Source organism: Lissotriton vulgaris, chromosome 2_1 (genome assembly GCF_964263255.1).
Source record: "Lissotriton vulgaris chromosome 2_1, aLisVul1.2, whole genome shotgun sequence".
In the NCBI taxonomy this organism is placed as follows: Eukaryota; Metazoa; Chordata; class Amphibia; order Caudata; family Salamandridae; genus Lissotriton; species Lissotriton vulgaris.
Window position 1 is genome coordinate 1,755,014,924 of NC_141687.1, and position 144,179 is coordinate 1,755,159,102.

General features: G+C 43.5%; 1 protein-coding gene across 2 annotated transcripts; it reads left to right on the forward strand.

Moving 5' to 3' along the window:
- The first annotated feature begins 6,202 nt into the window (after positions 1-6,202).
- On the forward strand, positions 6,203-61,004 carry LOC147733238 (interferon regulatory factor 3-like). Of its 2 annotated transcripts, none has more exons than XM_086957799.1 (12): positions 6,203-6,267; positions 11,248-11,355; positions 12,452-12,611; positions 14,019-14,283; positions 14,819-14,925; positions 15,718-15,769; positions 15,920-16,159; positions 30,080-30,352; positions 31,867-32,121; positions 36,139-36,528; positions 50,009-50,124; positions 56,650-61,004. In XM_086957799.1, the coding sequence occupies exons 2-12, from the start codon at positions 11,339-11,341 to the stop codon at positions 56,812-56,814; spliced, it is 2,040 nt and encodes a 679-aa protein (XP_086813925.1). In that variant the 5' UTR covers positions 6,203-6,267; positions 11,248-11,338; the 3' UTR covers positions 56,815-61,004. The 2 variants fall into 2 exon arrangements, with proteins under 2 accessions (XP_086813925.1, XP_086813926.1); XM_086957800.1 differs by having other exon boundaries at positions 6,207-6,336.
- Positions 61,005-144,179: the final 83,175 nt, after the last annotated feature.

Sequence of the window (144,179 nt, forward strand, 5' to 3'; positions counted from 1 at the left end):
CCCACTCTGCCACCCCAGTTCAGACATGGCTATATGCAAATCAGTCTGACCCTGTGCCTCATGGGAACAGTCCAGCCCGAACTGCCAAGCCATGTCTTCCCTGGACCGGAAACAAGCTTCCGAGGACCGGTTTCTGGCATTCCAGCCGTCTTCAGCCCGGCTTGCTTGAATCCAGTGGCAAAGTGAGCAAGGGACTCACGTCTGAGCATACCCTGCCACACTTATGGCGGCCAAAAGCGGTACAAAAGGGGGTGGTGATGGACGGAGCATCTGAATCAATCAAACACTCTCACCCAGTCGAAAGACCTGGATTTGATCCATCACCGTTCTTTAGCCCACTCTGCCACCCCAGTTCAGACATGGCTATATGCAAATCAGTCTGACCCTGTGCCTCATGGGAACAGTCCAGCCCGAACTGCCAAGCCATGTCTTCCCTGGACCGGAAACAAGCTTCCGAGGACCGGTTTCTGGCATTCCAGTCGTCTTCAGCCCGGCTTGCTTGAATCCAGTGGCAAAGTGAGCAAGGGACTCACGTCTGAGCATACCCTGCCACACTTATGACGGTCAAAAGCGGTACAAAAGGGGGTGGTGATGGACGGAGCATCTGAATCAATCAAACACTCTCACCCAGTCAAAAGATCTGGGTTTGATCCATCACCGTTCTTTAGCCCACTCTGCCACCCCAGTTCAGACATGGCTATATGCAAATCAGTCTGACCCTGTGCCTCATGGGAACAGTCCAGCCCGAACTGCCAAGCCATGTCTTCCCTGGACCGGAAACAAGCTTCCGAGGACCGGTTTCTGGAATTCCAGCCGTCTTCAGCCCGGCTTGCTTGAATCCAGTGGCAAAGTGAGCTAGGGACTCACGTCTGAGCATACCCTGCCACACTTATGGCGGCCAAAAGCGGTACAAAAGGGGGTGGTGATGGACGGAGCATCTGAATCAATCAAACACTCTCACCCAGTCAAAAGATCTGGGTTTGATCCATCACCGTTCTTTAGCCCACTCTGCCACTCCAGTTCAGACATGGTTATATGCAAATCAGTCTGACCCTGTGCCTCATGGGAACAGTCCAGCCCGAACTGCCAAGCCATGTCTTCCCTGGACCGGAAACAAGCTTCCGAGGACCGGTTTCTGGCATTCAAGCCGTCTTCAGCCCGGCTTGCTTGAATCCAGTGGCAAAGTGACCAAGGGACTCACGTCTGAGCATACCCTGCCACACTTATGGCGGCCAAAAGCGGTACAAAAGGGGGTGGTGATGGACGGAGCACCTGAATCAATCAAACACTCTCACTCAGTCAAAAGATCTGGGTTTGATCCATCACCGTTCTTTAGCCCACTCTGCCACCCCAGTTCAGACATGGCTATATGCAAATCAGTCTGACCCTGTGCCTCATGGGAACAGTCCAGCCCGAACTGCCAAGCCATGTTTTCCCTGGACCGGAAATAAGCTTCCGAGGACCGGTTTCTGGCATTCCAGCCGTCTTCAGCCCGGCTTGCTTGAACCCAGATCTTTTGACTGGGTGAGAGTGTTTGATTGATTCAGATGCTCCGTCCATCACCACCCCCTTTTGTACCGCTTTTGGCCGCCATAAGTGTGGCAGGGTATGCTCAGACGTGAGTCCCTTGCTCACTTTGCCACTGGATTCAAGCAAACCGGGCTGAAGACGGCTGGAATGGCAGAAACCGGTCCTCAGAAGCTTGTTTCTGGTCCTGGGAAGACATGGCTTGGCAGTTCGGGCTGTCTGAACTGGGGTGGCAAAGTGGGCTAAAGAACGGTGATGGATTAAAGCCAGATCTTTTGACTGGGTGTGAGTGTTTGATTGATTCAGATGCTCCGTCTATCACCACCCCCTTTTGTACCGCTTTTGGCCGCCATAAGTGTGGCAGGGTATGCTCAGACGTGAGTCCCTTGCTCACTTTGCCACTGGATTCAAGCAAGCCGGGCTGAAGATGGCTGGAATGCCGGAAACCGGTCCTCGGAAGCTTGTTTCCGGTCCGGGGAAGACATGGCTTGGCAGTTCGGGCTGGACTGTTCCCATGAGGCACAGGGTCAGACTGATTTGCATATAGCCATGTCTGAACTGGAGTGGCAGAGTGGGCTAAAGAACGGTGATGGATCAAACCCAGATCTTTTGACTGGGCGAGAGTGTTTGATTGATTCAGATGCTCCGTCCATCACCACCCCCTTTTGTACCGCTTTTGGCCGCCATAAGTGTGGCAGGGTATGCTCAGACGTGAGTCCCTTGCTCACTTTGCCACTGGATTCAAGCAAGCCGGGCTGAAGATGGCTGGAATGCCGGAAACCGGTCCTCGGAAGCTTGTTTCCGGTCCAGGGAAGACATGGCTTGGCAGTTCGGGCTGGACTGTTCCCATGAGGCACAGTGTCAGACTGATTTGCATATAGCCATGTCTGAACTGGGGTGGCAGGGTGGGCTAAAGAACGGTGATGGATCAAACCCAGATCTTTTGACTGGGCGAGAGTGTTTGATTGATTCAGATGCTCCGTCCATCACCACCCCCTTTTGTATCGCTTTTGGCCGCCATAAGTGTGGCAGGGTATGCTCAGACGTGAGTCCCTTGCTCACTTTGCCACTGGATTCAAGCAAGCCGGGCTGAAGATGGCTGGAATGCCAGAGACCGGTCCTCGGAAGCTTGTTTCCAGGCCGGGGAAGCCATGGCTTGGCAGTTCGGGCTGGACTGTTCCCATGAGGCACAGGGTCAGACTGATTTGCATATAGTCATGTCTGAACTGGGGTGGGAGAGTGGGCTAAAGAACGGTGATGGATTAAACCCAGATCTTTTGACTGGGTGTGAGTGTTTGATTGATTCAGATGCTCCGTCCATCACCACCCCCTTTTGTACCACTGGATTCAAGCTAGCCTGACTGATGAGGGTTGATACAGTGAAATCGGTCTCAAGATGCTTGTTTCTGGTCCAGGGAGGACCTGGCTTGGCAGTCTGGGCTGGACTGTTCCCATGGGGAGCAGGGTCAAGATTGATTTGCATATGGCTTGGTCCAAACTGGGGTGGTGTGGTGAGCAAAAAAAAAGATGGATTAAACCCAGATCTGCGACTGGGGGTTAGATTTGATTTGTTCAGCATTCTGTCTTTAATTTATTCCTTTAGCTATTATTTGAATAGAGTTCATACAATACTCTACTACCTTACTCAAGAAACTAGTCTCGGCGGTAGACCAAAGTTTCAGGTACAGTAATCGAGGAGCCAATCTAACTTGATCCTCGAAATATCCAAGACCAAGTTCCTGGTATAAAATAAACTAGGCAAGGTTTTGGGAATGGCAGTTTGAATGTTACTCAGGCCCGCATATCCCTAATACCACAGCACTGTATGTTCCAATTGCAAAGACTGCCCTCCCTTGGTGCTGTGACTACGTCCCCCCTCCTACCCCACTTAATGGAACTCCGCTTTCCTGTTTTTTTGGGGTCTTGACCTGAGAAAATCCACTTTTTGTATACATATGTATATAGAGATAACCAGCGACGGCTCGTGGAGGGAGTTACGGTGGGCAGGAGGGTGGGGAGGGGGAGGGGCAGGGTGGAGGTTGCTAAAAACCGGCATATGGATAATTGCAGGTAAGTAAACAATTTAATTAATAAAACAAATTTCGTAGTGCGCCTTGCATCGCAAAATGCAATGCAGTGCGAGCTACGAAATTCGTTTTATTAATTAAATTGTTTACTTACCTGCAATTATCCATATGCCGGTTTTTAGCAACCGCCACCCTGCCCCTCCCCCTCCCCACCCTCCTGCCCCACCGTAACTCCCTCCACGAGCCGTCGCTGGAGATAACTCTAACCTCTAGTATATGTAGTAGACCTGTATTCTCTACCATACCTATGTGACTCTTGGAGTATATCCATTTGTATCTCTTCCTTGAGTGACTTTACAACTTGTACATTTGCAATCTTTTCTGTTTGTATCTCGTCCTTGCGTGACTCTACAACTTGTGTGACTTTAGCACATGTATATTTGCAAAGTTTTTTTTCTTTTTTTTCTGTTTGTAACTTTTATGTAACTCATGTAATCCTAAATCCTAATGTATCGCAACTGGTTGTTATGTAAAGCGCTCTGACACCTTCGGGTAATGTTTGCGCTATATAAAATCGCATTAAATAAAGACCTATATGCCAGGCCGGACTGGCTACCGGGCAGTTTGGAATGCTGCTGAGCTGGGGGCTGATTTCGTTCATGGAGACCTGCGTGTGCTAAACGAAATTCGTTTAGCTTTAATTATTTCGAAGCACACGCAGGTCTCCATGGACAAAATCAGTCCCCTCCACAGTAAAATCAGCCCCCATCTCTGCAGGATTCCAAACTGCCCGGTAGCCAGTCCGTCCCTGCCTATATGGCATACATATCAACCTTCCTGATTCAGGTGGGATACTACCGATTTCAATTCTAGTTTCCCACCTCCCGATTCCTGCAAGCAGAAACCTGATTCTGAGTTTTGTAAAACTGCCCAAAATTAAAATGTTGATGCCTGTCACCCACGCTTCAATGTCTCCCTCCAAGAAGTACCTCTGACATCAAAGGTTATTGCTTTGTCCTTAATTCTTAGAGGGTGAGATTACTGCATGTGACAGCCTTCAATATTTTATTTGTTGCCAGTTTTACATGGTGCAAAGAAAAACAGAGTTTAAACCCTGTTTTGTGTGTGCTATGTTATTAAACTGGTAAAAGTGAAATGCTTGTTGTAGGCCACCATACATACCAATAGACCTGATTCGGGCAGAGTACAGTACCGCTGCTTCTATGTGTCAGTGGAGAGAAAATGCATTCTCCCGTACTTTTATTTTATTTTATAAATGTCCCACTTGCCTGCTCTAAAATTTTGACAAGTATGATATGGTCATCTGAAGCCCTTCAGTTAGAAAACGTCGGTGCCGTTCGAAACAGCTTAATAGTGAGAGGAGTGGCTCTAGTATGCACATGTAACATGATTTGTATATGTGGAAGAAAATGATATGAAAGCAGATTTTTTTTTAAAAAAAAGGTTTGCAAAGGGACTTGTCAGTCTCAAATAGGTTTCTCTCCGGTTTTTGCTTCATTGAAAATGGGCAACTCTAAAGAGACAAGGGGATTTTCGGCTGGAAGCCGGCAAATGCAGAAGTCATTAAATTATCAAACACTTTAAATTGTTTTCAATTTGTCTTCCGGTTTCTTAACCAAAATAGTCCCCCCCAATGCCAGACTGCTTGGGAGTTGGTGTTTCTGCTGAGCAATCATCCGCGTGAAAAAAGGAAGCAAGGAGGAAAAGAACGCTAGATTACTCCCTCCCCTCAGCTCCAGCAGTCTTGATAAACTGTAGGCTTGAAACTGAATCGAAAGTTAAACCTGTAGGGTCACATGATTTCCAGGAAAGGAAATGCCCTACATGGGCAGAGCTAATGAATGAACGACGCGAGCATTCTTTCCTGTTAAAGTAGCACGGGCGGTTAATAATTGCATCTGATGCACAGATTTTATTGGAACGTTTTTTGATAATTCGCCTAAATACATGCAAAGTGAGCCTTTGTAAGATTAGACATTGGCATTTGAAGGCTAGCTCCTCTTGGCGTTTCGTTGGTATGCGCTGGCTGAAGGAGAGAGGGCGTGGCGCAATGGCTAGAGCTGCCGACTTTGGTGCTGTTCCACGTTCTAGTCTCGGCGTCGGCTCGACAACATCTTGTGATTCTGCACAAATCACTCTATACTCCCCGTGCCTACCAAAAATGAATGTGTCCTAGTGTAACGTAACTGGTACCTGAAGCGCTCCTGTACCTTCAGGTCGAGCTATATAAAACTGCAAAAAAAGAGACCTGTGGACGCCTACAGTGGTATGGTCTGCTAATTATTAATATAACAAACCGCACAAATGACGGCCAAGTATGAGATGCGACAGTTTTGGGACAGATTATTCTATTGTCCTTTCTCCCGCCCCCTCTCTCGGTTCCCGTCTGTCATCACTTCTGGTCTTTCCTTTGGCACGCTCCCCTTCGCCGCCCTCAATAAACTCTTTGAGGACCACCCTCCGCAACGCTACCTTTCAGGTGCCTGACGTAGTCCCTTGTTTTGGACTGGCACGACAAATAACCACGCCCCCTTGGAGTGTGTTGGACTCTGATTGGTCAAGCCAAGTCATTGACAACAGAAACATGGGGGCGGGGGAGTATAAAAACAATACTCCTGCTGCACGATCTTTGATAACATTTTTCTCACGTTCCTGCTCCGTTAGTAAGAAGCGTCTATCTGCAAAGCACAAGGTAAATGGATTAACGATTGAATGAGTTGGCTGTGGCAGTTGTAGCAGCTCTACTCAGAGACTTTTTAAGGTGCGGGTAAGTGGGCACCCCTTTTCTGAACATGTGGCACTGAAAATACTTCAGATGGCACTGGCTATAGCTATTATAATGTGTACTGTGATGCAGCTTTGGGGCGTGAGTAACCAGCTCATCTTATTTGTATTTACCCTGCAATGCATTATTCTTGCACAATGTTTTGTCGTATATCGGTGATGTTTGTAAGCTAGGAGGCTTTAAACATAGCACAGTGCTGTGAACTGGAGTGCATTTAGGCAATACCATACTTAATAGAACGGCATAGATTACGTCATATAGATATAGCACGCGTGAGTGTATAATACAGGGGAGCGTGAGATTCCTGTATAAATGCTCGTCCGTAATTTCCGTATTATGGTGTGATGGTGATGGTGGGGGGTTGTCTCTATTTCCTCTAATTACAAAATGACGCATCTGATCACTGTCATATTACAGCTGAGTTGTGATGTCATAATGCTTCAGCCAAGGCGAAAGGCATGTCACAGAAGATATTTACAGGGCACCTTAAACAGTGAAATTGAGAAATGGGTTTTCTTCTCCTGAACTATTTTTCTAACGTGTACAGCGAGAAATGTGATATTTATACCAGTTTATTTTCGGGGCATGTTGCATTTCAGGAAGGATAGAATCTCTCACCTTGTTTCTACACATTCTGACCTATAGAATTTTTAAAACGTGACTTAGACTGATACTAATAACTTTTTGCAGCAAATTACTAACTGCTTATAGTGTGTTTGGTTTTGTACTGAATATTCCACTTTTATTTATGTCTACAACCGTACTGTCTCTTATTATTATTATTATCATTATTATTATTATTACCAAAGAGGAAGGACTGAAGCGGTTTGTGAGACGGGTGATAGTGTAACCAGATATACAATATATATCTTCTATACATTAAGAGGAGATTGCAAGTCAGTTTAGAGTTCCGTGGCCTTATAAAGGAACTCTGCATATGGTCTCCTCGGTGACTTGAAATAATGATCTCGGTCGTTATATCGTAACAAAAATGTAATAGCAATACCAGTGAATGTGCCAACTGCACTATGGGCATGACCACATCGCGCACTGGGGCACAGCCTTGCAAGTTTTTAAGTACTTTATAGTGGTTCCGCTGTCGCCCACCACCAGGGGGCAGCCGTAGCTGGAAAATCAGGCCCGGCCCTCTCAGCCGGGAAACTACTATGATGTTCCTGTTTGCAGTTCACATTTTACTCAAACTTGCATTCCCTTTGAGTATTTACTTTTCCAGGATGTTGTTTCTGTAATTTTTTCGAGCATCATATTACTCATGTACGTTGCGTACTGTGAAAAATATCCGCATTGCATCTGGGTGAGTTCAGGCTGTGAGTGTTTTTTTTTTTATAAAGGGCCACGCTTGAGAAATGTGGAGTTGAGGCTAAAGGCAAGGTTAAGTTCTTACAGTTCTAAGCAGTGGGGGATTAAGGGGTTCTGCATACATGCTCATCCAATCCTTGCCCCTCTGCAGAGTGCACGGAGCAAATGGTCAGGTGTGCGTGCCAATTGTGACTGTGCGTGTGTGAAGATGGCACACACCTGTTGAAATACTGGCTGGGCGGAATGTAAAACAAATGCATGCTTATAGGTAAGCGGGTGCAGTATGTGTGTGAATGGTGAAGTGAATGAAAGGAAAGGCAATGAGAGAGTGAAAAGAGGGTGCTGGAGAGGAAAGAAATGAGTCGTCTGTAATTTTTGTAACATACTGCTTAAAATGTTTTACTTTTTACTTTGTGTGTGTATCTGTCCATATATTTAATTGTAGGTTGACCCGTCAGTTTTTTGTGAGGGACCCCTTATATACCCCTCTAAAATCCCTGCATGAGGCTCCTCTGTACATGTAGTGTCCTTGCAACGAGTGATACATGTGCTTCACTGTGCTCCAGTACATTTCATTGGACATTTGGTGCATGTCACTCGCTTCATGGATTTCTAAAGGGATTTGGCGGAATTGCTTCACTGTTCCAACCCTTTTTCAGGGGAGTGGGGTCGCAGGTCATACTTCTGCAGCTTGAGCAGATGTGCACGTGCGGGGCTCGCTGCTGACGTCTTGTGCTGTGCATCGCGCGCTCTCTTTTGTCCGACGTTGCACCCTCAGAGGACAGTAATAGAGGCTGCTGCTGCACCCCCTGTGCCCGACACTGTACATCCCTTTGTAGCTGTAATTATGCAACCGGCAGACTCCCGGTGAATGAGGAAACACTTGCCCGCAGACCTCGTCAGCTGTGGACTTTGCACTCCGCACGGCCGGCATTTACTGAGTCAAAAATGTAAACAAACTTCTTCCGCCACAATAACAGCCGAGACAAGGGCGCGTGTGCTACGTCAGGACAAACGGGCGTCTATGCCCTAGGTTGCAACATCCCTACGCTGGCCTGCGCTTACAATACACTACTGTTTTTTATCAGTTAAAAACGTATTACGTTGTGGTTCACATTTCTGTCTCATCAACCCATGAGCTATACTTGGTATGAGTCAGGGTTCGCCTGCAGATTCGAGGGTCTTCAAACGTATTCGAGGTCGGGTCCCCCTCCCCATCTCTAAAGAGCTGCTGAGTTATACCTTTATTTAAATTTCTCTGCTGGATGGTGCCTGACTGAAGTGCAGTGGCAATTGTTAATCTTGAATCAGCACTTGAGTTTCCCCGTCCATGAGTGCAGTGCAGAAGTGCCCTGTGCTCGGGGTGAGTGTTGCTCGGGGGGCGGGGGGGCGTGTGCGTGTGTGTGTGTGCGTGCGTGTGTGTGTTTGTGTAAAATAATCCTAAGTAGAGCCCTTCAGCTGTGCTCGAATATCCCCGCCTGGCCCTTGGGCTCGCAGCTGGTCAGCATGCTTCAGCCCCGTCAGATGTCCAAACGCCGTGCTGATGGCTCATTCAGAGTCCACTTCACAACACAACTGATCAGTGGCTCGGATTTTTGGGACTCTGGCCCTGACCGGGCCATCGTGTCCTTGTGCTCTCGGATGCTCCACTCAGTGAATTAAACGTCCATTGACGGTGTCCCTGATCGCACTTAGTCAAGCACTTAAGGCCCCCAGAAAAACACGTGATGTGTTAGGACCGGGGAGGGGGTACAATGTTGTGTATGATGTCTTCTCTACTCCCCTTTAGGGTAGATAAACGTTGTATGGCTTCCATTATCCTTTTTTAGGTTCAGAGGTTTTGCCTGAAAAAGAATGGATACCAGTACGATTTTGGAGGTAGGGGGCAGTATGGCTTCAATTTGCTCATATGGGTTTCGTCCAGTTGTATGTCTTCCACTACTCTTTCAGGGAAGAGGATAGTCGGGCGCCTTCATCTACTCTCTGTAGGACAGACGAAGGATAGCTCTAATGCTCTTTCCAGGAGTGGGAGAGTTGGATGGTAGGATTGCTTCCGCTACTCTATTAACAGCAGTAAGGTGGTTTCTACCACTGTATTGCAGTGTCGGTGGCGATGCATTGGTTCCATGACACTCTCCTGGACAGAAAGGAGTAGGATGAATTCCAGTCCACCTTTAGGGATAGGGGACAAGAGAATGGATGCTCGTAGTCTCATTAGGGTTTGAAGTCAGTTTGATGTGGGTGACTTCCACTACACTCGTTCAGGGAGAGGAGAGTAGAAGACTTTCCACAGCTCTCCATCAGATAGAGTAGAATGGAAACAAGTACTCTTATTAGGTAAGTTGCATGACTTCCGCCACCATCCGTAAAGTAGCGTAATCTATCTGGCTGTCTTAAACTGCCTCGTGGCCAGCTGGGGAGCATTCACCGCTTTCATTGTTCTTCCCTTTCTGGGGTCTAAGCACGGCTTCCTTCGACCCACCTGAACAGGCAATTTGGGTTTTGCGATTCAGTATTTTGAAAGGGGGTGTTGAGGACGTCCCTTCCTAATTCCAAATCGCGGTGTTATGTATGAATGTTCTGCAACCGAAATGTGATTGCAAAATATTTAACAATTTACCACTAATTCAAAGTTGGTGTTAACCCATTCGCACATGGGAAGGGTTTCCCAGATGGCATTTTTTTTTTAAAAAACCATCATGCGTTGTATAGTGTTGTGATCCTTTTTAGATCTGGTTAATTGTAGTTTTAGATTCCTGGAAGACCTTATAACCTCACTACTACAAAAAAATGTACATGAAGTAGAGAGTGAGAAGATAGGCTTTGCGTCGGCTCCCTTAAGCCATTTGCTTGCATATATTTGTCTTGGTTTGCCCTTGCATAGATTGTTTATCCATCAAGGCTATAGCACCTCTTGGATGGTAACATTGTCCCGTTTGGGTACCCACTAAATTTTGGTGATGGGGTATTAAGTAATATGTTTACTAAACTGCAGATGCAACCTATATATAGTATGTCATTTCAAGCTCGAGTGTTCTTTGGTGTATTTGCTCGGCAGATACAGCCCCTTTTTTAAATGCTTATTTATGGGTTTTTTTGTTCAGGAGGTGGTGCTGTTTAGAGGCCTTAGCCTGTCATAAAGATATAGTGCTATTTAAGTTCACCTATGTAATGCACAGTTCTTCACATGACTTATTTTCATAACTCTTATTTGAGGGTATAGCTCAACTCTGTTAAGACAGTTTGTTTTCACCCAGGATGTTGCTTCTTTATGGATTATTAATTATGTGGCTGCTGGGGGGCAATAATCAGTCACTCTACTATTCCTACCAGCTTCCACTAACACAGCCAGACAGACATATTGGCTTTGTCAATGTTTTTTGGTAGGGTTTTCAATCTGTATGTATTTAAGATAAATGCAATAAAATAACTCCAGACATGAAGAAAAAAACGGACCCCCTGCTTAAAAAGAGGAAAATGCAGTTATTGCTTCATTGACTAAAAATGAAGATTTGGAAAGAATGAGCTGTACACCAGGAGTTAATATTGTTTGCTTGATTTCTGCAGATTCCGTTTCAACGAAAGTGGCAAACCTCTTCATAAATCCCATCCACAGTCTGACATTGGATTCCAGTTGTAACCATCAGCTTCAAACACAATGGCTGCGTGTGACAGGTGAGTGCTCGCCAAGACATTGATCATCCCATTTATAAGCTCAGCAGACCAAGAACAGCCATGTTTACCACAGTATCAATACTTGTGGCCCGTTTTCAAGCTCATTCTCATCTTATTTCCTTCACTTTATGCTTTCTCTACCTAATCCCAGTTTTATATGCAACACTATAACTCCTTCAATGCTGTTAGCTTTGCCCATGGGTATTTATGTATGCCATACAATAAAGGCTTCCTGCTTTCAGGCCACTCTCTGATTTGATGGAGAAGGAAAATTTATCTTTTTATCATATAGATTTCATGACTATTAAAAGTGCTATATACGTGATTAAGTGACAGTGTAGTGCTTTAGTGATATTCATGTGCAAACAAGTGAATCGAAGAGAAGTGCATGGGAAGAGGATTTCAGTGGCTGTTATGTTTTCTGAGGAATAGGTGGGTAAACACTGTCCGCTCACCTATTAGATCTTCTTGCTGAGTGGTATCAGATCTGCAGACCGAGAAATTTGTCGAGGTTTTGACACAAACAAATTAAGTGTTTTTAAGGTGTCATCAGGAAAAAGATTTTAAAAGGTAAGCCACCGTATGTTAATACAAGCAAGCGGTGTTGATTAGGCAAGAAGGCTGGACCTTTTGATATAATCTAGAATTTCTGGTCATGCAAAGGCTTATATTGGTCGGCTAAGGTCGGGCAGACAGTCGCGCCACAAGTGCCCAAAGGCAAGAAGATACTTCAGAGGGCTAGCTTGAAAAGGCTCAGTTCTGTTTTAATCCCTCCATGAGTTTAGCAGGATGGCAGTGTGGTTATCTCTTTCCAGCCAGTTGAAAGAGGCTTCAGAATTGACGTTAGAAGCACAATGATCAATGTTCTTGGACAAAAAAAGGTGCGTTCAGGTAGATCGGCGCGTCACACTGGAATGTGTGATTTTTAAGCTCACTCTAGAAAGGTGGAATTCTTATGCTCGGGGTGTTAGTATGGTACATGGTAAAATAGACCATCCACTCTTAACATACAATAAGATCTCTGAGGCTGACTGGTTTGTTATTTTGACAGGTGTCTGAGGAATGAATCATTTTGGGGGTGTCTTTTCTTCCACAGAGCGCACCACAAGGAACTCTTTGGCCCTTGGCTGATTAGGCAGATTAACAACAACCGCTATGGACTGTGCTGGAAGAACCCAGAGAAGACCATCTTCTGCATTCCCTGGAAGCATCTCGCCAGGAAGGACATTACGGGTCAGGACTATGAGCTTTTCAAGGTACTGCAAGATTCAGCCCAAGAAGCCATGCCTGGATAAATCGTGAATCAAGGGATACAGCCGAGTCCCACTGTTCAGTATGAATTACGATAGATAAGAAAAATTGTTATATCAAATATTTTATGTAAATTGTACAGTATACAAATTCCAATTTATCCCAATAAAAAAAAATATTTGAAAGCTTTTAAGGCTTTTGTAGACCAGAGTAGTGTGGCGAGATCTGCCTCGTACCTCACATTCACCAATTTCGCTCATCATAGTTTTCCGAAGGACAACATAACGTGATCCCTTCTCCTCTTTCCAAATATTTCCTGCCAGCTCCTCTTACAGGGAAACAGTTGAATTTAATGAAAGGGGGTGAAGATGGAGAGGAACTGCTGCTCGAATCCACTCAATAGCGGTACAGATCACGTTATTTTTCTTACGTTACATTGGGTGATCGAGATTTGGTGAATGGTGCAATGCACATATCACTAGAACAGCAGGGCTCTGAAGCAACTGTGGTAGGCTAGAGACTCACTTTGCATAATCCATATGAGTAGTCAGCCGCCGGCCTCCATATTTTTATCTGTGGTGGTGAAAGTCTCAAGAGTGGGACTATTCATGCTAAGTTCAAGGAACAACCAAGGGCCTTGACTCTACTCAGTAAGGCTGAGTCAATGTAGAACAAACCAAAATGAGTGCCAGTACTTAACACTATTTGCCAATCACTATATCACTGGTACCAATGCAAGTCTGTCACAGGTTCCATGAGTACTCAATTTCAGAAAACCTTTTTTAATTTAAATCTTTAACCTATTTTTCAATACATACATATAAATACAAATGAATTATCAATGAAACAGATACAAAAATACCCCAAAAATACAAAAAAAATTCCTTCCCTATTGCGCAACTTCTAAAAAGGCACCACAACCACTCAATGCTCTTTCATCCATTCAACATTAGGGAAGGAATGTTTTTTTTGTATTTTTTGTATCTGTTTCATGAAAGTGTACAAGGGCTTGAATGCATTTCATCCAGGGTATTACACTTGTGACCATTGAAAGAGACATTCCTACATCAATATTATAGATTCTGCTTACCTCTAATTTCCACCCATAGTACTTGCAGTGTTTCACTATTGTATGGATTGGAGAACAGTGTGGTTGACTAAGACTGTACCTGTGGTGGGGAGGCTTGAATGGCACCGGACATGTGTATCTCTGCTTGAAGTACAGTGGCTAATATGGAAAGCAGCGTCTTTTCTGGTGGTGCTCATACAGTAATGCTATTTATAATTTCTAAAAAGGTTGACTCATTCACTACATTACATGGGATCCACGTTGGCCTCAGCTTGAAAGATGAAACTAATTATGAGATGTATATTGGAAGTTTGCAAATTCATTTGTATTTTCTTGACGCTAGGCTTGGGCAATACATGGCGGCAAATACAGTGAGCGGCCTGATGACCGTTCCACCTGGAAAACCAACTTCCGCTGTGCCTTGAACAGTGTCAGCGTGAAGGAAAAGAAAACATCCTGTGAGACCCAGGATGGAGCTGCTATAAAAGACAAGAAATTGTTCTCTGAGGTTGAAGACCGGTCTAGCGATCCCCACAATCCACATAAGGTGTACAGACTCATCCAAGTCCCGGATGGTTCCAACCATGTATCGGCTCCTTCTTCTGCAAGTAAGCACAGTTATTTCTTCCAAGGGATGTTGGGCTGGGTCTTGTATCGAAAGGTAGTAACATTTCTGTTTTTTCAAAGCCCAAAAATCCCTGTGTTACTCCAAATAGTGTTGGGAGTAACACCTGCTCGTTTAAATCGTGAAGCTACACGGTCTTTGCAAAAAACAGTTCTATTCAAGCAATTTGTAATATTTTTAGTATGAATGAACTGATTCACTTGGTGTTCCAGGTGCACTGTTTGACAAAAACTTGTAATATTACCACACATACAGTACAAGTTATTTTAGGATATTAACCCTTTTCATGCAACCTAGAACAGTCTCTATAATGGAATCTTACCTCTAGCAATAACCTCCTTGAAGCTGTCCGTATTGTCTTTGTATGTTTTGATCTGATACACTGCAAATGACCCTCCTCGCTCAAGCCCCATCTCCCTCTCCCACACATCCCACCACTGGCCCATCTCCTCATCTGATGCCCTTCTTTTCCACCACACTATCGGTTTGAACTATGTTTCTTATTTGATTTTTTACAGACCACGAGGGCCTACCTGACAGCGAGGAAGAAGAGGAAACTATGCGCATCAGCCCAGACTTTTTGCATATCCCGAATTTCAAAATGGCCCGTCCTCAGCCTGACGAGGTACTGGGAAGGCAGGGTACTTGGGTTTCTTGTGCCTTGCAGGTGAATGGGAACTAGCTGTGATTTGATTTTTTTTACAAAATAAAAGTAACATTCAGATGGATACAAATGTTCCCATGGGATATGGAAAGTGGGTGATTATTAAATATTGGGATGCTGGAAATCTGCTTTATCAGCTGTAGAACAAATTCTTCCACCAAGTCTATGCATCCCAGAAATTGTACCTAAGTTCAAACAGATACTTTTGCCTTTGACATTTTGTGACTGTGGTGGGGCAGTTGGTAAACAAAGAGGATAACTGAGAAACAATCTAAAAATTGACTGCCGAATGCAAAAGATGTATGTGAGTCTGTCTTTAAAAGCGGGCTTTCCTGTCTCTGACCCTAAATGATCCTAGTGACGTGAAACCATCTAAAACTGACCTCCACTCCTCAATGTCTGCAGAGCCACCACCCAAAGCAGAAGCAGAAACTGATAAATGTGGCATCCCACATTAAAACATCCCAGCAATGATCAACCTTACTTATCGTGATATCAGTGACAGTACAGGGACTGGTCTACAACTACATGAAGTTAAGATTTAGATCTTTTGAATGCCTTGCCCCTGTTTGCCACAACTTGCATACTATGGATGCATTGATTTGACAGTGTTGGTGTCAAACCGACCATGTTGCAAAGACTCTTATCCCTGACAAACTCTTTTCAAACAGCCCTGTTATCCAAGCTCTTTTTACTATTCTCACTACATAGTGTTTCTCTGGTGACTGTCTCTTGTTTCCATGTTTTAAACAGGCACCCATAGAAGATATCCTGGGGATCCTGTCTCTGGAGAACTCCAATGCAGGTAACTTTCATAAGGCGGAAACTCTAGTGGTGGCTCTGTGTGCTTGTAAATAAAGTCAGAACATGTTGTAGTAGGTTCATCGTCCTCCAGTCCCATTCACCATCCAAATGAATTTTATTTTTTTTAAATATTTGCATTTTTTCCACACAGTGAATGTGGTCCTAGGACAAAGTGTGATCACCAATGGACACCATGAAGAGAACGGATACCATCCGGAAGAGGCAGCTCCAGTGATGTACAATGTCCCTTTACAACAGCAAAATGGTTACCACTCTTTGCAGCAAAGTACACTCCAGTGGTGTCATGCAGAAGGAGCCCCTCCCATGACCGATTTTCATATGTACCAGCAGCAGCAGACGTGGAATCCACAGGCAGCTTCTTGCTCCCAAGGTTAGATATTGGCGCTATAATATGTTGGTATTAATATCAGTGTTTTCAGGAGCATCCCTTTGTAGGTCTGATTTTCAGACTCATGTTTTTTAAAATATATATATAAATAAATAAAAACATATATTTATATACTTATGTAGAGGGGCTTTGAATCAACAGTCGTTATCCACCGGCCCGTATACTTGACATTCACATTTTGCTTCTGCCTACCACAGCATAGATAACCTGGGGCAATGCACGCACTCACTTAAGCCATTGTCCTCTCAATTTCAGTCAATAATATACAATGAGACCCAGTCCAACTGGCGAGCAAATCTATCAGTGACATATGGGGGGTCAAATACATCCCACTCCCCACTATTCTCTTATCCACATAATAATGAGATAATGCACTGTGCTCTGCCTTGTTTAAAATATCTGTTCTCCACGACAACCCAACAGAGCGAAGATCTCAGAGTGACCTCACTCTTAGTTGTTCACAACAGTCCACACCACACATTGGACTTTACTCTAAATAGAGGAAAAATGTGCGAGAAGCAAGTGACCCCTCACGGAAACACCACCAAGCGGGGTAACTGGTATGCAATTTCCAGACAGGCCCCTGTCTCATCATCGGTGGTCACTTGCTCCTCGGGAAAATAAAGGTGATAGAAAAGAAGACGTGTCCAAAACAAACAACATATAAAGTGCTGCAGTGAAGTGCAGAAAACTCTGCTAGTGACAAACACACACAAACATAATGATGGAGTGCCTAAAACCACACACAACACACCAATCCCTTATCCACTTTTATTCGTAGGGTGGTGATTGTGTGCTATTGAGTATTAAAAAGGCTGGTAGCTAGTCATGCATACCATTACCTACAGTGCCGACATGTTTCACTGCTGTATAACATAGAGCAGTTTCATCAGGGCTGCACTCAAGTGCTGCCACTTCACTCTTTTTGGACACTCAGCTCTGTAACGTGCTGTCAATGGAGAACAGGTACAAGGTTAAAAACATGTAGACTTAGGCTGGCCAGAGGTATACTATGAAGGTATATGCCAAGTGGTAGTGTGAGGAATATTTACCCAGGAGCAGCAAAGCTATGCATACCAGCCACTCCGTTATCAAACTGGGACCCTAGATACTCCAAACGTGAGTGTGCCCCTTGATTTGTAATAAAAATATTATATCTGCAAAATGGAAGAAACAAATACACAGTTGTAGTTTTCCTTATGCTGTTATGCCATGAAGCATCTCATGTATACTACACCTATACTCGAGACTGAGCAACAAGTGTCATACACGCTTAACGCTACTATTACATACTGCTGAAAAGGGTTATTCAACCTAGTGGAGATACACCACTAGGGTGCTGGTTGTAAATACCATGATGTAGCGCCCCTCCCTCAGCGACCCACATGTCAACAATAACGCAGCCAGAGTGACCCACATAACAGTAATAGCGCAGCCAGAGCGAGCTTAGAGTTACCATTCACGATCGTGACCCACTTCAAACTGAACATGTGAGGCTACGCGGAGTCGGCGGGTTCAAGCATATAACATTTAGCCCATGGAGCGAAAAACGAAAGAGTACTTCCCTGGCGCTTTGTTCACAATCCGTCTCACCGTGACTAACTGGGAAGACGCCTTTCCTCAGCCGTGTCGGACGCCCACACCAGGAGCACTCAAGAACGCAGCGCCGGTGCAGCCACGCCCATCGCGTCACATCACGTGATCGCGACTCCTTGCGTGGCGGCCATCTTAGCCTAGTCAATAGGCTTCAATCACTACAGCAGTGTACACTGGCCCAGCCCTATCTAGGGGGTAAGGTGCTATACCACTGCGGCGTTGCCCTGGCAAATATACTGGGTATTAAGACTAGGAGGGCAGGGACATAATGCCATAGAATGTCAGAACTTCCCCCCATATGTAAAAAGTGAAACAGGACACACTGATTAGTTCAAATAGTTAATAAGCAAATGAATGATATGCTAGGTATAGCACTGTCCCCATAGACCATATCATGTGCAATTCACCCCCCTGAGCATATTGAAAGTAGTGTAATAAGAACCCCCGTAGCTCCAGAGTAACACACAGTCAGGGAGTGCTGTGCTGGAAAGGAAATAATCATCAAGGGGCATCCAATATGGAGAGACTGGGTTCTGGGCACAGGAAGGGCACGTTTACACGGAACCACTCCTAGATCCAACTGGGAGATCGTGAACCCAAGTTTGGCCCGGAGGCATGACCCAAAAACATAGAGGGGGACCCAGAGTGGTGCAACATAAGACCCAGGTTCACAGTTTGATCCTGTTCCATTCAATGATTTCGTTGAGCCCAACTCTATCAGTTTTCTCATTATAGATCCAGCGCGATTCTTTAGCCAGCAAGATCTCATCAATGTTCTGGGGGGAGCCTGTGATTTTCTCAAGCACTGTCCACTGAAAGGTGTGTTTTTCAGTAGAGAAGTGCTGAACGAGCTTTGTTGTTAATTTACCTGCTCTTATTGTGCTGAGATGTTCCTGTATGCGCACTTTGATCTTGCGCGAAGTCAGACCTATATACTGCAATCCACACTGGCACGTTAGCCTGTATACCACTTGTGTGGAGGTACAGTTACTAAACTGATTTTGAAACCACTCCTTCCCTGATGTGAGACTCACACTTTTGCTTTTCTTGGTGAGTGGACATACAGAGCATGTCCCGCACGGAAAGTGACCTTTGGGTACAGTGGAATTGTGATCAGTTGGTGCCTGGGGGGCCTTTGAGTGTACCAGTTTATCCTTCAAATTGGTCGCCCTTTTAAATGCAAATCTCGGGGGTGGCATGCGGAACTCACTGTTAGATAGGATGGACCAATGTTTACGGATGGACTGGCGGATTCTGGTGGCCATAGGGTCAAACGTCATGACCACAGGTATACAGTCGTCCCTCTTCTTGGTAGCCTTTTCTAAAAGAGCACTCCTAGGGGTGTTGAGAGCTCTCTTTTTGGCTTGTTTTACTACCTTCATAGGATAGTTCCTATTGGTCAACTTAGAAGTCAATACTTCAGATTGTTCCAAGAAGGTGCTGGTGTTAGAACAGTTACGTCTATACCTCAGGAACTGCCCTACGGGCAAGTTGTCCCTCAAAGCTCTTGGGTGAAAGGAATCATACGAGAGCAAGGAATTCCTGTCTGTGGGTTTTTGATGTACACAGGTGTTAATGGTGCCCATACTGTATTCAATATCGAGGTCAAGGTACACTGCTTTGTGTCTGTCATATGTCCAAGTGAACTTAAGGTTCTCATCTTGTGCATTCAGCCAGTTAAGGAATTCCAACAAGAGTTCCTCCGTTCCTGACCAAATGCAGAACACGTCATCTATATATCTCTTCCAGAGCCGGATCTGGCTCTGGAAGGGGTTGTTGTTATGATAGATGACGTGCTCCTCGAACTGTCCAACATAGATACAAGCTATGCTGGGTGCCATAGTAGCCCCCATAGAGGTGCCAGACACCTGTAGATAAAGCTGATTTTTGTAACAGAAGTAGTTCTTGGTAAGGGCTAGCTCTATACACTACAGCACGAATGTCTGTGTAGTGTCATAGAACCATTCCTGGTCACCCAGGGCGCGGGCTGCTGCCACCAGCGCCGCGTCCTGGGGAATGCAAGTGTACAAGGATTCGATGTCAATAGTGACAAAGAATTCATTTGTAGGGTCGTAATGGATGTCTTCAAGTACCTTTAGGATGTCAGTCGTGTCTTTGACAAAGGACTTTTGGGTGACTACAGATTCTCTGAGAAAGTAATCCGCGTACTGGGATAGCGGTTCCAAAATCGATTGAATACCCGCCACAATCGGGCGACCCGGAGGTGGACGAGTGGGTTTATGGATCTTTGGGAGGATGTAAAAAGACGGAGTCCTGGGGCTGGTATTTACAAGGAACTCCGCCTCTTTAACCGAAATCCATTTTCTTTCTTTAGCGATCCCAACCATGTCGCGAATGGTTTTTGACAATTCTTCCACCGGATCTTTTTTAAGCGGTACATAATTGGTCCTGACACTCAGGAGGCGTAGTACTTCGGCCTCGTAATCAGTGGTATTAAGAAGGACGATAGCACCGCCCTTGTCCGCCGATTTTATAGTCAGCGTGTGATTATTTTGGAGGCTTTTAACTGCTTCCCAGTCTTCTTTAGTCATGTTTTTATGATGGAACTGTCTCTTCGTGTTTTCTATTTTTTCTATGTCCTGTAAGACCAGAGACTCAAAAACCACTATTTCTGGGCCTACCACAGAAGTGGGCGGGCAGAAAGTGGAAGGATTTCTCAGATTAGAGGTATAGGTGGTATTCTCTAATGTTTGCTTATCTTTGAAAAACTTTTTGAGTTTAATTTTTCTCATTGTTTCCTGAAACTCAATTCTGCATTTGAATGCGTCATGAGTAGGAGTAGGAACGAATCCCAAACCCTTGTTCAGTACTCTTTTTTCATTGTCAGACAGGACATGATCAGAGAGATTCACTACGATGTTGCCGCTTACTTCTGGGTCCTGCCTCTGCTGCGGGTCAGCCTCGGCGAGAACGTCTGCCATTGTTGGCGTTGCTGGTTCGGCTGATTGGTGTGATTTCCTCTGCCTCTTTCGCCTCCTTGACCACCTCCCCGGTTGGTTGTTCTTTGGCCTTGGGCTAAAAAAGACCTGAGGAGTGCCCCCAAGTCCTCACTGGTTTGATTCTGTTGTTGGAATCTCACCCGATTACCTTGAGGTGTTTCTTCCTCGTCCTCACTGGACGTATTGTCGAAGGTCCACTGGTTGGGGGTCCGTCTTGGTTGTTGTCTGCCCCCTCGGCCCCTCTGTCTTCCTCCAAAGGACTGAGATTCCTGGGGAGCTGTGTAGTACTCGTCCTTCACATAGGGAAAAGCCCATTCATGTGTATATCTCTCAAGATTACGGGTGAGGCCTTTCAATTTTTGAGTTACCATATAGTTTCTGTATTCAGAAAGGTCCTCCTGGATACTTTGGAGTTGTTCTTTGGTATCCAACAGTGTGGTGTCCCTCTGTATGGATTCTTCCAATTCCAGTATTTCCTTCAATAGTTCCTCACTCAGCCGCTTGGCCGTGCTGATAATCAAAATCAGCCAATCTCTAGTGCACTTGTTAGCGATGAAGCTCCAATCTCGCCTAAACCTGCTATCGTCAAGGAAGATGCGGGGTTCTATTCTTACAAGGAGACTAGCTGGGGCCGCGCCTGCATTGTAATATTCAGTCATAAGCGCCCCATGTAAAGCAATCCTGACCTGCCTCTTTTTCAGGGTACTAAGCTTCTCCCATTCTTCCCTAGCTGTGGTGCTGCTAAGTAATGGATTATCAGGTAGTAGTGATGGGCCTGCTAGGATAGCCGCTATCTGTTCCTCAGTGAAGGCCTGACAGTTTTTATCCATTTAGAAGTGGGGGCCTACACCAATAAGGGGGAGAAGGAAGGGCAAGAGAGCTAAGGTCACTCTTGGTCACAATTTCCTACACACTCTCCAGAAGAAAACCTGTAACAGTAGTATAGCACCTCACCAACCACAGGGTCCACATGTAAGGTAAATTTAAAACCGCTGATCCTCCAAATAAGGGGATGCTAAGCTCTCACGGCTGAGCCGCCGTACAAAGCACTCAAACAATAATGGAGCTTAGAGGGAATACGGAAAGGGTCGCCCTCCACTCACAGTCAATAATATACAATGAGACCCAGTCCAACTGGCGAGCAAATCTATCAGTGACATATGGGGGGTCAAATACATCCCACTCCCCACTATTCTCTTATCCACATAATAATGAGATAATGCACTGTGCTCTGCCTTGTTTAAAATATCTGTTCTCCACGACAACCCAACAGAGCGAAGATCTCAGAGTGACCTCACTCTTAGTTGTTCACAACAGTCCACACCACACATTGGACTTTACTCTAAATAGAGGAAAAATGTGCGAGAAGCAAGTGACCCCTCACGGAAACACCACCAAGCGGGGTAACTGGTATGCAATTTCCAGACAGGCCCCTGTCTCATCATCGGTGGTCACTTGCTCCTCTGGAAAATAAAGGTGATAGAAAAGAAGACGTGTCCAAAACAAACAACATATAAAGTGCTGCAGTGAAGTGCAGAAAACTCTGCTAGTGACAAACACACACAAACATAATGATGGAGTGCCTAAAACCACACACAACACACCAATCCCTTATCCACTTTTATTCGTAGGGTGGTGATTGCGTGCTATTGAGTATTAAAAAGGCTGGTAGCTAGTCATGCATACCATTACCTACAGTGCCGACATGTTTCACTGCTGTATAACGTAGAGCAGTTTCATCAGGGCTGCACTCAAGTGCTGCCACTTCACTCTTTTTGGACACTCAGCTCTGTAACGTGCTGTCAATGGAGAACAGGTACAAGGTTAAAAACATGTAGACTTAGGCTGGCCAGAGGTATACTATGAAGGTATATGCCAAGTGGTAGTGTGAGGAATATTTACCCAGGAGCAGCAAAGCTATGCATACCAGCCACTCCGTTATCAAACTGGGACCCTAGATACTCCAAACGTGACTGTGCCCCTTGATTTGTAATAAAAATATTATATCTGCAAAATGGAAGAAACAAATACACAGTTGTAGTTTTCCTTATGCTGTTATGCCATGAAGCATCTCATGTATACTACACCTATACTCGAGACTGAGCAACAAGTGTCATACACGCTTAACGCTACTATTACATACTGATGAAACTGCTCTACGTTATACAGCAGTGAAACATGTCGGCACTGTAGGTAATGGTATGCATGAGTAGCTACCAGCCTTTTTAATACTCAATAGCACGCAATCACCACCCTACGAATAAAAGTGGATAAGGGATTGGTGTGTTGTGTGTGGTTTTAGGCACTCCATCATTATGTTTGTGTGTGTTTGTCACTAGCAGAGTTTTCTGCACTTCACTGCAGCACTTTATATGTTGTTTGTTTTGGACACGTCTTCTTTTCTATCACCTTTATTTTCCCGAGGAGCAAGTGACCACCGATGATGAGACAGGGGCCTGTCTGGAAATTGCATACCAGTTACCCCGCTTGGTGGTGTTTCCGTGAGGGGTCACTTGCTTCTCGCACATGTTTCCTCTATTTAGAGTAAAGTCCAATGTGTGGTGTGGACTGTTGTGAACAACTAAGAGTGAGGTCACTCTGAGATCTTCGCTCTGTTGGGTTGTCGTGGAGAACAGATATTTTAAACAAGGCAGAGCACAGTGCATTATCTCATTATTATGTGGATAAGAGAATAGTGGGGAGTGGGATGTATTTGACCCCCCATATGTCACTGATAGATTTGCTCGCCAGTTGGACTGGGTCTCATTGTATATTATTGACTGTGAGTGGAGGGCGACCCTTTCCGTATTCCCTCTAAGCTCCATTATTGTTTGAGAACTCTCAATTTCAGTAACAACATTTGTCCTGTGCACATCTGCAAACAAAATGTCATGCATAAGTGGTAGGGCATGTCACCCAATCTTTCCTTTCATTTATCTATTATTTTTATTTTTTTGTGTTTGGGAATCTTTTTTTCTTTGTCCAATTTTAGGGTCGAGCCTGCGAGAGTATGCACTAGCACATGTGTCTTGCTTGTGAGACACTGTTGCATACAAAAAGGGTTTGGAGCCCGCCCACTGCAAACCATTTGTTGGCTTCACGTCATTGTTCTTTACAGCCTTCTTAATTGGCTGTACAATCGAAACATCATTTCCGATCAGGGACAAAGCACTGATTGATTCAAGTTAATCTGTGCTCGTCCGCTGCTCCCAATGTGATTGAGGTACTATTTCTTTCCCCCTTCAGTATTCGCCTGTCTGCTGCTCCCCCGATAGTGCTTTTTAGGTCTCGCCTACGCAGCGCGCATGCGCTGCATAGGAAAACGACCTTCAGCCGTCGGTTCCCTTTTTCGCCCAAAAACGTGCACGCGTTGCATTGCTTTCAATGGCAACAAGTGCGCGTTTGGCGATTCCCTTGCAGGAGCGAGCAGCGGCACCATATGTTATCAATTATGGTGCATTGCTGCTCGCTCCCGCAAGGGATTCGCGCAGGCACCCTCCTCTCTCCCCTGCCATGCTGCTGCGCGAGGCGCTTGTTATCTTTGTCGACGCACAGTTTGCGACCAATTTCTAACAGGCTTCTTTTCTCTCCTTGTATTTTTGAATGTATTATTATTTTCTAGTTGAAAAAAATTGTAATTATACAGGGCAGTTTATCGACGGCATAGATTCTGCAATGGAACCATTTAATTAGAGTTTTACATTGTGATGCGTAGGGAATGGACGCGTGCGTGCGCACAAATACACCCACGCGCGCACACTCGTTACCTCAAGCGCTTGTATCAGAGGTGAATACTTTCTACGTTAAATCGCGTTATTGATCCTGAAGTATGTTATTGAGGTGACTGAAGTAATCGTGTGTACATTACAGAGATCCAAAAAACACAGCATTTGAAATACCTAAAAACACGAAAAGATTGCATGAGAACCGGTGCCGCAGTGCACTTTTCCTCTCATTGATTGGATATACCTGCTCTCCCTACAGCTCTCTCTCTCTTTCACACACGCAAGCTCTCTCTATCCCTCTCTCTCACACACAAATGCACGCACACATGCACACTCTCTCTCGCCCTCTCACACATAGGCAAGAACACATTCACGCTCTCTCTCTCTCTCTCTTCCTTTCTCTCCCCCTCTCTCTCACACACACACACACACACAGGCACGCACACATGCACAATCTCTCTCTTTCTCACACACAGGCACACATGCACGCTCTCTTGTGCTTGTTATCTTTGTCAGCGCGCAGTTTGCGACCAACTTCTAAATTTCTAACAGGCTCCTTTTCTCTCCTTGTCTTTTTGAATGTGTTATTATTTTCTAGATGAAAAGGTTGTATATCGATGGCATAGATTCTGCGATGGAAAAATTTAATTAGAGTTTTACATTGTGGTGCGTAGGCAATGGACGCGTGCTTGCGCACAAATACACGCACACAATCCCTACCTCAAGCGCTTGCATCAGAGGTGAATATTTTCTATGTTAAATCGCGTTATTGATCCTGAAGTATGTTATTGAGGTGACAGACGTAATCATGTATACATTACAGAGATCCAAACAACACAGCATTTGAAATACCTAAAAACTCGAAAAGATTGCATGAGAACCGGTGCCGTGGGGCACCTTTCCTCTCATTGATTAGATATACCTGCTCGCCGTACAACTCTCTCTCTTTCACGCACACAAGCTCTCTCTCTCACACACATGCACACACACATGCACACTCTCTCTCTCGCCCTCTGTCACACACAGGTACACATGCATTCTCTTTCTTTGGTGTGTAGTGCCGAAGCACCATTGATTCCTGCTATGCACAGTAAGTTATTCATTGGTGCTTTTATTATGATACAAGGACCCCTTGCTCCCTGCCAGGGCTCCAGCACTGGTAGCATGGTGGTGGTAGTGTGTGGTGTGCAGTGCCGATGCGCCATTCACTCCTGTTGATTACAGTAAGACATTCACTGGTGCTTTTAGCTTGACTGTGGTATGAGATAAGGACCCATTGCTCTCTTTCAGTCCTCCAGCACTGGTGGCGTGGTGGTGGTAGTGTGCAGTGCCGAAGCACTTTTGACTTCTGCTATGCATGGTAAGGCATTCATTAGCGCTCACTGCTTTCAATAATGCCATGGCTTGACAGCAGGCAGTCCTCTGCTCCCTGTCAAGAATCCAGCAGTGGTGGTGCATCATTCATTCCAGCTGCTCACGGCTGGTGCCTGTTAATGATTCTCCTTCTGCTGCAGAGTCAGCAGTGGGTGCTGTTGTGAAAGGCTAGAGTGGTGTGTGTGCGTTCCCTAACTCCATACGTGGAGAAACCTGTGCCCTTCCAGTGCGAGCATGGCAGTGCTAGAGTTCACATCTTTCAGTGAGAGGCTTTGGGGTAGAGGTGTGCGCTGGCAGGCCAGAAAAAATTAATGGGAAGAGCTGAACCAGAGGCCTTGCTTGGTTCTAAGATAGGGTGACCAGATTCTCAAAACAAACAAGCATTGGCATAGCCAATAGGTCTCTCATTTGGGACCTTATAAGTGTTTAGACTTGCAACAGTTGATGTTGTTGCACTAAGGATATTGTACTGCATAACTAAATACTTATAAGGTTCCAAAGGCGAGACCTATTGGCTATGCTAATGCTTGTTCTTATTATTTCTTGTTTCTCGTGCCCCTGGTCTTCAGTGTCAACGTTGCCGCACTCACTCTCTCATCCAGATACACATGTGGACACACCAGGCTGCACACAGAGTCGTGCCCCAGCTGGTGAATATCAACCAGCAGAGCTGTAAATTCGTACTACTACTGTGTACGCTTCAGGACACCGTTGTCATAGATTTATTTTTAAAGATTCTCGTAGTTCCTCGAAAAGAAAACAAATTATTTTACTGTCTCACCTAACAGTTCGATACGGAACTAACTCAAAGAGTGATGTTTTTTGTTTGTTTTTGTTTTGCCATAATGTGCACGTCGGATCCTCTGAATCCGAAGTCTGTATAGAATACGGCATACGCCTGAGGCTGACAGCACATTATGAGCCCAGAGCTTCTGGTGTAGTCTGCACCTAACACCCTCTTCAGTTCACAGCCTCATGGAGCACGTGACACAGTGACCTTGTTAAAAAAGTTTTGCTTCAGAAACATTTGAATACACGTACTGCCCTGTGCTGCTGAACATTGAAGCATTTGCTGTTTCCCATATACTTTATAACGGTACACTCAATCAGACTACCTGTTGGGCTGATCCATATTGAAGCTACCTGCCTAATACAACTATGCATTGCTCAGTCCCGGCTGTATGATGATTGTTATTATTGGTGTACAAAGTGAGTGATGCTACATTTCAGCCCTGCCAATAAACACAGACCGCTATTTGCCAGAGTATCATGTGCACACTTAGGGGCATATGTTAAGCCCCTATTACCACATGAATGTCACTTTTAGTGACGTTCCTGTGGCGATATGTGCTTCGCCTTATTTACAAGGCAGCGTTAAGCCACTGAAAGTGGGTTAACGCTGCCTTGTAAATAAGGCCCCCTTTCACTCTGTACTTAGGGTAAAAGGGGAGGGCAATGAGTGTTGCAGTGTTTGATTGTTTAAATGTTGTTGTAAATATGGTGCATCCCTACGTTTCAGAAGTGGTGGACCGTGGTGTTAAGCCAAGGCGGCTAACGCCACTCTCTGCCACTTCTCCAGTAAATATGTTCCTTAATTAGATGCCATTTCCTATAGCCATCAAATGTCGAGGCATGTAATTGTGCGCAACAAGAGGCTGGCAGAAAAATTAAATTGCCCTTAAGTAAACAGCAGGTGGGACATGAGGGTTAACGCTGAGGGTTTCCAAGCGCTTTGAACGGGTGATCAAGGTTAGTTTATACCTTGGTGAATTACAGAGTCCTCAGACTGTCTGGGTGGTGTCTGAAGCACCTCTGGGTCCTCTGCTCCTGCCTCTGTGTTGTACGTTTGTCTTCTTTGTCTAAGTCACTCAGTCATCGAGGGCACCTGCTGCAGAGGTCTATGTGCTAACAATATGCTGCAGATTAGAATGCTGGGAAGCTTTCATTCTTCTACTGCAGCGCACAAACAATAAGCGCTATATACAAACAAGGTGCCGTGGTTGGATTTGTTATTGTAGTAGCATGAACTCTGTGTATCAACATACCTGACGCAAAGGTCTATGTGATCTTTCACTACGCCCAATCCAGGTTAGCTTTCATTATTTTATTGCAGCTTCACAACCACTGTGTACTTACACATCTTTTAATGTGTTCCTAGAATTATTGGTTGTTTGAGATGTCTTGGGGAACAGTTGGTTTAAAGGGTTAAGGCACCTTCTATAGAGCGACATGTCTGTGACTTTAGTGATCTAATGAATGCACCCAGTGCAGGTCCAGGCTGCTAGGCCTTTTATCCTCGGACGTCGGTAACCTGAGTACCGTTGATATAGTTAACAATGATAATTTATCATACAGCACTAAGGCACCCCATAGGGACTTGCTCTTTGCACATACATGTCAAGTTGTGTTACCTTGTGCTTGGTTATTTTATGTTGGGGGTGGGTTTGACCGTCAAGTAATATGGACCGTCAAGTAATATGTCCAATGTTATTACCTAATTTGCACAAATACATTTGTAATATTTAGCTTTGGGTTATTCAGAGGTGTGTGTGTTTGTGTTTACACATGCATTATTTTGATTTAATTATGGGTATTCTTGGCTTGGTTATAAGAAAGTGTTAACTTACACGTGTACCTCCTTGAGGCAGTTTTCTAAAGATTCTGTGCGTGTGGAGCTGTGAGCTCAGAGGTTGCTGATTTCAGCACCCAAGATCTTTTGTTTTCCACCAGTGGACTTACAGCCCGCTCATTGCTTATGATTGGTTGTCTTCATTGTCACTCACATTTGTTTTCTTTTTAGTGGTCCACCTACAAAGGCTTATTTCCTCTTTGTATGTTTGTCACTCCCCTGGAGCATGGACACATTACTTGTGTCTGTCCACTGCTCATTTTTTAAGGCGCTACATCATTGGGTTTAAGCACTCTACCAGAGTGTGTCTTTTTCAGATGGCATTTATGTACTTCTCACCCTCCCTCTGTGTCCCTCCATCCCTTGTCTGTGTTTCTTCCCCCACCCACTTACCTGCCTTTCCCTTCCTCCACTATTGGTTTCCTCCAACATCCCATAAATTGTATTTTGCAACTGCAGGGTAATCCATATGACTGACTGACTACATGGTTAAAGGTGTGATTGTAGAGTGAGGGTTGTACCTGTGTGATTCGGAGCAGTGTGAGTGAAGGGAGTGAGATGTGCCTGTGACTGTAGACTGAGACCAGACCTATTGGCTTTTCCATTGCTTCTTTTATTGCCACCACTTAACCATTTCAAAAAGGCAGTACAAGTTGATGAGAACAGACCTGGGGCCACATTATCAAGAAAGGGCGATACATTATCGCCGCTTTTATCGGCAGGAAACTGCAGCTAAAGCGGCGATAATGGGCTTGATAATATGCCCTTGTGAATTCCCATAGCAGCCCAGGTTAACACCAGAACCTGAGCTGCTATGGGATTCACAAGGACATATTATCAAGCCCATCATCGCCGCTTTAGTGGCAGTTTCCTGCCGATAAAAGCGGCGATAATGTATCGCCCTTTCTTAATACTATGGCACCTGGTTCTATGTAAAAAGGTGAATTCCAGCAAAAAGGGCCGCAGGGCCTTTCTAATTATGTTGCAGACTGATACTAAAATAGTCGAAACTGGAAAACAAAATGAAAATACTCTGTAAAACGGAATAGTGTAAAAAAGTAGAGAAGCAGAAGTTAAGTCTTGCAGGAACAAAATGCTATAAATATTAATAAAAGATGGACAAAATATTCTGTGTATTGCCGGTCCGGAAGAAAGTGTTCATTGACTTTTTTGGGCAACAACCAAGAAAGTGTGAAATGCCTGTGCTTCTTCCTGCAGTGACCTCTTCCTCAATGGGTCTGGTTGATTTATATTTCTTTTTTTTGTGTCTTTGCTCTGCATCCTCTGTAATAATGCCATATTTTATCTTTTGGACCATCTCTTTGTTACCATCCTAATTCTCTTAAATGTAGCTGGCATTATTGTTGCTAATAATTTATGCTAGGTATTTATTTACAAGTTTGCTCTTCTCCTATAACAAGATTCCCTGCTGCACTCAGGATTCAGATACCTGTACTGTTGTCTTGGCATTACACGTTTGTCTGCATCATGTGCACCAAGTAAAGCTATCCAAATAATTCTGTCGCAGAACTGGTTTAAGTGAAATGCTAAATTAAATCGCTGATTTACTTTCAGCTGCACTAATGTCTATTTAATTCCAACCACCAATCTTTCCCAGAAAACAAAGCCATGTTCAATAACCAAACCATCATCCAGAATGGATATGCACAAGGGGCACCAGTCGGAAATGGGGTCGACTACACCATAGGAAACAGTGCTGCAGAGAATACCTTCCAGTCTTGGAGTTCACAGTGGACCAACAAGCCAGCATTGCCCTCGCACAGCCCCATCAAGAACGGATTTTCCTCTCCAACAGCAGCCTTTCGACAGGACAGTTCTCCACAGCACCAGGCTGCAATGTTCCCCATCGGAAACCAGCACCAAGACGCAGGTGAGCGCTGTTCTGATAGGCTATGTAATTTTTAATGCTTCCCCTGTACCATTGATGGAGAAGTTGGGGTGTAGCTTACATGGGGATCAAAGGCTGCTCAGGCAAGGGGTAGTTAAGAAGGGATTGAGGCAGGTTGGTTAAGCCGTCTGGAGACTTCAAAGTGGCTCCCTGCCCAGATACCTTCGCTGATTCCACCATGTTGGTTTCCCATACACATGATCATAAAATGGCAGTGTCTTCCATTGCAAAGAGTTTAAGGCCCTTCAACAATGATGACATCATTTGAGATGGAAGAGTCACAAACACAAAAGAACCCAAGAGCTGATATGGGGAGGTTAAAGGGCACTTGCTTTGTGCGATACAACCGGCAAATGTGTCAGTATGGGCCAGTTGGTGAGATATAGTGTCGGGCTTGGATTGCCAGTTCCGAATGTGTGTGAGGGATTGTTAAAGAGTATCCACAATATTGGCAAATGCAGTCCTCATCAGATGTGCTGATGAGAGCCCTATTGTGTTCAAAACAGTGCCGTGTTCCACACATACCACCCTGCACAAGCACAACCAAGCATGTGGAGGACTACCGCAAATGGGTAGTATTTTCCAAACTGTGCAAGCGTTTGACTAAAATAACCAACTGACTTATGCTCAGCAGCAAATGCCTTCATTTTGCTCCCACGCCCAAAGAGTGTTCACCCTACAAAGTAAAGCATGTGTCTAAAATTTGCCACCACACTTAGCAAGATATGTCATTCTCCCTCAACTAGAGGTATAGTTGAATGTTCAGCCCATGGTCACTCCTCGCAATGCTTGCCCCATGCGATCCACATTCCTCTTGCAGACTGAGTTACTCCGAAAAACGATGTGGTCCGACCAGGCAATAGAGAGTAGTTCTGTATCTCTTTGGCAGATAGGAGGACTCACATAAATAGAACCTTATAATAAATGTTCACAAGGAGAGATGGTGGTGTCAGATATGGTTGCCCAGTAGCACCATCCGTCCCAGCTGTACGATGGTTACAGCGGCCTTTATTTTTCTTTATTTACCAAGGATAAAATCGAACATAGAATTCTTTCTTTGGCTCATTCAAATAGGGGCAAAATATGTTTATTACAGCATCTATCCAAGTCACCTAAATAGTACAAGATCTTTCATCTGACTCTTTTGCATTCTTAACCTCGAACAAGTTCAATAAAGTCACTGTGTTGGTAAAGGTGATTGTAGGTACTACTAAAATCGGCATGTAACACTCGCCTTTACGCTTGCCATAACGGGAGGTTTACTTACACTGATGAATTTGTGAAAGCTAGCTGATGGCTTGAAATTTGATTCTTTAAAAAACCAAGAAAATTGGCTAATGTAAGTTCAAAAGTGACTATATTTTATTTAAATGATGATGTATTCCAATTTCAGAATGCATCGCAAATGCTTCGAATTGTGATGCTAAACTCTCGGCTTTAAATCTGTCCTGGGTAACCCATCTTAATTATGCCTGCAACATCTTTTGTTTCCCTAGCAACTGGTGCTAATTACAACGGTCACCACGGTGCCCAAAATGGGTACCTTCAAGAAGTGCCTTCCAGAAACGGTGCCAACTATAGCAGGAACTGCAGCCCTTTAGAGAACAGCTACCACACAAATGGGTCGCAGTGGGGTAACCCAGCCATACCAGAGCACCAGCACACTGAGAACGGGTACGGCTTTCAGTCAGGAAATGTCGAGCAGGAACAACACCCACCTCTTGCTGTGCCAGTCCAGAAGCAACATTTAAGTAAGTAAAGCCATCTTCTTGGTTTAAGTGTCAAGACAGGGGTGTAGGTTGAGTTACTATGTGGAATCAAGAAAAAAACTGGTCTTGGCATGCACTTTTTCTCAAAAGAGGATAAAGTGGCTGGTAAAGAAAACAGTGAAGAATTCTGTAAAAAAAACATCATTCAGGCAAGCCAGTGATATAATAGGCAGACTCTATGGTGATAAAGTCAGTCTAGAGTTGTATTCCACAGAACTGTCCAACGGGACCTCAGGAGCCCTAGTGAATGTCAGACTCACAGAGAACTGTATACAGAGTTATAAATAAACACAGTAGGAGGGGGGCACCATTGAATAATGTAACAGAAAACTTTAGTTGGCGGTGCTGCACTTAAAACCAAAAATTGACAAAGCTATTAGTTGAGCTGCTTGTCACCCATGGAGAAAGGGACGATGGGACATGCACTGTGAGTGTTGCATCTTAGTGAGCTGGAGGAAGCTGTACGTTTTGTTACCTCTAGAAGATGAAAGGGCTGGGCCTGTAAGTTCTGGACAGACACAATTTGATGGTTCTTTTTCGCAGCATGAAAGCGTAAAGGGGAGAAAAGTTGTCAGAAGGCCAATCATTAAACCTTTAATTCTCTTGGACACATACTAACCACAGACAAATACTTAAGGTTAGGTTGATTTATTACAAAGCCAAAATAACTGAACATAAAGACACCCCAATACGAGAATGTAGAAATACATCAGAATTAGCATGAAGCCGAATCTGCACCTCTAATTTAGATGATGTAGGCTAAGCAATACAATTAGTTCAAGAAGAAACATCTAAAAGATCAGGAAGTACGAGTCTAAGTGTCCCTGCATCGAGGGTTGGTGAGTAAAAAGCATTAAGTCTGTCCCTACTCTAGTACTAAGATAACATCCCTACTTAAGCATTTTCAGGAGGAAGGATAAAAGGTGTCAGCATGTGTAGTCTTCCTAAGAAGTTTCTCCTCCATCAATGGGTCATGTAGCATAAAGCTACTACCAATACAGAGCTTGTTCTAAGATGCTCTCTCTTTGAAGGCAAGAAAGAAGTGGGTACTTTCCTTACTCTCATCAAAAATGTATTCAAAGGTAGCATTCCCAGGGATGTATGACATGACAACGCGGGCTTTTACCCCGCGCTACCATTACGACGCTGCTTTTACAACGCAAGTCGTTACAACGACTTGCGCTGGATAGTGGAATAGTTTAATTTTCTACTCCAACTCCAGCCCACGTTACAGTAGGGAAGGTGTTGGAATGGAAAATTAAACTATTCCTTTTCCAACAGCGCCCTCCAGCGCAAGTCATTGTAACGACTTGCGTTGTAAAAGCAGCGTCGTATTGGCAGTGAGGGGTAATGCCCACGTTGTTAATGTTAATGTTAAGCTGCATTTATAAAGCGCAGTGACACCGGAGGTTTCCTGGCGCTGAAATTGTGATTGAGGGTAAAGGCAGAGGGCTAGTGAGAGTGCGAGAAGAGCCAGGTCATTAAGCTCTTTCTGACGCTCAGCAGAGTGTCAGAGGTTTTGATTTGTAAGGGGAAGGAGTTCCACAGTTTGGGTGCCAGATGGCTGAATCTACGGCCACCCAGTTTCTTTAGTTTAACCGCCGGAATGGTAAGCAGGTGGAGATGGGCAGAACGGAGGTTACGGGCCGGGCAGTGCGGGTTGATGAGGGATTTCAGGAAGGCCGGGCACTTGGTCTGCCGGGCCTTGTAAATTAGGCAGCCGATTTTGAAGGCAGCCCTTTGTTCAATGGGCAGCCAGTGCAGCTTGGACAGAAGGGGTCTAGCAGATTGCCATTTGGGGGCTTTGCAGATGAGTCTTGCTGCCTGGTTCTGCACCATCTGGAGGCAATGGAGCAGGGACCTGGGTAGGCCCCAGTAAAGAGAGTTGTCATGGCTGCTCACCCATTCCCAGCATCGAGTGCGAGTCACGCCATCTGCGCTGAGTATGGTCCTGAAGGTGATTTTCCACAGGACACCGGTGTTCTTTCCTCAATACAGTTTGTCCTTGGTTCCCAGGCCTTTTCCTGTGTGAAGCACAATGACCTTCCTTTACCAACTCAAGCCACACAATTGTAACTTCTTCTCTCCTTGGCTGACTAGCAAAACAAAGAAATTATGCTATCTAACAAGAGCGCTTCTTCCACCTGCAACACAAAACGTGAGGAAGAACAGATTCCACAGTACGCATGAAATTCAACTATTAATTCTAAAGATCGAGTTTCCAGGGAACTGCATTTAAGGCCTACAAAATTCCGCTAATATAAGAAAGTATCATATGAGCTTTATACATTTGCATAACATTAAAGCAGCTTCAATTAATGCATTTACCTAAATCAGAAATGCCACAATTAATAAACACATTTAATACATAAGCAGTAGTCAATTGCTTAACACGAGTTCTTCATGTTAATGGTTTCTGCTAGTTACATTCACTTTCTACGTTGATTTGCCATTGTACTTTTTAATGGCCGAAACATGTCACTTTTTCAATGTAATACATTTCACAATTCTAACACGTGCATTAATACACCAGAGGTTAAATGGGGTGCCGTCTATGCGTGAGCATGATGCACCCCTACAAATAAAAATGTGGTGTCCACTCTATCAAAGGAAACATTCACTCGGTTGGAGAAGTAGGTGAAAGTGAGTGAGAGTCTCTCACACCGTCTGAGGATCCGTAAGGCAACCACATCATGTATCCTGGAGAAGCAGGCCTCAAAATTGAATGGTCGGAAGGGTGCACTGGCAAAGCAAGTCTGCTACGAATAAAACTGCTTGTAGCATCATTTGCTAATTGCTTTGGGCCAGCCATTGATGCTCTATTGTGATCGACTGAGCAATAAGAGGGGCCCTTGTCTAAGAGTGTGCAAACATTACATTTCTATTCATCAAATTGGTGGTGGTGCAATACTTTAACACTGATATTTCAGCAAACCTTATCTTGGGATTGGGCGTTGCAGAGAGGCTTTGCAATCTTGCAAAAATTTGACCACTTACTATAGTGACATAGCTAGAAACAATATGTTATTTGGCCCTGCAGTCGAATGCTGGGAGTGCACATTTTGAGTTGTAAAGTTAAGCCAGTAGCTCAAATGTTTCTTTAATAAAGAACCCCTCTGTGTGCGCCTCAGTTTACTTTTGCTTGGATTTACTGAAATGCATTATAGCTGTTATTGAATGCAACCAAAACGTAAACTGTTTACCGCCTGTATCATCACCAGTAATATCGGTCAGCAAGGGACATGTACTGTAGTACAAATGCACGCATGGAGGCCATTTCTGGACTTCTGCATTACACAAACATCTAGTGCTCACTTAATGATTTGCTACACCTGCATCAAGTCAAACAACATCCGCCATGCCAGGACATGGTTTGGCCTTTAGTCAGGGCGATAGCAACAGCAACTATTGATCTCAGTGGACCTGGCATGGTTGGCCTGTGATGTTTAAGGTTGTCTCAATCTGAGGAATATTTTTTTTCTTGCGTACTATGTGGTTAGTCACTGTGTGCATGAGTTCTTCAAACAAACAAAATTGAAAAAATCCAAACAAACTTCATGACTCTCCGTTGACATGTCACTGTGCAAACATGGAAAACATCATCTCATGGTCTCCTCTATGTGCTGGCTCCGAACAGTCGGAAGAGCGGTCTGGAAATCTGTTTCTTGAGCTTTCAACTGAGAACGCTGAACAAGGTCTTCCAACTCCAGTGACTCTGTATCTACAGGCAGAGAACACTGATTGCCAGCAGATGCCTTCGTTGAAATGAGGGAGCCTGGATTTATTTTTTTCTTGAAAACAGAAGGTCCTGAAGAATGACAGCACACAATTTGATTATCTTTGGCCATAAGTCATACTCCAAGTCCTTAATGTGCTGAGTTGCCTATATCTATGTAGAACATTACTTTTCTGTTTTACTTCAACTTAATTAAGTGAAAATTGCATAAATTAATTTGAGTTTTACCATTCTTAACTAAAAACTGTTCTTTGTTGTTCAAGGTTCAAATTCCCCACCGATTTCCAGTTTGGATGTGACCATCTTTTACAAAGGGAATGAGGTTCATCGCCAGCAAGTGACCAAAAGATGCCTCCTCACTTTCAACCCTGAAGATTCCTCACTTGGTGAGGTGGAAGCTGTTCATTTCCCGAGACCAGACAGCATCCGTGATCAGAAACAGTTGGAGTACACCCAGAGGCTGCTGGACAGCGTGCAGCGGGGCGTGCTTCTCGAGGTGAACCTGGAGAAGAAACTCGTTGCTACACGACTGGGCAAGTGCAAGGTGTTCTGGGCATTCTCCGAAGAGCTCTGCATGGCAGAGAGAATGGAGTCCAAAATGCTGCAAAGAGAAATTTCGGAGAGCATTTTTGATTTTAACACGTTTTGGAGAGGTGGGTGAAATTAGAGTTTAATTAGTTTTATCTCTTTTAGATATATCTATATGCCCTAAGTCTCATTACAAAGCTACAGCACTCAACACAAATCTTACAGATTTAGTAGCTACTGTTCGTAGAAGAGTTGCCCATGGCATTGAAAAGAAGCGTTTGAAAAGGTATGCTATCTATTTGCAAATAGGCAAAGTAGCTTCTTTAACTCTCCGTAGGGTCAGTCATTTGTATATGAGTCCAAAGTTTTTCGTCTGCTGGCTTACTCCTCTCGTTAACCTAGTTTTTAAAAGGAAGGAAGTGTGGTTTGACTGCTTAGATGTTGCCTCGGTGGCCTGCGCCAATTATTCCATAGTGTGGCTAACTACGCAGCCCAAGGTATCTTTGGTAAAACTGTAGGATAAGGGCTACATGGTTAGCAGATGATTCTAATGTGTATAGCATTTTTAATAACATTTAATCCATGTGAGCTAGAAATACAAATTATCCTGCAGACAGTGGATAATGAGGCAAATTGACATATTCATACTTACAACGATAAAAATGCAGGTGCACACTTGCATTTTTTCAGTGGCCTTGCTTATAGGAGTCACGAGTAGCATTTTCTTTGAAGCCAGACCTATTATCACTGCTACACAACAGACAAATGCACATAAACAGAGAGTAAGGGTCTTTTGGTGCGCCCTCGTCAGTCACCAGCTAGTTTGAGTAAGCCATCTTTTAGAACTGGGTGGCTGGGCTGTCATTCACATTTTGGATCAGTCCACAGCACATTCCCCAGATGGACACAGTTCCTTCTGTGTTTTCTTGCTGAAGGGATCATAAAGTAATTCCTCTACATGTTGTAAACTGTTTCTGAGTTGCATTTATACACTCACACTAATAAGGTGTGTTGTAGGAGGAGCAAAGAACCTTTGTAAAAAATATAGAAAAATGATGTCTAATGGTTTGAAAATTCTCAGGCATCTATTTATAGGGGTAGCAAGACATCATATTATGCCAAGTCCAATATGTTGTCTGACCAGCTGCTCCAGAAACTGCCTCCATTATTCTGAAATCACTGCTCTAGAAGCACAGGAGCTGACACTCCATGCTTTCTGTGGTGCAAATGTGTCTTGCCATTAGTATCCGGAGTGCTGGACCTCTCTCTGGGGCAGCATCAAATCTAACACTTGACGCATTGGCTTTAAAAAAATTGCTGTTTGAGTCCAGCCTATGGTTTGCTGTCGGGCACATGTCTTTTTAGGACCCCCATTAAGCTCTTCTCTTGGAAGTAGAGCAGACCAGCACCAGAGGTGCTGCTTCACTGCTGCCTGCCACTTATACTTAATGAGGGCCATGGGATGACCTTGCTTTCCAGGAATTCACACCTGCAATGTTCTGGTGAGTGGTGCTTCTTGTGGTCGCTGCACAGTTTGGAGATAATGATGCTGAGCTGAGACAGGTTTTACTAAAGCAGGCACCCGTCCCCACCCTGCCCGACCGGAGTCTTGGGGTTAACGTAGTCCAGTGCCACCCACATCTCCTGGAGAGGGGTGGGGGAATTCCAGGAGCATACAGAACCCTTTCCCACAGCAGTGAGCAGACACAGCCACCCTGCGGGTGGCACAGGTGACCGGTAGCTGGTAGGCAGCATAGCTCCTATCACTCTCTTGGCTTCGGCCACTGCAGACCCAGGTGAGTGGCCATTAGTGGAGCGATCTGTGTAGGAGGACACTATGGCTCTCTTGCCAGCCCCTACTGCTGCATAAGTTATGACTCTGGCATAACTCTACAAGGTGTGCTTTCCCACCCACTGGTGGGTTATTGTAGCCCCTCAAAACACTAATCAGTGTGGGATTGAAATGGAGTTATTGCTTTTGAGTTACGAAAATCCCATTAAGGGATCAGGGACACCGTGGTTACAGCAGCAAACCTGTTTTGTTCTTCACAGTAATACACATTCCCTTCACTAAGAAGAATGAACACTTTTAGGAACAATCTAAAACAACTACGAAGAATATTATAAAAACAACAAGAATGAACATATCTCTACATTGTTAAAATGTTATCTAGAGGCTAACACCTACGTCTATGTGCGACACTAAGAGAATATGGAGGGCAGAGCAACTTGCAGAGTAGAGTTTCCTAGGGTGAAGAGACACACTGCAAAGGATGTCTTTATAAGTGGAGGATTGAAGACAGTGTTCTGTGCAAAGGGCAAATACCCTGTAGTAGCATTCAGTCGGTCTTCTTCCTGTTCTCGGCTTTAGCAGCTTCAGGCAAGATGTAGCATCTACGAAGTTTGCTGGCAGTAGATGAGACTGTCTCTCACAGAATCTCAGGCAATAATCTGGGCAAACGGCCTCTTCTGACAATTGATCAAGTAGCAGTCCTTATGTACTCAGGGCCTCATTTACAAGAAAGTGCTGCAACGTTGCACCGCAAGCCCTTTGGCTGCACCATGCTGCAGCACTTTCAAAGCACAGTGATGCAACATATTTAAAATAATATGTTGCATTCCTGTGCTCTCTCCTGCGCTAGCGCACAATGGGCTGCCATGCTTCGACGCAGGCACCCTTGCACCATGGTGAAAGGATGCCTGCGTCATTGTGATGATTGTTTATGTGCAGGAAGGGTTTCCTGCATTAGCACACATAGGACTTGCAAAACGTCATGTTCGAGTCATATGAGCTGCAGATTACACACTGCATAGATCGCCACCTAGTGTTGGGCCAAGATGTCTGCAGTTGTTGTTGTCCTGAAAAGTCTTTGAAAGTCACAGGATAGGTGACTCCTCCTTTGGACAATAGTGCGCATGGGCATCAACTCCATCCTTAGATTGGTTTTTTCCCCCACGCGGTTCAGATGTGTTTCCTGCGCTCCGTGTTGGGACCGACTTTCCTTCGGCGCACAATCCTCACCAGCTTCGACGGTATTGTTTCGAGCGCTTTTCCAATCAACGCTACTCTTCAAATCCGAAGTCTTCGATTCCGGTCGTCGACGAAGGCCTTCGGGCCTATCTAGGCCTCATCTTCTAGCTCATGGAAAGGACACAATTTAAAAAGTGTCCTCGATGTGGGTCCAAGTTTCCCCACACCGATCTGCATGAGTTGTGCAACCTTTGCCTCTCACCGGAGCACGAGGCCAGAGACTGTTTCGCTTGTGCCTTTTTCCGCTTCAAGAAGACGATTCAGGACCGAGCTCAAAGAACAATGACTCGCTCGTCCGCTTCGATCCCAGACGACCTCTTTGAAGAGGGCGTCGACGTCCCAGAGCAACAACAAGAATATGGCATCGACAGCAACTCCGAGACCGAAGATTCAGGCGTTGAGGACATCACTCCGGCACAGAGGGTCATAAGTAAGAACGTCAACCCCAACCTTTCCTCGACACCTTCTACAAAGTCTATGGTCACACCCTCGCCCTTGCACACCGAGACACTGCTTCCCATGAAGCCTAATAAGCCTTTAGGCGACTCGGGCTCGAGTCAGCCTACCCCTAGTACCGATGCACACCTACCTGCACCGAAAAAGAAAGCATTGTCTTCCTCCACGCCAGCTGCTTCCACATCTAAGCACTCGGCGCCGAAGACTAGCACCGACTCCTCGGCACCAAAAACACACTCTGAGCCGAGCAAGAAATTGCCACCCGACTCCCAAGCTCCGGAGCCGCAAAAACCCTTGGAGCCGACAAAACCATCGGAGCCGAAAAAACCATCGGTACCGAGAACCATCGGAACCGAAAATAACAAATGTTACACTGGCTAAAGACACTGCTAGGGAACATGTTTCAAAGACAAAAGATACTCACAGCTCGGCACCGAAAAAGCCCTCAGCACCATAGGATCTACCTCCCACAGAGGACTTATTCCATCCAGACCCTACACAGAAGGCGCTGGTTAAAGATCCAAAAACTTGTTGTCTAAATCTTAGTTCTAAAAAACGACCATTGGACATGCCTGAACCTGCTCCTCATCCAAAGAAACAGGACATTGCAACCTCTCCTTTAAGGAAATCACCTCCTCCTCCTCCTCCTCCAACTCATATCCCTTCACCACCTCCTCCCCTACCACATCACTCCCCTACACCTTCTCCTACTATGTTAGCAGACGATGATAACAGGGATGACACCTCTGATGATACACAGGGTGGTGCAGATAGTAAGCCACCAGATCCTTCTAGTCCTCCTGGCTCACCTGACCCTTGGGATGATTATAGCATCCCAGATATCCCTAATGTACCACAAGACGACATATATCCCTCCAGGTCTTCTCCACCAGAGGACACTATGGGATTTAACCAACTAGTACATAGGGCTGCCCAATACCATGGGGTTGACCTACATACTGACCCAGTAGAAGAAGACTTCCTTCTAGATACCTTTGACAACGCACAAAGGTCCACTTCAATTTTACCCACGCTTAAAGGTGTTATTAAGCACACGCCTGAAGTCCAGTTAGGACTCGAATCATCAACCCCCGAATTGAAAAAAAATATAAGGCTGCCCCTTCAGATCCGGGCTACATTAAAGGGCATGCACCATTAGACTCAATTGTAGTCTCTACTGCACACATAAGAGCAAATTCAGAAACATCAGGCAAGGCTCACCCACCAGATAAAGAGTCTAAGCTCCTTGACACATCAGGTAAACGAACAGCGTCACAGGCAGCAAACATTTGGCGTATTGCCAATACTCAAGCATTACTGGTATGATACGACAGAGCACATTATGATGAATTAGAATCAATAATGCAGCACCTTCCAGATAAATACAAAAACAGGACACATGAGCTTATACAAGAGGGTAAAAACATCACGAATACCTCTATTCGTTGTGCACTAAATGCAGCAGATACTGCTTTAAGGGCAATTAATACCAGTGTCCTGATGCGTAGTCATGCTTGGTTATGCATTTCAGGTTCCAAATCTGAAGTATAAAGTGCCATCCTCAACCAACCCTTTGATGAGCAACACTTATTTGGGTCTAATGTGGACGTATCTCTTGAAAAAATGAAAAAATATACAGACACAGCTAAATCAATGGTAGCCTTGCAGTCACAAGCTCCCAGACGCTCCTTGCGCCGCTCATCTTACAGAGGCACCACCAGGGGAACCTCCTCAGACAGCCCCGCTACTTCTTACAAAGCCCCTACACAATCCACCTACAGTAGGGGCTACCAAAGAGGTGGTTAAAGAGGTAACAACAATAAGGGCAGAGGCAAAACCAACAAATCCCGCTCTGCCTCCACCCCTGCCCAATGTCTTCCCTCCCCTTCCCCCAACACATTCCACTCCAGTTGGGGGAAGACTACAACAATTCCTGCCAGTTTGGACCAACATCACATCAAACAGGTGGGTGCAATAAATTATTCAGTCAGGTTCCTGTCTCGAACTAATATCTACCCCCCTAAACATACCACCCAAGCAGCGTCCAATGTCACAAGAACATTTGATGCTACTCAAACAAGTGGTAACATCCCTCCTACAAAAAAACGCAATAGAATCAGTTCCATTGCATCAGCAAAACAGAGGAATTCACTCCTTATACTTTCTAATTCCAAAAAACCACGGATCTCTAAGGCCCATTCTCAACCTCAGACCACTGAACCTGTACATACAATCAGACCACATCCATATGGTCACACTCCAGCAGGTTCTTGCTCTCCTTTTACAAAACGACTTCCTTACCACTATAGACCTCAAGGATGCATATTTCCACATTCCCATTCATTCAGCTCACAGAAAGTACCTCAGATTTGTACGAGACAATCAGCAGTATCAATTCAAAGTACTCCCATCCGGGTCACAACAGCACCAAGAGTGTTTACCAAGTGCCTTGCAGTAGTGGCAGCGCACTTAAGAAGACAGCATATTCCCGTCTTCCCATATCTCGACGAGTGGCTCATAAAAGCCAGCTCATACAGTCAGTGTGTACAACACACTCACACCACCATCCAACTACTCCACAACTTGGGGTTCACAGTAAACCACACCAAGTCCCACCTGCAACCGTCCCACGTACAACAATATCTAGGTGCCACAGTAAATGCCTCCACAGCGCTAGCTTATCCCTCTCCTGCCACGATATGCAAGCTCTTCTAACCAAATTCGAACTGCAGCACTCACTCCCAGCTCGAGTGTTCATGCAACTCATAGGAATGATGGCCTCTTGCATATTCATAGTGCCTTATGCAAGACTACAGATGCGTCCTCTTCAAGAGTGCCTAGCACGACAATGGAACCAGGCTCAGGGTCAATGAACAGACTTAGTGTTGGTAGACGGTTGAACACACCGCTCTCTGCAATGGTGGAACACCAAAAACCTTTTCTGGAGCCAGTTCCTCAGATAGTCATGACAGCGGACGCATTACTCTCCAGCTGGGGAGCCCACCTACTGCAGCACACCATGAAAGGAAGGTGGACACTACAACAAAAGTTACTCCACAACAACCACCTGGAGTTACTAGCCATTTTTCTAGCCCTAAAAGTATTCCAAAAGCACAAATTGGGCAAAGCTGTCTTAGTCCGCACAGACAACATGACAGCCATGTACTACATAAACAAACAAGGACGGACACACTCTCTGCAACTCTCTCAGTTAGCGCAGCGGATATGGAGATTGGCTATGCCTCGGAACATCTTCCTTTTAGCCCAACATGTTCCAGGGGTACAAAACACCATGGCCGATCTATTAAGAGGACAGACACAACAGATCCACGAGTGGGAACTTCACCCACAAGTTCTTCAACCGTTCTTTCAGATATTGGGACAACCTCGGATAGACCTCTTCGCTACCCACGAAAATGCCAAATGCCCATTACGTATGGGTGAAATTTGCGAAATTGCAAAAAAAGTAAGCGAGTTCGCGAATTTTCCTGCGAACTCGTGGATTTTTGTGCCATTTGCACAAACATGTGACCACGTGTGCCTGTAACTTTGCCAGCGTGCCAAAAGGCGCCGAGGTCCCTTGAGTGAGCTGGCCATTATAGTTCACATGCATCTTGTTTTCTTGTTTTTAAAGGGTCAGAGACCGAGCAGAGCAGCAGATGAGGAGAAAGCAGCATCCTGGTCACAGGAGCTACACGGGGATGGCACTCGGGAAACTCATGGATGCCAAAATACGTTTGGCACAGGACCCCAGAATCCTTCCAAGATAGCTCTGCTGCACGTGTTGGTACAAAGCCATTCTGATCCTGCTCAGTGGGTTCAGGCGCATGCAGCTGCTGCTGCTGGTCAATGTCCCATCTCATACTAAACTACCCCGTACAGGCATATGCTGGCGCTGGGCAGTAGGGTGCAGTGGCATGCGGGTACTCCACGCCTGGTACATGCGCATACCAGTGTCAGGGGGGACATGTGTTTATTGGTGCTGTCTAGCAAGTTATGACTTTACATTTTCACTGCACCAGACGGTGGTACCACATACACGGATCAGGAGCATCCAGGCTTCAGACCTCATGGTGCAAGAGCATAATGGTGCTGTGCGGTACAGGTATAAATGTACTGGGAGCAGGGTGACACTTAGCACAATGTGTGCTCACACCCAGAGGGCTCCCAGGCAATTGAGCACAAATGATTTTCACTCTGAGAGGGCTCCAGGGCAGTTCAGCAGCACAGGGGCTCACACCCACTGGGCCCCGGGGCAGTTCAGTAGCGCGTGGGCTCACAGCCCCTGGGCAGCTCAGCAGCGCAGGGGATCACACCCACAGGGCTTCCGGGCAGTTTAGCAGCACCACCCTCTGGTTCATCACTGCCACCCTCTGCTTCACCACTGCCACCCTCTGGTTCGTCACTGCCACCCTCTGGTTCACCACTGCCACCCTCTGGTTCACCACTGCCACCCTCTGGTTCACCACTGCCACCCTCTGGTTCATCACTGCCACCCTCTGGTTCACCACTGCCACCCTCTGGTTCACCACTGCCACCCTCTTGGTCATCACTGCCACCCTCTGGCTCACCACTGCCACCCTCTGGTTCACCACTGCCACCCTCTGGTTCACCACTGCCACCCTCTGGTTCATCACTGCCACCCTCTGGTTCACCACTTCCACCCTCTGGTTCACCACTGCCACCCTCTGGTTCACCACTGCCACCCTCTGGTTCACCACTGTCACCCTCTTGTTCATCACTGCCACCCTCTTGTTCATCACTGCCACCCTCTGGTTCACCACTGCCACCCTCTGGTTCATCACTGCCACCCTCTGGTTCATCACTGCCACCCTCTGGTTCATCACTGCCACCCTCTGGTTCATTATTGCCACCCTCTGGATCATTATTGCCACCCTCTGGATCATCACTGCCACCCTCTGGTTCACCACAGCACCCTCTGGTTCACCAGTGCCACCCTCTGGTTCATCACTGCCACCCTCTGGTTCATCACTGCCACCCTGTGGTTCATCACTGCCACCCTCTGGTTCACAACTGCCACCTTCTGGTTTATCACGGCCATCCTCTGGTTCATCACAGCACCCACTGGTTCACCACTGCCACCCTCTGGTTCATCACTGCCGCCCTCTGCTTCATAACAGCTCCCTCTGGTTCACCACTGCCACCCTCTGGTTCACCACTGCCACCCTCTGGTTCACCACTGCCACCCTCTGGTTCACCACTGCCACCCTCTGGTTCATCACAAGCACCCTCTGGTTCACCCCTGCCACCCTCTGGTTCACCCCTGCCACCGTCTGGTTCACCACTGCCACCCTCTGGTTCACCACTGCCACCCTCTGGTTCACCACTGCCACCCTCTGGTTCACCCCTGCCACCATCTGGTTCACCACTGCCACCCTCTGTTTCACTACTGCCACCCTCTGGTTCACCACTGCTACCCTCTGTTTCACCACTGCCACCCTCTGGTTCACCACTGCCACCCTCTAGTTCACCACTGCCACCCTCTGGTTCACCACTGCCACCCTCTGGTTCACCCCTGCCACCATCTGGTTCACCCCTGCCACCATCTGGTTCACCCCTGCCACCATCTGGTTCACCCCTGCCACCATCTGGTTCACCCCTGCCACCCTCTGGTTCACCCCTGCCACCCTCTGGTTCACCCCTGCCACCCTGTGGTTCACCACTGCCACCCTCTGGTTCACCACTGCCACCCTCTGGTTCACCACTGTCACCCTCTGGTTCACCACTGTCACCCTCTGGTTCACCACTGCCACCCTCTGGTTCACCACTGTCACCCTCTGGTTCACCACTGCCACCCTCTGGTTCACCACTGCCACCCTCTGGTTCACCACTGGCACCCTCTGGTTTACCACTGCCATGGTTCACCATTGCCACCCTCTGGATCACCACTGCCACACTCTGGATCACCACTGCCACCCTCTGGATCACCACTGCCACCCTCTGGTTCACCACTGCCACCCTCTGGTTCACCACTGCCACCCTCTGGGTCACAACTGCACCTTCTGGTTCATCACAGCACCCTGTGGTTCACCACTGTAGATTATGGGGAAAAAGCACACTTGCCAAGCCTCAACCGGGGGCTGGTTAATGTGTTACTGGATTTGAGCATCAAGTCCGGCACCTGCTTCCTTATCTGTAAGTGCTTCCTGTTGTGGTTTAATTTTTGTGACAGCCTGGAGCATTGTGCCATACTTGTAACTATTCTCTGACCCTGCTTCGAGGGTCAGAGCAGGGTCAGAGAATAGTTGCAAGTAGGCAACAACTCTGGAGGCGCCGCTCAGGAAGCACTTACAGGGTTACAGCAGGTGCCCAAGTTGAAGTTAATTTCTTTGTAACACTTTTGTAAATTGTTACAAAGAAATTAGCTTCAACTTGGGCACCTGCTGTAACCCTGTAAGTGCTTCATGCACTTCAGTTTTTGAAAATCCGTCCCGAACGCGATTTCGTGGATTTTTCTGCAATTTCGCGAGATTCGCGGACCGTGAAATTGCAGAAAATCCGCAAACGGAACGGATTTTACGGCCATGCTTAATGCCCATCCTTCGCCGCCAGGTATCCACACCCGCTGTCCAAAGGCAATGCGATATGGATGAACTGGTCCGGCAAATTTGCGTACGCTTTTCCACCTCCCCCACTGCTTCCACTAATGGTGCGCAAACTTCAGCAACATTTCCTCACTCTCATTCTAGTTGCTCCAACTTGGGCCAGACAACCGTGGTACACCACACTGCTGCAACTATCTGTGGTACCGCACCAAAAGCTACGCCTCTCTCTGCGCTTCCTAACCCAGAACCGTGGAGAAATCAGACACCCAGACCCAACTTAGCTCAACCTAGCAATCTAGCTCCTGAAGTCCTAGAGTTTGGTTATTTTACCCTTCCTCCTGACTGTATGAGCGTCATTAAAGAAGCTAGACGTCCCACCACTAGGGCATGTTATGCAGCCAAGTGGAAGCGTTTTGTAATATACTGCCATAACGACATCAATCCTCTAGATGTGTCTATTCAACACATCATGGGATACTTATTACACCTCCAAAGATGTATCTTAGCGCACACATCTATTTTACTGCATATTGCTGCCATTGCAGCATACCTACAAAATAGACAACATCTATCACTCCTACCTGCCATAAAAGCTTTTATGGAGGGCTTCAAAAGAATAATTCCTCCAAGAGCACCACCTTCACCGGTGTAGAATTTAAACATTGTTCTCACACGGTTAATGGGACCTCCATTTGAACCTTTACATAAATGTGAGTTGCAATTCTTAACTTGGAAAGTTGCTTTCCTAGTAGCTATTACTTCTCTAAGAAGAGTTAGTGAGCTACAAGCATTAACCATTCAAGAACCTTTTCTGCAAATGCATCATAATAAGGTTGTTCTCCGTACCAATCCTAAATTTCTTCCAAAAGTAATTTCACCCTTCCACCTCAATCAATCTGTAGAGCTGCCAGTATTATTTTCACAATTAAGCAAAAGGGGGTGGTGATGGACAGAGTTTCTGAATTAAGCAGAATACTCTCACCCAGTCAAGAGATCAGGGCTTGATCCAACACCGTTTTTTTAGCTCACTGCACCATCCCAGCTCAGAACCTGGCTATATGCAAATTAGTCTGTCCCTGGCCCAGTGCATCATGGGAACAGGGCAGACCAAACTACCAATCTATGTACAGTGTGTAATCTGCAGCTCATATGCCTCGAACGGAAAATGCTACTTTCCAGTATGCATCTGTTCTTGGCATGTAGAGCTGCAGAGTTAAACACACCCACCCGTCTCCCCGGCTACCTTTATCTGGTCCAGTACTATCTTAATGAGACACAGATTTCATGAGCATCCTTCCTGTTTCCCACAAACTCCATAATTTCCCTGCTGGCAAAAACAATCTAAGGATGGAGCCAATGCCCATGCACATTATTGTCCAAATGAGGAGTCACCTATTCTGTGACTTCCAAAGACTTTTCACGACAAAAACAACTGCAGACATCCAGGCTCAACACTAGGTGGCGATCTATGCACAGTGTGTAACTCTGCAGCTCTACATGCCAAGAACAGATGCATACTGGTAAGTAGCATTTTCCTTTTTTAATGATTGTTTATGTAACTAGGAAATTATTTCTCCAATGGAGATATGGAACTCTTCCCTTAGCATCATTCACTGCATCCTGGTCATGTCGCTCCTCCATAGAAACTTGTCCGGTATGCGCATATCCAAAGGAGAACGATGTTCATGTAGTCTTTTTCTGCAAAGGCTATGAGAGGAGCAGGAAATACTGGCTAGTTCCCTTACTCAGGAATTTGGGATTTAGATCTTTCCAAACCGCCTATAGAGTTTTAAAGACAGACTTATCCCCTACTGTAGTTTTTGCCCTGTCTAAATTTTTAACTTCTATGTGGTATGCTCGAAGCCGACGGATAAAAAGGCTTGTATAAAAAGATTGGTCGACTTGAGATAGACTGAAATTGCGGCACTTTATTTTATTACTGTTTTTTTATTATTGGATCACTACTGTTGTTTAATACGTTTTTAAATTTTGTATGAAATGTAATGCATCTTTTATGATCTTGTGATCGAAATAAAGATTTCTCGAATCGAATCGATTGTTTATGTGCAGGAATGGACACTTTCCTGTACATAAACAATCACCAGAGGTGATTTCCTCGTTCTATGTGTGCTGCAGAATGCAGCACATGTAGAAAGAGGAAAAAAACAAGGAGAAATTAATACATTTCTCCTCGTTGCGCCTCCCTACGTGTCCCATGGGGAGGTGTAGCATTCAGACGCATTTCAAGGTTCTCGATTTCATGTGTCAGGTTCCATGGGTGTTGTATGGGAACACCCACAGCAACACCCATGGAATGCTCTTTCACGCAAAGTGCTACGTGTAAAGAAGCCATATTTACAAGGACAGGAAAAGTCATGCAGGGTGGCTTTTCCTCCCCATGTAATATGGGGCAGCAAAATGCACCGCTGGTGCGTCACAAAAAGTAGCGCATCGGTGGCACAAGGTGCTTGTAAATAAGCCCTTCAATCATATCAGAAATTGGAATGTCTGACATAGATTTTGTGCATCAAGGTGTGCGTCCCAGATGTTTCCTTATGAACATATAAGGTAAAAGGATGTCAATTCTGGCCACAATATATTGGTTACATACCTGTATGTGTTCTTATTTAACCTTGAAAGAATAGACATTTGATCCAGACGAATGTTGCATCACATGTTGAATCTATGTCATTAATCGAGTGGTTTGACACTTTCACAGTTCTAAGAAAGATAAGGGCTGGTGGTACCTGTGTCTAAGGGCAGGCATGACAATGATTATGCATAGATCAGGGAATATAGCAAATTCCATTGTGTATGAATGGGAAAGAGGCGACCTCTATTAACTAACAAGGAGTCAGGGTCTACATAAAATGGCGTCAGACCGTAGGGGCTTTACGCCTCTACCACCCCACCATACAACCCTCCCACTACCGGCCCACCATACAACCCTCCTATAAACACAAATCACTTGACATTGCATATCATCCTGTTTGCCTCCTCTGTCACCCCTTGGAAATCATCAAGTCACATTCTCCAAGCATCCCTTTCCATGCCTTGATTGAGGAATCCTCTACCGCCCCAATTATCAGCCCATTTGCACCCCACACGGACTCCACCCACTACTATCATCTCCATGTAATGTGTAAATCTCTGTCCTTTCTTCCGACAGCAACATTTTGGGGAGGGTGGGCTGCAATTCTTACCCTCTCATTGTAATCCCTTCCCAATACAGCTTGAAATGAAGCCACACCATTTCTTACTCTGGCTTTGTCTGCTGGTGTTTTGACCATTGCAGGAGAGCAGATTTTCTTTCATGTGTGCTTTTAAATGTGTGTCCTCATTTTCCTGCTTGCCTCTCACTGCCCTATACCCCAATTATGAGTTATTTTGAAAATATTGTATTATCTCAAGTGGCGTGATCCACTTAGTTGGCGTCACAACCTCAAAGGACATCAATATAGGAAAGAAATTCATCGCTGTTATATAAATGCAATCCATTTGTTTTAATGGTTTTCACTTTGTTGCTAAATGTTCCCGAATAATATGTTACAGAGTTGAAAGAATACCGTCAACAGACACGTCGTGCATCACCGGACTACAGCCTCTACCTCTGCTTTGGGCAATGGCTGACGGAGAAACCCAAGGAGAAGAAGCTGATTCTAGTAAAGGTGAGGAAAGACTGCTTTTTTTAAACCTATTTATTTTCCATGCTTTTTCAGCTTCCTGTCAATATTTTGTTAGTACATATTTGTTTGTAATGTAGTTTGTCACTTATGGCTAAGGCAAACATAGGCACTTCTTTGCTGTGTCAACTTCCAGATTCTCTTACCATTTACACTGGGGGCCAAATCAGTGACAAGGTGGGGGAGGTCTGATGGCTGAAAGTGGGGGTGGTGAAATCTGTCGCAAGACTAATGCTTGACAGAGATGGGCAGGATACTATGAATGGGATGGCAAAATTATGGCGAGTGGCATAATGTAATAGGGTCATGAGGAATTGGGGGTGGGCTAGATAATCTTAAACTGCCAAAATCTGAAAGATGAAATTTGTGTTAGGATTACATTGCTCATGTTGGTTAATTCAACCAGATGAATACCCTCCAAGGCAAAAAAAAATGTTTTACGAGGAAATATCAGTTTCCCACCAACCTCACATTCCTCACCAAAAGTTATTTCTCTCCTAAATTATGTGCCAAAATAGAGGTCCTACTTTCCATGCACACTCGCCTCCCCCCACCTCTGTACACTGTTACTACTTTGGCATCACTACACGGCTTGTTGGTGTAGTCACCTTGGTAGTCCAATTATGGCCTGTGCATTTGTGCTTACTTCCATCCTTACAATGTCAGAATCATTGCTACTATGAAGGGCCTTTTGTTGTGCTGCCATTTTGAATGTTCTACTTCAGATTGTTTAATTTAATCTTCGTTTTAAAGGCTTTTGGGAATTTTGTAAAGTATTTGCTCTATGCTTGCTTTTTAACAATAGCACTGTGATTCAATACCCAGTACATTGGCTATTTAGCCCAAATCTTTCAATCTAATTCTTCAGCAGATTGTATTATTGGAATTGGCATAAGATATTCCACCTTGATTGTGAAGTTCCTTTTTAGGTAAAAATGTACTGATTCAGGTAGAAAGCAGCTAACTTCCCTAATTCAAGCCTTCCCAGTCTGTTCATGTATCGGACTGCTAATATGCAGTCCATCCAGAGGAGGCTACAGCAGTTAGACTTGTGTTAGAGCAAGCTTTTGTTAATGAAGGTTCCTACAAGATGTTACTAAGAGTTGGTATGGACAGAAGATTACTCTTGGAACCCGAGCCCCTGTAGAGATGTCCTAGAGGTTGGCACCCTTGCTGAGGTTTCTCACATCTGATTCTATAACTAGATACAGAAAGGAGCTATTAATGGTCTTGCCATTTCAAGCTTCCATGTTCATTAACCGCCAGCTTAAATGTCCCCCCGCAGTCCCTCCCAGAGTAATCTGAGTGCAATAGGGCCTGTATGGAGGAAATGAGTCTATGAGGCTAACTCAATTGCACAAGGGCAGGGACAATGAGGGAGGACTAGACCGAGCTCCCTCCGAATTCAGCAGAATTTGTCCCTGAGGAGTCTCGGTACACAGGAGCGCGGACCTACTATGAACCCCACAAAATCCTTCTTTTTGGAAGAGAAGCAGACAGACCTCTTGGAGTTCATTATGAAGCCTAGCGAATGGAGGAGATTGATAGTGAGGAACAGGTAAAAATGAAGGGTGTTATGAAATTGAGCCATCATGATTATGAAGAAAGACACTATGGTTTGAAGATTAGGGAAATACAAAGGGGAAGCAATGCCAATCCCCAACTCGCAGAAATTGAGGAGGACACCTAGATAAAGAAGGAACGTTTACTTGAATTAAAACTGAAAGGGATTTCAGGGGGCTATAGGTTGCCTCTGCTGTGTTAGTCTCCACGGACTCCTCTTCTTATTCCCAGGAATCTTCCTTCACAGATATGGGAGTTTAGACGAACATAGCTGTGAGGGAAGAATCAGTGAAAGAGCTGGTCTCAGGGACTGGTGGTGCACTCCACCCCAACCCAGGCCAATTCAGAAACCCATCTTATGAAGAAAACTTTTAATTTTAGATTGGATGCAGTCCTGAAAAGGCAAGACATTAACAGACTTTGAAATGTCTTTCAGTAAGGGCTCACCGAAGAGAAAACTGCTGATTGAGTTATAGTATTTGTTGACACCAATGTTGGTAATCTTGGGTTTCGTGTGCATAAGAATGGACTTCTGCATTCAGCGGAGTGGGTGGTGTTGCACAGAAGAAAAAATATTCTCTGGGTTCAATGTCTTATCAAAGTGAGGTTGATTGAGCCCTAGGTCAAGACACTACTGTCCACTAGGTCCAACAGCATCACAAAGGGCATTTTATGTTTAGGACATGATCCTGGCAACACTTAATAACATTACTGTTGCTCTTCCTATGACCATGACCTGAATGAATGAATGAAAGATAAAGAAGATGAGGATGGTTCTACCTCTTGAGTGGAATAGTTTGTCCCCAAGATGGGTCTATAGCAGGCTTTCCCAAAGAGAAGCTTGGGACCTCCTAGTGCTCTCCCGCTACATTTGAGTAGCTCTCGTGTGTTCACCCAATTGAACTAAAATACAAGCTTTTGCTTGGTTGAATTACTATATGTATACCAAAATAGATAAGTGTGTATTTTCAGAACCCATAATTTCCAAAATAAATTTAAAGCTGAAATTTGAATGGTAGATCATGCAACACCAATAGACGTATTACAAACATTATTATTACCTTGGTATTACTGCTTTGGCTCTAGTGGGAATTGCATCTGTTTCTGTTTTGTATTACCCTTGCAGATTTAAAATTTAGTAAGCCTTTTATACATTACTGCTGACAATCTTTCACTGAGGTGATCACAGGTGGTAATCTTGCATAGGTGGCCACTAATGTAATCTTGTCTCATGTGTACAACACTAATATTAGTAGCTCTGGATCAATTGCAATAAATATAAGTAACTCGTATTACTGAAAGGTAAACAGACAAAATATCGACTCCAAAATATCGACTGGACATAATATCGACTTTTAAATATAGACTGGACAAAATATCGACTGGACAGAATATCGACTACAAAATATCGTTTTAAAGGTAAGTGAAGTAATATCGACTGTATAAAATATAGATAGCAAAAATATCGAATTTTTAATGATATATAATACTTTATAGTGTATATTTATGTAATAATATGTGTGAAAAGTGTGTATTAATGTTATAACATATTTTATTAAATTAATTTTGTTTTTATAATAATTGCGTAATGTAATTCTGTAGCGGGTTGTGGGTTTATAGGGGAATAGGGTGGGAAGTAATTTAATAATAATGAATTAATTAATATATGTTTGTAAATATTTTTAATTAACAATTAATTGATAATTAATTAATATTAATTAGTTAATTAATTAATATAATTTAGTACATATTTTTTTAGTAATTAATTGGTAATTAATTATTTGTAATTAGTTAATTACATTAATTAGAGTACATTTTACATATATATAATTTTGTGTTATTGTAAAGTAATTAATTGGGGTAAAATAATATTAATTATTAAATTAATTACAGGTAATGTGCTAATATATTTACTTTATTGTTATTGTTAATTAATAATTAATTGGTAATTAAATAATATTGATTAATTTTGGGTAAAGGAGTATTTTTAGGGTTCAGGGTCAGTTTTCAGTTTTAGGGTAAAGGGGCATTTTTAGGGTTCAGGGTCAGTTTTCAGTTTTTGGGTAAAGGGGTATTTTTAGGGTTCAGGGTCAGTTTTCAGTTTTAGGGTAAAGGGGTATTTTTAGGGTTCAGGGTCAGTTTTCAGTTTTTGGGTAAAGGGGTATTTTTAGGGTTCAGGGTCAGTTTTCAGCTTTTGGGTAAAGGGGTATTTTTAGGGTTCAGGGTCAGTTTTCAGTTTTTGGGTAAAGGGGTATTTTTAGGGTTTAGGGTCAGTTTTTAGTTTTTGGGTAAAGGGGTATTTTTAGGGTTCAGGGTCAGTTTTGGGTTTTTGGGTAAAGGGGTATTTTTAGGGTTCAGGGTCAGTTTTTAGTATCTTATTTAATTATAGTATGTTAATATATATATGTTTTAACAAATAATATTGTAAAAAAAAATTGTATTACTTTCATTTATTATTTAATTATTATAAGTTAATGTAAGTATTTTTAAGTATATTTTAGTAATTACATTTTAATATTAATTTAATTTAACACTGTTTTTTATAAAGTCGATATTTTTTACAACTATATTATTGTAAACGATATTTTGTACTCGATATTTTTGTACTTACCTGTTTGTAGATACAAACTCGATATTTTGACTGTCGATATTTTGTCCACGATATTTTTGCTAGTCGATATTTTGACACTCGATATTATTTCAGTGATCCTACTGAAAATGTGGGAAACCCCTGGTTTAGGACACGCAGCTTTAAATGTAAATCTAGCTGATTTATCTACTAGGCAAAACGCAATTGAGACTTCGGGTGACACAATTCTCAGGAATCGAGAATTGCTTCGCCATTTAGATCCAGGATGCAAGAGCCTTCTGAGAGAGGGTGCTCAGATGGGGAGGTGATGTCCAACGTTGTGGGCAGTAGCTGTAAAACATTAGTATACTGGCAGTCTGGGTCTAGATCAATGTTAATCGCTGCCTCCTCGCTTTTCGCCAGTGATGAGGAAGTCAGATCCTCTTCATCACTACACGTCTCCCTTCCAAAACTCTTGGGAACGTAGGGCTTTGTGGGGTGGGCAACGCAATTACCAGAATGACACATGAGGCCTTCAGAAAAATTTACAAGAGGATATTTTTTCAATAAGAGGCTTAAGTTGTGCATGCTTGTGCTGAGTTGACCCTTTCCTGCAACCACTAGTTTTTACTAGTGTGTGATGTACAGACGGACGTCTTATCCCCTGTACATGACATCGGATCAGAGGGTTTAGGCTTGGGGGATTGGTCAGGAGCAATGGTAAGCCTGTTAGTTAGGGTATCCTGCAGTGTGGACTACAAGCAGAGGATATGCAAGCTGATGGGAGAAAATTAGAAAAATATTCCCAGGGGCAACCCTTGCCCCCCTTCTGCAGCACATTGTCTTGGCCTTACGGGAAACTATTCCACGCCGCACTATTCTGAGGCAAATCCAACATGGCAGAATATTTCTGCCCTCAAAGAGATCCTATATGCCACCCATGGGTATGCTTAAGAAAAATTAGCAGTCCCAACCTATACCAAACTGGGTCTGAGACCAACATCCCCTCCAACTGGGCTTGTGCCAAACTGACTACAGAAGGCCTATGGAACAAATGCTTCTTTTCCCCAGGCATCCCTCTACACTCTAGTATAAATGGCAAGGCCTCACCCTGGTCCTGTTCAAGTTAATGAAATTCCTGGACCCCGTCCAGCTGTCCTTCATGAGATGATATCCTTCACATACCTTACACCCAGGTCTTGCTGTGAAAAGGTCTAAGCCATTCTCCCTGCTCTAGGAGTAGTTGTCACACCTACCTATTTATGGGGAAGCACTGGCAAGGCCATGTGCTAGCAAACCAATGCTAATTAGCCCACTGGATGCCCAGTCATGTAAAGTAACATTTTAAAAGTCCCTTCTAAATATTTACTAAAGACCGATTTGACCCCTGAAATAGATTTTTTTATAAACATTAATTAAACTTTAAAAATTGTTTTGAGTTATTCCAGTACATTTTTCCAAACCGGAGACTGCAGGTTTATGATTTTATTCTGCTCTTTAGTTATTCCTCATAGGATAACTAGAGCCCTTTACTGTGAAAATTGTTTTGGGAGGTCCAGTCAGTGTAGGTACATGCAAGCATTTCATTCTTGCATGTACCACTTTTAAATATCACCCACACAACCTGTTATGCTACAAGTCCAATTTAGTAGTGTAGTAGTGACTTCTTATATATTTCAACGTAGTGCTTTTTCTATTCAAAACTGGTTATTGTGACAGGTGTGTCTGCAGGGGTCAGGATACACAGTAAGGCCTCAAGACTGCTTCCTTTCCACAGGTGACTTTACACATAAACTGGGACCTGGACAGCAGTGCCACAGTATTCACAGTTATAAAAACAGCAATATCAGCATAAAATAGGGGTGACCAAACAGAAAGAGGTATTTTCCCACACTACTCTGCTAAGCTCTCAGCAACATCCATCTTTTCGGTGTTGCAACTTGACACAGTTGCTCAAAGTTGTTGGTTACCTTACAGTCAAGGATTCTCTTATACTTTTTACTGCAACCCTTATCCACCTCTGACTGTCTCTTTGATTCTCTTGCTTTCTCTTTCAACTCTAAGGTTTGCTTCTTCTTTCTAGGAGATGTTTCATAAATCTTCCCTTTCAGCAAATATTTTATTCATTAAACCTTAACACACTCACTTTTAGCCTATCTCTCTCATGATGTGGGTCAAAGGCTGATGATTAAATTAAGATCCAGTCCCACAAAATGAGTGCGGGTGCCCAGTACCTATAACCACTGGCACAAATTAAGCACTGCTTATCAGTCCTGTTAAGCAATGAGTAGGCTGTTCATCTGAGTCTCAGAGAGTCTAGTCTGTAAGAAGATTCTGTTAGTGATCGATATATTATAACATTTTTCTTTTTTTTCCAGATCGTGCCCAGGTTTTGCAGTTTTTTTCATGAACTCATCCAGGGAGAAGGAGCCTCCTCCTTGAATAGCGAAACCATCAGCCTGCAAATTTCCAATAGCAGCTCCAGCAGCCTTTTCGATCTGCTTGATTCTTACTCCTTAATGGACATAGATCTGACATACTGATTTTTCTGCTGTGGGAGAAATAAGAGAATGACAGCGCATGGCATGCTCAAGAGGAAGACTTTACCTGGTAAAAATCCTCTGTATAGAATGTAAAGGGATATGGGAGTAGGAAAAAGTGTGGTCCCACCCAGAGTGTAAACCGCCTAGGTCTTGACTCGAAAGGGACCTATTGAGGTAAATAATGCTGTACCAGCGTTTACCTGTATCAGGAAAGAAAGTGTTTCCTAAGTTGAAAAAGAACAAGCAACAATTGCAGACCACATCTGAATCCATATTCTCCTGACAGTCTGTTTACTCTCTTGTTGGAAGAATGACATTGGTGACAAATTGTGGTACCTATACTGCTGAACTACCAGAGGACGGGCCTATTATAATAGAACCTTTCACTGTGAACTACAGTGGCGGGAACATCTGTTTACGGAATGAAGGAAAATCATCCAACTCTTTAGTGCTATGAACCACTGGGTTATTTCATCCAGTAGGAAGTGCTAATCAGGACTCTTCAGCGACAGTACTGATAAGGTGGAGGTGAGTACTGATAAGGTGGAGGTGAGACGAGCTGCAAAAGGCAATGCACTTTAGCTAATGTAACTCCGAAGGAAGAAATTAAAGTAAGAAGGATTGATCTTAAAGAGGCGGATGAAGAAGAAATCTGCATATTGGGGGAAGAGGCACTCTGGAAATGGCTGTGCTCCTAAATTAGGTGAGAAGAGGAGTAACCTTTGTGAAAGGTTATGCATTGTACCTAGTTGCAGTCTGCTAAAAGAATGAGGGCCATTTCACTGGAAGTTGCTTCTCTTTTGAGAGAGAGCTGGCATCTCCTGTTCATATGGAAGAAGATGAAACCGAGTTCTGATCCAGTACTCAAAGGTGAATCGGCAATTTGTTTCTGGAGATGTGTGCCGTGTAGCACAGTGGTTTGCTAAAAATCAAGCTTTGCAAGGAGAGAGCGTCACACACCACAGTTTGGTTGTAAAATATGTACCCGCAAATGCATAGTAGGACTGTTCACAGCAATATTGTATATATAGACAACATGGAAGGATCATAATGTCTATAAAACCTAAGCTAGAACGCTAACTCCACCTGAAGCAAGTGGCGTGTGATGTGGAAAACAAGATAATGGATGGGAAGGTTGGCTGAAGGGTTAAGCATGAATGGATGGAAGGTTAGCTGCGATGGTTAAGCATGTGTGTGATGCCATTGTGCAACACCGGCAGATTAGCTAATAGCCTTTCCTGTCGTCTTGTGGCTGTTGTGCTGCTGGTATTAATTTATTGTGAGACTTATTTGCCAATTCACACTAACACCATCCCGCCATCACAAGAATGAAAGGCAAGAGCAAGCACAATTTGTAGTCTGAGCCTCTAGGCTTCCCATGCAACTTGCACATTGTGTTGGAGCCACTATTGACAAAAAGAACAGGTTTGCAAAACAGTAAGCAAATGCTTTCTGGTCTTCAAAATAAATTCATAGAAATATTGGACGTTTGGTATAGACAATAAAGGAGCTGCAAACAAACCCTACCTAAGGGCCAAAAAAAATTAGTTTGGAAAATGTACATATGCTTTACATTTAGATGGCTAGCTAACCTGCTTCCTTACATAACGCTACCACTGTGGGTATGGCATAACAAAAAGCATTCCACTTCTATCCCCCAGTGACTGATCTGCATATTAAGGATAGGACCTCATACTTCATTCCACTACAACTATGTTGACTGGTGTCATTACTGACATGGTTTATTTTGTTTATTACTTCTCAAAGAGCAATTTAGAAACCTACATCAGCACAACTTCACATGCAACATACTAAAACACAAAGGTAATACATTAGTCTGTGAGTCAAGTAGGGGTGTTCCTAGATTGGTATAACCATTTTTTCCCTCCAATTTCATGGTACCATGTTATTGGCACTTGGATGAATTGCACACAGCAGCCCTACTTTATACACCTTTGAAATGTTTAACCTTATGTGTTTACATTTTTCATAATATTCTATTTAGATTTCCTTATAGAAAAAAGGGGTACTCTATATTTGTAAAACTAATTATTGATGAAATGCAATGTGTCATAACAGTACGATCACAGTTATGGGTATGTCATTATTGACAGTGCGCCATCACGCCATTCCGCTATGGTCCTATCTTCATTAAAGTCATAACTAATAGAGTAATATCAACAGAACTACAATCTAACCATAAATACATACAGAGATGTCTTTGTTGATAGTATGACAACGTGTTTTTCCCCTGTGAACTACTCAGTGACATCATTGCTAAAGGAGCGATACCACAATGGTATTATCACATATTCGGTGGTGCCTTTATTGAGGGAGCACCATTATATATAATTGATTTTGTGATTTCATAGTTAGTGATATTGCTGAAGTTTTGTGTCATTCGAACTCTACTCCGCTGCTCTATCACCTTCAACGTTCTCACACACAATTGAACTCTGCTTACCAACTTCAAATTATGGTAGTCGGAGTTTGGCATCACAAATCACTCCATTGTGATCTCACTCTCACTGATGTTATTACAAACTTTCATCACTTCAGACAAGAATCTTCTGAGATTCCATATTGAATGGGATCATTTGTCACTGCTAAGGTGCATGACAGAAATCTGACGTGAACGTGTATTCACCTACCCTGCGTTCCTGGTAGTCACTAGGTAATCATTCCATTAAGGGGTTTTGTGGAGGCCAAAATAACATTTGATTTTCCATAAGTCAATATGAGGTCCCAAGTAAGCACATTCAAATAAATATGTCTCTTTATTTTTTCACATACTGATTTCTGCTGCAGTGCAGTGAAGGTCAGATGGATTCCCTCTAACAAAGATGCATCGTTTCAGACTGGTTGAGTGTTTTTGTACCTTTTGTTTTTGTTGCTAACAGTGCATATTTAAGTACAATTACGAGTTGTATTTTTTTTTTTTAAATCAGAAAATATTTATACATTTTGAGTGTGAGTTTAGCCGTTTTCGTTGATGCCACAGCCAAGGGGGTTGCATTAATACATTTGTGCCATCTTGGAACATCTTGTGGAATGATGTGTGTCCACTTCTCAGTTGCACCCTACTGCCATATTTGAGTGGGAGCACTTCAAACTGAAAGGGGAGAGCTCTGGCACTGACAAGCCAAGCTTCCTGTGTGCATTTTTCTGCCAGACAGCCATGTCCGTGTTCGTGAGAGCCAGTCTTGAGAGAGTGTTCACTTACTTGCTCTTGCACAAGTAAAAATAATCTGACTCGCGCAGAAGGGTTTTAAAAAAACTTTCAGATGTAAATAGGGGAGTTTTGGTTCACATGCATAGTTGGAAGTGTAGAAGTTTCAACCTTGAAATTCCAAGTTGATTTGTTCCCTCGAGTATCAGGTGCCAAGCTAGAAATCGAGGAAGGACATATCTATCAAAGAATTTCAAGGTTGCTTATGTGTATCATTTCATCTGTAGTCCTCCACATGCATAAGGCTAATGTAGGTCATCTATCCAGGAATGTTAAAATTCATCACAGGATTTACTTATCAATCATCTCAAGTTGCTTGTAGTTGAACATGCTTCATGTTATATCTACATTATTCATCGTGTCAGCTATTGTGATATAATTGACAGTGGTGGGCCCATAACTAGAGATTTGAAAATGTACGAATCCATGTGTAATTCTGTTTTAGAGGAGAGAATCTAAAAAATAGGATTGCTTCAATAAGAAAAGTGAGCACATCCCAGATAAGCTTGCAACGAGCCTCTCATTAGCCTGTTATTACACCCTGCACCCCATATGAGAGATCAAGGCTGCTGACCTCTCCAAAAGCGAACAAATGAAACCACACCGTGACCATTCTGAGCCAACAAGGAACAATGAAATGCACTATGCAGGAAATTAGGAACTTTGTTAAGGAAACCCCAAATGCACTAAGAATTTGCACTAAATTGCTTTTCTTTGTACGTTGCCTGCACTTTTCCCCTGCAGGCTTAGTTTACTTTTATGATTGTTTTTTTGTGGAATATTGTTTTTTAACTGGTTATTCTGTCTGTAAATAAAGAAATGTATATTTTGTTAACGCCCATTGAATCTCCACAAAGTAGTGTGTGTTCTACGAGTCCTCAGATTAGTTTGCATCGTTGATTGTCGGGGAATATTGAAACTGCTTATTCTGTCTGTAAATAAAGTATTTTGTTAGCACCTATTGGATCTCCCCAAATCAGTCTGTTTTATGTGTTCTTATGTGTAGGTATCAAACTGATTTTTAAAAGCAAATGAATGTAATAGATTAAACCTGTGATGGAGCTAATATTTGGGTGACAGAACAACACTTTGTATATAATGTTGCTAACAAACACAAATGAATAAGAGCACTATGAAAACCAGGTCAGATCCAAGTAAGCTGCATGCAAGAGCAAGCTACTCCAGTCAATAATAGCTCTTGGAGAATGCTTGGGGGGCATAAATATGGGGCAGTGCCAAAAATAAGACCAGGGAAAACCTGGTCTTAAAATCTGACGAGATGAGAAATTATTAATTTCTCTTTGTGTTTGCTGTTTCCTTGTGTGCAGCATTTTGCAGCACACATAGAAAAAGCAAATCGCCACCAGTGATTGTTCATGTGCAGGAAGGTGTTCATGTGCAGGAAGGTTTCCCTTTTTTCACATCAACCATCATTAAATAATGACGAGTTGCAACTTCTATGTGTGCTGCACAAAGCAGCACAGTAGAAGTTACAAATCGCCATTATGAATTGTTTATGAGAAGAAAGGGGCACCTTCCTACTCATGAACAATCATTCACTGCATTGGTGCCTGCGTTGGCGCTAGGCAGCTAGATTTAGCGGCAGCACTAGGTGAAACGCAGGGGTGCATTGCATTCTTGTGATAACATCGCATCCCTGCATTTTTAAACTGACGGAGCGTGGGGTTAGCAATTTTGGAGCTACACCGCGCTTTGGTAATTTATTGTAATTATGGCCCTAAGTGTTTTGACAAGTGCATGTTCACTTCTATCAGCCTTGTTCTGTGATCTGTCAATGCCAAATGCCTCTGACACCTATGCATTATGGGACATAGTAGGCCAAATCTTACGAGTAGTTCAAGACAACCTACAGGCGTCTTTAGCCAAACCACCTAAGATGACTGGGATGTAGCAAACGTTGTTGATCAGTTTGGCCTGGACATGACTGATTGCGTGGGTCATGCAATTGGAACAAGTGTGTTGCTCTGGCATCAGACCTGAATGAGGTATACAGGCTTCTCTGGGGATATCGAGGCACCCTCCATGGACATGCTATTTGATGGATCTCGCTTCTTCAGTGAGTAAGCACACTCTTCTGGAATCATTTAAAAAATGAAATGTTACAGCACAGAAAATTCCTTGGTTTGTCTGCCACTACCTACAGTTTTCACCAACAGTTCCAGCCCTTTCCGGGACACGGTAGGGGTTTTTAATATCACCAATTCCAGACACTGGCACCGGCACAACAACCTTCTCAGCCTTTTCGAGGCCACAGCTCACAGAGATCACGCTCAGAGAATCATGGACAAAGTGCCAGCCAGTCTCCTGCCTCTTCGGCATCTGTTTTTTTACACACTTACCCTATAGAAGGCAGGATATGATATTTCCTTCAAGGGTGGTGAAACATCTCTTCAATCACTTGGGTCATCCCAAATGTCCAACTGGGCCACGCCCTCCCATTTCTTATTTCTTCTATGCACATCAGCATCTGATGGAGTCCTCGATGCAGCAGATGTAGACCTTTTTGGCCAAAAGAACCATAGAGAGGGTCCGTCCCCGGAAGCAGAAATTGGTGTTACTCCTGCTACTTACTTGTGCCGAAGAACAGATGGCTGCATCCATTTTAGTTCTCTGTCCTCTAAATACCTTTTTTGTGGAAGAATAAACTCAAAATGCTCACACTGACCCAGGTTTTGTCTGCCCTGGGTCCAATAAGCATTGGACCTGTAGATGCCTAGTACCACATTCCCATCCACTAGGCCCACAGGCATTATATGTGCTTCTTTAGTTTTCAGTGCTCCCTTTTGGCCTTACAGGTGCCATTAGGATATTCATGAAAGTATTTGCTTTGGTCACAATGCACCTTCAGAGTTGGGTGGGCCCGTCTTTCTCGACTTTGATGAGTGTTTGCTAAACCTGGGCTCAACCCAGGCAGTGGTTGACTACCTCCAAATGACAGCAAACCTCCTAACATTGGGGTTCACTATCCATGTGCCAAAGCCACACCACTCCTTCGCAGATGGTCCTATCTATCCTCATCATCTTGGGCATGGTGCATTTTCATGTCTCCCCCTAGGGTGGAGAGTAAAAGACATTTGGGCTATGATACCGATGTTTAAGCCTCTGTCCTCGATCTCCCTGAGGATGGTGTTGAGACTATTGGAACCCTGCATCCTGCTAGTCAACGAAGCCAGATGGCACATGCTTGGTCTGCAGGGAGTTCTGAAGGATCAGTTGGCACTGCACTAGAGGAAACTATCTAATTCCATCCAGGATTTAACAGAGATTACAACAAATCTTGCCAATAACTACCACAGCACCCACAGCATCATATACATTTATAGTGCTATCTCAGCCGCAGGCACCTTATGCAATAGCGCCTTCTCAGCTCTCCCAGCACCATATACCCAGTAAAGATCTAGCCAGGCTTTATCTCAGCCCCCCTCAAGCTCATGTGCACCTGAGGATTTGAGACAACAGTTTCAAAATTATGATCTTAGTATAAGGAGCTGGTCAAATATCAACTCAGCAGGGATAACAGAGCAAGTTGGTTAGGTGTGGATCATCCATCTTTTCCCCACTAATAAGAATGAGCAATGTCAACATTTTTGGACAGTAGAGTTCTCAAGACAGCTTTCTCTTAGGAGCGTGTCCCATCTACAGTGAAACTTGGAACTAGTATATACTTTCCCGACTCCACTTCTCCTGGCTTGAGTTCTGAAGATCAAGACTGACCAGGCCCAAGTCTTTTTAGTGGTGCCACATTGGACCAGGGGGGTGTGGTACCCAGGAATTCTGAGTACGAGCATCTGTCCTCTGATCAAGCTGCCACTTCAGGAGAATGTACAGTGTCAGAAACAGGGCTGGGTCCTGCACCTTGGCCTCCCAAATTGGCACCTCCATGTGTGGAGACTGAACAGCAGTACTTGGTTTCCTTTGATCTTCCTTCTGAGGTCAGTGATGTTATTCTAGCACCCATCTATGAAAAAAGTGTGCACCGGGTGCCTGGACAAGTTTCTGGCTTGGTACAGAACCCATCAGATTGATCTGCTACAAGTTAAACTGTCTGAAATGTTGTTTGGTTTTTGCGTCTGCCCACAAGGACTTGTGTTGGGCACTGTTAAGGACTATCTGTTCTTTCTTTCTGCTTTTTTTACGGTTGCCAGTTCAGCCCTCTTTGTTTAAATCGCCTGTTGCGTCCAAGTTCCTCAAAAGTTTGCTCCATTTGTTTGCTTTAAAAGCCCTTTGTGATTCCACAGGGATACTTATATCTGGTCTTTAACTTTGTCATATGCACCCCTTTTTAACCAGTGCACAGTTGTCTACTGCGTCTTTTAACACTGAGAACTGTGGGGCAGATTTACAAGCCCCTTGCAACATTTTTGCGCCACCGTTGTGTCACTTTTGTGATGCAGCGGCAGCATAAAAAATGCAGCAAATTTACACCGTGATGCATCTAGGAAGATGTGTCACGTTGTAAAGCCCTGTGTCACATTATACCTGCATCAGGTATAATGTATGCAGGGTTGGGGTTCCTATGCAGGAAAGCCTCGTAAAAGTGATGCAGTGAAATCTACATGATTTCACTGCGTCACTTATAAGGCGTCACTGCGTCAAAACCATAAGAATCTCTGATGCATCTGTCTATCCTTGCACCATGGTGCACCGTATTGTAAATACGGCACATCCATGGTGGCTATCAGGGTGCCGCAGGGAAAATTGTGCATCTCTACAGATGCATCACTTTCTTGTAAATCCGCCCTGTCTTTTTATTTGTAAAAACATCGACTTGGCATTTGAGCGAGCTTCACCACTCAGTCAACTCAAAATGCACATAATTTTTTCCTGAAAAACTGGTTATTCGGGGACGAGCAGCATTCATGCCAAAAGTGGAAACACCCTTTCACATCAGACATGCTAACACCCTTCTGAGGTGCTTTGACCTGCCTCACCTCTCGAAAGAGGAGCCTGCATCATTTGATTCACAGGAGAGGCTTCAGTTTTTTATATTGATCATACCAGGGGCCTCCAAGTGTACAATCAACTCCTTGTGGGTTTTTCCGGGGCAAGGAAGGGTAAGGCGGGTTACAACCTCATTCCACTTGAGCTAAGGCTGCTACTACTGTGTTGGCACACAGATTACCTGTCCTGGATATTTGTCAGGCCACTACATGGTCATCAGTGTGCATGTTCGTGAAGCACTACTTTCTCAACAGTTAATTCGTAGGGATGGACAATTTACCCATTTGGTCTTGCAGGACTTTTTGGTCTGAGCCAGTCCACAAATCCAGCATCGGACAAGGTATGGCTTCAATATTTATTGACAAGGTGAGGATTCTGCGGTGAAAAGTATCCACCAGAAGAAAAAGTTACTTACCTTTAGTAACACTTTTTTTGGGGGATACTCTTATCTAAATATAGGTTCTTCACTACCCTCCCACATTCTGTTTCTGTGGAATGGACTCTTTTTTTATCTAAAAAGGTCACAAATTAGAGACCTTCACACTGGTCAAGCCAATTTACCAATGGGCTCTGCTTCTGATGGTGCAGAAAAGCCTTTGAAAGTAACTGATACCATCGCGCCTGGGTGGTGTTTACTTGAGGCCCCTTTTGTCACTTCAGAGGCAGGGCCGTTTCTACCATTAGGCAAGCCTAGGCGGCTGCCTAGGGCGGCAAAAGGGGGAGGGCGGCAAAAACAAGTTTGGGAAACCCCTTAATAACAATCAATAGCTAAGGATTCGGAAACAGTGTCTGTCATCCTCTGTGAAAAAACGATTGGAATGTACACCTTTCATTTCCGGCTGCTCGCTTTCTTCCGATAGCCTCACATTTCAGGATAGTTTACTGACAATTTGAAGGCTTTCCGTCTGTGCCACACACACAGTTTTTAAATCAAAATATCGGATTCACCAAGAAATAACACCTAAATAGAGTCCCTAATTAAAAAAAAAAATGAAGAGATGAGGCGATGTGAGGCCTACACAAATGTCCGCTCCGATTTATTCAGCTCTAAACTAAGTTCCAGGGATCTTCGTCCATCCCGCTCACTGCAATTTCAAGTGCTGACCCACTAGTGTTGATAGTGGAGGGGAGGGGAGGGGAGGCAGACAGTGGAAATTGCTGTTGTGCAATTCTTAAGCAGAAACTATGGCTGGAGATAAGTAAACATGACAAAATTGCATAAAAAAGGACCAACATTTCCGAGGGGGATACGTCTGCCCAGCCCCTCACACTGTAAAAGAAGTCTTATTTACAAGGCAGCGTTAAGTGGCTTAACGCTGCCTTGTAAATAAGGCGAAGACCCTATCGCCACAGGAAAGTCATAAAATGTGATGTGCCAATGGTGATAGGGGCTTGTAAATATGCCCCATGGTTTTCTAAATATTGTGGTTGAAGATTTCAACGTAATACCGTGGCTCTGATGCGGAGATAGGGAGCTCCCATAGCTGAAAGATTCACATGAATACTTGTGAGTGTGATACTGCAATAACAAAGAATAGTACCTATATGAGGTAAAGCTACTACCATATGTGGGTCAGGTAAATGAAGCAGTTTGGCAGTATGCAATACTCTTTGTCACCTAGGGCCAGATGTAGGTAATCCCCGATTACCGATTCTTAAATACCGAATCAGTATGATTCGGTATTTAAGAACTGGCAATCTGGATGTAGGTATATTTACCGAATCAATTAGCGAATCGGTAAGATTCGGTAATTACCGAATCGGTATTTACCGATTCGGTAATTGCCATTGATCCCTATGGGCCTTGAGGCCCATAGGAATCAATGTCAATTACCGAATCGGTAAATACCGATTCAGTAAAATTACCAAATTTACAAGGGGGACAGGGTGTCACTTTGACACCCTGTTGCACCCCTGATTCTGGCTTGTGTGCAATGTGACACATACATGCCCTTAGGGCATGTATGTGTGCCACATGGCACAGGTGTACATGCACAGATGTGCATGTACACAGGAATTCGTTATTTACCATGAGATAGTATTTCATGGTAAATAACGAATTCTTAAGGGCCTGTGGCACTATTTTAAGTTCCACCTACATCTGAAATTACCGATTCGGTAAATATACTGAGTCGGTATTTTACCGAATCTGTAAATTTACTGAATCGGTTAATTTACAGATTCGGTAAAATTTGGGTCCCCTACATCTCAAAAAACAATTACCAGTCGGTAAAGGCCGAAATCGGCCGTTACCGACTGGTAATTGGCGACCTTCGTCTGGCCCTTAGATGCTTAAACAGCTGAGAATCTAAGGCATTCTATCACTATCCGTTTCATAAATGAAATCACCTGCTCTCACCTTGCACCTCTCACATGTTTCGTCTTCTCAGGAGATGCCATAATTTTACATCGGACATTCTCCTTATCACCCCTCAGTTGGAATGCCCAAAAAATTATAACATCCTTGAACCGAAAGACAATGCGAGCCTTTAAAATATCGGCTGTCCCCAGTGAAATTAATTTGTGGTCCCCGCGTGACCCCGTGGGTACACATTCACATGCCACCGCCATACTGAAGTTTGTCACAATGTGGCCACACTTTTAGACTCTGCTCTCAGAAGCCAAGCGGCTAGGGAAATGAAGGGCTGCGTCAAGCTGAAACCGTGGAATTTATACAGAGCTTGCCTAGGTCTGAAGAAAAAAATCCCAGACTACATATGTAAACCTGTTCTACTTCAATACTATTGTTGATGTGTTTTATTGATTAATGTTGAATAAAAGTTCTTTTTATATCTAATGCATTCATTCTTCTAGCCTGGATGACAGAGGGAGAGAGTGATGGTAGTAAAAGGGAGGGGAGCATTTTTCTATTCTTGCCTAGGTTGGCAAAACACCTAGAAACGGCCCTGTTCAGAGGAGAACAATGCTGGTGTGGAGCTGCACAATGCCACCTACCAGCCCACAGGAGTACTGCTTTTGAGATTCTAGATCCAGTCTGACACCTAGTGGAATATTCAAAAGGTGAGGAATCTGTGATGAGATAGAATGTCCACCAGAAACAGTTACCAAAGGTAAACGTTTTAGTTATGAAATGGCAGCCATGACGATTGTTCTGCTGTCGCATTATGGAACATTTGTTATCCTTTTAGTTTTACACTGACATTTAATGTTTTCTTGTAGACTGATGCTGGTTTACAAATTATATGTGTGAGTTTTTGGTTTTTCCTGCGTGGTTAAGTCTGGTAATATTATTGAGACTAATAAACAGCTGATGGATACATGCTGCCATTCCTGTTGCGTGAGACTGGCCTCCTTTATTTACATTGGAACCATCAAGACTAGGTTTGGGCGTTTCTAGTGCCTACTTACACAGAGGCAGTTCCAATGCTATTCAAGGTTCTAATGATGTTTGTGGAATAATCCCATGATGTTTACCAAGTGTATTTGTGAGAGGTGCAACCATGAGCATCTTTATTAAGTATTTGAATTGTGAAAGCTGGGACAACAAGATCATGTCATGTGCAAGTGGTATGAAAAAGAACAAGAAAGAAAGCAAAGTTTTGAGCACAGCAAGGAACAAGAGCATGGGGACTGCTAAGAAGGCCAGTCAAAAAAGAGAAACATTTTCTTTTGTGGGTTCCATCTTCCATAGATTGGACCAGTGGCTTCCCATCAGTCTTGGGAAGCTTAGTGGCTCTGTGCATGTTACCTGCTCTCCAGGCCCCTGGAGCAGGGACAGCAGGAGTGGAATCTGTGTCTGGAGCCTAAGACAGTACTTACAGGCAAGTCCCTAAAGACACATCTGGAATGAAAGTCAAAGTTTTCTGTAAAAAACATCAATCAAAACACAGTTACACAGAAGGCACTTGGGGCTGTAGCAGATAGCATATAGAAGTATAACACGTGTAATGGAAAATAGCCAGCAAGCATAAAAATAAATAAAGCTAATCCAAAATGGCATGTCCATGGACCATATCTTTGCCTCCTGATCAGTTGGATCATGTAATGCTAAAATCTATACATTTCAATGCTACATGCATACCCTTTTTTAAATGTAAATGAATGGTGGAAAGATTAGAGACGGAATCAACGAAACAAACTGTTGCTAATGTTATACTCATTGAGCAAACTGAACATTGTTTACCTAGCTACATTGTGTTATCAATGTCTCACTGGGACAGAGGTCTCCTCTTTTGCCTAAGAGCTGGGACCATAAGATATTTGCTCTGTTTTCGTCTTGGGTATAATGGTAAACTTGATTCCCTGCCTTGCCCATGTGATGGCTGCAGTGAACAATATATGATATGAAATATGCTCAATGGCTGCTAATCCCTTTTTAAAAAAAAAAACCGATCACCTATTAAATTAATTGAGGCCCTTAACCGCATACTTAAAATGGAAAATGATGAACTGATTCTGCGTGTGGGTACCTTCCTGCGATTTGCCATAGGGCCTAGTAAATCGATGTGTGACCCGTGAAGTACAATGCAATTTTGCTATTTTTTAAATATGTATTCTGATTATGCCCCTGTGTTGTTTGTACTATGTAACCCATTTACCAACTGCCTGTTATATTATGAATTGACATGTTATTTAATTGTCCAACTGTGATTTTATTTCTTGTATGTGTTTCACTTTTATGGACACATTGTTATCCGAATAAAGGCTTCGGATTGAATTGGATACAATGGTGGGAAGAACAAATGATATATCAAGAATACAGATCGGCACTAATGAGGCGCCAGGCTCATCTCATGGAAAGAATTGAAGAAGACCTTGAAAAAGTAAAAAGGAGAGAGAGTAAGACAACTAACTTGACTAATTGCTGCAGTTCTTGCTTCCTGAGCCAGCTTCAGAATGAAACAACACTTACTAGAACAGTTAGATGGTAATGATGAAGAGTGATGGGCACATCATTTGGTGGCTGCCGAGGGGCAGGAGAGGAGGGTGCCCACTGGAGGTTTGCAAGGTAGCAACACAAGTAGTTCTGGCAGAGGGCCGCAGCCGCTAAGTATTAGGACTCCATGCATGTCCAGAGCTGAGTGCTGGTGGGCAGGCATCTGGAAGAGGTGCAAAACCTTTGTGTTGGAAGGAGTAAACCTACTACGACAGTCCACAACAATTTACGACTGTGTTAGTGATGAGCAGCACCAGGCAGGGACCATGCCAGTGGGGCTGCAGGGCTAACTTACTCTGATACATCCGGGCATACACTCAATTTCCTAGTCAGTAGGTGTGGCAGATTTCAGGCAGACAATCAGGCAAGTCAGTTTGAACCCGAGAAGGGAAATTAATAGCAAATTATGTTTTGCAATATTGAATCACATCCTCATTTTTTAATTTCAGTTTTAATTTAGCAGCTGAGACTGGTGGGTTTGAGGGTAACATCATAAGCCATTCTATAGCTAACTCATTAAGGCTTAGTTTAATTCTGTGAGTTATCCTGCTACTTCAGTTGTTTTTTTAGAACAGATGTACACTATCTTAAGCATACTTTTCCCACTGACTCTGGGTGATAGGCACCATGGAAGTGTTGTTTAATTCCTACAGCTTTGTACATTTTCTGCACTACAGATGAAATGAAGAGTGTTTCTTGGGCACTCTATATGGAACTCTAGATCCCGGAATGAAGAATAAAGTCCTTAAATAAACACTTCTCTAGTCGCGGCCGGCATTAATCTTGGGTGTGAGTGCGGGGGGGGGGGGGGGGTCGCGCTGGGAGAGGGGGGTGCCAAATGTAATAATACATTTTCAAAAACGTACCTTTCCAAGTATTTTCTCGGCTTCTGCTTCTGTTCTCCTGCCTCTGACATAGCTAAATGTGTTAAATATATGTGTTTGTATGTTGTTTTCAAGTATTTATATTAAATCACGTAAGATTGTTGATATGTAGAATTTTCATATCAGAATGTGAGGAGTGGCGGCTTTTTTGGCTCCAGGTGTCCGTAATTCACTTTTGGGTTTAAGGCGGCACACTTTTTCCTTGTTCCAATTAAACAGAATAGGAGTAAAGTGCAAGTCTTTTCCTCTCTCTCCAATGCTGTTTATTTATTATTTAAACTGAACTTTTTGGATAAAGCACAGACTAGGGGCACAGCCCGTTTTTAATTACATGGGACTCCATGTTCCGATTTTTGAAAAATATAAATATTTTGTCCGTTTTTTGTACATTAGTTATTTTTGGTTATACTTAGGGTGGCCTCCATAGCGGCGTCGAAGGTTGTGAATATTTGGAATACCCTTAACAGCAATGTGAGCAATTTTGCCCGGTGTGCGATCCAACGCTGAAAGGTACAGAAGGGTACCCTCTACAGGAGCACAGTAAGGGTGCGAGAGGCAATTATACTGGAGGAGTGACGGCGCCCCGTTAGTCCTTCGGGCGGTTGTGGTCCTGAGCAACCGGGGGTTGCCTGCAACGCTCAGCCCCGTAGGGGGAGGGGCGTGAGTAAGGGGTGGACTAGAGGTCCGCCGGGGGAGGAGATAGCCCTTCCCCTAACATTGACAACACCCCCGCGGTTACTACCACAGGGGTTTATGGCTCATCAGGTGGGCAGGTCGCGAGGGGCGGCCTCACCCTGGATCGTCCGTAAGTTAACCCAATGTGTTGGCATATTGTTTATGCAAATAAAGCTGCAACAACTTTCTCCAACAAAACTTTGTGTGGTGTCCGTTATTGAAGAAATTGTTGTTAGCGGGATGGGTTTAGAACAGCAGATAACTTGCTAGGTAAGCGCTGTTTGAAAGCATTTGCGGCCGCATGTACATTTTTGAAAGAATAGTCTGGAGAGCGCTTACTTTTACATTTGTTCTCCCTTTCTTGTTTTTAGAATATCGGCAGCCCCCGGGTGTTGCAAATAAAAAAACAAACTACCGGGAATGTTTTTGTGGCAAAGACGACAGGGACGAAACACTTGAAGTCTTCGCAAGTGAGTCATTTTCTATAATACCTTGGATCTCTGGCTTATTTAACAAATAGTTTGTTGAGCGGAGCATGTATAATAATTAATTACTATGGTCAATAGCGTTTGTTTTGTTCCCCTTTCATTTTTTAAGGTGGTACATACTTGTTCAAATGAATGAAGGAAGTGCATTTTAAAGGTTATGCCCGTATTCATGTGGATAGCCTCCACACCAGGCAATAATTTGTGGAAATTGCGCACAAAGGAATAGGTATTTGGTAATCTGTGTCACCAAGCTGATGGATTATCCGTCTATTCGGTTTCTTTACTTTGATAAGGAGGTGTGTTGGTAGCACTATTAGATTATATTTATTTGTTACACCACTGTGATTTGTAGGATAATTGCACTTTGGGACACATTTGTTGAGTCTTACTTGCCGTCACTTCAGGTTATGCTAAAGTTAGTGTTAAATGAGATAGAGTGTTGTTTTTGAATAAACACAGATATATTCTGGTGTATATAGGTACGGCATGAATTAATTCATTATGAGAATGTCACATGGATATGTAGATAGTAAAAAGTACTTTTCTGACATTGTAGGTACAGCATACTTGTTATGCAAATATAAAAGCCCTAGTCCTGATGAGGCCCGCAAGTTAATGGGCTGAAACGCGTCGACAATCTTGGATATGGACACCCTATGAATTTATATTCATTGACAAATAATAATCAGCAGTGGCTAAAGAATAAGGATCAAATAAGGATCTCTCAAATACTGTGGTGATAAGGTGTACCTGTGTAATTAGGAATGCTCTTTAGATAATAGGAGATAGAGCATCCATCCAAACAGTAGGGGCTATCAAAAATAATGAGTGAATGTTTAACCTATTATTTCCAATGCTTTGTAGATATTTGTGTATGTTGATTATATTTGTTTGTAAATAGTGTAATATATATGTTTATACTATATAAAAGAAAGTGAAGTAAAAAATGAATATACAAAATATTTGAAAATAAAATAAATCCGGTGAATACAATTGATTTATTGAGGTAATGGCTGGTAACTGACATACTAGAATTTTACAGATTTATTCTAGAATAAGAAATAGGGTCAGATAGGTAATTTATAAACCTGTTTGAGCATTTTTTGAGTGAATTGGTCCCATAGCATCATATTTTTGCTTCTGGCAGGAAGAGAAAGCAGGCAGCCTCCCCCCTCTCCTAAGCCAATCACAACGTTGAATGGCAGCGTTGTGATTGATCGGGACGGCGCCCAGCCAGGCGCCTCAAGGGGAGGCCCTTTTCTCCATGTAGGCTGCATTGCAGCGTGCATGGAGAAATGGCAGAGTGCGCATGACTGATTTGGGCGTCCAGGAGGCAGAGCCAGCACAAGACGCGGAACACGCTTCCAGAGCGGCCTGCGACCTCCTGCTGAAACCCGGTAAATCACTACCTAAGGTGTAAATTGAAAACCTTCATGGGTAAGACTATCAAATAATAGAGACCCTTCTAAGTCACAAATAGTGACATTAGCCTTGTATTCACTGTGTGTATTTCTGTTTATATGTCCTGACGAAAGCTCTTAGACCCTCGGGCCGATAGAGCAGAAACATGTTGACGTTATTTTTTTGTCCAAATGACTTATGCTAAGGATTCCTAATTATCCCCAGAGCATACCAATTAATTTTTAATTAGTGGTCAAGTGATCCGAATAAAACTTATAATCACTTGCATACTATTTTACTTATCATTCAGCTTCAGTGGGGTAACCCCTTTTTCTCTGGATACTGCCACGAAAAAACCAGAGATTGCCTCGGGTGAGGCTGGCAAGATACTGACTGAATAAGCCCAATGACTGTTGCCATAACGCTTGCGTGGGGCGGAGAATAAGATATACCGCTTCTCGAGATACGCAGCGTTTATGAGGGCTTTTCAATTCATCTCTTGGAATAAGTGGTCACAAGTGTCCTATCCCTTTTGATAAACTGATTTGGGCGGCCCCAGAGGGCTGACCAAACCAGTCATTCTCACTCAGGATTGGGCACACCACACCACTCCTCCCCTGTCCAGCCCTGCTCATTGAGCAGCCCCGCCCACCTTCCCGTATACAACCAAACACTTCTGCTTTCTCGCAGTGTGAAAAGCAGAAACATAAAATGGTACTTTTACCATTTTATGTTTCTGCTTCTCGCACTGCGAGAAAGCAGTGGGGCAACGCTCCTCTGCCCTAGTGGAGGAGCCGCCCCGGCAGTAATGGCATCTGCTCTTGCTCAAGGATAAGCTTTTACAGAATGTGCACAAAGAGAACCCCAGGAGGAGGGTGAGTAGCAGAGTGGTCTGCTACTCACCCTCACCTGTGTAGCCTGCCAGTCCCAGCATTATGGGACTGGCAGGCTACACAGACGTGTGGCACAAATCATACCATCCCTGCTGACAGACTCCACGATTGAACCGTGAAAGGTTGGGGGAGTATACATTTTGATGCAACCACACACCCTGAATTGTCGGTCCACACTTCCTTCCGTTCCCTTGTGCAACTCTGTTTGGTTCACTACCGTTTTTTTCACTTTTGGAGGTTTGCTTCTGCGACAGATCTTTCAGGGAAGGGACAGGGAAAAAATCAGCTAGCACCACGGATATAACATCACTGGTTTGCGAAAAGACAGCTTGTCTAACATCGGTGTCAACAAGAGCATTCCTCCCGGACACTTCATCATCTTGGTGTCGGTGAGCAGCACACTTAACAACTCCTAGTTTTAGCATCATGTTCAACAAATGTTGGACATACAAGCGAATTTTTCTGTGGGTACTGACCGAAGTCAACAATCCCCTCAACATCCACAGAAGCCCAAAGCCATGCATGATACTATGAGTCTGTAAATACAGTTATAATCTTTTTTTTCAGCTACAATACAGGCTTGAGTGAGTGCAACGAGCTCAGAAACCTGGACAGATTTCACATTGGGCAATCAGGCCTTTCACAAATTTGATATACAGTCTATGTAGTGCAACCAACACCAGCACACCTTTGCCATTCCTAAGGCATGAACGATCTACAAAATACATTAGTTTACAGTTTGGTGTAGGGGCATGTGAAAGATCAAGGCGGGGCTAGGTTCAGTTATCACAAGACAATCATGAGGTTCTTCTTCACTGGTTGGCATCAGGGATGCCAGCTCAGGACAGGGCAACGGCCAAGGGTAATATAAGCGGCAAGCAACAATCAAATCTCATGTCAGGACAAGCTGGTGGTGAAAAGGAGCTGGGTTTTAATGGTGAGGAGAACATCAAATACAGCGTGGGGGACAGTGAGAATCCACATAGGACTCAATATAATATTTTCTGATGCTTCACCAGATGGGCAGCCGCGACTACAGAGCGAAGACATGGAGGAAGCCCCGCAGCGACAGGGTTTAAAGGAGAAGAATAACATGCTACAAGCTTTTCTGGTCTACATAATCTTGTACAACAACCCCAAAAGCAACCCCATTGTGTTCATGATAGTGCAGAGCAAAACATATGGCACAATCAGAAAGCCCCAGCGTGGACATAGAGACAAAGGCTTGTTTTATTTTTACAAATGCCTGTCCAGCTTCTCTAGCCCACTTAAAAGTTTCAGGATTGCCTTTTCTGAAATAATTTTGCATGGGGCTTGCCAGAGCGGCATACCCAATAATCTACTGTCCACAGTACTTCGCTATACCTTAAAAATGTGTAACTGTTAGATGGTCACTGTTCAGGCCAACTTACAAATGGCTTCAATCATTTCTAATAAGTGTCTCTCTCCAACAGAAATTTCATTTCCAAGTAAACAGTACCGGAGGAGGCAAAATTGTGGTTTCTCTTCTGAAGCATTACTCCCTTTCTTAGTTAATTCAATGAGAAAGGAGATAGAGTGATCTAAAGGAAGAAAGAGTCCAACAACAAATGATCAAGGTCCTGCTCCACAGTAGAGCCCCAGAGTTCAAATATTCATTGAAAGCTTGGTAAAAGATCAATGGAGATCCTTTGAAACCTTCAGAGAGTCTCTTCCATGCAAGCTGAAATCTGCTGCATGAGATGTAAAGAAGTATTGACCTTCTTAGTGTACATGAATAGAGAAAAGGCAGAACATAAATCAGCCACTTTAAACCATCCAGCATTTGCACGGATGCAAGAAAGGATGGTATCAGGGTTGGAGACCACAGGGAAAGTAGGGATAGCTACATTATTGTCTGCGTGCACCTTGTTTATTGTAACAATGAATTAACAATCCACACCAGAGCTCTCTGCTTAAATAAATAAGCAATGGCTAGTCTTATTCTTGCTTCTGCGTTGGGCCTTACAGGATACTGCTGAGTTCATGGCAGGCATTTCATCTGGTTGATTTTTATATTTAAAGGATTCATAGAAGCGATGTACCCAACAGAGTTCATCTCTGTGGACCATAACGTGGAGGCCACCTGGGTAAGAAAATTGGCTAAGACTTTGAGTATTCTGGTGATACTTGCAAAAGGTTGACAAGTCCTTTCACATAACAAAAACCAGAACTTCATTCTCTCTGTTTAGAGAACAAGGAGGTAGACTCCATCGGGTATACTGAACACAGTGCAATTGAGTTTGCACAGAATGAACTGTATAATATATTGACCAGTGAGGCCAGAACTCACAAGAAAGCGTGCTTATCTGTAATAGGACCAAGAGTGATGGAGATGGGGTCAGAAAAGTGGTGGTTACATTCTGGTTTGAAATAACGACTGTGCCTATGGACAGGCCCAAAAGATCTAATGAAGGGCATTTGGAGGTTTTCACGCAGAGCAGCATGCCCCAATATCAGTGTTAGATTTACCGTTTATCATACAATTAACATAGGTTGCTTTCTGGTCTATACAAAATTATGATTTTCAGGGCACCGTTGATACCTCTCAGGTTGTATTTGCGTTTGGAATGAGGGTTCTGCGTGATCTGGTTGAATTTGGGTGAGTCTCTGTGACCAGGCACATTCAAAGCAGTGTTGGGGCAGTCTCTTTTTCACTGCCCCAACTGCCCGCAGGCAAAACGTGACCCCCTTTTACTCCTCCCTTGTTGGACCTCCTAGTCCTCTCCACTTCACATTCTGATGCATATTATCAAATTTAAAAAACGTCAGTTTAGATTCAACATTCTTTTTTAGGTCTCGACTATTATATCCCGCAGGGATTAATAGGTGAGCGTATAGGAGGCGAAACAAACTCTAACCAAGCGCGGATTACGTGCAGTTCATGTGACGCCCATGCATGCGCGTGCACAGCCTCGCACCACACTTCAATGGAATGCCTCCCAAGCTGCTCCCCATCCCCCCGCCATCAGCCTTCAAAGCAATGCCAGTCGTGCGAGACGCACATGCACATTAAACACCATCTGCCTCAACACCATCTACCCCTGCCTCTCCCCCTCCCCACTACAGAGCGCGTCTCACAGCCGTGCTTTCACTTTCACGGCTGCGAGGCCGTGTCTCTTTCATGGCCAATGCTTGTTTTATTACCTATCTCTGCGTCTCCCAATTGTTTTCCTAGTTGTGTTCCCCCTTTGCCGCGTCTGCTTTGTTGCTTTTATTTCCAGTTTTCGTGCCTCAATCCTTCAGTCCCTTCCCTTTCTTCTTTTCATTATATATGTTCAGGGGCCATGTGTTAAATCATCTGTGAATCCCCTTGTTCACCATGGTACGGACATGATCCCCCAAATCCAGCACACACTGTCACGCTGGTCTCTGGGGGTGGACTAGCACTGGCCGTGCCAGATGCCTACTCGCTCCCCTCCCCCTTGTCTGGTCTGTGTGTCTCTCGCATAAACACGGCACATCTGACATGTCCGCCCTCTCTCATTCCTCCTTTGTAGCTGGGAACACGTTGCCTCAACCCGACAAAAGCTGCGGACTCCAGCGGACCACCGGCAACTCTGGATTGTAAAATATTAATTTTGTGTGCGGTTTCAAAATAAAGGACACGCTCTGCCCGCTGGGTTTCCCGTTTAGGTTTCTGTTTCTCCGTCGCCCCCACTGGGTTGACCCCACTGGTCATTTCGACATGAAGTAATGTGTGGTGTGACTCCTGCCGGGCGCACAGTCCCCTGCTCTGTGCACGTGCACCCTGCCTGGCCCCTTGTTGCTTTCTCAGTTTGCAATAATAAAATTAAATGGTTCTTGGTAGGCGTTTCGTTTCTGCCTCTGTGCCACTCCCCTTTTTGATACTACCATCTCGTTTTACCGTCAGCTTTATTTTTTCAAAGTTCGAAACCGCCTCAAAATATATTGCTGATATTCCTTGCATGTAGAGTTGGCAGAACTATATGAATTGTCAAACTTAAGAAAGTAGCGTTTCCTTTCATTGCCTGTTGTGGCGTGTTTACAAAGCTTTACCTTAATAACTTTGTTTCCACCATGTGTACGCTTATTCTGGGGGCGTAGTTTCAGAACTGCTCTGCTGGCTTCTTCATACCAGGTTTCTAATGCAATTAGGAACTGTAGTCGGGCGTTTTTGCTATATAAATCAATTCAATTCAATTTCCCAACCAATCTATTAAAAAAAATATTCAGCATCAAAATTATCTTAACACTAGTGCGATAGACCTACTTATCAACTATGTCTTCTGAGGCAATTGAAAATGGTCCAATACCAAGCATTTATTTCTGCCAGCATTCTTTAATTGCTTCAAAGTGAATAAACGGATTGTAAAAACCATCATCTGTAGGTTTAATGGGAGTATGTCCGTTATGTTTGCAACTGGAAATTCTATTCATCTTAAACCTTTTGCTTCCAGTGCATCGGCCATCATTTTTTTTAACTCTTAGAGCATTGGATGAACAGGGAGACTGGACTCTTTCATCTGTCAGCATAAGTGATTTTTCCAGTGAGAGGCCAGTGGTCGGTTGATTGTTGGCTGTGCACCCTTTCTTCAATTCGGATGTAATTTTCTCTTCCCAGGGACTACATTTTACCTGATGTCAACTCTAAATTTCACCAGTTTCAATTAAGCATCTATTACCATAACCCGGCCTGACTTTGTACCTGTGTGTATGCGGTCTGAATGTATCTTATTATGGAGGAGAGAGAGAGTGTGTGTGTGTGTATATGTGTGTGCACATGTTGGGCAGGTGATTTTTATTCATGGATAACGTCTTATGAGGTGATGTGGATGCATGTTCGTTTTTTTTTATTTGTATGCTCCGGCTCCTTTAGGTCTGTGCACACGGATGCATAAATGCGTGGATACTTGTATGTCTTTTTGTGCCTGGTGATTTCATATCTGATGGTCATTGTGGAAAGGAGCATGTACATCTGGCAGTTTAAGTGGGTGTGTTTGCCTAGATATGTGTGTGTGTGTGTGCGCATGCATGTGCTATAAAGAATATGCATGACTGGTTGTCTTTGTTGATGATTGCTTGCTATGTGGTGTCCTAAATTTTTTCCTAATCAATTATACATTCAGTTAAATCCCCCCACACCCAGCAGCCCCAACCACAACTCCCACCACCTACAGTCATATCCCATTATCAAATACCTCACCCCTTTCTGCAAATTTCAGCATTTCCGATTAAAGAGTAACAAATAAAAACTTTTCTCAAAAATGCACAAAAATAATTATTGGATTAACATTCCAGTGGAATTGTTTATTTTCAAATTAATTTTTTTTTGGGGGGTTATAAATTTCCGGTGAAACTGCAGTGTTCCCCTGAGCTTTACAGGCTGTGGCTTGTCAACGTTTCTTTCTCTCTCTCTCCCGAAAAATGAGAGTACCTCCAGGAAACAGTGGATATTTAACTATGCCGCCAAAATAAAATTAACCTTAGTCTGCCTCCTCACAGCGTATGTGCTTGTGAACTGATGTTTTCCGTGTCACGTAGTATCATGCATAGCATAACAACATGTTTCTTTGCTATGTAGCCAGCGGTCAGAGTGCGTTAAAAAAGCATTGGAACTGCTTTTAGGGAACTGCTCAGCTTTCTCCTTCTCTCCCCGTGTGCTCCCCCAGCCCTGTGATCTGTTTCTCATATACGTTTCCCCAGTCCCTTCGCTGTATGTTATTGTCACCCTCGTTTATTTTTTCTAAGTCACAAGGCGCTATATGTAAACTGGGGCCACGTCCCTTCCGCTCAATTGCAGTCATGTGGTAGGGGTCCGTATATTCTTCTGCCTGTGTCAGCATTTATTGATCGTTTCTAGAATATTAATTTGCTGTCTCAGGATGGCTATGTGTTTCCAGTCGCACGGATTTGCGTGTACAAACTTTCTTTTGTATATGTAGCTGTCTGTGTAAATGAGCGTGTGCAAGTGGTGGTGCATACAGAGCAAACACTCAAGAAAAGTGGGTGACCGGACCATGTCACTCTCGCCTTTTCTTTTATTGCTCCTGCCCCCTCTGCTCCACTGCATATTTACCTCCCATGCTGTATTTTTGTCTGTGGGTTGCCTACTATGTAATTGTATTATCCTTCTGCTGTTTACTATGTGTATGTAAAGCACTCTGATACTTACGGGTCAAGCTAGCGCTATATAAAACTTAAAAAAATAAATAAGGATTGTTTACATCCAAAAGAAGGTGATGAGATGATGGGCTTGGAACAGCGTGTATGCAGTAATGTAAGAGCCAAGCTCTCTGCTCCCCATTTTCTCTGGCCGCAGGTGAAGTGACTTACTTCTATAATGCAGTGGTTGCTTAATGAAATCCCCGGATTGCAGCACTGTTTGTCTTGAATTGCTATACCATGTGTTGACCAATTACAAATGTGTTCTACTTTATCCAGTTGACATGCACTACATTTCTGGACATAAAATTGAGTAGGCAAACAACTTTATTTCATGCTAAAAACAGGGTTCACCAACGGGTTTTTGCTTTTTTAAATTGTTTTACACTTTCCCCAACATAATCACTCAGCACCAACACAGTATGTCTCAAAAACAGCAACACCGCATCACTCAAAAACACAACAGCATAGCTAAGCACTACCACAGCATCACTCAGCACTACCACAGCATCACTCAGCGCCACCACAGAATCACTCAGCACCACTCAGCACCGCCACAACATCACTCAACGACACCACAGCATCACTCAACACCACCACAGCATCACTCAGCACAACCACAGCATCACTCAGCCCCATTACAACATCACTCAGGGGCACCACAACATCACTCAGCGTCACCAAAACATCACTCAGCCCAACTACAGCAACACTCAGCACCACCCCAGCGTCACTCAAGCACACAACAATATCGCTCAGGGCCACAAGAGCATCACTCAGCGCCACCACATCATCACTCAGGGCAAGCACAGGATCACTCACCTTCACCACGGCATCACTCAGCACCACCACATCGTCACTCAGCACTACCACAGCATCACTCAGGACCACCACAGCATCACTAAGGACCACCACAGCATCACTAAGCACCACCACAGCATCACTCAGGGCCACCACAGGACCACTCACCTTCACCACAGCATCACTCAGCACCACCACAGCATCACTCAGGAACACAGCAGCATCACTTAGTACCACAACAGCATCACAAAGCACTACCACAGCATCACTCTGCAGCGCAACAGCATCACAACAGCATCAGTTAGCACCACTACAGTATCGCTCAGGGCCACCACACCATCACTCAAGGCCGCCAGAGCATCACTCAACGCCACCACAGCATAACTCAGGGACAGCACATCATCACTCTACAACATCACAGTGCTTCTTACACTTTTAAATTACAACTATCACCCTCACTCTATCTATCGCCCTCACTCTATCTATCTATTGCCCTCTATCTATCTATCGCCCTCACCTCTATCTATCTATCTATCTATCTATCTATCTATCTATCTATCTATCTATCTATCTATCTATCTATCTATCTATCTATCTATCTATCTATCTATCTATCTACCTATCTATCTATCTATCTATCTACCTATCTATCTATATCTATCTATCTATCTATCTATCTATCTATCTATCTATCTATCTATCTATCTATCACCCTCACTCTATCTATCTATAGTCCTCACTCTATCTGTCCATCTTTCTATCGCCCACACTCTATCTGTCTATCTATCGCACTCACTGTATCTTTCGCCATCACTCTATCAATGGATAGCCCTCACTCTATCTATCTGTCTATCTAACTATCGCCCTCACTCTATCTATCGCAGTCACTCTAACTATCTATCTATCTATCTATCTATCTATCTATCGCCCTCACTCTATCGATCTATCGCACTCACTCTATCGATCTATCGCATCACAACATCATCACTCAGCACCACCACAGAATCACTCAGGGGCACCACAACATCACTCAGGGGTACCACAACATCACTATGCGCTACCACAGCATGACTGAATGCCACATCATCACTCGTCGCCACCATAACATCAATCAGCGCCACCACAGGATCAATCTGTGCAACCATTCAACAACAACTGGTTCAATTATGTTTTCTTAATGTTTCAAGCTTTATTACAAATGTCACAAAAAGATGTTAATATTTCACTTCTGTTCTTGGATTTTTGTCACAATAAAATACACTGAACGTAATCTTCACAAAAGTTATTTACAAAAGTTAAAGCTATTGCCATTATAAATTACAATACTTTTTTTAGGTATTGATTATTTAAAAAAATTAAAATCCATTGTTATTTGTAATTTCAATACATCTAAGTCACGTAAATACAACACATATTGCATTACAAATGCTATAGGTGTCACATTTGCGAAAGTTAAAACTATTAGCATTGTAAATGACAAAGCTATTCATTTCACTATTTTTAAAACCAACACATAAATAAAATATTTGTCATTTACAATACCAATAACTCAAACTTTCCTAATGCGAGACCTATTGCATTGCAAATGCTTGTTCTTTCTTGTGAGGAGACGCAGTTGTTCGCAATATTTGGTTATTCAGCAGCTTCTTCACTTGCCCTCCAAAACAGATAGTAATAAACTCACATTTAATGACAATCTCTGCATAAGGGTTGCCCCAACGACATCACCTTTGGGTGGACATTGCCCAAATATCTCTCAAACCCATCCTTGAGCCTGCATATTCAGGGATACATCCTTCCCGGGTTCTTGTCCCAGCCATTTCAACTTTTCAACTTCTCACTTCACTAGATCCACAGCAAATGATTCACATCAGTTTGGCCTGGCCGATTCAAACACACTTTGCAATTCTTCACAGAATTGGATAGGGTTTTCTCTTCTGTTGGGGAACTGTTTCTTAATCTTCATGAAATCTGAAGCGGTCTGGAGGATGTGAAGAGTAACTCTACCCCAGGAGCAGGTTAGTCTCCGTTGGGATGGAACGTCCTCTGCATGGTAGTAGACGAGCACCTCTACCCTGAGTGATCAAATGCACTGAAATCTGGATCCCTATTGCTGTTTTTTGTTGTCATAGGAAAACATGAACCTTGCATGTGCACCATGACATAGGGCTGTTTCACGGATTGCGGTCTTGTTCGACCGGGAGGGGCGCCCAAAGTGCTACCCTCATAGTGATGGAAGGTTACTGCGTTTACCAGGAGTTAAGCATCATGATCCTGATGGTGGCCGAATACAGTGTAGTGATCAGTAGGAGCGAACAGATCCTTTCTAACCTGTGTTGCTGGGGTGTGGCTTTTAGGCTCACTCATTTCTAGAGTTTCTCTGTTGCGTGCTTAACTCACCTTTGACCTACAACAGCTTGGTGTGAAGAGTAGTGCAGAGGTAGTTTATCTGTGCTGGGTGTATGTGTACCTGGGAAGGGTACAATACAGGGATAATACATTACTGTGCAGTTTGTGCAGGATAAATCCATGTGCTGGATGTAGAAGTGCTTATTAGTGGTACAGTACTTAAAGGATGTAGTACTGAGCAATGCATGCAGGATACATGCATACGCTGGGTGTACGTGTAACTGAAAGTAGGCCAATACATGAAGGATGTAGTGAATGCATGTTAAATGCATATGCTGGTTGTATGTTTGCCTGTGAGTGGTACAGTACATGAAAGATACAATGCTGGGCAGTGTGTACATGTTAAAAGCAAGTGCTGGATGTATGTGTGCCTATGAGTGGTACAGTACAGTGAACATACAGGACAGTGCAGTGCGTATATGTTGTGTACATGCAGTGGGTGTATGTGTGCCTGCAGACGGTACAATAGATTAAAGACCCTGGGTTCCATTTTGGGAGACCCAGGCATGCATGGTGAAACATGGAGAGGAGGTAGAGAAATCCCCCAGACAGATGTGTGTATTGCTGCATTCCTTTAAGCTGGGTGGGGCATGCACTTGAGACGGGAGAGTGAGGCTTCCCCTGTACATTTGAAAGAGTGCTTTTTGATTCAGTGAGCAGTCACAAGGAAGTGGCTTGGCATATTTCAGGAAGGAGATGGGGCTGATAAGAAAATCATAAATAGTTGGGCTAGGGTTCCTTAAAAGGTAAATATGGACTATCTTCAGTGTATGTGCCAACTGCTATTCCCCAGGACATGCTACAATAACTTAAAGATTTACTGCTGGCATCACCCAGAGACAGGGTAATTGTTGAAGGGGTCTTCATTGGCATAATGAACACTGACAGGTTTAAGAATGATCAGAGGCAAGGGGCATTGCCAACCGCCAGCGAAAATGGCTGCTTGCTTTAGCGGCTCTCCGGTCCTATCAGATACTTCCCCCATAGTCCATCCACTGATCCGGGCTCCCCCACACACCTGGCGAGATTAAGAACCACCGGGGGAGAAGGGGTAGGAGGAAGCTAATTGTTGGAGCTAAAGACCCAGAGCGGCAACCAAGCTGCCGCGTAGCCATCTGGGGAATGGGGCGGCATAAGAAACCTTGGAAAGGAAAGGAGCAGACTCGACGCGAACGATGCGCAAAACTGACTAGGACCCCCAGAAATGGGAGAGGCAGCAGAGCCTTGGTTACTACCTGGCGGCTGATGCAGACGCTGATGCTGTGGGACCGACTATGGGGCTGAGAACATAGTGTGACTTACGTGGCTCCAGAGGTGAACGGGAGTGGTTCGCCGTTGGCTAGTGCAACATGGGGGGGTTGGCCCTCCTTTACCCCTTTACCCCTCCTCCCTTCCCCAGGCTTGAGGGACGAGGCCCGACAGACTGGGAAGCAATACTTGGGGGCCAAAGACTCTATACTTGGGCTGAAGCACTGTACCATTAGGTAAGACCGGCAAGGGAGCGTGACATAGCTGACTTGGATGGCAGATGCCCAAAGCAGACACAAATTCGACATGAGAGGTGCAAGACCTGGCCCCCCGACGCAGTGAGGCCTCAGCCACATATTGTCGCTGGTGGCAGCGCAGTGGAGCTCCTGCACCTATCTTGCCCTCCGGTGAGACAAGTCCGAGACGGACGGGGAGCAGGCCATTATCAACTCAGAGTGGGGGACAGTGATGAATCTCCCCCCCCAAACTCTGCTCTCCAGAGGCCTTAGAGATTGAGGTGCAGTGAGGGTAAACAGGAGACCCTGAGCCTGGGGAGAAAGTGAGCACTACTGAGATACTGGTGCTTGCCTGGCCGTCAACAAGTGAGAATCTACCCAGCGAGAAAGGGCTGGAGGTCGCATTTAGGAAAGCAGCGCCCAAAACACTAGGAACACACCAGAAAGTGAAAGAGCCATTTGCACGGAGCTGGCAGTGGAGACGACCTGCCGGCTTGACAGACTCAAGTGGTGACAGAATCTGAGATGGTACTGGCCGTGACAGAATCTGAGATGGTACTTGCCAGGGCGATCCTGGGAAAAAACCTACTCTGAATACCCTCATCAGCAGTGAGGTGATACTCACCGGCTGGAGAAGGGAAACCCAAGAGGCCACAGGAAGGCTCTTTAAGAAGGTTTGCCCTCAGCAAGTGGCAGTGGGTACTTCCGCAACACAGAGCGAAGCCTACTTTAGCAGACCTACCCAGGATGAAGGAGGGAGGTGAGTCTGGCCCTCCTAGCAAAATGAGCTGGATATATGTGGCTGCTCAAGGACACAGTGACTGGACAGGCAGTGGGAGGTCCTCGTAGCATGGAGAACTGAGATGAGGCGCCCATTCTTAAATACATTATGGAGGCATTACAAGGGGTCTGTGGCTCTTTAGAGACAAAGACAGAAATGGTCACTACCAAATTCATGCTTCTCCGAGCAGATCTTCGCACAATGGGAGAAAGAGTGAAATAGGTGGGAGGCTCTGTAGCAGTGTTGGTAGCGGAGACCAAAACCCTGAGTAAGTGAGTAAGTTGCAAGCTGGCGCAATGACAATAGAAGTAAGACTAGAAGAGATTGAAAGCTGGTCTAAGAGAAATAATATCAGTGTCATCAGATTCCCAGAAAGGGTGGAAGGTCACTGCACCAACCTCTTTTTAGACACACTTAAACCACGAGGTCTTTCAAAGTTCTTCTCAAAAGAGCTTGCACACAGGGTCTTAGGCACCCTGCCAGGGCTACGGGCTGAGCCATGTACCATTATTGCTCACATCTTTAAAAACAGAGATATAACCCTACAAGCTGCATTAAGTAGCCCTCCTCTTTGATACAAAAATGAAACCATTAGCTTCTTCCCGGACTTTACTTTGTGAGTCCAATGTCTTCGCCGCAGGTTTAACGAGGTAAAGACAGCATTGCAGAAACAAGAACTCAAATATTCAATCATGCTCCATGCCAAACTGAGAGCGGTGAAAGAGGGGGAAAATGGTACTTTGGATCCCCTGTGGAGGCTTGGCATTGGATCTAGGGTTGGAGACCAGCGAAGGTAACAAAACCAAAGCACCCTTTCTGCCAGCGGAGAACTGAGAAGTGAGGCCCAGATCGGCGAACCTCAGATGAAGAGGATAGACAAACTCAACAATCACCGGGATTGTGTGCGCGATAAACATCCACCATCCCATGGGCAGACACGGAGTCCGAAAGGGGGCTGTGTGTTGCCCCCATGAGCAGAATACCATCAGGTAGTTGCAATAATAGAGCACTCAGGGCAGAGAGTGTAGAGGCATATAAGTGGAGGGATATACACGGAGCAGACATTAACTGTGCAACCCTCCCTACCATACTGTATGTTAAAATGGTAAATAAAGGTTTTTTTCAAAGTGTGTGACCCTCCCAACACCCCGATAGGGCCATGTATCTACCTTTGGGTCTACCTACATACGTTGAATCGAGAGCGTGTGTTTCACCAAGATTCCCACTTCTCTTAATTCTGTTGTATAGTCTGCGGGGGCTACAATTTTCAAAATTCATTTATCTAAAGCATGGTAGCTGTTACCCAGCATGCGTGTTTCCTGTATTAGTATTATGTCAGGGGCCTAACGCTTGAGATACTACACTGTTATTCCTCTTTTAATTTTGTCCCCATGTCCTTTGACATTCCAGAACATAAGTTTCACTGACGTGTCTCCTGCAATTTCTCTAAGGGCACAATATGGCCTTGGGCCCAGTAGGAATGGTTTAGTATCCCCGTTAGGTTTTGAGTTAAGAGCGGGTGGTGTGAGTGTTTGTGTCTGGTGGTACGAAGTGACAGTGTGTGCAGGCAAAACAGAGACTGTAGCAAACCATAGTTGAAATAAAATCTGCCCCTTTGTAACTCCGCCTTACCGGCGTGGCAGGCTCAAAACTGCCCAACCCCTAACATTCTCAGAATCAGAGGGACTAATATCCACAATGGAACACTACTTTACAGAAAATTCTACAGAGTCCTACAAGACTGTTTTCAGGGGTCAAGCGATTTCCCTAATTTCTGGGTTTAAGAAAGACAAGCATGCAAAAATGGAGGAACTTGAGAGAGATATTCTCTCCCGGATACACCTCCTTACAGAGAGGACTAGTACAGCGGCATGGCATGTGCTTGACATAAAGCAGAGAGAATATCTAGACCTTGCAACTGAGACCTGCCACACAACACCACTTCTACGAGGTAAGAAATAAACCGGGCAGACTGCTAGCATGGCTCAACAAAAGGGATCAGACTAGACGGTGGGTATTGAAAGTCAGGATCGGCTGGTAAGGGAGAGAAGAGAAATTGCATATGCATTTGGGGAATTCTTATGCCCGGCTACATGCCCCGGTAGTGCAAACCACAGGCAATGACCCCTGAGTCTTGCTCCTGGACATTTGCCTGCCGAGCCTGTCAGGGACAGATCAAGAATTTTGGATGGGGAATACTGGTGGCAATAAGAGAGCTTAACTCTGGTAAATCCAGGGGCCCAATAGGATACCACTTTAACTTTATAAGACAATTGCCACCAACTTAGCCCCAATCTGCTGACAATGTATAAAAATAGTAAACAGAAAGGTGCTCTACCGCATGACCAATGGTTGGCAACCATCGTGGTCATCCATAAGGAGGGAAAACTGCCAGATGTTTGTGCCTCTTAAAGCCCGATATCGTTCTCAAATGCAGAAGTCAAGATATTAGCCAAAATACTAGGGGGCAGATTTACAAGCCCTTGCGCCTCTTTTGCGCCGCCGTTGCGTCACTTTTGTGATGCAGCGGCGGCGCAAAAGATGCGCCATGGTGCGGGCTATTTACAATGTGACACATCTGGGAGATGCGTCACGTTGTAAAGCCCTGCGCCTTAAGGAGACGTTCTGGTGCGGGGGGGGGCGTTCCAGCGCAGGAACGCTTCCTAAAAGTGTCTGGGTGAAATCTACAAGATTTCACTAAGTCACTGTTAGGCCAATGCTACGTCAAAACCCTGCGCCTGCTTGAAGCAGGCATAAGGGTGGACACAGCATTAGTAGAATGGGCCCCCCAGAGCATTGCAGGAGCTGGGTCGCGCATGCCACGCAACTCCAGCAATGCGACACCTTTACGGCACAGATGCATGATGCATCTGTGCCGTTTTTGCCCCATGGTGCACCGCATTGTAAATGCGGCGCATCATGGGTGGCGGAGGCATGGCGGACAATTACTGGCGCATCCCTGCTAATTGTTATGTTATGTTATGTTATATTATGGTATTAATGGTTTTATATAGCGCTCAGCTACTCCGAGGAGTGTCCCGGCACTGGGATGCGCCAGTAATTGTAAATATGCCCCTAGCTATTGACCTAATCAAGGTGATTCAATCCCTAGTCTACCCATACCAATCAGCTTTGTGCCCAATAGGAGTACTGTCATTAATCTCCGTCACTTCCATGGTATATTGGGACTGTCGATAAACCGAAGGGAACGGGCACTGCTACTGTCATTGGATGCCAGGATGACATTCAACAAAGTGGGATGGGACTACATTTTTGAGTTAATGGTCAAGTTTGGCTTTTGCTCCAATTTTTCAAACTGGGTCAGACTCCTCTATACTGAACTACTGGCACAGATTAGGGTAAATGGTGGCCAATCCCAAGAATTTAGAATTCAGAGTGGAACCAGACAGGTGTGCCCCTCTGTTCCAGCTGACCTTTGCCTTGGCGTTTTTACCTTTGGTGGCTTGGGTCCATTAGGATCCTCTTGTCAGAGGGTTATATGGGAGGAGCAATGGGAAGATAGAATATGAATGACTGAATGAATGGATGAATAGCGTGATTTCTAGAGCGCACGGCTGCTCTGAGGTGTGTGCCAGCCCTGAGTGGAATGTAAGAAGGCACAGAATGTCGAACTTAAAGAGTGAAAAGCCAGGACTTAAGTTGCTTTCTGAAAGGTCTCTTGCAATCAATTTGGTGAAATTTGGCAGGCAAACTGTTCGAGCTTTAGAGGCCCAGAAGGGAGAAGGATCTGCTTCCAGTTTTTGCCCGCCTCATCCTCCGAACTTTAGCTAGATGGGCATGGGAAGAACATAGACTTCTGAGGGGAGTGTAGTGTTGAATTCTGGAAGACAGGTATTTAGTTCCAGAACGATTCAAAGTCTATGCAAGACAACCAGGATCTTAAAATTGATCCTTTTTCTAACGGGGAGGCAGTGCAGGTTCTTCAAGTGTGAAGAGATTAAAGCTCTTCTAGGTAGCTTCAGGATCAGACGGATCGCTGCGTTCTGGACCATTTGTAGTTCCTGCAGGTATTGTGGAAGACTTGAATAAAGGACATTGGCATAGTCTAGTCTGGACGCAATCAAGGCGAAGATCACTGTTGTCCTCACGTGCAAAGAGAGAATCTGCAAGAATTTGTTTGCTGTTCGCATAAGACCAAAACACATGCCAACTACAGTGTTGATTTGGTTTTGTAGAGTAGGCTGTATGTCAAAGTTGACTGCCAGGTTTTTAAATGCTTCTGCAAAGAGGAATCTGCAAGAATTTGTTTGCTGTTCGCATAAAACTAAAAAACACATGCCAACTACAGTGTTGATTTGGTTTTGTAGAGTAGGCTGTATGTCAAACTTGACTGCCAGGTTTTTAAATGCTTCTGCTTGGACGTTGGGCCGGGGCCCCATCTAGCCAGTGAGTTTGCAGGTTGAGAGAGACATTATGACCAAAACTGAGAACCTCTGTCTTATCAGTGTTGCATTTGAGCTGATTAGTACTCTTCCACTGAAATACAGATGATAGGCAGGGTTTAATGGCATGAAAGAAAACAGTAGCTGAGTGTCATCGGTTTAGGAGATTAACTTGGCCCCAAAAGACTCAACCAATGCTGCTAAAGTGGTCATATAAATGTTAAACATGGTTGGGCCAAGTCCAAGCCATGGGACACTCCCACCGAGACACTGCTCTTACTCGACAAAAAAGGTGGTATCCAAACGTCTTGCTATCTTTCTTCAAGAAAGGCTTTCGGCAACTTTAGAACTGTGCCCCTAATGCCTACGTCATGAAGAAAGGCAAGCCACCAAGAGTGCAGGCCCAAGTCAAAAGCAACAGATAGTTCCAACAGCACCAGGACTGCTTTTCCAGATGTATCTAAAGCGCATTTGATCACTTTGGAAACTTCCAGAAGGGCCGGCACTGTCCTGAATTTTGGTCTAAATCCTGACTGACTGGGGTGGATGAGCCTGTTGGACTCTAAGTAGTTGGGTAGCTGCTGATTCGCAAACCTCTCCACAATTTTAGACAAGGCTGGCTAATACAAAAACGGATTTCACACTGCTCCTATTATGAAAGAACCATGATGGTTAAGATTGGAAGGGTGGGGGACGCCAATTGCCTCTGTGGCCATAGCAGGCGGACTCATTCTTTCACTTTCTCTGGGACCATCCAATGCTACAAGGCTTCAGGGTGGCAGTGGTGAGATGCCTGGAGGAGGTAGGGGTGGGGGAATGGATGTCTCAGCAAAGCAATGTATCCTTAATATTTGGGGTGATGCAGAAATAATCATGTCGCACTGATTATGGATGGCGATAAGCTTGATGGTGGCCAAGAGAAATATTGCAAAACTTTGGGTAGCCAGCATCACCCCAGATACAGAGTAATGGAAACGTGACATGGATTGGTGTATGATGGCGGAGCGGGTGGGCTACGAGGGTAGAGGTTGCCCCTGGAAGTAATCTGGCAGGGCTGGAATGACTATAGAAGTCAAACATGTGGGTCCGACTTGAAGACGCAAAGCTGCACCCCGGAGGCAATGCAGTAGAATTCAATGTGGAGAGAAGAGGGGGTGGGCAGGGTGGTTAGAATGGGATTGAATGTTTGAAGAGGATCTTAAGTCCATTGAAGTGTTGTTAGTGCAGTGGTTTTATTTGTAATATTAATGAAAAGAGTTTAAAAAAAGACTGATCAGTGGCTGCCAGCGATTTGAAATCCACAGCAATCTCTGAGTGGACTCGGACAATGATTCTAATGGATGCATAGTGTCTATAGCACCCAGGGGGCAGGACCTCCATATTTTCCTCTGCACAACACCACTCTTTCTCTCACCTTGATTATTTCTTTCTGCCAGGCACCGACTTAGACAGCTGGGAGACAAATACTGATGGGGCCTCTTCAATCACTCCTCAGTGGAGATGAAGTTAACTTGACTTAGAAGGGACTATTGAGCTATGTGGCGCCTAAGTGCTTGATGGTTAATGACACATACTAGGCCTTGAGAAACAATAGTTGGCTACACATGAACTATTCGGAAGCAGTAAGGCAAAAGCTTCACTAGCTATTTGCTTACTCCTTGAGAGCAGTATATATATATATATATATATATATATATATATATACCGAACAAATCTTCAAACCTCCACTTGTGGCGAAAGAAGAGACGGACCCCATGGCGGCAAGGCAATTTTATTAAGTACCTTTCAAGAGACGCGTTTCGCGTATCACAGTACTCTTGATCACACACCTGCATAACGTGTCAGCTCTCCTTTTAAATGCTTTTTTCCCTTAACCCCTCCTATGGGTTACACCTCCTCACGTGCATCACATGACACGATCCAGTGATCTAGAAATAGTACTGAAAACATTCTTGGTTTTGCGAAGCAGTATCACTCGCTTTTGGCATATTTACAAGATTGCCCGTAAACATATGAACCACATCAAAAAACATTACATTGTTATCTATTTATGTACAAACTTTATGATTCATTATTTATTCTAAAAATTAGATTAAACAAATATCCTAACTGCATGAATGCAGATACCAATAGTACGTAAAGTGACTAGTGCTGACTTTACTTGATTGCACAGTGCTTACGTAATTTGACCATAAAAAAACAGACATACATATTCTAGCGTGCTATATAATCATTTGACGACATTGCATACTTATTACTGTAATGTACACCAGGGCATATGAAATCTCAACGCATAATTATACGATATCGAAAGACCTATGTCGTAACTCCAACCCCATTGGTTGCAACTCATTAAATGGTCAAGCTGTCACTATCTTACGTACAACGAATAAAATGGTACCATAGTTTGTTGGTGATGAATAGATTGGCAATAGTATTCTAGTCGTGGACCGTAAACGTGAAGGTCTATATAATAGTGGTGAAAAACCACCCTTTTATATATATATATATATATATATATATATATTTGAAAACAGCAGACTCCCAACTGCTATAGTCGCAGTATTAGCGAGCGCAGACCTCGAGACAACTCCTCAATCTTTCAATGAGCAATGGATGAGCCAGACACCAACGCTGTTAGTTGAAGCAGTGCATTTAATTAGCAGTGGAAAGTGCAGAGCAAGTGCCCTCCATGACGCGTTTCGCCCCGCGAACGGGGCTTGGTCACATGACGCGCCAGGAGTAGGCGGTGGGTTAAATAAAATTAAAAGCCCAAACACCTAAAGAAACAGGTTGTAAGGGTAAAATAACGACATCAATTGGCAATACAATATATGAGATGATCGGTACATAAACAAACAATTCCCAAAATTAATGAAAAGTTTGCAACAAAATTAGAGCATAGTGCTCATAGGCGATCAGGGATAATGTAGCATATCTACTTTAAGAAAAATGACAAAAATTCATGATAAAAATTAAACCACTAAATTAGTGTGCAAGTGCAATAAGTGAAATATTTTTCTTTAAAGATATGTAAATATATCATGTCCCTCACCATCATCAATAGAACATCACAAATTGCCAATATATACAGATTAACTAATTTAGACCAAAAGAAATTCTTTAAGATGTTGTATATATGGAGAAACAAACGGCGGCAAAGACTTCAATTCATGGAAACTTGACAAAAACACTTCAGATTTCATGGCTATATTAAGCCCAGTTGTTATTTCATCTTATGAATATCTGAAACAACTAAAAAAGACTGTAAAAGACTCATCCTCTTCAAAGATAACAAAAAGTATACATTTTTTGATATACGTCAAAGAAAACATACTGAAATTATAAATAATGGTGCAATTCATCAAAAGCATTCAATCCGTTAGGGGATCTGGTATCGAGCAGAGCGATGAAATAAGCCTCCCTTTGACGGAGAAGTCTCTCTCGATCACCCCCCCTACCTGGATTAGCCACTGAACATAACAAAGTATATGTAAGGTCTTTCAGTTTTTTGTCATGAACAGATTTAAAATGGCGAGCAACCGGGTAATTCATGTCCGAATTTACTATTGCCCGGATGTGTTGCAAGATACGTTGATTTGCTTGCAACTTAGTGCTCCCTATATATGATAATGAACATGTGCATGTCAATTTGTATACAACAAAGTCGCTGCGACATGTCAGGTGTTCCCTGATTGGTATAGGCCGATTGCTAAATGCAGATGTATATTCCGTGCCGTTGACTGCAAACGTGCAGGCACGGCACGAGGTGCATCTAAAGAAACCAGTTTTATGGAGCCAAGTTGTTTTCAATTGGTTTTCTGGTTGTGCACGGTCGAGGGAATCTTTCATTGAGGGAGCCCTCCTGAAGGTTATTGCAGGAGATTTAGGCAAAAAAGGAGCAAGAATCACATCAGTTAAAACAATTGGCCATTCAGATCTAATAATCTGGCTGAGCTTGGAACTTTGAGCACAAAAAGTAGTAATAAATCTAGCAGTTGTAGATTTAGTATCATCAATATCAGCTGTTATCTTAGGGGTCAGCAGTGAATATATATTTAAACACTGTATTGGCTGGCAACAATGGACCTAAACTCACAATAATTCCCGAAATCACTAGTTCAATGGAGGCTCGAGTGGTGAGGGGTCCGGCAATAGCTGGATTACTAGAGGCACATTTCTGCCATAATTCCAACCACTAGGGAGGAGATAGGGAACCCTATAATATGTGACATTCAGAACTTGGCATGTTTCCGAAAGGGAGGTGTTTGATCTCCCTATCACCAAGGACACAATTATCAAGTGCTTTAGGGGACGCTCGTCTGGAAGTCACCAAGCCCCAGTGGTATTCCTGGGGAAGTTGTGCTTCCCTGATAGCCCTCCAATTGCTGGCTACATTTGTGGAAGCCATTTCGCAAGTCTCCTTTCAGACTGGCCTCAGATGTCTGCTGCTCCTATCGGCCAAAATCGGCCAAAATCGTTAATTAATATTGAAGTCAAAGTATTGACTAAAATCCTTGCCAGGAGGCTGGGCAGAGGGATACATAATCCTATGCATAAAGACCAAAATGGATTTATTCCCTAGCATAGTACTCACCACTGCCTAAGATGTTTACACTTGATTGTGCCTAGGTTGCACAAACTGATGGTGTCCAGTGCCTTCATAATGGTCAATTTTCAAAAGGCCTTCGACTCAGTAAATTGGCCATTAATATATCAGGGTTTGGGGAAATAATCTTTGAGCCCCTCTTTGATAGCTATGTAAGGTACTATATACCTCTACCTGGGTTCAAGTTAGGATTAATGATACACTCTCCTGAACTATCATGGTAGCGAGGGCCACCCACCAGGGATGTCCTTTATCTCCCTTACGGTTTGGTCTTGTCTTTGAGCAATTGGCAGAATGAATAAGACTTGATGCTCATTTATTGGGCCATTGATGGAATGACTATATGGAGGACAGGCTGTCTCTATATGCCGAGGGCTTGCTCCATTCTCAGCAGAGACCTACAAACTTAGGGTCCCATTATTATCGCTTCCCGTTCAGTGGTTAATTTGTAAAAAAAATAAGTGCTGGGGCTCTCGTCATGAGGCAGCTTTCACCAGCCCATTTCTCCTGTTAGTACCACCTAAAGCAGAACTAACTACTAAACTCAAAAGTTGGGAGAGGATGTGGTGTAATAGCCAGAGCTGCTGACTTCGGAGGTTGAGAACCTGGTTCAAATCTGGCGTCAAGCTCAACACACTGTGATTCTACGCAAATCACTTAATCTTCCCGTACATGAAAGTGAACTTAACTGGTGATCATGAAAAGTGCTGGTGTTGATGACTAAGTGCTGGTGCTGAGCACTGGAAACCACTGGCACATTTTAAGCACTTTCCTCATTAACTGGAACAAATCAGTGCATGTTCCCCTGACAGTGAATGCCAAGATCATCGGATGGAAAGGGGTTGCCTAGACGTCTTCATCTCAAGAGACATTCAAAGGTTTTGGAGCCTCCATGTGGCTCTGTTGATGAACCAGGTACAGAAAAATATGATAGTGTAGGGAAAGCTACTTCTCACAACAGCAGGGAAATCTGCCTTATTTAAGATGATTCTCCTAACTAATATATTATAAATACTCCAAAACTATCCACAACAGCTTCTTAAGGATTTCTTCCAGAAAATGAGGGCTGAAGTTATGGCTTTCTTATGGTACAGAAAGACCCTCACAGTATCATTCAACAAATGCATTCAGTCGCCATAGGAAGGGGGCTGGGAGTACCGAACATTAATTTGTATTACTTAGCATCTCAGGCATGAGCCATCAATGAGTGGATAGGAATGACCCAGCCTACCAACTCAAACCTGATTTGTTAGCTGGCCCTCAGATTAATCTCATGCTGTATAGCTAGTATGCCCCCTTCGGGGGCGGCTCTAGGGTCATGGCGTCCCTGGGCAGGAAGAGTAGGTAGTGGGCCCCGGAAGAGGGGATCCGGGTGGGGCGGAGCCCCCCAGAGCTCAGGAACCAGAAGGAACCCAGGTGCGGATGCCAGTGAAGAAGGGGGGACCTGGGTCAGGGTGTTTGGAAGTGGAACAGAACTGGAGGCCGCCAAATCCCTGCCAGGGGCCACCACGCAAATATGTAGCCATCCTCAGAGGATTATTATATTATGGATATATATTGGCATGGAGGCCCCAGGGGTTTGGTGGCCCTGTGCAGGTGCACAGCTTGCACATGCCTAAGGCCGCCCCTGCCCCCTTTTAATTCCTTCGCCCACTAGCCTGAGCATAGGTGGCTGTCATGTTGCGCTGCAGTGAATTTGGTGGGACAGTAGATACAACAGTGAGACACCTCTATGAAATTGACAATGGCTGGGGATGGGGATGGGAGCCAAGCTTCAGGGTTTCCATTTGTGAGATTTAATAGGGATATCCAAAATGAGGGTTGTACGGGAGGGTGGTAGAATTTGGGTGTTTGGGTCTTAGCAAAAGAATTTGCACTGCCCAACACAGTTTTATCACTACTTGCAAGTGAGGCATGCCTTACTTGAGGCCAAATTAACTATGGAGCCCCTGGATCTTTACCTAACCCCCAAGGGGATATGCAACAGAAGTGGGAAAAGGATATTGGTCAGTTAGAAGATGCTGAATGGGTTGAGGCAAATATGTCAACCAGAGTAATCATAACATCCACCTGTCTACAGCTAGTTCAGTTTAGATACGTTTGGCTGGTGCAGTGTAGATAATACACCCCAGAGAGAATTGGTAAGATGAGAGGACGCCCTCGACTGAAATGTCCCAAGTATGTGAAGGATGTGGGCATCTTGAAGCACGTGTGGGTCGGATCATAAAGTAATTTTGGTCTTGAATTCATGCAATATTGGGTAAAGTCGAGCTGAGACCGAAACGAATCCCAAGTTCACACTTTTGAACTTGATGGATGTCTGGGGAGATCTCATAAAGTCCAGAACACTGGTGGGAATGAGCCTCCTTGTCAACAAATGGACATCACTCATCAACAGAGATCTAATGTCGCTCTCTTGGTAGTGGAATGGTAAAAAGAGATGGGTATTTGTGCCCAGGCAGAGGAGGTAAGATGCTTGAGCAGAGGGTTTCCACAAAAGTATAAGAAACCTTGGGGACCTTGGTACACCTATTCTGATGGTATTACATTTGTTTGAACTGGGCTTGGAGGGCAAAATATAACTCACAGTGATGTAGGAATTGCATTGAAATAGCTTGAATACTATACAACATGGCTGCATATAAATTTTGTGTATATTATTTTTCTAAGCTTTTTGTGTGTATAGGAAAAAAAATACAATGTTATCTCAATAAGAAAAGAAAGGGTCTGCTGGCCTTGTGCCGACAGCACATCCCGTGGAAGGAGAGGTGCGAAGGAAATGGACCATATGGTAAAGTGTCCCCAGTTTATTTTAATAACTGATTTAATGGAGAGGGGGGGGGGAAGTTATCGCACACTCACACCCTAAAATCCCATTGCATTTGCTCAACCTTGAGTTGTGTGCCCAGAGTGGCTAGTGAAGGAGCCGGGCATCTGGATCAGAGTGCCTTTTACTCACACACATTCATCCTTTAGGAGGAACAGAAAAGGAGATGGCTTCTAGGCTCACATGGATTAGCTTTTGAGCACAGGTCTCGTTGATTTCCAGGTAAATTCGAAATGGCACAATACATCATTTGAGTCCCACATTGAAAGTTTGTGCTGTCACCCAACCACAAAACAAATGATGTAACGTTAGCCAAAACATTGGGTTCAGAGCTCCGATACTATAGCGGTCTGAAATCTGAACTAGGGAAAGGTACCTTGACATCACCATTGTTTACTGTTCCAGACATGTAATATGGAGGCGAGCGGCACTCAGGCGTGTTGGTGCGTGCACATGTTTGAACTGGCACGTTTTCAAGTCAGTGAGCACTTTGGGACCAAATCCCCTCCCACGGTGCCCTTGGAGATCACAAATCTGATTCCTTTCTGTGCTAGAATTGGCAGGAAACAGTTGTTTACTTATTCATTAAATACATTCCTCAATAGGTATTTAATAGAAAGCATTCATACCTTGCATGCTAGCTGGGCACCCTGCACCAGAGGGCTTGTGGCAAGAGAACCATCTTAGTAAAATAGTGCATAAGTGGGAAAACGGGTGCATGCAACAACAGTGTGGTAGTAGGTACTGCTTGATATGGAAATGTTGATTCACTGGTGCTCACTACCTGGGAGTACGTACTTGTGACGGAGTAGTGGTGCCGGTACTTTCCTACTGAAAGTATTTACAGGCTCGGATTGGCCCAGGGCAATCTGGCACTGCCCGATGGGCTGGTCTGACAGATCAGTGCGTGGCCTGTTTTTAACAGTTTGTGTACTTTGTTTATGCCCTGTGGGGAGGGTTATACTGTTGATTTTCTTGATATTAGCACAAACATTGCCTGCAGCACATATAAATGCCTGCAATCTCTCATACTTTGGAAAAATATTCACGCAGTGTGTCAGTTTAAGCTCAAACTGGCGGGCACATGCTGATGAGCTTTGCAGGGGTCAACAGGTGGTAAAAGACATTTATGGGCCATAAGTAGGTAAATTGCGAATACCGAATCCTTAATACCGATTTTTACCGAATCGGTATTAAGAATTCGGTAAACGTGATGTAGATAAAAAATCGTTAAAAAATACCGATTCGTTACAATTCGGTATTAAATACCAAATCCGAACTAATCGGTAAAAAAAAAAAAAACGATAGCCCAATACCGATTCGGTGTTACAGAATCCATTACCGAATTCGGAAATACCGCGAATCGGTAATTAAAAAAATCGGATTTTGGAGAATCAGCCAATCCTGACACACCCAATTACCTCCCAAACAGGAAGTGGCCACACCCAGCCAGGTGCACAGGACCAGGAGCTCACTGTGAGGCAGGCAGGCAGGCAGGAGAGCTGAGGAGCCAGCAGCAACACAGCCACACAGCCACAAGCAAGACAGAAAAACAAAACAACAAGCTTTGAAATGGCAAGTCAGGACAGGGAGAAGGAGGGAGGTGACAGAAAACGCAAACTCAAGTTCAGTGACAAGGAGCTTGAGATCCTGATCCAGGATGTGAGCCAAGAGTACCATAAGCTGTTTGGAGCCCAGTCCCACCAAGTGCCTGACTCACAGAAGAGGCAAATCTGGAGTGGCATTCGGGACAAGATCAATGCCATAGGTGTTACCCTGCGCACCATAGAGGACATCAGAAAGAGGTGGTACGACCTCAGGAAGACAGCAAAACTGAGGATGGCAGAGAGACAGAGGCAGGCTGGCAATACAGGTGGAGGTAAAAACCGAGTCCCAGTACCAACACCACTGGAACAGATGGTGGAGTCCGCCATCCAGCCGGAGAGTGTGAGTGGCGTGGGAGACGCAGATAGCTCCGCCAGAGCAGCTAGAAAACAAGGTAAGAAGCATGCCCAGCATGCTGCGCTACCCCCTCCCCAACCCCAATCCCCATAGTGGTAAAAGGGCTCCCACTCCACACCATGTTCTCCTGGTTACCTGCAATGCATTATGGGTGATGTAGTCAGTGTGAACTCATGTTCAGGACAGTCAGGCCTGCATACTCAATAGCATGGAAAATTAATTGGATAGGTCATGACAACCACTTGTGCAGTGTAGGCATGTAGTTTAATGTAATGCCATTGCAGACAGAGCATTGAGTATATTTACATTTGTGTCATTACAGGCGAGTCATCTCGCAGTGCAGCAGAGGGCAGCAGAGGCAGGTCAGCCAGGCCTGAGGGGAGGCAAGATGATGATGATAGCATGCCTGCAGGGACCACCAGCTCTGCGCCATCACTGCCAGCCAATCCCCCACCACAGCCATCACCACAGCGCCAGGGAGGACCGCAATCCCCTCTCACTCAGTCACCACTGCGACGTTCACCAACACCACCACCACCACAGTCAGGCAGGAGGCATGCCGTGGTCACCCTCCAGCAGATGGAGGAGTCGGAGGAGGAGGGCAGATTTGTGGAACAAAGTCCCATAGGAGATAGATCCAACAGGGAGAGGGCTGGTTCTGCATCCGAGGGCGCCCACATCACAGCAAGACGCCACAGGGCAAGGCCGGACAGTCCAGTAGCATCCGAGCAGGGTGACAGTGTGTTTGCTGGACTGGAGGGCAACATGCTGAAGGTCCAGCGCCTGCAATGGAGGGAGATGAAGTCAATGCACAGGGAGATGGCAAGCATAAACAAGCATATGCACAAGATGGAGAAGGGCATCAGTGCCATGGGGGAGAACCTGTGTGCAGGGATGGAGAGAGTGGCTGCCTCGGTGGACAACCTCTGCAGTCAGCTTGAACAGGACTGTGTTGGCAGGCGCTGGGAGAGACAGAGACTCCAGGCCTATACCAAGTCGGTGAACCGGCTGGCCACTACTACTTCACTGATGTGTCGCAGGTCCATCGCCATGCAGGAGGAGATGGCGCATTGCAGCAGGGATGTGGCCAGGGGGATAGTGTCCATGACCTCAGTGCTAGAGCTCATGCAGAATGCCAAGGCGTCCAATTTGGAAGGGGGAGGGGAAAGTGAGGAGGCTACCAGCCGTGGTAGCATTACACCCTCACCCACCGAGTGCAGGAGGCATAGTGAAGGTAACGTGCCAGCACAGGAACAGTCCAACACACCAGACAGTGTCGATGGTGAACGTGGACGTGCATCACGTGGACGCTGGAAGTAAAGGACATGGGCTGTGTACACGCATGTTGTTAAAGCGAAAAAAATTCATTAATAGGGACAAGAAGAAGGGCACATACAAGGTTTCAAAAGAAAGTGGCTTTATTGCCAATAAAGCTGCAGCTGAGACAATTTGCAGGAGTGCAAAGTGATCTGGTGTTACAGAAAGAAATCAGTCTTTATATACCTTCACAGACTCTTGGCTTGTTATTAATTAACTATTACATCATGGTGTGACCATGCTAGAATTAGGTCCACGTGTACATTACAGTATCAAGGTGCATTTCAGAAATATGTCTACGTTCACAATTTACATTATTTGCGACACATCTGACCATGCAGCTACAGGTTAATCTTTAAACTACCATCTCCTGACTTTCAGCCTTGCCTTGGCCGGTTATCTTGAAATGTCAATATGCAATGTTGATCTACTATCAGCAGAGGCCCGTGTTTTCTGCTTTCCAACACAAATGACGCACTTGCTATCTATGCTATCTGTGCTGAGCAAACAATTCGCCTCTTCACTTAACGGGGCAAGGGCAGGCCAAACTTGTCACGTCCTAGGTCAGCGAACGATTCCTAGAAAGAGCTCGCTGAACTGACTGAACTGGCTCTGTACAAAGGTGAAAGGCTAGTGAATCATTAAACAACTTGGAGCAAGAACCGAATGGGCACGTTCATGTTCACTTGTCATTCTTTTCTGGTTTCAGCTGAATTTCAGACAACTTAATTTAACCCTCTGTGCACCAGCTGTGCACCATGGAACAACATTTCATTATGACTATTGGGCTCATTTTGTTTGCAAGCAGGTTCAAAGACAGAAATTAATATAAACTACGGCTCAATTTTAATATTTTCTTTCAGCAAGGGGCCAACTAATTTTTCATCTTTTACAAATCGACCCTTTGAACCTCAGTTTAAAATAATTTCATCACGCAGCATATCACAATTTAATAATTATATTGTTCATTCTTATCATCGTCAGAAATGTCTATGTGCATTAACTCAGTAGTGACTGTTTGCATCAGCATTCTTTCTTTTTCCTTTAATTTCCTCACTTGGCATTTTGTCAGCTGTCCCAATAGTTGACAGCACATTGGCAGGCAATTAACTAATAGACAACAGCCTATTATTAGTAGGAAAATTGTTATGAACACCATTCCTATCTTCCAACCCCATGCGCTCAACCAACACCAAAGTGAACCTCCTATATCCCATGTACCAGAATCCTGATGTGCTTCTACACCTATATGATGCAATCTTTTTATTGCTTCCCTGACAGTAACAGAGGAGTCCGGGACATAGGTGCAACAGGACGCCCCTATAATTGCACAGACTCCTCCCCTTTCTGCTAGCATCATGTCGAGAATCATTCTATTTTGTAACGAAAGTAATCTCACAGCTTGAAGCTCTACTGTAATATTTTCAAGTATACTTGTTGTTTCATTTATTGTTGCTTCTAGTAGCCTGGATAATCTACGTATATCCCTGGAGTTGATAGCTGGACCAATCCATGGTATCACTCCTTTAAATATGTCACCCGCTATCTGTGATGCTGTATCTCTTTGATCTACATCCACACTTCTCCTGCCTCGCCGTGGTGCATGTCTTTGCATGTCCCTTCGAACTTCTCTTGTGTCTTTTATTGCTATAGCAGGTAATACAAAACCTAGGTGACAACAACCACCCCAATTTGTTGGAAGCCATGTATAAGCCTTCTCTCCACAAATGAAATAAATTGAGTCACCTACGTAAAGTGGAATGCTAATATTTCCGGCCGTCATTTCAAATGTCATGTTACAATTTGTGCTATTTCCCACCTGATAGGTCCCATTACTCTTAATACATATACTCCCTATTGCGTTGTGTTTTCTTAATTTTAACTTTAAAAATGGTATATTCTTATTTGCTTCTTTTGATGGGCCTGCTATCCTAATGCTTGTATTCTTATTTTGAAAGAGCGGGGTAAAGATGTCAGACAGGGGAAATGTTGCATTTGGTTCTGTCACTTCCATGCAGTTCCCTAGTGTCAGAATATCTGCCATATATTTGTTATATAATGTCCCTGCAGGTGGGGCCATAGTTGTCCCTGCACCAGCAGTACTTTTCTTTAAATTCTGCAAAACAGCTATCAGTTCTATTTTTACTATTGTTATGTAAATGGCATAACAGGATGCTGCAAACGGTAGTGGGACTTGAACCAGGGGCAAACTTTGGTCTACAGAAGCTGGGAATTGCAAACATATCCAGCAATCTCCCCTTGTTAATATCTTATTGGTATGATGCATCAAAGTCACAAAGGAATTGTGGTGCATATCTTCTCTGTGGGCTATTTCTTCAGGTGACAAAGTGTATGCAGGTATTGTAGCAGGTGTTGTTGGTGTTGGGATCAACTTTTCCATGGGATAGAACACATCTAATAGATATACAGTAATTAATGCTAATAATAACAGACAGAATATCACCCCAGATATGCACATTTTAGACTTGTACCATTTTTTCTTCATTTTTAGAACTGTATTTTCCCTATCCATATCTTTCTATTCTTATACTTTCTTTAATTGGATGTAGTGCTATTGATGACACTATGTTGTGAATTATCACTATGAATATTTACTATAATATAAGCTAAACACACAACAAGCATAAACACATATAAGGTGAGGCTGTAGTATAAAATATATTGCGAACAGCTATTCGTTAATATTTCAGATGGTCTCTGAGTATTTTTTGGTACTTCTCTCCTCCCAAAGATATGCATGTAATTCCTATAAGGCACGACCCTTTGATCATGAATATCAATTGTTAGTGCAGCCACATTTACATTTACAGGAGTGTCCACTATACCTCACCCCAAATGTATCTTTCTGAAGCTGGCTGTCCTGATGATCTAGAAAAAGTCCTTTGCTGGTTGCTGCAGCAGCACGGGTGCTCGCAGTGACAGAAGGACCCGCAAATTCCTTCTGGATCCGTTCAAGTCCTTTGCTGGTTGCTGCAGCAGCAGGGGTGCTCGCAGTGACAGAAGGACCCGCAGATACCTTCTGGATCAGTTCATCTACTAATTGCTGCAGTGGCACGGGCACTATGCAGTTACAGGAGGACTCGCAAATACCTCCTGGATCAGTTCATCTACTCAACGTTGTACTGGCCCACTTTTTTACTAAGGACTTCCCTGATGAATTGTTGTAGTCTCTTTCTGTTATGCAGACAGGCTGTTATTCCTGGTGGTAGTGTGCTTGTTCATTTGTGGTGGTATGCTGTGTAGGGGGAGTAGAAAATGACCTTTGTGGGCCCCCCCGGCCTCTTCCTCTACCCCTACTTCTTTGTCCTTTGCCGCTATACTGGTTTGCCTGCTGAATCAAATCTTTAGTTTTTAACTCTTTTAATTTGTTATTTTTACTTTCCAACTCCTTTTTACCTAGCATTTCGTAATACTGTGCCAATTGTAAAACTTCTGTTAGCGGTTTGCATGACCAAGTAGGGTTGTACTCTAGAATCCCTTTTTTAATTGATGGTTTTAAATTATTTACAAAACAAGAGACAAGTGCACTTTGTGTTTCTTCCTTTTCAGTATCTAAACCACTTGAAGCTGTGAAGACTTTCTGTATTCTAGCGAAAAACCCAGATACTGTTTCTTCAGTGTCTTGAATGCATGCATTTAATTTTGACCAGTCTATTTGTTTTCTGGGTACCAGTGTATTTACTTTAGCCATTATTTTTGCTGGTAAGTTTCTAATATCATCTGATATATCATCTCCTCCTTTCCTTGTTACTGAAGTTATATCTTCCCATTTTATTTCTAACAATTCATCATCCTCTCTCCTTATTTTTCCCCAAATGTCTGGTGGCAATATTATAGAAAACATTTGTTCTATGTCATCCAGTGTGAGAGTTCCAACTCTTAGTATTATTTCTGTCTGCCTGTACCATTCTTCTCTGTCTTGTCTAATGTCTGGAAACTGAAGTGCAAATCTATGTAATTCAACATTTGACCATGGCGTGTGAACTTTAATAGTGGGCTTCCCTTCCTGACTTCCTGGTACTTCTCTTAATGGGAAGTTGTGAGTAGGAGAAAGAGTACTAGCTTCCTCCTCTTTGCTTTTTTTATGTTTAGTACATTTTCGTTCTAGTATCAGAAGAGTATCTATCCATTCAGCTAATATCTGGACAGCCTCTAATATCTCTGTGCTTGTTGTTCCTACATCATCTATTGCTGCTGATATTGTGCTGCTATGAGCACGGGACAATCTGTCAGGTTGGGGGCAGCTGTCTTCCTCAGGCCAATATTTTTCCCAGTCTTTAAACCAGCTGTAACTTTTCTTGTCCAATTTATCCAAAGCACTGCGTTGAAGTGCAGGTGTGAATTCAGGCGGGAAGCGGCTTTTTGCACTACGCCATGTAGAAGTACCATTTTTCATAACCTCCATCACCCATTCGTGTATCATTTTCTGTTCTTTTTCTGTTATTTTTGGCCGTAACCCTTGTCTACCAGAGGTAGAAAGAGGCGTTTCTTGTAGTGGTATAGGTACTGTCTTACTAGTTGGTGATGTAACTCCTGGTGTGTGTGTCTGTGGTGCTGATGAAGTTTGCATTGTTTGTGGGCTGTACGGTGGTGGTGTTGTCAATAGCGCTTCTATTACAGGATCCTCTGTATCCTCCTGTTCTAAGGGAGCATTAGGTAGAGTGGGGTACACATCTGGTATAGGCTTGTGAACTGTAAGGCATTTATCCATTTCCATTTCTTTTTCCCTACAACTTGTTACACATCTTTCTTTTGCCTTCTCCCTATCATGTGCCAAAGCTTTTCCTTTCGTTGTCCTAGGTTCCCCTGGCCATCTGTTAGCGGCGTATGACCGCCATGCATGAAATGCATCCCACTGTAATAAACGTACTTTCTTCCCTTTCTTTTCACGTTCCCTTAAACAATCTTCTAAATAAAGCATTTTAGCTCTGTCAAATGTCCCGTATTCTGGCCACTGTAGATCAGTATTTTTCCTGGTATAATGAGTCCATTGATCTAGATGAATAGCTGTATGGTACCCTTTTTTCCGTGACACGTACCATGCTGGTGTGCCACGAGGAGGTGTGGGTTGAGTGACATCTAAGGCTGCCCTGCGGCCTTTAGCTGTGCTCAAAAATAGTTTGCTAAGCATAGTGAATTTTATTTAGTTACTCAATGTATTATTTTTTTATTTCCTTTTATTTTAAAGTGCACTTAAAATACACTATTGTACACTAGTTTACACACTTTTTTATACTATTTTTAACACTTTTGCAAGATACAGTTGTATGACCTATTTCAACAATATGCATATGTATTTTTAATTTTTAGACGTCTTTCAGAAGCATGCTCTGTCTAAAGGCGACCACCCACGGTCCCTCTCCTAAAAGCGACCACCCACGGTCCTTCTCCTGTCCTTGGGATCCTTAAGATCTTTCACAGGTTGGACAGTCTTCCTCAAGCACCTATCTTAAAGGCGCCCTCAGACCTCCCCTAGAGACCCCTAATGAATCTCAGTTTGTACTTTCTGATGTATTTTAGAAAAACACTATTCAATTGATAAAATTGAGTTCAGTGCAATTAAGCACTGCCTACCTGACGTTGTATGCACCCTTCTTAGCTGTGGCAAAATCACCTGATGGCTCAAAGGAAGCTGGTGGTGTCTTTGGTCAAAGGCTTATCAACGGGAGCCTTGTCATCTGGGCGTGTCAGGAAACAAGTCCTCTCAGTAGCTGCGCAGAATACACCGAGACATTAAGGCTCCTGAAGAATCCAAAGACAGCAGTTCTTTATCCCCTGCAGAGACCATCAGTTCCTGTCGAGTCACCGGCACCATCTGTTAAAGCAAAAAAAAATCATTAATAGGGACAAGAAGAAGGGCACATACAAGGTTTCAAAAGAAAGTGGCTTTATTGCCAATAAAGCTGCAGCTGAGACAATTTGCAGGAGTGCAAAGTGATCTGGTGTTACAGAAAGAAATCTGTCTTTATATACCTTCACAGACTCTTGGCTTGTTATTAATTAACTATTACATCATGGTGTGACCATGCTAGAATTAGGTCCACGTGTACATTACAGTATCAAGGTGCATTTCAGAAATATGTCTACGTTCACAATTTACATTATTTGCGACACATCTGACCATGCAGCTACAGGTTAATCTTTAAACTACCATCTCCTGACTTTCAGCCTTGCCTTGGCCGGTTATCTTGAAATGTCAATATGCAATGTTGATCTACTATCAGCAGAGGCCCGTGTTTTCTGCTTTCCAACACAAATGACGCACTTGCTATCTATGCTATCTGTGCTGAGCAAACAATTCGCCTCTTCACTTAACGGGGCAAGGGCAGGCCAAACTTGTCACGTCCTAGGTCAGCGAACGATTCCTAGAAAGAGCTCGCTGAACTGACTGAACTGGCTCTGTACAAAGGTGAAAGGCTAGTGAATCATTAAACAACTTGGAGCAAGAACAGAATGGGCACGTTCATGTTCACTTGCCATTCTTTTCTGGTTTCAGCTGAATTTCAGACAACTTAATTTAACCCTCTGTGCACCAGCTGTGCACCATGGAGCAACATTTCATTATGACTATTGGGCTCGTTTTGTTTGCAAGCAGGTTAAAAGACAGAAATTAATATAAACTACGGTTCAATTTTAATATTTTCTTTCAGCAAGGGGCCAACTAATTTTTCATCTTTTACAATGTGTTGGGTGATGTAACCCATGTACAATTGGACAATGCTCGCAATACTGGAGGTGTGCCAAATAAACACCTCGACATGTAACTATTAATGGCTCTGTGTCGTTACTCACTCAGAAATAGTTTGACGTAATCTCTGCCCGTCTCTGTCTCCCATCATGTTCTATTGCAACACCAGCTGCGCAGGGCTCTGGCTGAGGGTTGTCCTCGTCCTCGTCCTCTGAGTCAGTCAGTTCCACTGCTGTTCCTTTTTTAGTGGCCAGATTATGTAGCATTGCACACGTAGCAATAATCTTGCAACATTTGATGGGGCTGTACAGACGTGCACCTCCTGTTTTGTGGAGGCAACGGAATCTACTTTTGAGCAAACCAAATGTGCGCTCCACCACGTTGCGTGTGCTCCTATGTGCCACATTATATCTCCTCTCCCTTTGGGTGGTTGGGTTGAGATATGGTGTGAGTAGATACGGCCGGAGGGCATATGCGCTGTCACCTATGAACACAAGTAAGTGGCATTGAATTGTGTGACCAACAGCTTGAGCCTGGGTGTACATCAGGGTGTGTCACATTTACTTACCTAGTATGTATCCAGCGCCAAATTCTCCAGCAAGCAGTCGTGTATGTATGCCACTGTTCCTGAAGATGTAGGCGTCGTGGCTACTCCCCGGGAATTTGGCCACGATGTCAGTTATTATGTTTTTGGCATTGCAGATGACCTGAACATTGATTGAGTGGGTGGATTTGCGGTTTCTGTAAATGTATTCACTTGCTGCAGGTGGGCAGATGGGAATGTGGGTCCCATCGATGCAGCCAATGACGTGGGGGAAATGGGCAAGTTGGTAGAACTCCAGCTTGGTTCTCTGGAGCACCGCCTGTGTACTGGGGAAGGAAATGTAATGTTCCATTCTGTCCATCATGGCGTCCAGGAAGGTGTTGAAGAAACGGGATAGACAGCTCTGTGACACTCCACCCACTGCAGCTATCACTCCCTGGAAACTTCCTGATGCAAGGAGGTGCAGGCAGCAGAGTACCTGGACGTGGGTGGGGATTGCGTGGGCCCTTGGTGTCTGATGCTCCAGATAGGGTTTGAGGTCCTGTATTAGGTCCAGGATGGTGTCTGGGTGCAATCTATATCTTTCATGTATTTCAGGTTCAGTCAATTGGAACAATGTGATGCGTAATCTGTACACCCGCTCCTTACGTCTCCAGATCCTTATTCCTGCTGCTCTCAAGCGTAGCCGCCTTGCTATGAGGTAGAGGCCTGCCATTGTGTCCACACAGATGCATTTTGGGCCTGTTTTTATGCACTGCACCTGATTACCACACGCTCTGGAAATGTGGTGAATACCGATTCGTTATTGCCGAATATGGTCATATTCGGTAATTACGAGGTTTGCTACATACCATTCTTGGGAGTTTTAACGAATCGTTATTTCCGATTCTGTATTCATTGTTTCGGTATTTTCTACTCGGTAAATGAAAAATCGGTAATTTTTTACCGATTCGTTATTATCGATTCCATTCGGTATTACGTACATCTCACATGGCTAAATAAATGTCGGTAACACCGAAAACGACCCATTTTCGGTGTTACCGAGCGGTATTTGGCCACCTACATATGACCCATAGTCATTTACAACGCCAATACTTGATTAATGCTTCATGAAGGGGGAGGGGGGAGGAACAATAACATTTTCAATGCCAATAGCTCAAAACAATGTCATTGCGAGACCTATTGCATTGTAAATGCTTGTTATTACTTGTGCACACATGTCCCTAGTGTGCAGGCTTTTTGAAACAGATGAGGCCCTGCAAAGGCTCCAGGGCAGTCTCTCATTAGTTGCACTACAACTTTCAAGCACTTGCTACTATGGAGTTTCTAAGGAAACTTTAAGGGGCCCCCTCGGGTCACAATCAGGAGTCCTCCGGCCGGCGTACTGGGTTGAAGGGGCTCCCTGGAGCTAGGGGCTGGCCCCCACTTCCCCGCACCACAAGGGTTGCGGGGGCCTGTGTAACACCACTGAGGTCGGGTTTAATGGTGTCTTGTTTCTTCCGCTAATAGTGTTTTTGAGGGGCACACATGGGTCTGTGAGTGTCACTACTTCATTACTGTCTGTCTCGACCCACAGAAACCAGATAATTAACACCACTTAGCGAGGAGAGATCACACTGCCTTTGACTCTCCCTCTGCTGGACCAGAGTCAGACTGGGACAGAAATTAGCACAGGCACCAAAATAAAAGTGCCCCACTGAACGGCGGCACCCGCTCCTAGGGGCGTGGCGCCCTTAGTGGCATTCGGAGCGGGAGCCAGCAGAGACGTCCTTGAGACAGAAACAGGACATGGAAGCAAGATAGAAGGGAGGCATGACCATGTGAGCCTACCACGTGAGCCTAAAGTCATCAGGAAGGCAGGGTCGACCTTCCCTCCCCCGAGGGTACAAAAGCCTCGGGGGAGGCTGAACTAACCCTCTTTGTCCTCTCTCAACAGCTCCGGCGGCAGCAGACCCATCCCTGCAACAAGGAAGAGAATGGCGGGGTCCCAGGCAAGAAAAGGGTGTGGACTTCTCTTTTTGGTATGGACTGGCTGCCCATGGAAAGAGCAAGCAGTCATTGTGGGGCTCTGGGCTGGCGGGAGAGGGTGGACTGACCTGCTGGTGGTCCTGACCACTCCTGCCCTACCCAAGATGCCGGGGTGCCGGTTCATAAACATTGGAGGGGGTATACCCCGGTATGGTTGTCACAAGTAGTGGCAGCTTATTTACATGCGGCTCTGTTGACCGGAGGGCGGTCAACTTAAGGAGAGCAGGCTATCTTGGTTGTGGCCTGCTGGCACAGCCCGAAGGACAAGCAAAAGGCCCCTTGGAGAGCGGGGCGTAAATATAATGGCAATGTATAACTTTAAGATTATTTAATGCTGTGGTGCTGATAAGCAAGTATTTTAAAGATTTACGTTAATCAAGATGAATAAAGGACTTTGCCAAATATGAACCCGACCTTGTATTTCTACAGGAAACCCACTTAGATGTATCAGAAGCGCCCAAAATTCAAAGAAATTGGATTGTAAAAGTGCTTTCCTCTCCAGTCCATTATAAGAAAAATGTTGCAGATATATCTATACTACTATTATAAAGAGAGAACTGTGTCATTTGAGCCAGGTAAACTCGAAAAGTACACCACCAATCCAAACACCCAATAAATGTTTGAAAACGTCAGGGCAAGCAGAAGGACATAGGCTATATAGATTTAAAAAATAAACGTTATTTTCAAAATTTATATTAAAATGAAAATGTAGTCCCTCCAAAGTAGCGCCGGCCGAGACGTGCGTGCTCACATCAGGAGCGCGGGGGAGGAGCGGTGACCTGAGGAGCAGCGGACAGGCCAGCGACGGTGCGAGCAGCGAAGAGGCGGACATGGCGCAGGGGAGAAGCGGCGGCGGACAGGCGGTGAGGAGCAGAGCGGCGAGAAGCGGTGTACTGAGGAGCGGCAGTTGAGGTAAGGCTTCGGGGATAATGTCGGGGCAGACGGGTGTTGGGCCAGGCGGGGGACGGGGAGTTACAACAGCACAGGCGGTGAGGAGCAGAGCAGCGAGGAGTGGTGAACTAAGGAGCAGCTGCTGAGGTAAGGCTCTGGGGACAATGTCGGGGCAGGCGGGTGTCGGGCAGGCGTGGGACGGTGAGTTACAACAACAAAGATCGGCTGAGGAAAGGCAATGTTGGGGCAGGCGGGGGTCGGGGCAGGCGGGGAACAGGGACTAACAAGGTGATGGGTGGAACATTTTGCAGGTAGTACTGACCGACCTCCATTGACTCAGGCCAGGCGGGGTCGGGCCAGGCGGGAAAACAGATCGGCTGAGGAAAGGCAAGGTCGGGGCAGGCAGGGGACGGGGTGGGCGGGGGCACGGGCTGCTTGCCAATGTCGGGGCAGGCGGGGGTAGGGGAAGCCTGAATGCTCCCGGACAAGGTCGGGACAGCCTGCTAGTTATGTAATAAAAATGTAGTTGTATGTATAAAATCACAATAGATTGATGGTGTGAGTCGTTGGATCGTGGCTGAGTTGACTATCAATTAAATTCCCATAACTCTCTTTTATGTATAGGGCCCTACGCAAGTTGACCATGCATTATGGCCAGAAATACCAAAAATATGTTTAGAATTCAATTATAAATATTTTATATTGGCAAGTGATTGTAACATCATTAACCGATTCCTGGAGACATAGCAATCCTCAACTATGGGGATAGTCTTTCTGCCCCCTCCCCCTACTCACAATTGCTATTCCAGATTAGATTACATATTTCTCAGTCATCCTTTAATTCAACATTTTAGGGGATCTAGCATAAGCCCAATACTGATTTCGGATTATGCTCCTGTAATTACAGATATTGATTTAATTCCACAACAACCACATCTCAAAACTTGGGGGCTTATTTACAAGCCCACTGTACCGCCTATGTGTCACTTTTTTGACACACCGGCTGCGCAATGGACTGGCCCATATTTACAAGGCCAACTAAAGTCACACTGCATGACTTTTCATGGCTTTATAAATAAGGGCCCCTTTCACGCATTACTCTATGTGAAAGGGGCATTCCATGGATGTTGCTGTGGGTGTTCCCACACAGAATCCATGGAACTTGATGCATTCCCATATTTGCAACATTTTATTTTTATTTCTACTCAAATCCTCAAAGAGCTTTTGTACTGAATCAAATTAATTATATGTCCATACCACCAACAATGGTATCCACTGGCACATCAGCTAATGAATTGGCAAGCTGTGGCAAATGCCAATCCTAGTCCAGCAGCAGGAAAACGTGATCTGGTTTGTCGTGGGACTGCACCAGTGCTATATGAGGGCGGTGTAATATTAGCTTCCCCTGACAGGCATGGAGGTGAGCCACATATTTTTTCAAGCCTTCCTTGGACAATATAATCTCCATTTTGTTGCTTGCCCACATTGTATCCAGGCTGGTTGCGCATAAGGGTAGGTGGCTTTTCTTCTTTTCTACATGAACAAGAATGCTATGGCTTAAAAAGACATGTATCACACACATACTCCGAACATAGCACTATGTTGTGGGCCACCCATTAGAGCCCCGGTGGAAATAGTGATCAGTTTATCCAAAAATTCCGTGCCATCTTTGGGAAATGCCAGACAGTGGAAGCATCATATAGTGCTACACCAAGAATTTTCATACCTCGTGCACTATATAGCAATTTCTTTTATTGTTTCAAGTTTTTATAAAACAGAGTTCAGCTTTTCCGTGAATTGCTACAGAAATAGACAGAGAAATCATTGTCTATCTGTGAAACATTGTAGAGGATAAAAATTACTATTCCCACTCCAGTGAGTGCAACAGTAGGGAAAGCGTTGGATAGCGTGAGAGTAAAAATTACTATTCCCACTCCAGTGAGTGCAACAGTAGGGAAAGCGTTGGATAGCGTAGGGGTAAAAATTAACTATTCCCACTACAGTAAGTTCAACAGTAGGGAACGCGTTAGATAGCGTAGGGGTAACACTTACTATTCCCACTCCAGTGAGTTTAACAGTAGAGAAAGTAATGATTTAATATATTAATAAAAAAAAAAATATATCAATACTAATAAAACATTAATTACAATTAATTACCAATTTAATATTATGTAATATTTAATTAATTAGAAATACAAATAAATATTAGTTATTAAAAAGCAATTACCTATTCATAATTAATTAACTAATTAATTTTCAATAACAAAAACTAATTATTAATACAAATTAATACCAATTTATAATTAATTAACAGTAAATTAATTATCAATACACAAAAAGTATTTGTAATATGCAATTAATTACAATTACATTACTTCCCACCCTATAACCCCTATAAACCCACAACCTGCTACGGAAAACAAATTAATAAAATTATCATAATTATCAAAGAATTAATTAATAAAAATGAATTACCAATTAATAAAAATTATTTAACAATTAAAAATTTATTAACAATAAATAAAAAATCAATACCAATAAATAAATAAAAAATATTCACTTAATTACAATTAAATATCTTCCCACCCTATTCCCCTATAAACCCACAACCCGCAGCGGAAAATAAATTAATAAAATTAACAAAATGATCAATTAATCAATTAATAAAAATCACTTACTAATTGATATAAATTAATTACCAATTACAAAATAATTAACAATAAATTCAAAATGAATACCAATAAATAAATACAAATATTTAACGAATTACAATTAAATTACTTCCCACCCTATTCCCCTATAAACCCACAACCCGTTACAAAACAAAAAAGCAAAATTAAATAAAAAATAATGAATAATTGTTAAAAATTAATATTTAATTTAATATAATTAAATTACTTCCCACCCTATTCCCTTATAAACCCACAACCCGTTACAGAATTAAATTACGCAAAAATTAAATAACATACAATTCATTACTTAAAAATAATTAAACATACATTACAAAAATAACATACACTTTTCACACATACACTAACATACAAAACACGTAAAAAAATTCGATATTATGAAAAATTCGATATATTTTAATGCTTTTTTTATATACTTCGATATTTTGACTTCAATATTTTGACAATCAATATTACTTACCTTCAATTCGATATTTTTAACCACTATATTGTGTCCATTCAATATTTTGTCCATTCTATATTTTTACTTCGATATTATGTCCATTTTATATTTTTACTTCGATATTATGTCTTGTTACCGCAAGGTTCACTATCAACAGGAGAGGAAGGGCATGAGTAGGCACTCCTGTACCCCAAAAGAGTTTTTCTAAACTTCCACGATACCTAGCACTGCCCTTTACTTCTCCCGTCTTGAGAGGGAACTTTCCCCTATGTATATGTGCTTGTTACCTCACATAATTTTGGGATAGATACTTGTAACATCTTTTAACACTGCTTGTTTTCAAAATTCTACCGCTTTTTTACCAAAAAGCGAGCTATACATTGCTCACTTGGAATTGGGAGTTGAGCAATCACTTGATGCCGACCTCACTAAAGGGACGGTGTTTGTAGCCAATTTAGGTGCACCTAACCACGGAATCCGAGGCAGCACCTTGCATTTGGTGAAATACAAATCATGCAGAGCACCTCACAGTTGGTGGAATATAATCATGCATGATACCTATACCTGCCCATTTATGAGACAAATACTGATAATCACATCTCATTGAAGAAAGTAACCCTTCTTCTTCATGTTTACGTATTTGTGGTCTTGTCTGTCTCTTCTCCCTTACAGGTTTTTTACATATCTCCACCAAACTGTGTAGTGGGTAAATCATGGAAAATTTCCGGATAAATTTCACTGTATATATTTTTCACATTTAGAGCCTCTCGGGAGGGTACGCCTTAGCGCGCGCACACCACCGGAGGACTTTTTTGTAGGTCCTGACGAATGCTGAGCAAAACGCATCCTAACAGCAGAAACATGTTGACCAATTCCGGTCTTTGTTTAGGATTCCGGTTCCTTAACTAAGAACCTGAGGAGTTCGCTCACTTTGTTTTTAACTAATGCAAGCTGGCCATTATTAAAGATTTTTGTAAAGGCACAACCTCTTCATTTTTTAATTAAACACATTTGCACCTCACGTTTAATCACTTCCTAATTTGGGCACTGTTTGTACTCACCACATCCTGCTCCGCTGTAACCAGGCGTCGTAGCACGCTGGGGAGACATTTGGTCACCCCAGCGGGGACCCAATGATGAAGCATGTCACCAACTAGTGGTGAGTGAGGGTCCTTCAAACAAGAAAGGTCCTTTTTCCCCTCCTCCTGACATCAGGTAACCAGAAAGCCCTCCGGTTTTCCTTTTTTTTTTTTTTCTTTTTTTTCTTTTGTCCTCATTAGCCATAAAGTCCAACTGTGCTCTTTTCCTCTCAAACACGAGGACCGACCCCCCCATAGCACCTAGGAGCCCAATGCTGAGCTCCAGGTGCCCAGAGAGCCGGCCTCCGCGCCTCCAGCAGAGCTTGAATAGACATACTCCCTTAAGACCAGTTCGGCCAGTTGTCCAGTTACTGTACGATACCACCCTTTTTGGACAGAGAGATTTTAGGCCTAATCTTCGGACCCGGGGAAAAAAAAAACCCGGGTTGGCTAACTATCCCTCCTCCAATCGATCAAAAGGTGCCAAAACTTAAGAGATCGAGGGCTGCATGTTCTAGATAGGTCCAGCTTCGAAGTTGCATATAATGAAGACAGCCACTCTGCATGTGTTGGGGAATTTATGTTAATCCAATTTTTACAAATTTCTCTTCTAGCCAATAAGATGGCATAAAACAAAAAATCTCTCTCTGATCCCTTGATATTGTGATTTAATCCGAAAATGATCAAAGACCATGACCACGGGATAGTGACACTAAGAATAGATTCGAGTGTTGTTCTAACTTCATGCCAAAAAGTGGCAATGCTCGGACATTCACAAAACATATGCAGATCTGACGCTGCTGGTAAAGAGAATTTACTGCAGCACTTCCCTGTTTGGAATTTCGACAGCCTTTTAGGAGAGTAATACGCTCTATGAAGTGTGAAGAAATGATTGCGCCTCAGCCATGCTGGCTTGACGATTTTATAGAGGAGGGTAAAAGATTCCTCCCAAATATCTCCCCTATCTGGTTCTCCCTCTGCGCCCCAAAGATTTTCTGGGAGGTTAAAGTCTCGCTCTCCATCCTCTATAATATGCCAATAGAAGAGTGCTACTTCCTTTTTTCCGGCTGGTCTTTCAACTAGGATATTTTCTAAAAGACTCTCCTGTCCCATCATTTTTTCTTCTTGATTTGAGTCCGAATCCAACTTCCTATTTGTAGATATACTATCCAAGAGAGTGGTGATGTTACTTTAAGTTTGAAGATATCCCAGTCCAAAATTGATCCTTCCGTCAACAGATCCCCCCACTTTGTGATCCCTGCGTTCAACAGGACTCTTTTGGCTGTGTTGGCTTCTTGTGGTGCTAGTCCCGGTAGGTCCCAAATTGGGGCATGTTCGGATAAGTGTCCTATCCCAGTCTTAGATTTTATTTGAGACCATTCTTTTGAACTACTCAATAGGGTCTTTAATCTGATTTTTTTGAGAAACTTCTGGTGGCCGAACTTGAAGAGAAAACCATTCACTGGAAGGTTCGAACCCAGTAGCATTGCCTTGTACATAAGCCCATTTGCATTTTCCCAGGGGAGCTTAAGTAACATCCTAGAGTGGGTCAGATGAAATGCCCAAGCATAATATTCCAGGTCTGGCAAAGCAAGCCCCCCTTTTTCTCTTCTCCTTCTCAATTTTTTCCAGGCTAATCTACTGGATTTATATCCCCAAATGAATGAATTAATATTTTGCTGCCATTTTGCAAGCTGCTTGGTATCAAAGATTAGCGGAATGGAATTAAAAATGAAAGTGAATTTCGGGAGAATACTCATTTTTATCAGACTAGTTCTCCCATAGATGTTCAGCTGGAGAAAAGACCAGGCTTTCATCAGAATTTGGGATTCACGGCAAATACGGGCTAAGTTGTTTTGAGCCAAGTGATCTAGATCTTTAGTTATTGTGATTCCGAGGTACCTCATTGAGGATTTTGTCGGGAGTAGAAGATTGTGAATATTCCAAACCATTATTTCGGTTTTTCCTGCGTTCATTTCGTATCCCGAGAATTTCCCGAAGTTTTCCGCTTTCTTTATAATGATGGGGAATGCCATTGTAGGATCTGTTGTATATATGAGTATATCATCGGCATAGAGGCCAATCTTCTTTTCCCAGCCCAAAAAAGTGAAATATGGAAAGTTGGTATCCTCCCTGATGGATTGTGCAAACGGTTCTACATATAAATTAAAGAGAAGGGGAGAAAGGGGGCAGCCCTGCCTTGTTCCTCGACTGATTTTAAAAGGAGTTGTTCGTGTACCGTTTATTAGTAGAGATGCTCTAGGGTTGTTATATAGTAAGCCTATGGTCCTACAAAATTTGGGTCCCAGATGGAATTTAATCATTATTGAATTTAGGTATGCCCAATTTACCCTATCGAACGCTTTGGTGGCGTCAAGGGTCATAATGGCCAGGGGTAAGCCGAAAGTTGAGGCGATGTCCGTGGCTCCCACCAAATCATAGGTTAGATCAGCCAGTTGCCGACCTCTAATAAACCCCTTTTGATCAGTGTGGATGATCGATCCAATCTCGCTTCCCAATCTCGCAGCCAAAATTGAAGTAAAAATCTTGTAGTCATTATTGAGAAGCGAGATTGGGCGATATGATCCACATTCGGCTGGGTCCTTGCCGGGTTTTAATATTAAAGCTATGTTGGCTTCCCCCCAGGAGCTTGGTGGTGCCTGCCCTCTAATCATTATGTCGTTAAAGAGGTTCGTAAGGACTGGGGTGAGCGTGGAATTAAGTACCCTATATAATTCCCCGGGGAGACCATCTGGTCCCGCGGCTTTGCCCTGTGATAATTGCTTGATTGTATTAGAGACTTCTAATTCAGTAATGTCTTTATCTATATTTTCAGTTTGGGTACTTTCCAGTTCTGGGAGTATTATATTATTGAGCCATTCGTTCCTTTCATCTACATTAACATGCAATTCCTCTGTGTATATGTTCTGGAAGAACTCGCTAAAGGCTTCCCCTATAGCCATGGTTGTTGACCTACTATTAGCTTCTCCAGCGACCCTCACTTCTTTAATGAAATTTCTTGATTGGTCTGCTTTAATTTTCCAGGCTAACAGTTTTCCTGCAGATTCGCCATATTCAAAGTGAGCAAGTTTGCTTGCCTGCCATCTTTTATTTATTCTCTCCTGCAGTAGTGTGTCTAACTTGGCTTTTAATTCTGTTTTCTCCTCTTGATTATCTGAGGGGAGCTGATCTAGTGATTCTAGCAGAATTAATTCTTGCTCAATAAGTCTGATTCCCTCTTCATATTTCTTTCTCCTGTATGAGGCCCTCCCTGTAATACGACCCCTGATGAAGGCTTTCCATGCCTCCCATACTATGACCAAAGAGGTAGAGCCTAAATTTTACTCTAAGAAAAAGACTGTTTCCTGCATCAGATAATCTTTCTCCTCTTCCTCCAGTAGAATTGTACGGTCAAAAGACCAAGAAGGGTGGGTAGGTTTCTGATCTAATTTTACAGAGAAAAAGATAGCAGAATGATCTGACAAGTGTAGAGGGAGGTATGATATACTTTTGACCAGATCCTTAATGGATCGACTAAATAGAGCATAATCAATTCATGATTTATGTCTGTATTTGTAGTTGTGGTAGGAGACTCCCAGAGCATTACCAGACCTTTGTCTCCATAGATCTGTTAGGCCAAGGTTTGACATACATCTAAGCAATGTATCCCTCATATTACTATGAACGACCGCTCTAGAAGTGGGAGATTTATCTAGCTTTGGATCTAGGACAAGATTAAAATCTCCCACCCATATTATGGGATCAGAACAAGTGATCAGGTGGTTCTGCAGAGTGTTAAAATAAGAAGGGTCGTCCTGGTTAGGTCCATAATAGCTGATGATGGTTACATTCTTCGAATGTAATTGAGCATTAACTATAAGCCACCTGCTGCTTGAATCTGTTTCCCAACTCGTAATCTGGGCCCTTACTGCTTTTTTAAAAATGATGGCTGTACCACGAATGCTAGTGTTGTGATCTGTAGTTATAAATTTATCAACCCATTTGAGCTTTTTAAGTATATCTGTGATCTCCCGTTTATTCAAGTGCGTTTCCTGGATTGCAATGATCTGCGCGGGTGAGTCCCGAAGGTACTGTAGAATTCTATTTCTTCTAGCCCTAACACGCAGACCATTTACGTTCCAGGATAGAAATTTAATGTCCGACATTAATATTTAGCGGAGTTACCCTTCCCTCTCCTCTGATACTTTTTTTTTTTGTTGCAAAGGTGCCTGTTGTTAATTGTATCTCTTGCTATTTTGACCAAACATCCACTTTGGAGCACTGATGGATCTATATTCTTCATGATTTTGAAATTCGGTTTATGAGGACTTTTATATTTTGTTTTCCCCTTCCCACCCCCCCTTCCCTGGAAACCCCCCCCCCAACTTACTCTGGCTTGGTGTATTGCCAGCTTGTCGTCTCTGACGTTTTCCTGCTCCATGCCCTAAAATCTATTTTATTGGTCTCTATGTTTAAGATGTAGGCCATGGTGGCTCATAAAACCCTATTTTAGGTCCTTTATAAGGTGGCCAAGGATGGATTTGGGCTATAGTATGGGAGTTAAGTAAGTCCCGATAGGCTTTTACCTCAGATTTTTAAAGGTAAGTATGCTAGGGGAATAAGGTCTGTAGTGAGATTCACTATTTGGTGAACTTATATTTATTTATCACACACTACTGTTTAGTTTTCTTGCATTCTAGTAACGAAATGATGTAACATCTCCTAAGTGTAGATATACTTTTGTGTATTATACATTTATATATATTTTTTTTTTTAATTATTTTTTCCCTCCCCCTTTTTTTTCTCTTTTTTTCCCTTTCCCTGCTTTTCTTTACCCCTTTCCTTGTTTGTTTTTTTTTATATATTTTTTTATATCCATATATATATATATATATATATATATATATATATATATATATATATATATATATACACATATACATATATATATATATATATACACACACATATTTTTTTCCCACCCTTTCCCACCTTTTTCCCCTATTTTTTTTTCCCTTTCCTTTCCCTTTATGAGTTTTGTTCATTTTCTTGTTTTTCCCTATTCTTATTCTATTTTTATTTCCCCCTTTCCTTTCTTAACTCATTTAACAGACTGCTCTATTATTTATTTATTTATTTTTCACCCGTGATCCGGAGGATTTGTGTGTTCACTAATAGTGACAAGTAACTCATCGGCTTCAAAGGGAGACATTGTACATTTTATTATTGTACATTACCCTTAGAAAGGCGGGGAATCTCATTTGGACAGTAGCTCCTAAACTTCTGAATTTATCCATCCGTTGACCTAGCTTCCACTGTCTATCCAGTGTAGTTTTGGACAGATCCGATCTCACTTCAAAAGAGAAATCTAGAGTTTTCAAAGTCTTAGCTTTCAAGGCTGAAGTCAAAATCCTCTCTTTCAGAGAGTATGTTAAGAAATTCACCAGGATCTTCCTTGGTTTATCTCTACCTGGTTTAAGGCGGAACGGATCTCGGTGTACCCTTTTAATATCTGTTTCTATCTCAACCAAAGGTTCATCCATATTTAGAGAGTCTTTTAATATAGTTGCGACAAATTTCTTTAAGTCTCCTCCTTCTTTTCCCTCTGGTATTTTTAAGAGCCTTAGGTTATTTCTTCTAGAGAAATTTTCAAGGGACTCAACCCTCTCTTTGACTGTATTGCTTTCTCGTCTTAATGTCTGAATCTTTCCCTCGGCAACCTCCAGTTTTGCCTTGAGTTCTTCAACACCATTCTCTAGTCCCCCAGTTCTTAGTGAGAGACCATCCACCTTAGACTCTAAATTTTCACACATTGTCCGGATCTCTGATTGAGTGAGTCTGGACTCCTCAAAACATCTCTTTGATTCTTCAAATCCGTTTCTAATCTCTTTCCTCATACTGAGAAGTATGGCTTGAATGGTATCGTCGCTGCCATTATCTTCGCTACCCCCGCTGCATTGATCCAAGTCTCTTGTATTACTTCCTGCTTCTACAGTGAGGGCTTGCTGATCCGAAGAAGAGGTTGCGTCAGCAACTCGATCTACTGGGTCCCCCATCTCTATGCCTCTAGCTAACTCTCCTTCGCCTACCAGTTCCCCTTCTTTATCTCCCAGATTAACAAGTATAGCTATAGGAGGTGTAGGAGGTGTAGGAGGTGTAGCAGTAGTTATAAGTCCAGGCTCTTCCACTAATGAGAGTACAGTTTGTGTACAGGGAGGTTTTTGGGCCTCTTGATTTATGTTTAAGACCTGGGGTAGGACCTTAAAATAAGACTTCAGTGAGGGAGTGATTCGGGAAATGTTACTAGTTTTTGTTTTGGAGCCCCCCTTAATCAAACTGGCCTTGTGCGGCAGTTCCTTCGGAGCGGTATACCGCAACTGATGTTCCTTACCCCTCTTCGCTAACCTTAAGGCAGGTGGATGAAATGTATCAGTTGCATCCTCATGTCCCAGTTCGACCTCAGACTCAGACTCAAACTCTTTGAGAGGCTGCTCCTCTGGGCTTTTTTCGGTTCCCTGCACTTGGCCTGTATCGCTAGAGCCTGTATCGACAACTAATTCTTTGTTTTTATTGCTGCCCTTTCCCTTCCCCTTTGCCTTCCGCTTCCCCAGGGTTCTAACGGAAGCTATATGCGTGTTCTCATTCGAAATCTGGCTGGAGGCTTTTTGTGCGTTGAATCTAAAGATTTTAGGTGTAGGGCCTGGATTTTGCAAGGGATGATAGCCCTGTATGTCTACGGGATTCTGACTATCGATAGGCTGTAACTGACCTCCGAAAGCAGACACCGCCCTCTCCCTCTGCTGGTCCCCCTTACCGCACCAAGTAGTTGTTGTTGCCGCTTTTTTTGCTGATATGCTGTACACCGCTGCCCTTCTACTTCTTCGGAGCTCCACGGCTGCGTCGCCCCAGCGGTAAGGTGCAGGAAGAAAGGACTCCCCCCAACACATTGGCAGCTCTATTCAGGCTTAATTTAATGCAACACTGATATCGTTCTTGCGCCGTCTGACTTTCGATCACTTCCTAGGTTTTTGCATAACAACACAATGTTTGTCTCAGCAGATTCCAGCTCCGTGTTTATAAACCATCTTGACCCAAAGCCTGAGCCTGTCCAAAATCGTCTCAACCTTCAGGCAATATCTCAGGCAATATCTCAGTGATTCTGAATTTCAAATGAGTCTTATCACTGCTCTGCTCTGTTCTGCGAGCGTCAGTGTTTCCAAGCTCTATTACTCTGTATTGTTTACACTGTGGTCCCTCTCCACCTGTGCGTGAGCCTGCTTACTTCGCTTACTTGCTTAGCATCTTCTTAGCACACGTCGCTTATCACCGTCGCTTATCACCGTTGCCTGAGGTCCAAAATCTCCCTTTTTTTTCTCCTTTTTTATTTTTTATTTTCGCTGCTTTCACCTCTTTCTCAGAGCGGCGCCCCCCCCCCTCCCCCTCCCCCCCCCTGCAGCTCAACCGGCTGCAGCACACCGCAAGCACAGCGCAGCGCGGGCTCCTGGAGCCTGGGGCCGAAAGCTCCGCCTGCCTTCTCTCCTCTCACTCTCGCTTCCCCTCCCCTTAGCTACGGAGCTACGGAGCCTCCGGAGCCTGCTCCACTCCTCCACTCCTCCAAGCCTCTGCAGCGGACCCGATCCCCCAAGCCTCTGCAGCGGACCCGCAGGACCCGCAGGTATCTCAATGGTCTTCTTGGGGTAAAACTGTCCCGCGCCGCTCCCAGCCCCCGCAGCTCAGCCGGCTGCAGCCGCGGGCTCCGTCCGCCTTCCCCCCTTCACTCCCTGTATGGGTATGGAGCCTGCTACGAAGCCCAAACCTCCGGTGAAGATCCGCCGTGATTTTCACTTCGTCGTCCTTTACTTGCACTTGCACGAGCCCAAAATCCCGAAAGACCAAATGCTGCTAACTCATATGCAGGGGCATAAACCCAGGAGCTTCGCCAAAGACGAGCGCACCGCCCTAGCTAGCGGCCGCCATGTTTTCCTAATTGTTCGCCCTCTGGTTTTCTTCTACTGAAGACAACCCACTGGGCTCACATAGGTAGACTGAGATTGTCCCGTTGTGTGTATGCACGTGTGTGAGCATTGATCACACATGCATCACACAGCGGTGCTAACTTTTTACCCTCACTAGTTTAACATTAATTTTTACTGCATCACAGTCACTCCTTTGTTGTTTATATATATTGTTACCGCAAGGACCTGCCTCCTGTCAACTTAAGACTGTGTTTGCATTCCTGTTTTCACTTCATAGTTGCAATAGATGCTTTAGCAGTCGCCTACGGGGCAGAGGCGTAACGTAACTTGACGGGCCCCCCTGCAAAGTACATGGAGGTGGCCCCCCCATTCTTTGCCCCAGTCAAGAGCTCTCAGGCCAGCGACCCGTCATGCTGCAGGGGCTCACCAAGCCATAAAAAAAGGATTCTGGTTCCTCCATTGGTCAAATCCGCCCTTTCAACGGGCGATTAACATACATCAGTAAATACTACTGCTGCGTCTTCCAGCAAAGTTACATAACACTGCCTTCAGCCGGCCCACCAAACACATCCTCCTACTTCATGACCCAACTTCACGGGAAGCCCGCTCAGTTGACCACCTCCAAACAAAGACCACTGCCTTCATGCCGGTTACTAACGCATCCATTAACTCTACTCTCACCCCTAAGAAACCTGCAGTTATGCTCTTTCACCCTCCTTTAAAACCACCCTCGGATGTCACTGTGAACCTGTGACTGCCGCCTACTGCTCCTCTGTCCACCACCGACAGAAAGACTGATGGCTGGCCCCTATCTAATCACGGCCCTCCAGTAAAGACAGAGCCTTTCAGCTGCTGCCCTCCCCAATGCCACTGTGGTAGTTTAAAACATGTAAAACACCCCAAAACAATATTCCTGCTAGCCTCTACAGCATCAAAGACGTTCTGCTACTTTTCATCCTCTGCATGATGCACACAATAATATTAAATATACAAAGGGTCCGGTTTTTGTTTCCTCCGGTCAACATTAATTTACACTATGTACCCCACTAACCCATACCTCCTGTCAAAGGCAACCTGATCCCATGTGTAGCACCAGTCAGCAAGTACCCCAAGGACAAACACCAGAGAGAATGCACAATTCATGTAATTAAACCTACAGTGACAATGTAGCATTTCCCCACCCACTGTCAGCCCAGCGAAGCCTGCAGATGCACAGTAGCCATCAATACCGGCAACATCTAAAGTGCATTTCCACTTCCTTTCGATAGCAGCTCCTGATACATATACCTGTGACTTCTGGGCGGCATCTATCACAGACCACAGCATTCTTTGCCTCTCTAAGACTAACCAAATGCTGTTGATGAACGCTTCTCTTCCCCCTTCCTTACTAATACCTAATGGAGTATAACAAAAAAAAATTATAGTATTTTTTTATGCAAATAGCGTATCAAGCACTTGCTAACTGCAGTCCTCACAAGATCCACATGTATCAATATTCTGTTATTGTACATTGTACCATCCTGTCAACCCTATTATTAGCTGGAGATTTTTTTATCCCTTCTGTGAACTGGTGAAAAGCAATACCTTGCACGAAAACAAGTCCCTTTAAAACCTTTGCTACTTATACAGGCTTGCAAAAAACTTACTTGTTTTACTAACTGTCATTGTAAAGCAAACAGGTAACTTCTTCTAGGATTGGAATTACTGCTTAGAAGTATGGAAGTTACTAATGAGACTGGATGATTTTTTGCATGTCTGCCAAACACTCGTTCTTCCCTGCATGGGGCACAATTCAACAATACAATTTAGCTTAACACATTGTTCGGAAATGTGGAAGGTAAAGAAACAGCCCATATCATTTTTACAAAGAAAAATAGACAAACGTCCACTTTATACCCCATGACATAAAAGCATTAGCGTGCACAGCTTGTCCAAATCCGCTCCATCTAATTCAGCCCTGCCAAGTACCATGCACCTGGTGTTATACTAATGCATTTCAGTATGGTGTTCTGTATCACCGCACTGAAATGCAAAATCAGGCATAACAGGCATTGCGCCTCCTTGGGTACCAGTGCTGCTAATCAATGCTGGTGTAGCATTATTTCCATGTGGCTACCACCTGTTTTCTGGTGCTTTCCCTGTCTCCTAAACGTGATGCGGTAAATTTCGTTATGCAGTACAGCTGCCTGTGTGTTAGTCCTGTAATGAATGTCCCTTTTCAATGCCCACAACATTTTGCTGTTTATCCGTAGTGTGTCTATAAAGTTGGGTCTCTCGAGGATTTGCTGCTGGTGCACGCCATGCACCGGCAGCGCTATGATGTCAGCTGCTTCGAGTGCGACATCTGCAAGGACTGGTTCCTGGTGGGAGCTAGGGGCTTGAGAAGGGCACCGGAGCTCTGGAGTGGGTGATGTTGTGACCCGGGATATCCTCCGCCTCGCTGCGGGAGCGATGTGCAAAAACAGCCGCTCTGCTTTGATGAGCCGGGATCTAAGATTACAACACGGTGACACCACAGCGCCAAAGTGCCCAATTTCATTGCTGTTTTGGTGTTGAGGGAATAGAAATAACGATGAATAAGCAATAAAGGAATAACATGCGGGATTCTGTTTCCAGGCTGATTCCTACTTATTTTCTTCCAAAATGTCAAATGGTGTTAAAAGCTACTTTCAGCGGCACACATACCAGAGGGAAAAAAAAGTTAATTGTGAAGGTCCCGTAACTCCTGTGACCTAGGTATATTGGTAACTCTTACCTGTGTCAGAGGGTTGCTTTCTTCAGATGAAGATAGATATATAGCTGCACTGGTTAGGGGTGTTACATTGAGTAATTGGTAAATGCGTGACAATGATTTCCGAAAGCATTACTGTAACCAGGTGTCATTGTATTAATACCACCCAATACACTGTCGGAGTGCATAGACATAACCTTCCCTCCCCTCCCCTTCCCTCCCCTTACTGCTATGAATTATTGCTCTTCAGAGGGTTAGCACCTCCAGTCATCTCTCGTAGTTCCACCTGTTACTGTGGTCAGTCACCTCGCAGCCATCCAACTCCCGTTGGCCCTCCCACGGTCCTCAATGCTCCTCTTTTGACTAGAGTCCATCGAGAGGCATCCTCTAACAGTCTACTATATTGCCTCATCCATCCTCTCAACTTTGGCCTCTGCCTGCTGGTCGCAGGCCCGTGAGGCCCAATTTACACACACAGAAGAGGTCTCAGGTCCCCCTCCATCTAGCAGGTGTTGTATTAATGCACCTACAGACCTAGCTCCGCAGACTCATTGCGCCGAGGGTCTTGGTGCCTACTGCGGTGCAGGGAGCTGTGACTTAAATCTATTCTGGGAGCAACACAGGCACCACTGCACATACTGCTTTAGGCTCGGATCTCCCCTCCTCTCACACACCTGACTAAATGGACTAAACACTTCAGTCCAGGGCAGTCTAGACCACATTGTCCCAAAACACGTTAGATCCCAGTTGCACCCTGCCTCAGACAGAAGATCACTGAGGAGGCACTAGACGATAGGTCACTGGGTCATACTGTGATTTTAGCATCCCAGAAACGGACTGATTACTCATAGATTAAAGCAGCTCTTTTTGGAAGGTTTAATCTGACCACAGAGTAGCATTAAAAAAACTTTGCAGCATTTCTATGCAGAGTAACCAGACATTATGGGAGGCCTCATTGGGCCTTGAATGAACTGCCACTTTTAAAGTGCTGGAGTAAGTGTAACCTGGCGCCGGCAATCCTCAGATTTTTTAAGAGAACATCGTAGCTGCCAAGGTTTCAGATTGCTTATGTGTGACATTTTCATAATTTCACTGTAATTATGAGTGACATTCAATGACTATGAGTGACGCTTTCTCGTGAGCAGAATCAAGCAATAAAGACATAAAAATGGCCTTGGCACTCGCCCCTCTCAACCTGTGACAGACTATGTAAGGCTCCAATTTTTACCAGCATCAGACTTGCAATGTGCATATTCTAGTGCTTTCAGTCACATATGGGAAATTGGAGCAGTAGAATACAAAATGCACTATCCACCACTGCGCCAGCTTGGACAAAATGTAGAGATTGTATTAATCATTCGAAAATTTCATGAGATTAATGTAAAATAATGATTTACTCATTTATGTTGCTTTACTTGCCAGGTCAGCGCTTCACCTCTTGAGCCGTGTGTTCTATGGCCAGGCTGGGAAGAAGGGTCACGGGCTACAGAAGCATTGAGGAATTGAAAGGTGTGTCTGAGCTAAGGTCGGACTGGCCTCTAGGGCTTAGGCAGCGCCTGGTGTGTGTGCACGCTTGTTGTTTTGCCTGCTTATGACTCTGTTTTTCGGCCTGCTGACTGTGCCTTTTTTAACTGTTGATTTGCGTGTTACAACAACAAACTGACTCAAATTCATTAAGTCTTTCCCTCCTTGTAAAACACTTGTACGGTGTGTATGAGTGAAACCTGGCACAATTTGCAAGGTTGGGTCTGGTCACTTATAGTGTGCCTACCGGGTGCGAGTCGCCCCCCCACCCCCATAAAAGACATGAAGCAGGTTGTTGTCATTCACCGCGTAGTCTTTTATTAAACTTCAAGCAGGTATTAGTAAGGAAGGGGGAAGAGAAGCGTTCATCAACAGCATTTGGTTAGTCTTAGAGAGGCAAAGAATGCTGTGGTCTGTGATAGATGCCGCCCAGAAGTCACAGGTATATGTATCAGGAGCTGCTATCGAAAGGAAGTGGAAATGCACTTTAGATTTTGCCGGTATTGATGGCTACTGTGCATTTGCAGGCTTCGCTGGGCTGACAGTGGGTGGGGAAATGCTACATTGTCACTGTAGGTTTAATTACATGAATTGTGCATTCTCTCTGGTGTTTGTCCTTGGGGTACTTGCTGACTGGTGCTACACATGGGATCAGGTTGCCTTTGACAGGAGGTATGGGTTAGTGGGGTACATAGTGTAAATTAATGTTGACCGGAGGAAACAAAAACCGGACCCTTTGTATATTTAATGTTATTGTGTGCATCATGCAGAGGATGAAAAGTAGCAGAACGTCTTTGATGCTGTAGAGGCTAGCAGGAATATTGTTTTGGGGTGTTTTACATGTTTAAAACTACCACAGTGGCATTGGGGAGGGCAGCAGCTGAAAGGCTCTGTCATTACTGGAGGGCCGTGATTAGATAGGGGCCAGCCATCAGTCTTTCTGTCGGTGGTGGACAGAGGAGCAGTAGGCGGCAGTCACAGGTTCACAGTGACATCCGAGGGTGGTTTTAAAGGAGGGTGAAAGAGCATAACTGCAGGTTTCTTAGGGGTGAGAGTAGAGTTAATGGATGCGTTAGTAACCGGCATGAAGGCAGTGGTCTTTGTTTGGAGGTGGTCAACTGAGCGGGATTCCCGTGAAGTTGGGTCATGAAGTAGGAGGATGTGTTTGGTGGGCCGGCTGAAGGCAGTGTTATGTAACTTTGCTGGAGGACGCAGCAGTAGTATTTACTGATGTATGTTAATCGCCCGTTGAAAGGGCGGATTTGACCTATGGAGGAACCAGAATCCTTTTTTTATGGCTTGGTGAGCCCCTGCAGCATGACGGGTCGCTGGCCTGAGAGCTCTTGACTGGGGCAGAGAATGGGGGAGCCACCTCCATGTACTTTGCAGGGGGGCCCGTCAAGTTTCGTTACGCCTCTGCCCCGTAGGCGACTGCTAAAGCATGTATTGCAACTATGAAGTGAAAACAGGAATGCAAACACAGTCTTAAGTTGACAGGAGGCAGGTCCTTGCGGTAACAATATATATAAACAACAAAGGAGTGACTGTGATGCAGTAAAAATTAATGTTAAACTAGTGAGGGTAAAAAGTTAGCACCGCTGTGTGATGCATGTGTGATCAATGCTCACACACGTGCATACACACAACGGGACAATCTCAGTCTCCCTATGTGAGCCCAGTGGGTTGTCTTCAGTAGAAGAAAACCAGAGGGCTTTCTGGTTACCCGATGTCAGGAGGAGGGGAAAAAGGACCTTTCTTGTTTGAAGGACCCTCACTCACCACTAGTTGGTGACATGCTTCATCATTGGGTCCCCGCTGGGGTGACCGAATGTCTCCCCAGCGTGCTACGACGCCTGGTTACAGCGGAGCAGGATGTGGTGAGTACAAACAGTGCCCAAATTAGGAAGTGATTAAACGTGAGGTGCAAATGTGTTTAATTAAAAAATGAAGAGGTTGTGCCTTTACAAAAATCTTTATTAATGGCCAGCTTGCATTAGTTAAAAACAAAGTGAGCGGACTCCTCAGGTTCTTAGTTAAGGACCCGGAATCCTAAACAAAGACCGGAATTGGTCAACATGTTTCTGCTGTTAGGATGCGTTTTGCTCAGCATTCGTCAGGACCTACAAAAAAGTCCTCCGGTGGTGTGCGCGCGCTAAGGCGTACCCTCCCGAGAGGCTCTAAATGTGAAAAATATATACAGTGAAATTTATCCGGAAATTTTCCATGATTTACCCACTACACAGTTTGGTGGGGATATGTAAAAAACCTGTAAGGGAGAAGAGACAGACAAGACCACAAACACGTAAACATGAAGAAGAAGGGTTACTTTCTTCAATGAGATGTGATTATCAGTATTTGTCTCATAAATGGGCAGGTATAGGTATCATGCATGATTATATTCCACCAACTGTGAGGTGCTCTGCATGATTTGTATTTCACCAAATGCAAGGTGCTGCCTCGGATTCCGTGGTTAGGTGCACCTAAATTGGCTACAAACACCGTCCCTATAGTGAGGTCGGCATCAAGTGATTGCTCAACTCCCAATTCCAAGTGAGCAATGTATAGCTCGCTTTTTGGTAAAAAAGCGGTAGAATTTTGAAAACAAGCAGTGTTAAAAGATGTTACAAGTATCTATACCAAAATTATGTGAGGTAACAAGCACATATGCATAGGGGAAAGTTCCCTCTCAAGACGGGAGAAGTAAAGGGCAGTGCTAGGTATCGTGGAAGTTTAGAAAAACTCTTTTGGGGTACAGGAGTGCCTACTCATGCCCTTCCTCTCCTGTTGATAGTGAACCTTGCGGTAACAAGACATAATATCGAAGTAAAAATATAAAATGGGCATAATATCGAAGTAAAAATATAGAATGGACAAAAAATTGAATGGACACAATATAGTGGTTAAAAATATCGAATTGAAGGTAAGTAATATTGATTGTCAAAATATTGAAGTCATAATATCGAAGTATATAAAAAAAGCATTAAAATATATCGAATTTTTAATAATAACAATTTTTTTTAAGTGTTTTGTATGTTAGTGTATGTGTGAAAAGTGTATGTTATTTTTGTAATGTATGTTTAATTATTTTTAAGTAATGAATTGTATGTTATTTAATTTTTGCGTAATTTAATTCTGTAACGGGTTGTGGGTTTATAAGGGAATAGGGTGTGAAGTAATTTAATTATATTAAATTAAATATTAATTTTTAACAATTATTAATTATTTTTTATTTAATTTTGCTTTTTTGTTTTGTAACGGGTTGTGGGTTTATAGGGGAATAGGGTGGGAAGTAATTTAATTGTAATTAGTTAAATATTTGTATTTATTTATTGGTATTCATTTTGAATTTATTGTTAATTATTTTGTAATTGGTAATTAATTTATATCAATTAGTAAGTGATTTTTATTAATTGATTAATTGATCATTATGTTAATTTTATTAATTTATTTTCCGCTGCGGGTTGTGGGTTTATAGGGGAATAGGGTGGGAAGATATTTAATTGTAATTAAGTAAATATTTTTTATTTATTTATTGGTATTGATTTCTTATTTATTGTTAATACATTTTTAATTGTTAAATAATTTTTATTAATTGGTAATTCATTTTTATTAATTAATTCTTTAATAATTATGATAATTTTATTAATTTGTTTTCCGTAGCAGGTTGTGGGTTTATGGGGGAATAGGGTGGGAAGTAATGTAATTGTAATTAATTGCATATTACAAATACTTTTTGTGTATTGATAATTAATTTACTGTTAATTAATTATAAATTGGTATTAATTTGTATTAATAATTAGTTTTTGTTATTGAAAATAATTAGCTAATTAATTATGAATAGGTAATTGCTTTTTAATAACTAATATTTATTCGTATTTCTAATAATTAAATATTACATAATATTAAATTGGTAATTAATTGTAATTAATGTTTTATTAGTATTGATATTTAATTTATTTTTATTAATATATTAAATCATTACTTTCTCTACTGTTAAACTCACTGGAGTGGGAATAGTAAGTATTACCCCTACGCTATCTAACGCGTTCCCTACTGTTGAACTCACTGGAGTGGGAATAGTTATTTTTACCCCTACGCTATCCAACGCTTTCCCTACTGTTGCACTCACTGGAGTGGGAATAGTAATTTTTACCCTCACGCTATCCAACGCTTTCCCTACTGTTGCACTCACTGGAGTGGGAATAGTAATTTTTATCCCTACACTATCCAACGCTTTCCCTACTGTTGCACTCACTGGAGTGGGAATAGTAATTCTTACCCTCCTCCTATCCAATGCTTTACCTACTGTTGCACTCACTGGAGTGGGAATAGTATTTTTTACCCTCCCACTATCCAACGCTTTCCCTACTGTTGCACTCTGTGGAGTGGGAATAGTATCTTTTACCCCTACGCTATCCAACGCTTTCCCTACTGTTGCACTCTCTGAAGTGGGAATAGTAATTTTTATCCCTACCCTATCCAACACTTTCCTTACTGTTGCACTCTCTGGAGTGGGAATAGTAACTGTAACCTCTACGCTATCCAACGCTTTCTCTACTGTTGCACTCTTTGGAGTGGGAATAGTAATTTTTACCCCTACGCTATCCAACGCTTTCCCTACTGTTGCGCTCACTGGAGTGGGAATAGTAATTTTTACCATCCCGCTATCCAACGCGTTCCCTACTGTTGCACTCTCTGGAGTTGGAATAGTATCTTTTACCCCTACGCTATCCAACGCTTTCCCTACTGTTGCACTCTCTGAAGTGGGAATAGTAATTTTTATCCCTACCCTATCCAACACTTTCCTTACTGTTGCACTCTCTGGAGTGGGAATAGTAATTTTTACCCTCCCGCTATCCAACGCTTTCCCTACTGTTGCACTCACTGGAGTGGGAATAGTCATTTTACCCCTACACTATCCAACGCTTTCCCTACTGTTGCACTCACTACGTTAATATATATATATATATATATATGTATTAAAAAATAAAATGGTGTGCTTTTTTAAATGGTGTGAGAAAACAAGGACCCCCTGGGTATCGACAATGTACAGATTCCTAGGGCAGGGTTAGACCAACTTGAGTAAAAAAATCCTAGGCCATCCACAAGATAAGTGACTATAAAAGGCTGGGACCAGTGGAGAAAAAGAATTGTCAAAGAAACAAATGTATACGTAAAAATTATATATTTAATTAACAATAAGTAAAAATCATATAGAGACTCAGGAATATAAGTCAAACTATATAATACAATAAAATTGTGACACAAACACTTCTTGGCAACAAAAATCATACATATTCAATAAAAACCAAGTACATCATAATAATAGTGCAAATAATTGGAATTTAGTACAAAGGGACTCGACGCGCGTTTCGGCAGTAGGGGAACTGCCTTCTTCAGGAGTCGTTGGTAAGGCGCTGAAAGGAATATTTATAAAAAACATATTATATATAACATTACATATATTCTACGACATATTCTTTATTTACATGTATCTATCTATCTGTGTATTTATCTGTTAAAAGGTACATCATTCTTAACAACTCCAAATCTACCTAACAGGTCCAGACACAAAACATTAGTCACTTAAGGTCATATGATAGACAGATATATATAAGGTCAGTGCAGTACTTAGCTAGACAGAAAAACTGATCAGCATTGTAATTTACCTTACTCATACAGACACCAGATGTTTGTTTGTGATCACATTTATACATAGATTCTCAACTCGGATTAACGTGTCTAAACTGATCAAGAGATATATTGTTATCGTTTTCATTAAAAATCAACTGGTATCAAAACAACTTACATTCTGCATATATTACTTCATATGGTGAAGGAAAATCGATGATAACTTCCTTAGCGTTGATAAAAGGGTAGAGGAATACAAACCCACTTGATGGGACTAGCACCTAATTTAAAAATAAAATGGACATTTTGTATAACATTAGTCTAATTTCTTTAAGTTGGGGGTATATTTTGAACACAATGAAAATAGAGGTTAAGTACATTAAAGGGTCTTTAGAGATCAATGACGGGAGATACAGAAAACATGACGAGCAAGGATATATATTTGTAATTTCTTGCTGTCTTATGGGCTATTCCAGGTGAATCTTGGTGTAAAAATACTTCTGCTGAGGAGTCATGCTAGTAAGGTATTGTTAATTTATATATTTAGACTATAAAGGATCAAATGTCAACGCGGGTCAGAGGACAGCGGTCTATATAGGATAAAGATCGCCCATAATGAAAATAAATCTAGAGATAGAAATTAGTGATTTATTAACGTTCTTTGCCTAGAGACGATAACTTAGCAGGTGATTAATTACAGAATAAAAAAAGGGGAGAGGGTATTACCTATTGCGCTGACAGCTCGAATGCTGTAGGTTATTGTATCCAACTGTTGGGCTTCATAGTGGCGTCCAACTAGTAGCCGTCACTGTAGATGGATATATAGAAAGGGAAACATATCTGGGATCAGAGGCTAAAGTCTAGTTGCTGTTCAAAAGTCTACACTAAATTCCTATACACGGAGGTTTTTGCCACCGGCACAATGTGCTTTCAGGAATAAGACTGCAACATGTGTAATGATTACCTTTATACAGACGATTTCCAGGTATTCCAATTGTAATTCGTTTTGATTTTAAGATGTATTTACGGGTTAAAAAATGCCACATGCATTGAGTAGGCTGGAATAAATACAAAAAGAAAGATCTGGGATTAGACAGACATGCCAGCTACGTATCTATGTATCTCATAGCGTAGCACAATATACAGAAGGCCTAAACTCAAGGAAATGTTTTTGTAAATGGCATAGTGAACGTGTGTCAGAGGACATTATGCCTATTCGTTTCCACAGCTTCACGGAAACGATTGAAGAACGGTATGATTAGGTCATTACCTTAAGTTGAATGACCAAATTCCGTCAGCAAGATAGTGCTGTTTTGCCGTTTTAAAATCGGTAATTGTAATGGCCGATCGTGAGCAAAACTTGATTCCGTTTGTATGAAGATCTCTGGAATAACAATAGAAGGAAAGGTGCTTTAGTAAAAAAACGCCTATCGTGGTGTTTAGCGAATCTAAACGGCTACCACGGGTTTAGCTCTTACCTTTACGTGTAGTCGGATACGTGGGCTGCAGGATGGTGCAGCTCCGAGCCCAAGATAGCGGCAACAGCCTCGCCGGTAGACGGAAAAAAAAGGAGGGGGGGGAAAGTAGCTCCCTCGGAGATGACAGCTCTTTTATAGTTCAGGAAAGGGCGCGAACTGCTGACCGATAGTAGGGTATAGTGGAAAGAGAAGGAGGACAACATTTTTCTGCTATGTAATGGAATAGAATACCTTTCAAACATGGCGTTGAAAGCTGAAGTAGGTCGCGTACCACCCTCGCAACCACGTCAAAAGACGGAAACGGCCACCCCCACCCAAGAAAAAAAGTTCAACAGGGAAACACACCACATCCCGAAACACTACACCATGGTGTACCCCCGAGGGGAACCAATGAGCAGCCGATGGAAAATGGTCCAAGCCATCCAATGTTTTGAACGGAGTTCCACTGTATCCTGAAATATCACACCATGGTGCACCCCCGAAGAGAAACAATGGGCAGCCAATGGAAAATGGTTCAAGTCATCTAATGTACTGAACGGAGTTCCACTGTAATAAGGCTATATTCAATTTGCGGCTGGGTCCTTCGTATATTTATATGAAAAAGTATATTCATATTAAAGCTAATGTATAGTCGGGAGTACAAACTGGTGGTAAATAGAGGCATCCAAATATGTTGGAATATAGTCGGTGGCACAGAAGGGTGGAAAATGGACATAGCCAATTTTGATTGTAAGAGATGCCACTTTACAAATACTGTAAATAACAGTGGTCTTTGATATTAAATAGGTATACATCCGTTGGGTAGCGTACATAGGGAATATTTATTACTAGTATGTTGGTATATATATTTTAATTATATGGATGAAAACAGATGGGGGGGGGGAAAGGAAGGGAGGGGGGGTTTTGGGATTGTTTAAAATGCAGTCCTAATGTTGGATTGGACGGTGGTGTCTGAATACTACGTTCAACCCACACTGGGTAGAGTATAATGATCCTAACAGGCAAAAAGGTCAGTTTTACACAGAGAATATAATAACGTTCTATGCTATATCCTGTCAGTCTTAGGTGATAGCGTTTTCCCACGGGATCTCAGCATTCAAACCTTTTTTGAAAGTTCCCATGGAAAAAATCCAAAAGACTTCTCTTTTCTTTCTGATTTTTTTCGCCGCCTTTACTGTCTGGGAGCCTAATTTTTTCCAAGATGCACCATTTAAAATCTTCTGGGCCATGCTTATTCTCAGTAAAGTGTTTGACTAATGGTGCCAAGGTTTTGTTGGTGCGGATAGCTGAGCGGTGCTCTGTCAGTCTGGTTTGTATCGCTCGAGAAGTCTCACCAACATAGCCAAGTTGGCAAGGACAAAGGATTAGGTATATGCAGTTAGTTGTTTTGCAGTTCCACATGTCTGTAGCATTAAAATGACAACCATTGTGTTCAAAAGATTCCCCTGATAGAATATTATTACATGATTTACATGAGGAGCATTTAAATGTTCCTTTCAGTGGGAAGTTGTTATCGATTGACCTTTGAACAAATTCTGAATTGGTTTCCTTTGTTGTGAATCGAGAATGCACAATCAAGTCCTTAAGATTTTTGTTCCGTCTGTGTGCGAATAAAGGTTTTTCCAATTTACAGGAAGTAGGGTTAGAGTTTAGAATATGCCAGTTGGAGTTCACGATCTGACGAACAGTGTTGTTTAGGGTGGAGTGTTTGGTAATACAAACTAATTTTTTATTTTCTCGGTTTGGCTTTGGTCTAAGGAGTGCGTCCCGATCATAGTATCTGGCACGCTTATATGAATCCCTAACTAATCTGTGAGGGTAACCTCTGCTAAGGAATTTCTGTCGCATGATATTCGCCTGAAAGTCAAAATCTGCTAGGTTGGAACAGTTTCTTCTAACCCGAAGAAACTGAGAGAAAGGAATGCTCTCTCTTTGGCATCGGGGGTGAAAACTTTTAAAATGTAAGAGGGTATTCCTCGCAGTGGGTCTGACGAATAGATCTACAGCCAGTTTATTGTTCTCATGCTTGATAATTATGTCTAAGAATTCTACTTGATTATTGTCAGAGTGGGCTGTGAATTTCAAATTTGTATCCACTAGGTTAATCCACTCTAGAAACTCACATAACGAGTCTTTCCCATTGGTCCAGATAAAAAAGATGTCATCAATATACCTGGACCAATGGGAAATCGACTCGAAAAAAGGGGCTATTTCATTATGGATAGCTTTGGTTTCGAAAGCCGCCATATAGATATTGGCAATCGATGGGGCAACTGAGGCCCCCATACTTACGCCTTTAACTTGGCGGTAGAGATCATTACCAAATTCTACTGTGTTTTCAGATAGTACGATGTCCAGAAGTTCCAGAAGGAAATCTTTTGGACAAGGGATATCAAACTTCTCAATAAACCACCTAGTGGCTGACAGGGCTTTCTTTTGGGGAATGCTGCTATACAACGCTTCAATGTCCATAGTCACTAGCAAATCTGTGTATGGGTCAAAGGGAATGTTCTCTACTCTCGATATCATGGACCCTGTGTCCTTGATATATGACGGAATTTTAGGTATATACGGGCGTAAAAATGAATCAACAAATTTTGAAAGAGGCTCGGTATTTGTTCCTATCGTAGATACGATAGGTCTATATGGAGGGTCTGTGATATTTTTATGGATTTTGGGCATGCCATAAATGCATGCCGTTTTATGCTGATGGTGATTCAGGAAATCAAATTCTTTTTGACTGATTTCACCCGCAGTTAGTGCGGCAGTGGTAAGGTTTCGGATTTTCTTCGAAACAGAGATTAGCGGGTTACTTCGGATTGGCATATAAGTGGTGGTATCTGAAAGCATGGTTTTCATGTTACATTCGTATTTATTGGTATCTATTAAGACGATGCCACCACCCTTATCGCAGCTTTTAATGACTATGGTGTTATCTTGTCTCAAGTTTTTAAGTGAGTCTGATTCACCTCTGCTAAGATTGTAGATGGGTTTTGGGATGAAGCGGAGAGCTCTCTCAAGTTGTTGAAGAACTACCAGTTCAAAGGTGGCGACCTCCGGGCCTAGTTGATCCAGAGACGGGTTAAAGGTGGATGGCAAGGATAGCTGTCTAGTGTCTTCAGTTGGTTCTATATTGTCATTCTGTGAGGAAAAGAATTTTTTAAGTCTAATTCTGCGAAAAAAGGAGATAATGTCTTTCTGAAACTCAAAGATGTCAAAGTAGGAATGGGGAACATAGGACAAACCTTTGGATAGAAGGGATTCGGTGTCGGAGTCTATATTTTTCGTGGACAAATTGAAAATCGGGATTATATCCCTTGTCCCCAATATTGGCGGTTGCGTGTCTCGCGGATAAATTGGGGTTCCTGAGGTTGGTGTTGTTGATGTAAATGTTGATGTTGATGTGGATGCTGTTGTTGGTGGTGGGTCTGTTGGAAATTGCCTCTGGTCTGATTCTGGAAATGAACTCTCGGGCGTCCTCGTCGTGGACCCCTGTTGGATAAAAAAGCCTGTTTGGGGCGGGGACCATTGTATTGGTTAAAGTTATTTTCTTGCTCATAATAATTAGCTGGTCCTTCATTCTCTGAGTCCGAAGAATCAGTAAAGTTATTCACTCTTTGGGGTGTTGATCTACTATCATCCACATAATGATTTTGTTTATAAAAATCTTGTCTCAGGTAGGGATAGGTACCTTCTAGTGTATAGAAGCGTTTGTCTTTAGTTAGCTTATCGTTCTTACGTTTGTTTAAGTAAGCGCTAAAAGACTCCAGTTCTTTGTTGGCTTCCTCGATTTTCTTCATCGCTTCTTCTATACTACCTGAAGCTTTGAGTTTGGTTTCTAGGGCTTCAATTTCCTTTTTGATGTCAACAGCTAGTTCTTTTGCTGTTTCAATTATGAGAATCATCAGGTCTCTTGAACACCTATTCGCAATGAGACTCCATTTTTCTAGAAATGGTCTATGATTAACGAAGAGTCCTGGTATGTTACGGACTTTCAGGCCCATAGGAATTATGCCATTTTTAAGATAGGCCAGCATAAATTCCCCTTTATAGTCTAAATATATAAATTAACAATGCATGACTCCACAGCAGAAGTATTTTTACATCAAGATTCACCTGGAATAGCCCATAAGACAGCAAGAAATTACAAATATATATCCTTGCTCGTCATGTTTTCTGTATATCCCGTCATTGATCTCTAAAGACCCTTTAATGTACTTAACCTCTATTTTCATTGTGTTCAAAATATACCCCCAACTTAAAGAAATTAGACTAATGTTATACAAAATGTCAATTTTATTTTTAAATTAGGTGCTAGTCCCATCAAGTGGGTTTGTATTCCTCTACCCTTTTATCAACGCTAAGGAAGTTATCATCGATTTTCCTTCACCATATGAAGTAATATATGCAGAATGTAAGTTGTTTTGATACCAGTTGATTTTTAATGAAAACGATAACAATATATCTCTTGATCAGTTTAGACACGTTAATCCGAGTTGAGAATCTATGTATAAATGTGATCACAAACAAACATCTGGTGTCTGTATGAGTAAGGTAAATTACAATGCTGATCAGTTTTTCTGTCTAGCTAAGTACTGCACTGACCTTATATATATCTGTCTATCATATGACCTTAAGTGACTAATGTTTTGTGTCTGGACCTGTTAGGTAGATTTGGAGTTGTTAAGAATGATGTACCTTTTAACAGATAAATACACAGATAGATAGATACATGTAAATAAAGAATATGTCGTAGAATATATGTAATGTTATATATAATATGTTTTTTATAAATATTCCTTTCAGCGCCTTACCAACGACTCCTGAAGAAGGCAGTTCCCCTACTGCCGAAACGCGCGTCGAGTCCCTTTGTACTAAATTCCAATTATTTGCACTATTATTATGATGTACTTGGTTTTTATTGAATATGTATGATTTTTGTTGCCAAGAAGTGTTTGTGTCACAATTTTATTGTATCATATAGTTTGACTTATATTCCTGAGTCTCTATATGATTTTTACTTATTGTTAATTAAATATATAATTTTTACGTATACATTTGTTTCTTTGACAATTCTTTTTCTCCACTGGTCCCAGCCTTTTATAGTCACTTATCTTGTGGATGGCCTAGGATTTTTTTAACTTTAAATGTGTGTGAACATTGGAAATGCGCACATCCCAGTACTTGGGCACTCCCTCTGGTTCAAAAATGAGTTGACTCCATGTAGTTTTGTAAATTTATTCAGTTAGAATTATTTCGTGTTGCATAAGTTCATCATTGAATTATTTTCATCCAATTAATACTGTTTATCACAAAATCATCATCGCTCCGATGCATTTCGGGTTCAAAACCCTTTCTCAAGGAGCACTGCAAAAATAAGAACGATCTATATTGGCATCATGATAGTATTATCCAAGTAACAATTCAAAACGAGCATTTCCCGGAAAAAACCGAACGTGTGTGTTTAAAAAAATGAAACGGAGGTTTGTGCAAACAGATGTGCTGAGACTATAAGAAGGTGATATAGACCAAAAGATATAGCGAGGTTAACCCAACCGGAAAACATAGTGGTGTGTCAAATTGATATTACTACACCTAGCAGGGACGTGACTAAGTTGCAGAAAGATTAGGGTAACGGGATGCAAGCTCACGTGTGGGTAGAGCTGTAACGCGGTGCTAGGAAGAAACATGAAAGAGGGCGGTTAAAATAATCACTCGAGACGCGAGTGCAGTTCTCAACAAAGCTTAACTAATGGGTTTCCTTGAGAACGCTTACCGATATATGATTAGTAGAACGGGACGAAAGCTGTCTCCTAGTTGTACTGCAACTCGGGCTCACCGGGCTGAAGTGACAGCTCGCGGGTAGGATAGGTGAACTTAAACGTAACGCGGGATCAACCGCCAAGAACATTAACGAAGGACTAGATACTGTTGGCTGTGGGGGCCATGTTGAAACAGGTATGTTACGGGAACGGTAAACGTAACGCGGGATCAACCGCCAAGAACATTAACGAAGGACTAGATACTGTTGGCTGTGGGGGCCATGTTGAAACAGGTATGTTACGGGAACGGTGTAAAAAAAGATGACGAAAATCATTTTGGTTACCGTCGTGCGGACGCAGTGGTACCACCCAACAAGTGACGAGGGTTGACAAGATGGTGAACATATACATAAACGGAAATGGTAAAGAGACAATGAAATCAGTATCAGTTACATTGGCATACATTAAAGCATAAAAATGGAAATGAAAGTGCAATTGACATCTCAGAGTACTCGCACAATGTGAATGTGTCCATTATGTACCCGGCAGGGTACTTTACAAGAAGCAGCTTAGCTCAATTCGATCATTGAGCCCAAAAGGTTTGTATGATTGCAAATAGTAAATCCATGAAGTTTCCCGTTGTAGTAGAAACTTATTGTTGTCTCTTCCTTCTTTTCTTTCAATCATCTCAAGGACCAAAAATTTCACTTGTGCCACAGTATGTTGATTTTCCATGAAGTGTGCCGCCACACTAGATTTAGTTTGCTTTGTCCGGATATTAGATTTGTGTTCGTTTAATCTAACTTTGATTTTTCGCTCGGTTTTACCTATATAGGTCTTGCCACATGGACACTTGAGGAGGTAGATTAGGTTGGACGAATCACACGTTGCGTTAACTTTCAGGTTAATCGCTGTTCCTCTCATAGGGTGGTTGATTTTGTTGCCCCTTATGATGTTGTTGCAACTGTTGCAGTTGAGGCACGGTATGGTGCCCTTGTAAGTAGGTGAAATGGATGCTTCTTTAGACAGAATCTCCTTCAGGTTGTTAGCTCTGCTGTAAGCAAATATCGGAGGATCTTTGAACATATCTTTAAAATCAGGTTCAGATGCCAGAATTCTCCAATGTTGTAAGATAATTTTTTTAAATCTTCCACTCACTGTTGAATATTTAGAAACAACTACCATCCGGTTGGTTTCTTTTTTGGTTGTCTTTTTCAAAGCTGTTTGGCGTAGAATTCCGGAAACTTTAGCCTTGGCCTCCTCTGTGGTTTCCTTTGGGTATCCTCTGGATATGAATCTTGAACTCATTTCATCTAACCGTTGATCCAGAGTGTCTGGGTTGGATACAATACGTTTAACCCGCAACATTTGACTGTATGGTAAGTGGCGTTTTAGCGAGTGTTGATGAAAGCTGGCGAAATGCAGCATGTTGTTGCGGTCTGTTGGCTTTCTATACAGGTCTGTGTTTAAGCCGGTATCAGATCTGGTGATTAGGACGTCCAAAAAATTAATTTGGTTGTCATCGATGTTCCATGTCATTTGTATCCTGTGGTCTTTTGTATTTAAGATGTTGAGTTCGTCTTCCAACATGGTTTTGGTACCTTTCCACATGAAAAATAGGTCGTCGATGTACCTGACGTACATCAACAAATTTTCAGTCCAAGATGGATTGTCGTATATGTACTGCTGTTCGAAATTAGACATGTAGATATTGGCATACGCTGGGGCTGCGCAATTTCCCATGGACATCCCAGATGATTGTTGGAACCAGTGGTTGTTGTGACAAAAATAACTATGATAAAGTGTGTAAATCATAAGCTCCATCAGGAAAACTTTCATGGCTTCAGGCATGTCGCTGTGTGCTAAGGTTTTCTCAATAGCTTCTATTCCACCTTTGTGTGGAATGGAGGTGTACAAACTGCTCACATCCGCAGTGCAAAAGGTTACGTTGTCGTTTCGATCTATTTTAACTTCTGACAGTTTGAGTATGAACTCCGTTGTGTCTTTCACGTGGCTTTTTGATTCTTTGACGAATGGTTGTAAATAACGATCCAAAAATTTGCCTACAGGTTCATGAAGGGATCCCTTTGTTGATACTATGGGCCGCATTGGCGGGTCCGTCAAGTTTTTGTGTATCTTAGGTAAAAGAGTTATGGTGGGACTTCTTGGGTAATCGACCACTAGGTATTTCTTAGTGCGTTCATCAATGGTGCCTGTATCGTGAGCTTTGTCTATGATCGCTATCAATGCAGCTTTGTATGAGCTGGTTGGGTTGAATTCCAGCGGGATGTAAATATCAGATTCACTGACATGTTCATTCATTTTTGTGTCATACATGCTAGAGTTCATGACGACGAGAGCCCCGCCTTTGTCAGCTTTCGTGCATTTGATCAGTTTGTTATTGGCGATCTTTTTCAGTGTGTCATTATCCTTCTGAGTCAGGTTTCTAGTCCCAGTTCTTTTCTTGAAACTGATTTTACCCAAGTCTTGTTTAACTAAAGTTTCAAACGTATCTATACTTTTGTGACTGGTGGGTGGTATGTATGAACTCTTTGGGCGTAATCCACAAAGTTGATCTGGTTTCTGATCTGTAGTAGGCGGAATCAAATTCTCAAAAAAGTGTCGTAGCTTTAATTTCCTTGTTAGTTTGAATGTACTGGTTTCTAGTTCCAATAAATTGGTGTGAGAAGTAGGAATAAACGATGTGCCTTTTTGTAGGAGCTCAGTCTCGTATTGTGATAGTTGAATATCAGAGATGTTAATCACTAACGATTCTGTTTCTTTTTGTCCTTCTTGGAGCCTCTTGTGTTTGGAGCTTCTGGTTCCTTTTCTCTTACTTCGCCTGGGTCGTCGGTTTCCGGGGGGCCTCTCTCTAAAAAAGGAGCTGTGTTGGATGTAGAAGCGCTCTCATCCGTTTGAATTCTGTTTTGTTCTTGCCCCCTATTGGTGTCGGGGGTTGACTTCTTGGTTTGTCTGCTCGAAGTGTCGCTCCCAGAGGAGGAGGTATCGGTATGTTGACTTGTCGGTTTATTGCGACGACGTTGGGCATAAATATCAGCCCAAGTGTATACCTCATCCAGTTGATAATCTAAAGTATCACGCTTGAATTTCCTGAGTTTCCTGTCGTTGATATCCTTTGTGTGTTTATCCAGTAGGATTTTCATATCCTCAAGCATTTGTGTGAGGTCTTCTGTTGTTTTAAATACTTCAATTTCTTTCTCAACTTCTTTGATTTCATTGGTAAGATCAACGAGGATGTTAGACAATTCTTCGATGATAAGCAGTATAAGATCTAAACTGCATTTATTTAGGATTGCGTTCCACTTGGCTTGGAAGTTTTTAGAATTCTTGCACAAAGACGGTTTGAGTGCGATTCTGAGTCCACGGGGAATGCGGAGAGCTTGATGGTATTTTATTAATGTCTTTGCATGCAGTTGTTGGTTAATACGTCGTTTGGATAAATATAGAAGATGTTTGACACATTGTTCTCTTGTGCGAGTGCTGGACTCTTGTGATACGTCGTCTTGAATTAGTGCATAGATACGTTCATTTTCCTCATCTCCATAAGCTAGGAGGTCTGCTCTTGCTTCTGTGGATTTAGATATAGTTTCGTATTGCATCTTAATAGCGTGCTACTGCCTATGATGGGCGGATCAACTGTTAAACTCAAAAGGTGGGATAGGCAATGCACTGCGTGGTTGATAAAAAGGTAAG

Bases quoted from the DNA above. Each gene is read 5' to 3' on its own strand.
- LOC147733238 (XM_086957799.1), top strand. The intron at 14,284-14,818 runs GTAAGCACAGTT...GATTTTTTACAG, and splicing joins ATCGGCTCCTTCTTCTGCAA to ACCACGAGGGCCTACCTGAC. The intron at 30,353-31,866 runs GTGAGCGCTGTT...TTGTTTCCCTAG, and splicing joins AAACCAGCACCAAGACGCAG to CAACTGGTGCTAATTACAAC.